The sequence below is a fragment of the Furipterus horrens genome, unplaced genomic scaffold, assembly GCF_987537825.1.
Source record: "Furipterus horrens unplaced genomic scaffold, mFurHor1.1.pri manual_scaffold_1, whole genome shotgun sequence".
Classification (NCBI taxonomy): Eukaryota; Metazoa; Chordata; class Mammalia; order Chiroptera; family Furipteridae; genus Furipterus; species Furipterus horrens.
The window spans coordinates 128,559,973-128,704,151 of NW_028327171.1; the positions used below are offsets into that span (position 1 = coordinate 128,559,973).

The 144,179-nt window shown below is 37.9% G+C and overlaps 1 protein-coding gene and 1 pseudogene across 1 annotated transcript; one reads left to right on the plus strand and one right to left on the minus strand.

The window, feature by feature from the left end:
* Nucleotides 1-24,139: 24,139 nt before the first annotated feature.
* Nucleotides 24,140-25,127, plus strand: LOC150021906 (protein-L-histidine N-pros-methyltransferase pseudogene; annotated as a pseudogene).
* A 12,338-nt stretch (nucleotides 25,128-37,465) lies between these two features.
* On the minus strand, nucleotides 37,466-101,670 carry ACTR3 (actin related protein 3). Its single transcript, XM_090279403.1, has 13 exons — nucleotides 101,618-101,670; nucleotides 101,300-101,479; nucleotides 71,878-71,933; nucleotides 67,572-67,696; nucleotides 59,381-59,491; nucleotides 55,770-55,865; nucleotides 54,277-54,384; nucleotides 50,748-50,891; nucleotides 48,504-48,677; nucleotides 42,863-42,955; nucleotides 42,529-42,654; nucleotides 39,071-39,154; nucleotides 37,466-38,364 (listed from the first exon to the last, which is right to left on the minus strand). Exons 2-13 carry the CDS (start codon nucleotides 101,341-101,343, stop codon nucleotides 38,269-38,271), a joined length of 1,257 nt encoding a protein of 418 aa, XP_090135529.1. The 5' UTR covers nucleotides 101,344-101,479; nucleotides 101,618-101,670; the 3' UTR covers nucleotides 37,466-38,268.
* Between the last annotated feature and the right edge of the window lie 42,509 nt (nucleotides 101,671-144,179).

The following is a 144,179-nucleotide window of genomic DNA, read 5'->3' on the forward strand; positions in this document are numbered from 1 at the left end:
GATCCTATAGGACACCATACTACCAAGACATGGAGTCAAAGCAGCTCTACCCAATACACAGAAACAAACACAAGGAAGCAGCCATATTGAGGAGGCAAAATTAAAATACAGCCCAAATGAAAGAATAGAACAAGACCCCCGAAATAGAACTAAAGGAAACAGAGATAGCCAACCTACCAGATGAAGAGTTCAAAACATTGGTGAACAAGATGCTCAGAGAAATGATTGAGTACAGCCACAAAATAAAGGAATAAGTGAAGGATATACAAAATGAAATAAAGAAAAATATATAGGAAACCAACAGTAATGAGAAGAAAACCAGGATTCAAATCAATGATTTGGAACAAAAGGAAGAAATAAACATTCACCCAGAACAGTAAAAAGAAAGAAGAATTGGGAAAAAAAATGAGGAGAGAATTAGGAACATCTGGGAAAACTTTAAACATACCAACATCTAAATCATAGAGGTGCCAGAAGGAGAAGAGGAAGAGCAAGAAATTGAAAACTTATTTGAAAAAGCAATGAAGGAAGGCTACTCTAATTTGGCAAAGGAAATAGACATGCAAGTCCAGGGAGCACAGAGAGTCCCAAACAAGCTCGACTCAAAGAGGACCACACCAAGGCAGATAGTAATAAAAATGCTAAAGGTTAAAGATAGGAAGAGAATCTTAAAAGTAGCAAGAGAAAATCAGAGAATTATCTACAAAAGAGTTCCCATTAGACTACCAGCTAATTTCTGAAAAGAAACTTCGCAAGCAAGAAGGGACTGGCAAGAAATATTCAAAGTGATGAAAAGTAAAGACCTACAACCAGGATTACTCTATCCAGCAAAGCTATCATTTAGAATGGAAGGGCAGATAAAGTGCCTCCCAGACAAGGTAAAGCTAAAGGAGTTCATCATCACCAAGCCATTGCTATACAAAATGTTAAAGGGACTTATTTAAGAAAAAGAAGATCAAAACTATGAACATTAAAATGTCAACAGACTCACAACTATCAACAACTGAATCTAAAAAATAAAAACTAAAACTAAAACAAACTAAGTAAACAACCAGACAGGGACAGAATTATAGGTATGGGGATCATTTGGAGGGTTATCAGCTCGAGGGGGAAGGGAGAGAAAGAAGGAAATGGTGCAGGGATCAAGAAGCATAATTGATAGGAACAAAATAAACAGGGGGATGTTAAGAATAGTATAGGAAAGGCCAAAGCCAAAGAGCCTACATGAAAGACCCATGGACATGAACAAAGGCATTGGGGGATTGCTGGAGGGAAGGGGGGCTACTGGGCAGAGGGGAGCAAATGAAAAAACTTGGAAAAACTGTAATAACATAATCAATAAAATATACTTAAATATATAAAATACAACTTATTTTTAAAAATAAAAATAAGTAAATAAAGTTTAATTGATACATTAGGCACTGTAAGATGTTATAGTAACTAATAGTAAATAGAACAAGTATAACAATATACTGTAATAAACGTTCTGTGAATGTGGTCTCTCTCATCTTTTTAAAGTATATTTTATTGATTTTGCTATTACGGTTATCCCAATTTTTTTCTACTTTACCCCTTTCTGCCCAGTACCCCCTTCCCTCTAGCAATGCCCCCCGACCTTAGTACATGTTGATGGGTCATGCGTCTAAGTTCTTCGGCTTCTCCATTTACTTTACTATTCTTAGTCTTCCCCTGCCTATTTTGTACCTGCCAGTTATGCTTCTGGATCCCAGCACTTTTTCCCCTATTCTGCCCATTTCCCCTCCCCACTGATAGCCCTGCACATGATCTCTATGTCTATGGTTCTGTTCCTGCTCTAGTTGTTTGTTTAGCTAGTTATTTCTTAAAGATTCATTTCTTGATAGCTGTGTCTGTTGCCATTTTAATGTTTATAGTTTTTATCTTATTTTTCTTAAATAAGTCCCTTTAACATTTTATATAATAAGGACTTGGTGATGATGAACTCCTTTAGCTTTACCTTGTCGGGGAAGCACTTTATCTGCCCTTCCATTCTAAATGATAGCTTTGCATGATAGAGTAATCTTGGGTGTAGGTCCTTGCTTTTCATCACCCTGAATTCTTCTTGCCAGTCCCTTCTTGCTTGCAGTTTCTTTTGAAAAATCAGTTGATAGTCTTAAGGGATCTTCTTTGTAAGTAACTCTCTTCTTTTCTCTTGCTGTTTTTTTAAATTTTATTTAAATATGCTTTATTGTTTATGCTATTACAGTTGTCCCAATTTCCTTTCCCTTTGTTTCCCCCTCCCAGTGACCCCCCTCCCTCCAGTTGCCCCCTACCTTAGTCCATTGGTTGTGCATATAGTTCTTCTCAATATCTATCTACTCCACTCCCTCCTACTATGCTTCTTAATTCCTGTACCATCTCCCTCCTTTTCCCCTCTTCCTCCTCCCCACTGACTTCCCCACAAAATGTTTCCCATACCTATAATTCTTTTTCCATTCTCGTTGCCTACTTAGTCTGCCTTTGTTTCAATTCCCTAGCTTCTGTTGTTGGTTATTGTGATACAGTTTTCATTTTAATGTTCATAGTTTTGATCCTCTTTGTCCTAACAAGTCCTTTTAACATTTCATATAACAGTGGTTTGGATCTGATTAACTCCTTCAGTTTTACTTTGTCCTGGAAGCACTTTCTCTGCCCTTCTATTTGAAATGACAGCTTCGCTTGGATAGAGTAACCGTGGCTGTAGGTTTTTGCTTTTCATTACTTTGAATATTTCTTGCCAGTCCCTTCGTGCCTGCATGGTCTCCCTTGAGAAATCAACTGATAGTCTTATTGGGACCCCTTTGTATGTAACTCTCTTTTCTCTTGCTGCTTTTAAGATTCTCTCTTAATCCTTAATTTTTGACATTTTGATTAAAATGTGTCTTGATGTGGTTCTCGCTGCGTCCAGTTTTTTTGGAACTCTTTGTGCTTCCTGAACCTGTAAGTCTATTTCCTTCCTCAAGTTAGGGAAGTTCTGCTTCATTATTTTTTCACATAATTTTTCAGTTTCTAGTTGTTGTTCCTCACCTTCTTGTGATTCTGTAATTTGGTTGTTGGCCTGCTTATAGCTGTCCAACAGGTTTCTGAGCCTCTCCTCATATTCTTCACTTTTCGTTTCCTCTTTCTGCTCTCGTTAACTGTTTGTTCCTTCTCTGTGTTCTGATTTGTTGATTTGATCCCTGGTTTTCTTTCCCTCACCACTAGTTTCATGTGTGTTTTCATTCATTTCAGCAGGACTAGCCTTCATTCCTTCCCCGTCTTATTTAAGATCTGCTGTTAGGTCTGTAAGCATTTTTATAACCAAAGCTCTGAACCAAGCCTCAGAAAGATTTCCTATCTGCTGCTTCATTAGATTAGATATTTGCTGTCTGGTCAGCTGTGTCACTGGGATCTCTATCATGACCTGTGTCATCCTGTTTTGTGTTTACCTTTGCTTCCTGGGCAGGGCTGTCATACCTCCTATGCTATAGGGGGTGGAGCCCCGTGCACTTGTCACAACTGGGCGACCCATCTCACCACGCTGTCGCGTTTTCTTTGGGGGTGGGGGTCCAAGATGGATTGCTGCCGTTCACTCTCCGCTGAGAGACTGGGAGCCTCCTCCTCCATCCCCACCCCCTCTGGGCCCCACAGTCCAAGGCAATGGAAATCTGCCTTCCCCGGCTTTGGAATCTCAACCTGACAGGTCTGGTCTACAGCCAGGGGTGCTACCCAGGCGCTTCTCACCTCCCCCTAAATATGGGTGTCTGTGCTTACCACTGTCCTGCCTTCATCACTGCTGCTGCCGCAGACAGCAGAGCTTGAAACTCTCTTACCCGGCTTTGCCCCTCCTACCTGTTGGATGAGAACCACTTCTTTATAACTTCATATGTTGGACTTCCATTTATTTTCTAGAACTTCTGGTTATTTCTGGTTTTGCGATAGTTGTATCCCTTCTTAGTTGTGGAGGGAGACAGAGCGTGTCATTCTAGGCCTCCATCTTGGCGGGAAGTCTCCTGTGTTTGTTTGCTTCCATGTCCCAGGGAGAGCTGTTGCTCCTACTACGTTGTAAGGGGCGAAGCCTTAGGTATTCATCAGTAATGGGCAACCTGTTTCACCACGTTGTGGGGCTGTATGCGGGGGAGGGGTCTGAGAAGGAACAATGCTGCTTGCCCAGCATTCGTCCCTTTCCCAGGCACTTCTCCCAGTTCCTCACTGGACTGGCGTCCCTCTAGCTGTTGCCCTGGCCATCGTTCCCAGAGTGGGTGGGTCTGCAGATGTTCTAGGTCCATGGAGGCCCTTTAAACAAGCAGACTCTGCTGAGAGACCAGCAGTTTTTGCTTCTGTCCCAACCCCCACTGGTTTGCACAGCCAAAAGCAATGAGGCTTGATTTTTCCCTGGTGCTGGTACTGTGAGCTTCAGGGTCTGGTGAGGAGCTAGGAATGGTCCCCAGGTGTCCCTCCTGACGTTTTAAAACTTGTAACTGCACTTTCTGCCGGCTGCTGTTGCCGCTGCTGCCACCACCACACCGTGTCCTCTCTGCCCCGGCTCCGCCCCTCCTACCTGTCTGGATGAGTATTTCTTCTTTATATCTTTGTTTGCTGGACTTCCATGCACTTTGATTTTCTGGAACTTCTGGTTGTTTCTAGTTTTGAGGTAGTTATATTCCTTCTTAGTTGTGGAGGGAGACACAGCATGTCTGTCTACGCCTCCATCTTGGCCAGAAGTCCAGGAAAAAGCTTCTTGACATTAGTCTTGGCAATCGTTGGACACTGTCCTGCTGCCATCGCCACTGCTGCCGCCGACAGCACAGCTTGACGTCTCCTCCCCGGCTCCACCCCTCCTACCTGTTGGATGAGCACCACTTCTTTATAACTTCATACATTGGACTTCCACTTATTTTCTGCAACTCCTGATTATTTCTGGTTCTGTGGTAGTGGTATTCCTTCTTAGTTGTGGAGGGAGACGAAGTGTGTCAGTCTAGGCCTCCATCTTGGCTGGAAGTCTCCTGTGTTTATTTCTTGTCTTGATGCTTTTAAGATTCTCTCCTTATCTTTAACCTTTAGCATTTTTATTACTATGTGTCTTGGTGTGGTCTTCTTCGGGTCTAGTTTGTTTGGGACTCTCTGTGATTCCTGGACTTGTATGTCTTACTTCCTTAGCCAAATTAAAGAAGTTTTCCTTCATTATTTTTTCACATACGTTTTCAATTTCCTGCTCTTTCTCTTCTCCTTCTGGCACCTTTATGATTTGGATGTTGGTATGTTTAAAGTTTTTCCAGTTCTTGTTTCTTCATTCTGTATTGGGTGACTATTTATTTATTCCTTATGTTCCAAATTGTTGTTTTGAACCCTGGCTTCCTTCCCTTCCCTATTGGTTTCATGTGGATTTTTCCTCATTTCACTTAGTATAGCCTTCACTTCTTCCCTTATGTGTTTGTACAGTCATTTCTGCATCATTATCACCAGTGTTTCAAACTCTGCATCCATTAGGAGAGATCCTTCTCACTTAGTTCTCCCTCTGGAGCTTTAATCTGCTCTTCTTTTGGGCCATACTTCTCTGTCTCTTCAACTTCACAGCCTCCTGTGATTGCCTCTGTGTATTAGATAGAGTTGTCACACCTGTTATGTTGTAAGGGTGAAGCCTTAGGTATTCGTCAGTGCCCAATGACCCATTTCACCACCTTGTGTCACTGCATGTGGGGGATGAGTCAGAGAGGGAACAATGCCACTTGCTCAGCACCCTCCCCATTTCCAGTCACTTCACCTGCTTCCTGTATGCTACTGTTGCCCCTCTAGCTCCTGCGCTGGTGATGGTTCCCAGAGTGGGTGGCTTGCGAGATTCTGGGACTATGGGGGCCCTCTAAATGGACTCTCCTGAGATATTGGCCATTCATTTAGCAACCCCAACCCCCGCTGGTTCTCACAGCTAGAATTAATGAGCCTTTATTTCCCTGCACTGGAACCATGAGCTGTGGTCTGGCTTGGAGCTGTGGTCACCCCCCAGTTGTCCTTCCCAGCTTTTATAATATGTGGATGCTTGTTCCACTGGTTGGCCACAGCTGCTGCCTTGCTGTTGCTACTACTGCCACATCTGGTCCCCTTTGGCCCTCCTACCGGTGTGGATGAGTATTGCTTCTTTATATCTTTGGTTATTAGACTTCCATGCAGTTTGATTTTCTGGTAGTCTGGTTGTTTTTGTTTTGAGGTCGATGTAATCTTCCTTATGGTTTTGGAAGGAGGTGAAGCATGTCTACTTATGCCCCAATCTTGACCAGAAGTATCTCAAGATATCTTATTGTACTATACTCATCTTTTCACTTAGAGGAAGCACTTTTTGGCTTTTCTTTGGTTATCTGAGTTACCAGCATCAGTACTCTTGAGCATTGAGGCCATTATTAAGTGAAATAAGGGTGACTTGAAAACAAGCACTATCATATCATGATAGTCAATCTGATAACCAACAGGACCACGAAGTGACCAATGAGTGGGAGCAACAGCGTCTATAGTGGTGAGATGATGGACAAAAGAATGAGTCCACATCAGGGGTGGGACTAAGCCAGACTTGAGGGACTTCATTGTGCTACACAACATGGCATAATCTAAAATTTAGGAATTGTTTAATTTTGAAATTTTTTATTTAATATTTTCAGATCTTGGTTGACTGTAGGTAACTGAAACCAAGGAAAGTGAAACCGAGGATAAAGGTGAACTAATGTAATTTTCAGTTCGCCCTTATATAAGCCTTTACTCCTACTTCTACTGCACCTAGAAATGTTCCAGAGCCCCCGTGTGTCATTCTTACCAGATAAAGGACAAGATTTAGATCTGTGATCCTTGAGTGTGCCTACAGTCTAGAATAGCTTCTTCAACATAGGTATTCAGGAAGTGGTTTTTGACTAAACTGATTCTGAGCATTGAAAGTTTTGGCCACTTTCCAGCTATTTATCCTGCCTGCCTCTCCCCCTCTGGAATCACTCCAGCAGAGGGCCAGGAAATGCTCTGGCTTTTTCAATTGCCAGTTTAATTTGTCACCATCTGCCATGGAGTATGAGAGTTCCCAGAGGCCTGCAGCACATCTTTCAGGGGCTCAGCACTGTTTCCCATCCAACTCCAGACAGAAAAATAAATTCACCTACAAAATAGCCCAGAATCGTGGTGGGAGAGAAGGAAGGTGGAAGCTGGAAAAAGTCACACTGTTGCAGCCGCCAGTTTCTAAATTATCCCCACTCTGTATTCATTGGTAGAATTTTACAAATTGATTTCTGAACATTTAGAAAAATTAGTGCCCTTAAATAATCTGCCAGAAAGGTAGCCTCCTAGATATATTGTTTATTCTTTTGTATGTTAACACCTATAGTACCTACCACAAATAGTTTGGGTCAGACCATGCTAAAAGAAGGAATAGATTTTAAAAATCTTAAGATCCACAGGTGAGAAAGGGAAGTGGAAAGTGACTTTTTTTTTTATAGAGGTCAATGATAAAGTCTGTAATATCTGATAAAGAAACTAACACAATGTGAATAAGTGGAGCAGCCTTCCCATATCTTCTACCTAGAGAGTCAACAAATATATTTACATCAGTTTCAATCTGTGTCTATTCGGGCCTGTTACACTGGTCATGCTGAGAGTACTTGCTAGGGTTATTAAAAAACACAATTTCCCTTTTAAGAAGTAGCTGGATTTCTAGCAACTTCAGCCCTCCAGAACACGAGGAGCCTGGAGGTCAAGTAAAAGATATCAATGCCTCTCTGTACCACCAACTGGTGTGTACTCAGGAGCACAGAATTCTTCTAACCTGAGCAAACTGTATGCTCACAATCATCATATTAAATGTGAAGCCCACTTAATCTTCTGGGAGTCCCTTTTGTGCTGCAGATGTAATTCTGAAAATGAATGCAAACAAGAAGCACTTCTGAATTTGAAGTCTGACATGTCCCAGTTTCGCCTTGCCAGCCTTCTGAGCCAATGTTAATCCCAATTGTTAATGCCGGGTAATTCCATCCCTGATTAATCTGATCAAAGAACATGTGCCCAGTGTTCCTTGTTAACACATTATAGTTTGGTTCCTAACCTACAGCCTGCTGCCATCTACCACAATATGAGAGTGGTTACAGATTGACTCTTGAGGGAGCAATCTCTACCATCTAGCTCTGAGCAGCTGGAAAGACCTCTGTATCTGCTGGTTTGAAATCCAACCTCTTAAACCCTAAAGGGTACATTTTATAAACTTCACATATTCAGAGTAGATAGGATAACAAAAAAATATCTCTTAAGGAGCCATGCCATGCTGAGGACAAGCCACTAGAGCTGAAACAGCTCCATTCCCAGCCAGGAAGGTCTCATCAATCCTCTCTGCTTCTGCTTCCTGAGAAGAGAATCAACCCATTATTCTTTTCCAAAGCTAACCCACCCCCTCTCACTTTCCATAACTCTGTCTCTTACCTCTTTTGGGAATTTGAATCAGAAAGCGCTCTCTCTCACTCAGCCCATGGGCATGCTCAATGCCCCTCAGGAAAACAAACCCGCACAACCTGTCCTCCAGCCTTTCCTTCAATCCTCCTACCATTGAGCCCTTTCTATTCCTTTAAGTGCTCTTTTCATGGGGGAAAAAAAACACCTATTTACAATTATTGTATCCATCTTATCCTCTAGCTGCCCCTAAGGTACTTCAGTTCCCATTTCCCTTCTGAAATTTACCCTTCAAATGCACCAGTAATCTTCCAATTGGGAGATTTAATAACTTTTTATTCAATCTTCACCTTGGTCGACTCTGCAGCTTTTGGCATTTCTGCCAGCTATTCCCTTTATATGCTCTGCTGTCCTGGTCCCCAGGACACTCCACTCTCTGTGATTCTCATCCTAATACCATGACCATCCCTCTTTGACTCCATCTGCATGGCATTCTCCAAAGCCATATTCTTGCCTTATTTCTCTCCTTCAACTTTCTTTTCTCAAGATTTCATCATTCACCTCTTTGTGAGTGGTGAATATTTAATCATTACCTTGAATTCTGAAGAATGCTATTGAGCTAGATATTTCTGTTTGCATCTGTCTAGTGGACACTTCCATTGTTAACTTCCATACACCTCTCAAAATCAGCAGGTACCAAACTGAACTCATCACTTTTCACCCTAAACTTAAACCATGCTTATTTTGGCTATTGGCATCAACATGCATTCTCTCCCCCAGTCACCTGAGTCACCACCCAGACTAAGGTATGCAGCACTGCCCTTCCACCTCCATCAGATCCAATTCTGCACCAAACTCCACTGGTGCTGTCTCTGCACTAGCCTTCTCATACCACTCCTCCTCTTCTTCCCATGCTCCACTGTAATCCAGGCCCTGGGAGTCTCTTCTCTGGATGATTCTGTGTACTTTTGTGTTGCCTTTTCTCTCCACTATTCTATGAAGACAGCTAAACGTCTTGTGCATCCTTACGCCTTTCTGACACTTACTGGAGAAAGCACACTTAATGGTTTTGAGGGCAACAAGAGGAGAGGGGATGCTCTAAGAGAAGAGGAGAAAAGATCAGCAAAGACTTAAAAAAGAAAACAAGTGAAATACTGTTAAAAAAAAAGTAATACTAAGCAACAAAAAAAGGAATAAATTTTGATATACACAACAATGGATGAGTCATACAGGCATACTGTTGGGTGAAAGAAGGTAAAGAATTTTATTCGTATGAAATTCTACAATAGGCACACTCTATGGGGACAGAACTCAGAAGAGTGGCTGCCTTGGGGTAGGGGGAGGATTGACAGAAAGAGGGCACAAAGGACCAGCATCCTGTCCAGGTTGGGTCCCACCTGGCACCCTGAGCTCGCAAAGTAATCTTAAAGATAATCTTATTTATCTTTATTCATCTTTCTTAAATGTATGTACACCTCACATTTATTTCAATGTTTAATATTAGAAGTGTTTTGGGTCTTTATTACGAAGTTTGGTAATATTTTTGTGGCCAGAAATATGCCATAGGAACTTAACTCTTGTTGGTATCATTAGTCTACGGTAATATTGGTTTCATTTTACCTTGTTTACTTAAAGTCACAGCTTCCAAGAGCCTATCAACAACATTGAGAACTTCCCTGCATCTGGCCAGCCTCATTGTTGGGGATGTCAAAGGTACCTGAGATGGGGGTTTGCAGCTCATTGGGGCTGCCATGGCAGGGCTGAGCCTCAGAGAACTGTGGGTATGATACCTCCAGGCAGAAGACACAGCGGGCTCACCACTGTGGTCAGAGCATAGGCATTGTTGGTGAGGTCTGCAGCTCCTATCAGGCCATAATGAATCTGTAGGATTAGGGATGAGACTGGCAGTGACAGCTCATGGAGGACAGCAAACTTTCCACACTCCCAGCCCTTGCAGAGCAGGAGCAGGGAGAAAGAGCAAGGGGAGGGAAGTTGGGCCTTGGACATCTTCACCCCAAGTTGCCTAAGCAGCCTTGCCAAAGTTGAGCTGCGCTAAAAAGGACAGGAGCTTTGAAATGACTTGAAACTGCAGTTTTCATAACTAGACTAAACCACAAAATAGTGGTTCACAATGAATTTAAGACTGGGATTTACTTCCTCCTGGTTCCTTTACATGCAATTAGTGGAGGGGAAAATAAAACTGTTCCAGGTGTGTCCATCACTGAAGTGACCTTGGTTTTTCAAACCAATTAGTGAGCCCAGAGGAATGTGGGCACAGAAACACGGGTAAGTCCCTTGTCACTAGCTCAGAATCTAATATATTAACATTCCTTAGGGAACCAAATGCTAAATAACAGAGCTTTCAGACTGCACATCAAGCATGCAGGAACTGAGATCAGTGAGGAAAGGGGACAGACTCACTCAGAATGTGGACTTTTATCAAATCATCTCTGGTCACTTACTTCTCTTCCTATTATTTCCTACTTCTGCTGATTTATGAATATTTGCATTCCTAAGTTTCAAGTACAGAAAAGTGTTTCTTCAGGTATAAGTAGGTCAGTGACACAGATCCCCTTTGGACCACCGAGAGCCAGAGATTCCTGTTATTCACAACTCCTCTGCATAAAGGGTAGGGCCCACCTGGAAGGTAATGTAGTAAACTGAGACTGCTTTTCGATGCTGCTGTATTTAGATTTATAATGTCTTCAGTGGTTTCCCTGCACTATATTTAATTAATGGTTTATTTCACTGTTCCTCAATCAGCATGGTGAATGAACAAAAGTAAATGCACAAAGGTTTGCAAAACAAATCAAGTTTGGGTGAGGAATTGTGCATTAACTTCGGCTCATTTTCAACTACAAATGACAATCTGTATTTTCTTACATTAGAATCTGACAGCTTATCACCTTTTTGAGTTCCTGTGCATCTATTTTATCTCTAATGATAGTGCTAATGGGGAGCCTATTTGCACTCACTGCACATTATGACAAACACATCTATCCATTGACATTTAGGCAACTGCAGACAAATGGACCTATAAAAAGCTTCAATTGCGCATTGCCTCATTGCCTAAGGGTAATTTGTACTTTATTAGGCAGAGGTGGGATTGTGATGAAGAGGATACCACAATCTGTTAGGTTTCAAACCTGAGTAAAGGCTCAAGGATATAGCTAAGATGTGAAGCTTCTTTGATTCAATATGAAAAGTACTTACTGAACATCTACTGTATGGTCAAGACAAAAAAAAAAAAAATCAGGTGGGATTTTAAGCACAGACTCCACCCTCCAGGAAGTGATAATTACTTTATGAGAGAAAAGTTTCTACACACCAAACCATTAAAAATGAAACAGGATACAAGCATATATATATAATGTATATATTAGGTAAATACATTATACACATATATTTAATGATAAATTGAGAACTGTCAAAAAGGAAAAAATTAGTTTACTTGGTCTCATATCTCTAATATTAAATGAACTGTTAAAAAGTGACATCTAAAAAATTATTAACGCAACTACCTTCTTTCAGTGTTCCTGATGCGCAGTTAAAACCAGTTTCTCCAGCCTTGTATGCTTTATACTTGGAATGTACTTCTGTTCTAGCCCAACAGGTTAAGACTTCAGGAGCAAACCAATAGCCTAATAAAGTCAAGTTTATTGACCCATTACTATAAAGACTAAAAGTGGAGGAAATGTAAAAATTACAAGATTTGGGGTGTGGGCCCTGAGAAGATAGATTCATTGTGTAAACCATAAGAAAGAATTTATCTACTGAAATAAACTCCCTAATAAAAGCCTAGTGGCCGTTTGCTGCCAGGGGCCCCTCACTGCTCTTTATACCCAAAGAACCTCAGAGCGAACTCAGCTTCCTGCACAATGCCTGGCTTGTTTACACCATTTGGTTAACCACTGCAAGGAAACCCTGGTGTTATCTTTCCACCAAGGAATTGAGACTTCCCCTGTCCAATCAGAACTGCACAATTTGGATGACTCATTTACATAAAATGAACCTAATTGAGAACCTGGGCAGGAACTTCTGCTCTAAAAGGAGACCTCCCCTTTGTAATGGCAGAACAAATTTAGGTTGCTGCCTGAATCTGTGTTTCCTGGGCTGCAGGTTCAAATAAATGCTTTATTATTTATTACAATCTAAAATTAATTTTGGTTTATAGGGGTAAGGGTGAAATTTAAATAACTCAGCATTGCAATAGGCTCAGAGAACAGCAGGACAGTGTGTAAAAGGCCAAACCTCAGCTACGGACTACAAATTGGACCCAGGAGTCCTCTGTCCTTGGAAACTATGGAGTTTAGATGTGGAATGTGAAATGTTGTGTCCCAAAACCCCTTTTCTGAGGCTGTGCATCTCATTTGGGAATTGAGGCAATTTTTCTGTGTCAAAGTAAGTTGTTATAGTGGACTATTTCATTTCATTCTTACTGATATTATTTCGAATAGCAAAATTTCTGATTGTCCATGATTTCAGAGAGCAAAGTTTCTCGGCAAGTAAAAAACCAGTAGTCGCTCAAAGGGAGCTGTTATGACGTGTTACAGCTGCAGCATGTCCTTGGGAGTGATACTGTTTCCTATTAGCTCTGCAGCTGACTTTATCTGTGTCTCATAAAGGGCACGGTATATTTATATTTTCTCAGTCTGAGCTAATTTTCCCTTTCTCACCTCCATTAAAACCCCAAACACATACCTCCCTGCATTTTGGTTAGTAATGTTCAGGGCTATCTTTATTCTGAGCTATAAATACAGAATGCTCATTATCCCCACCAAGGTCTAGCAGTTTTCTGGTGCTCGGAAGTTTCTTGGACTGAAGTTAATTACCAAGAAATAACATTTCAAGTCCATCAAAGATCGCACACATTAGGTCCAAATAAAATAAGATTAGGCCAAGTCAAGTGGCAACATAGGGAGCTCTTCCACAACAAAAAGACCACCACACTTGCAAAACTAAAAGCAGGGGATTCTTTCTAGGCTGGAAGAAACATTATTTTAACAGGATTTCAACAGGAACCCACTCAGCACAGTTGCACCTACAAAGGGAACTTTCAAAGAAATAGGCAGCTACACAGCTGAGTAGCCTTCTGTGTAAATCCTTCTTAGGAACAATGATACTTTCAAACCTGTGTTCTTCCGATTTTGCTTTGATGAATGTTGACACAAATCAGCTTTTTCTTTGTCTTATCTTACCCTAGGAATACATTATTTGCTTTGAAATGCAGAGCCTAATACAAGTTTTTGTTGTTCAAGTAACGTATGTTCAATCATCTCAGTTCAAATAGGTCATCATTAAACAATTACACCCTTTATAGGGAGCATAATGAAACCATTTGGAGTGGAAACTGTTCTTAACCCTGCAGAACCCCTTAAGTAAAGGACTTTTGTATCACAGGAACACTTCCACTTCATCTCATCATGAAATGTTAACACACTGCAAGTTGTTTGTAAATTGGTTTGGTGGGTGTAAACCAGAGAACACAAAGTACAGAAAGCTGTTGTTCACAAGACCTAAAGGCATGACACCAGAACCCCTACACATTTAATAATTCTAGGAAAAACTTACTAGGACTTGGTGGACACAAGACTTCTCATCCGATAAAACAGTTTTGCTTTGCACCAAATTGCAAGCAATTCATCAGTCAACATTTAGATTACTAAATGAAAACTAAGTTTAGATTACTAAATGAAAGCCATTCTTAAAAAGCATTCCTCACCATGTCTTGTTGATCAGCCACATCTGGGGGAACTGGCCCTCATCTCAGGGTGGACACATAAAACTCACATTCAGAGGCAGCAGTGATAACAAACGTCAGTAAGGCCTCTCTGGATGAAAGATTGCTTTGTCTTCATCCTGTGCGTGGAGCCCCCTCTTGAGAACAAGGCAACATGATACATGTATTACTACAGCTGTGTCTTAGGGCCAGCAGTGCCCTCCTTTGTGTGATTCAAAAGCTCCCTCACTGGAAATCATCTCAAGGCAACCTAAAATACTTACTCACTGCTAAAATAATACACAGACATTTACTCCGTTTTAAAAAATTTGTATTTAGCCACAGGCAGCTTTGATCTCAATCTAAATAACCCCCAAATTCACAACCACCTTGAGGAATAGGGAATATATTTTTACAAATCTTTTAATCTTCATTCAAGGACATGCTTATTGATCTTATAAAAAGGGGAAGGGAGAGAAACATCTATTGGTTTCCCCCTGTACATGCCCCCATAGGAAATGAACCCTGTACCCGCAACCTAGGCATGTGCCCTGACAAGGAATCAACCCTGAGACCTTTTGGTTTATGGGTCGACGTTCCAACCAACTCAGACACACCAGCCAGGGAGGGAAGATATTGTTAGCTCTCCAGGCCTGTACTATTTGAGTTCATTTTGCAGGTTTTAGGATGATGCTCCATATAAGAGCACAAAGAATGAATTTTTTTTTTGAGAAAGTATAACTTCAGTCCATTTCTTTGCTACTTAAACTGAAATGGCCCATGTCTGCTTACTTAAGGAACTTCTAGTAACTTCCTTTTGCTATTGTTGCACACTTCTGAGAATGGGCCCAAGCAGGAAAACTGCTTGGGAGTGGAAAATAATATAGCCAGGAATGTAGGTGACCCAGATCTCACCAAGTCCAGGTCTCAGAATACCACAAATTCTCAGGTGTTATAATTTCATGATTTTGATCAGTTAAAAAGTTAAAGGTTTTCTGTGGGATATACTAACCAATTTAAATTATCAGAATACAAAAAAGGTTATATCCTAAGTAAATATATTCTGGCATGTAAAATCAAAATCAGAGTCCTCTCTCATGCTAAAGCTCAAATATCTCAGGAACAGGACACCTATGGTTAGTTCTGTGCTAAAACAATAAAAGCAGCTGGCTAGTTTTATGCATGAATGTAAAACATCCCATTCATGCAGCCTAGGTCACATGTTCTGAAGTGAAAAAATTCTGAGTTTTTTCTGGATAAGAAATCTTCATTTACACTATATACATTAATAGAAAAACGTGGGACGTAAGTGGATGGGTGCCTCAAATCTGCATGATGAATTAATGGCAGTTATCATGTCTGTTTAACTTAAGGAAATCAATCTTACATTTCTTTGTTAACTTTGCATCTTGTCAGTGATCTGTATCACTAAAGAAAACCTGCACAAAGTCTTGCCTTAAAGAAGCAGAGAGAACACTAGCAAGTTCTGTTAAAAACTAAACTTTAAGGATGAAAAAAAGCTTAGAATGTTACCTTATCCCTTACCTTTTCTGGCTTTCCTATGGGCAAGAATATAAATGATTTCAGTTCTGATATTGAAATTTTAGTATATTTTTCAGTGGCTTGGACATCCTTTTAAAATTCCAGGAGGCAAAAACCATGTCTGTTTTGCTATCATATCCTTAGCACCTTGAAAAGTGTTTAGCATATAAAATGTTCCAAATTGATGCTGCTGAATAAATAAATCCCACTGTAAATTACTGTGCCGGCCTAAAAAAAACCTTTGTTTTTACTGGTTATGGGTATATTGCTGAAATGACATTCTTTAAATGGGAAAATAAAATGTGTTAGTTCCATAACCAAGATCCAACTGGCTTTTCACAGCAGCAAATCTAATTGAAATAAATTCATTTATGGATGAAGAGAGAGAAGAGACACCTAGTGGATAGACTGAGAGATTAAACTCAAAACACATCTGCCACTCCATCTCCTATTAAATGTCTGAAAAAGTCATTTGTCTTCTTTGTGAAATAGGTCAAAAGCAAGTAGTTACTTCAATTCCAAGATTTCCAGATCTTCTGCTTGGGGTTTAAGAAGTCATTCCCTCCCCCTTGGAGAAGAAAGAGTACTTACACCCATTTCACTCATGCTTCCGGGGCCCTATGGAATAACAAGTCACATTATTTGAGCATTTGCCACATGTCAAGAATTATACTTCATAACATTATCACACACTTCACTTTTATTTGTAGCCTAAAAATGTTTTCCCAGGCTTTAAAATCAGTTGAAGTACTTACTAATTCACAAAAACCCAGTTAAGTTGTGACTTTCCTTTTACAAAAGTGAAGAAAGAGAAATAGGAAGAGATAGCACTGTTCAGATCAAACACCATACTTCTTTTTTGAGATATATCAGTGGCAGGTGAATCCATAGACACACAAACTAAATGTAACCCAAATGTGAGATTATTAGCAGATCCTTCATCTTGAGATTATTAAAATATATGTACATGGAAGAGCTGAACCACTTTTTCAATGGACCATCTTGAAAGAGAAGAAAATTTAAGACAGCTATAAATGGTGTGTAAATAGAATTTTAATTTGTGCCAAATATGTGACATTTTAGAAGTAGACATTACTCTGCCTGTGTCCTAAATATTCTAATTATTGAATCAAAACAGCGATAAGATCACAAATACCATTTTACAAGTCTTTTTTGATCCAGATAACTTTATTCAACAAATATTTGAGCATTTACCACATGTCAAGAATTATATTTCATAACATTATCACACACTTCACTTTTATTTGTAGCCTAAAAATGTCCCCCCAGGCTTTAAAATCAGTTGAGGTACTTACTAATTCACAAAAATCCATTTAAGTCACTGGTAAGTTTAACTTTCAGTATCAGGGCAATGCAAAATAAGGTACACTTTAGCACCAATTTGGAGATTCATGGTCCAAATGTGCAAGAGCTCAAACATGGCACTTGGCCTAGATCAAGATAGTTTTAAATTCCAATTGTTGTTCTGTATAGTCCGTTTTGTCCAATTCATTCTCAAATAGACTTGCTGAGTTTTAGGCTCTTGCTCTGAGATCAGCTCTTCAGCCTGGTAACTATAGGCCTCGTGCACAATTTGGTAGAGATATTTAGGTCATTTGATACCTCTCTCCTCAGCAGCATCTAACACAATGTTATCAGCTCTCCCAACAAAATAGGTCAGAAACTAAGCAACATTGCCAAATAAATTTTGAAAAAAAATCTAATAAACCATATGCTATTTAGTATAAATAAAACATAAAAAGAATTATTACCAAGTCCTATTCTGTCACACTATTTATATAGTCTTTGCAAAATCCCTTAAAATAAGGTTGTCTCATCTGTTAGAATGTGGTTGGACTAGACCAAACTCTGAAAATTCCACCATGTAACTGATGTCAAGTGTGTGCATGTGTTATTTCAACTTTAACTGCATTTTTTAAAAGTTTTTCTGTCAATGTTTGAGATTGGCAGATAACCTCCAATCTTATCCCCTACTCTTCTAACTTGCTTACAAATCATATGATGCTCACACCTCCCACAATTACTTACACAGGCTGTTTAAAACATCTTGCTCACCTACTCTCCATCTACTAAATTTTATTCATCTTCCAAGATCATGAGAAAAAGAAATCAATCCATTCCAGTAGAAACTGTCCTATATAAAGTAATTTAGCTCATGAATGTATATGACATTCTAAACATATAGAACCAAAAAACAAGTCTCAGGTTTTCTTACTGCCCAATCCTCTAAGCTGATTAAGAATTTGTTTGGGAAAAATACTAGGTACTCTCAATAAGAGAAAAGATGTATGGTTCCAATTCCTGTATCAAGTTTTAAATAAACCTCCAAGTTATGATTAACAATCTAGTGCACCACCAACTCACACACTGAAAATGGAGAAAACCTTAAGTCATCATCTCTAAATTAATTGGTTTGAAATGGGATTTAGATGAGAGAAAATAAAAATTGTTAAATGAAATCCTGAGCTGGAAATTAGTAGTGTTTCTACTGTTGATATTCAATGTTATAAAACATGTAAGGGCATGTCAGTTTGTCATTGTACAATGCTGATTTAGAGCACACAATATGATCAAAGATGCCCTGGCTGGTGTGACTCAGTGGATTGAGGGCTGGCCTGTGACCAAAAGGTCATTGGTTCCATTTCCAGTCAAGATACATGCCTGAGTTGCAGGCCAGGTCCCCAGCTGGGGCTGTGCAAGAGGCAACCTCTGGATGTATCTCTCCCGCATAGATGTTTTTCTCCTTCTCTGCCTTCTTCTCTTCCTCTAATAAAATCTTTTTTTAAAAAATATGATCAAAGAACTAATTAAGGAACTATTGAAGACCTACATCCAAAACTTTATAACAACTTAATAATCTCCCACTGTTTTATGTAGATTGTCACTTTTATTTTAAGGCAAAAACTGGTGAAATAGAAACACATTAAAAATCCAGTCTTACTTTCACTATGTGCCAGGCAAAATGTAAGGCACTAGAAATACCTACTGTGGAATTACTTTCTTCAATTATTCTTATATGTAACATTTATCATTTTAAGAATTTCAGGTGTACACAAAGTAATTTTAAACCTTACCTAGGATGAGTTTTTCTTTTTGCTCAAAAGCACTACCACCACCATCATCTTTAGGAAGGTAAATTCTTTTCTAAAAAATAATATTGAGGGAAATTTCTATTTTTTTAATTTAATCTTTATTATATATTTTTTCCATTACCATTTAGTCTACTTACATCCCCTCCCCCCAGCAATCACCACACTGTTGTCCCTGAGTCCTTTATCTTTTTTGCTCAGTCTCTCCACCCCTTAACCTCCCCCATCCATCTACTCTCCCTGTGAATCTGTCCCCATTTTCATTGTTCAGTTTGTTAGATTCCACATATGAGTCAACTCATAAGCTTAGTAAGATCTCTCAAATCTCTGGACAAAATATTCTTCACTTCGCTCCTCTAAGTGTGTCTTTACTATTACACCAGCTGCTAAGCTCAGGACAGGATGTTTTATCCATCTTCATGCACAGTGCCTGAACAACAGTATACAATCAAGAAATGCCTCTGGGATTGAAGGCCCAAGGCTAGATACTACTACACAGATATTATAAACGAGTTGTAGTGTTTGAATATAAGTGAAAATATTTTGACTCAGCATCTTATCTTAGTTTCAATGTAATGTATAAAAGTGACCAAAAATGACAGAACACTAGAAAACAGTAAAGAATAATCATTTGCTAAATCAAAAGAACAAAAACAGTACTTTCGTTCCAGTTTTGCTATTTTTTCTTTCAGGTTCTTTTTTTCAGTTGTCATTTTTTCTAAGTTATTCATTTCTATTTTTTGTTCCCTTTTATTCTGCTCCTGAGACCACTGGAACAATGTTAATATAATTCTAAATTCAGATAGGTGTTAAAATTTAATTTCAGCTCCTGAGTTCCAATGCATCAGTTAAACTTGGGTTTTGGCATAACGATTACCAAAGACAACCACAGATTTTAATTTTTCAAGGCCAAGAAGCTTATAACAAAAAACAAACAAATAAACAAACAAAATCTGGTATGCTGAAAAACAAATTATGAAAGAGAGCTGAACATTTCCACAGTAAGTAGCAGAAACCCCTTTTCACTGAGGTCTAAAAACTTCAAAGACCCTCCCTCAGATCTAAACAAGTCTTGCTTCAGGCTAACTTAGATGTGGTTATGTACCTAATTATAAAAACAAAGTACTTATTTTCAGGATATGCTGTGAAAAGTTCCTGTAACCTCAGTAACAACTCTGTCCTTAGTGAACTGTATATAAGAGCTATTACAGATGCATGTTCTAACAGTGGATTCCAATCTGAATGGGAGAATGTTTCACTCCCAAAGTTTGCACACATTTTGCATTGTGTGTATTGTAACTAATATATTTAGTGCCCATTAACCTAAATCGGTATCTGGGTGCTAACAGTGGAGACAACTGCAGTGAGCTATCCAAGATACTCAGGTCTGTTGATTATGAACTACAATAAATTAGGGAGTAGAAGGTCACAGAATCAAAGTTGGGCTTGTTAACGAAGGAAGAAATCACTACTTTATTACTGAGAGATTAGTCCACTATTGAGAGAAATGACAACTCTTTATAATGGTACAAGTTTTTATACTTCATTTCCTCAATGTTACAAGTGCTCTGGTACCATTTTTAGGATAATCTGAAAGTTTCTATTTGAACAAATTCTCTATGACTTCTCTGTATAAACCAAGGAAAGAATAAAGAACACAGTCTATTATCCATATAATTTAATTATTGCTCCTAAAAATTATTTCTAGAAATAACTGCAAGAACAGTTAGTACAATCTGTTAAAGTAGCCTTGAAAAAAAACCCCAAAAAATTATATTGGGAGACCTGAATAGATACTGTTATCTCATGAGAAAGATAGAAGAGGGTAATTACTTGCAGTATATACCATTTACTAATGTTTAAGGGGTAAGTTGTAAAAATTTGCTTACTAAAAACTATAGGCATCAGGTTAAGTAACCATCATCTATCTTATTTTTGTTCATTAATATTTCCAAACTGTTATCATAGCAATTCAGAGAAGGAAAACTCTGACTCCAAAAAACCTCCGCTGCCTTGCGGCATACCTCTTCAGGGGAAAGGCTAAGGGAGTAAACCCTGACAGAAAATCCGGAGCCGGAGTCCCTAAGGCGGTTTGACGTTGTAGTCAACACCGGCAACTCCTGCGGCGCACCTGAACCCAAGCTGTATCGACTCCGTCTTTCCCTTGGACCCTTCAGCTGCGAAGAGAGGGGGGGTCTGCTGCATGGGCAACAGCAGACCCTCCATATTACCCTGCCCAGGCTCTGTAGCTTCAGCGTCATCGCAAGATGTCGATTCAACACGGGAGGAGACAGATACTACCATGTCACTCCCGAGTCGGACTGCACAGCCATTCTCGGCAGTGCAGATGGACTCTTAAGAAGCTACACCATCGTCTCTCGAGACGGACGGCTGCCGACGACGAATATTTCCCACTGATCAAAGCTCTATTAAAAAGGAGAGTTAGGCTATATTTTCAGAGCCTGTAAAAGTTGCATTGTTAAGCTAGATATCACCATTACCTTAATATAAACTAAATCAAGGTCCAGAAAGTTCAAAGAATTTGTCCAAGATTATACAAATATGTTCTTCGTGTTTTAAAAGTAATAAAAAAACTAAATCAAAATTGAAGGGTTATTATCACCAATTTGTAGAACCAGAACGAAAATTTCAACCACTGAACTTTTATTCAATGTACCATGTTCATGCAGCCTGACATCAAATAAGTGTTAGACTTGAGTTCATCTTGGCCAATCTCTACACACATATACAATCAAAGGTCTTATAAATTAAAAAAAAAAAAGATATATAATGACAGGAGATGTAAAGAAATTTTCTCTCATGTTATAGCTCACTCCTATAAAAGCAGGGCAAAAGTCCTATCAGGACTCTTCTTGTTTTCCCAAATAAGCATAAGTTTAATAGAAAATTTTTGGAGTATCTAAGATGGTGGAGGAGTAAGTGGAAGCGACACAAATCTTATCCCAGGACTGATCTGGAATTACAACTAAATTGTAGAGAAATTATCCAGAATAACCAACTGAACACTAGCAGGAGAGAAGCCTTATGACAATGAACAGACGGAAGAAACCACTTCACCAAAATGTGACTGGTAGGGAGTGCGAAAGAAGCACGAGAGGGCTCACTAGGCCCTTGTGGGCAGCAGCTGAAGTTCCAGAGGGATAGTTCAGTGGCCAGGGGGTTCCCCCTGAGAAGTGTGAGGTCTAAATCCTAGTCTGGGCTCCCCAGCCAACAGTACCAAAGCCAGAAAGAAACCCTGATAACAACCAGCTGTGAAAAGCAGCAGGGTTTCTGTCTGCCAGGGAGAGACAGCTGGAGATGCAGAGAACATTTTAAACACCAACACACAAAATTTTGTTTGCAGCCACTTACCCTGGGCTCTTGGAGAGGTGAGGACTGAGTGGACCAGAGATACTTTAGGACAAACTGGGACTGATGGCTCTGGGGAGAGAACTGAAGAAACAGCCACCAGAATCCCTATGCTGAGACATTCCCAATACTACAGAAGCCATATTTCTCAGGCAGAGCAATCCCCTCCAAGTGGCATCAGACAGAAGAGAAGCAATAGCCATGCCCACAGGAATTACTCTGCGACCTGCTGTGGTGCTTAAGCCAGACTGCTCTTTATACATTGATTATATTAACACCTGATCCATTTAATGGCTGATTAGTTTAACATCTAAGGCAGAAAATACAAACAAGCAGCCAAAATGGGAAGACAAAGAAACAGACCCCAAATGAGAGAAGAAGAGAATTCTCCAGAAGAATCAGATGAAAAGGAGGCAAGTAATTTATCAGATAAAGAGTGCAGAGTAATGATTCTAAGACTACTCAACAGGCATGAGAAGACATAGAAACCATAAAAAAGGGCCAGTCAGAAATAAAGAATGCAATATCTGAGATAAATACACTAGAAGGAATAAACAGTAGGTTAGATGAAGCAGAGGACAGAATCAGTGTTTTGAAAAACAACATAGAAAAAGACACCCAGGCCAAGCAGCAAAAAGAAAAAAGAATTTTAAAAAATTAGGAGAGGGGACCCAAGATGATGGAGAAGTGAGTGGAAACTACACTAACCTCCTCCCAGGACCAATGTGGAATTACAACTTAATTATGGACAAATCATTTGGAATAACCAACTAAACACTACCTGGAGGAAAGCCTTAAAATTACAGACAGGCAGAAGAAACCACTTTATCACAATGTGTCTGGTATGGAGGCTGGAGGGGACATGAAAGGGTTGGCTGGGCTCTAACGGGCGGCAGCTGAAGTTTCAGAGAAATATTTCAGTGCCCCGAGGATTCCCCCTGAGAAGCGTGGGGTCTATACCCCAAGCTAAATAGCATCCAGCTGTGAAAAGTAAAAAGTGGATTTTTGTTTGTTTGCCAGCATGAGAGAGATGGCTAGAGGCACAGACAGATTCCTAAATGGGCAACACACAAAATTTCATTGGCATCCACTTACCCTGGGCTCCAGAAGAGAGAGGGCAGAGTGGACTAGAGATGCTGGAAGAGAGTTGGGGGTGGTGGCTTTGGGAAGAGAATAGAGGAAGCAGCCTACAGGACCCTAGTGCTGGCTCATCCCCCATACTGCAGGAGCCAGTAACTCACGCAGACCACCTCCCTCCAAGTGGCATCAGCCTCAGAGGAAGCAATGGCCCTGCCTACAGGAATTACTCAACCCTATCCTGGGTGTTTAAGCCTGACTGCTGATTACAGATTGAATAGATTAAGATCTGAAGGAGACAGACACAGAAAGTAGGTCTCTAGTAGTCTCCAAGAAGCTGCCTAAGCCCAGACTGGACATGATCTGATGTCACCGGGGGTGGACCAAGGAAGAGTAGAAAATGGCCTCCTACCACAGAAGATCACACCATGAACACAGGAAGTCAAAGTAGTACTATCTAAGAATCAAAACAAACCAGAGGAGTCAACTAAAATGGAGAGACAAAGAAACAACTCCCAATGCAAGGGAAAGGAGGAATCCCCCCCAAAAGTGCTAACTGAATAGAGGCATGCAAACTATCAAACATTGAGTTCAAAACAATGGTTATATGGAAGCTCAATGAGCTCATGGAGCTCAGAGAAAACTACAAAGAACTGCAGGTAAACTACAAAAAACTCCAGAGAAGCTAAAAGAAACTTACTGAGAACTACACCAGCATTAAGAACATAGGGTTCCACAGCCAGCCAAAAAGGGAGAGGCAGGAAGGCTGGGCACAACCTGCCCCTCCCCTCCCCCGCCCTGGCCCCACAGGGCCTGGATGGGCTAGTTGGACACCATGGCTTGAGCCTCGGCTGTGGCACAGCAGCCCAAGGTGGCAGTTCATCTTGTTCCTTACCTTGGCACCCACGGTGATCGGACCCAGCGGCTACTGCCTCTGATGAGACTGCTGGCAGGCTGGCTGTGCGTGAACCTCACCTCCGTGTGGCTGGCATGGAGGATGTGGGTGCTGAGGAGCCTGCTCACCTGCTCCTTGTATGTGAACATGACAGGTGGCCCGAGTGGGCCAGCGACGACCGCCGGCAGCAGGAAGAACCACCAGTGGTATGTGTGCAACAGAGAAAAATTATGTGACTCACTCCAGACTCTGTTTGTTCAGTTACCTCGATCAAGGAACACAGACCTTCTTAAACAAAAGCATTGAGAAATTGGGCTGGCTATTTATTCAATTATATCACTCCTCTGTGTCATCTCTTTTTAGTTTGTTTATGTCTAGAACATCTATCAGTGGGCTGCTAGGAAGAGGCTCAATGTTTGTGTTTTCATCAGATCGGTTTCAGAAACTGCCTAAAATCAATCCAGATTGGAAAACCCACAGACTTCTTGATTTGGGTGCTGGAGACGGAGAAGCCACAAAAATCATGAGCCCTCATTTTGAAGAAATTTATGCCACTGAGCTGTCTGAAACTATGATATGGCAACTTCAGAAAAAGAAATATAGAGTGCTTGGTATAAATGAATGGCAGAACACGGTTCCAGTATGATGTCATCAGCTGCTTGCATTTGCTGGACCGCTGTGATCAGCCCCTGACTTTGTTGGAAGATATCAGAAGTGTCTTGGAGCCAACTAGAGGCAGGGTCATCCTGGTCATGGTCTTACCCTTTCATCCTTATGTGGAAAATATAGGTGGTATGTGGGAGAAACCATCAGAAATTTTGGAAATCAAGGGACAGAACTGGGAAGAACAAGTGAACAGTCTGCCTGAAGTTTTCAGAAAAGTAGGCTTTGTTATTGAAGCTTTCAGCAGAGTGCCATACCTATGTGAAGGAGACATGTATAATGACTACTATGTTCTGGATGATGCTGTCTTTGTGCTCAAACCAGTGTAAACCCGTGGAGGCCACAGTCTGTAGAGTCCTCCTGGAGAGGGTCTGCATTCTCAATTATGTGAAGGGGGGACCTCTGGGGACTGTAGTTCTAAATATCATGTAGGAATTTAAAAAGCCAAAATACTAATTATTTCTTTGTAGTGTATAAAAGGAATGTTTTTTAAAAAAGCAAAACCCAACTCTGAGGATTTTTATCAGCTCTTACTTAATAATGCAGGTCTCACTCCAATTATGGAAGATATTTTGTATACTTAATTGCAGCGGGGACTCCTCCCCAGTCCAAGCAATAGTCATGATTCCAAATGGAAACAATAAATATGAATTATTTAATAAAATGAAGACTGGCAATAAAGGCATTCATTCAGTTGCAAATACTGGTTATAAGGTATAGCCACTGGTACACTTTCATGTTTAGACAAATTCTTTCTGTCATTAGTCAAAGCAATGTTTTTAGTCATGCTAATAAGTTTTGGAGATTAAAAAAGGACATAGAAACTATCAATAAGTGCCAGGAGGAAATGAAGAATACAGTATTCCCTCACTTATTGCAGGTACTACATTCTAGACTCCCCCCACCCCCGCAAAGTAGGAACCTTACATTTATTCTACACTCTGAAACCTACATAACTTTAACTACATATACAGTACCGCAAAATCCCGCGGTATAGCGAAAAATCTGATAAATAATTAAATATAATTTTTTAAAAAATCCCGTGATACAGTGAGGCTGCAATAAGTGAGCCGCGAAATAGAGAGGGACTACTGTACAATTTCTGAATTGAAGAATAGAGTAGAAGGCATCAAAAGCAGAGGACCAGATCAGAAGCTGGAGGACAAAGCAGAAAAAATCCCCAGACAGTCCAACAAAATGAAAAAGGTCTGAAACAAAATGAAGAATGTTTAAAAGAGCTGCAGGACAAGATGAAACGCGATGATATCTGTATCAAAGGGATACCAGAAAGAGAAGAGGAGCAGGGGATTGAAAACCTATTTGAAAAAAAGAATGACAGAAAACTTCCCTACCTTGATGAGAGAAAAAGCCACACAAGTACAAGCAGCACAGAGTCCCAATGAAGATGAACCCGAAGAGGCCCATTACAAGACACATCATAATTAAAATGGCAAAACTAAAAGAGAAAAAGAAAATCCTAAAAACAGCACAAGAGATACAGCTAATAACATGCAAGGGAGCACCCATAAGGCTATCAAGTGATTTCTCAAAAAAAAAAAAGAAAACCACCACAAGCCACAAAGTATTAGCAAAAACCATTCTAAGCAATGAAAAGCAAAGGGCTACAACCAAGACTATTCTATGTGGTAAGGCTTTCATTCAAAACAAGGTGAAGTAAGAAATTTCCCAGAAGGCAAAAAGAATACATCTCCAACAAAATCAGGATTGCAAGACATGCTAAAGGGACTGCTTTAAGAAGAGAGAGAGAGAGAGAGAGAGAGAGAGAGAGAGAGAGAGAGAGAGAGAGAGAGAGAGAACACAGATACAAAGGGGAAAAAGGGACAATGAATAAGTATCTATCAATAATAAGCTTACATGTAAATGAATTAAATGCTACAATCAAAAGACACAGGGTAGCTGAATGGATAAGAAAACATGACCCACATATATATTGTTAAAGGAGACCTACCTAAAAAGGATAGAAGAATTTCAAATAAACGACCTAACCTAACATCTACAAGAACTAGAGGAACAACAACAAACAAAGCCCAGAGCAAGTAGAAGGAAGGAAATAATCAAGATCATAGCAGAATTAAATGACATAGATACTAAAAGAACAATTCAAAGGATCAATAAATCCAGGAGCTGGTTCTCTGAAAAGATAAAACAAAATGGACAAACCTTTAACAACACTCATCAAGGAAAAAAGAGGATCCAAATAAATCAAATCAGAAACAAAAGACAAGAAATAACCGACATCACAGAAATACAAAGGATTGTATGAAATTACTATGAACAGCTACATGACAAGAAATTTGACAACCACGGTGAAATGGACAAATTTCTGGAAACATATCTCCCAAAACTGAACCAAGAAAAAACAGAAAGCCTGAACAGAATGATAACTAGTGAAATTGAAGTAGTAATCCAAAAATTCTCAGCACACACAAAAAAAAGCCTAGGACCGGATGGCTTCACAGGCCAATTTTGCCAAACATTCAGGAAAGAACTAACTCCTACTCTTCTCAAAATATTCCAAAAAATCCAAGAAGAGTTAAGACTCCTAAACTCTTTCCATGAGGCCTGTATTATCCTAATTCCAAAAGCAGGTCAAGAGACAACAAAGGAAGAAAACTATAGGCAAATACTGCTGATGAACATAGATGCTAAAATCCTAAACAAAATATTGGCAAACTGGATCTAGCAGTAAGATCATACACCACGATCAAGTGGGATTCATCCCAGGGGTGCAAAGATGGTATAATATTTGCAAGTCAATAAACGTAATACATCACATAAACAAAATGAAACACAAAAATCATATGATCCTATCAATAGATGCTAAAAAAGCATTTGATAAAGTACAGCACCTATTTATAATAAAAATGCTCAACAAAGTAGGAATAGAGGGAGCATGCCTCAACATAATAAAGGCCATATATGAAAAACCTGTAGCCAATATCATACTCAATGGGCAAAAACTGAAAGCTTTTCCCCTAAGATCAGGAACAAGAAAAGGATGTGCACTCTCTCCACTTCTATTCAAGTTTTGGAAGTTCTAGCCACAGCAATCAGACAAGAAAAAGACATAAAAGGCATCCTTAGTGGAAAGGAGGAAGTAAAACTCTCATTATCTGCAGATGACTTGATAGTGTACATAGAAAACCCTACAGGCTCCAAAAAACTACAAAACATAATGAATTTGGCAAAATATAGGATACAAAGTCAATACTCAGAAGTCAAAGGTATTTTTTTACACCAACCATGAAATAGCACAGAGAGAAACTAGAAAATAAATCCCATTTACTACAGCAACAAGAAAAATAAAGTACCTACGAATAAACTTAACCAAGGAGCTAAAAGACCCTGTACTCAGAAAACTACAGAACACTGAAGAAAGAAATTAAGGAAGATACAAATAAATGGAAGCATATACCATGTTCATGGATGGGAAGAATTTAAAATGTCCATACTGAAAGCAATTTATACATTCAACACAATCCCTATTAAAATACCAATGACATATTTCACAGATCTAGAATATATCAAAAATTCCTATGGAACCAAAAATGAACTTCAATAGCCTCAGCAACCTTGAGAAAGAACAAAGTAGGAGGAATCACAATACCTGATCCAAGACCACTGTAATCAAAACAGTCTGGTACTGGCATAAGAACAGACATAGATCAATGGAACAGAATAGAGAGCCCAGAAAAAAACCCCAGGTCTCTATGGTCAATTAATATTTAACAAAGGGGGCGTGAGCATACAATGGAGTAAAAATAGCCTCTTCAACAAATGGTGCTGGAAGAACTGGACAGGAACATGGCAAAAAATGAAAGTAGACCACCAACTTACATCACACACCAGAATAAACTCAAGATGTGACAAAAGACTTAAATGTAAGCCATGACACCATAAAAGTCCTAGAGGAAAACATATACAATAAAATTTCAGGTATCCCATGCAACAATATTTTCACCGATATATCTCACAGAGCAAGGGAAGTAAAAAATAAATAAATAAATAAATAAACAAATGGGATTACATCAAACTAAAAAGTTTCTGCTTAGTGAAAGGAAACATCAGCAAGATGAAAAGGAAACTACCCGCACGGGAAAACATATTTGCCATTGATACCTCAGACAAGGGTTTGATCTCCAAAATATATAAAGAACTCATTCGACTCAACACCAGGAAGACAGACAATCCAATTAAAAAATGGGCAAAGGACCTGAACAGACACTTCTCCAAGACATACAGAGAGCCCACAGGCATATGAAAGGATGCTCAACATCACAAGCCATCAGAGAGATGCAAATTATAACCACAGTGAGATAACACTTCACACAGGTCAGAATGGCCATCATTAACAAATCAACAAACAACGGCTGGGGAGGATGTGGAGAAAAGGGAACCCTGGCGCACTGCTGGTGGGAATGCAGACTGGTACAGCCACTGTGGAGAACAGTACGGAATTTCCTCAAAAAACTAAAAATGGAACTGTCTTTTGATCCAGTGATTCCACTGCTGGGATTATACCCAAAGAATCCTGAAATGCCAATTCAAAAGAACCTATGCACCCCTATGTTCATAGCAGCATTATTTACAATAGCCACGTCCTGGAAACAGTCTAAATGCCCATCAATGGAGGAGTGGATCAAAAAACTGTGGTACATTTACACAATGGAATAATACACAACAGAAGAAAGAACTCCTACTTTTTGCAACAGCATGGATGGAACTGGAGAGTATTATGCTTAATGAAATAAGCCAGGTGGTGCAAGACAAATACCATATGATCTCACCTAATACAGGAGCCTAATGAACAAAACAAACAAATCAATAAAATAGAACCAGAGGCATGGAAACAAGAAACACACTGACAGTGACCAGAGGGGAGGAGGGAAAAGGCGGGGTGGGGTGGGGGGAGGGAAGAAGGTGAAGGCTCTAGTCAAAGAAGGAATATAAATGACGAATGGACATGGACAACAGGATGAGGGTTGACCGTGGGAGAGGAGTGGGGGTGAGTGGGGCAGGGGAGAGCAAAGGGGAAAAATAGGACAACTGTAATGGAACAACAATAAAAAAATTGAAAAAAAATGAGGAGAGCTTATGAAACATTTTGGACACCAAGAAGTATAACAACATCCACATCATGAGAATACCAGAAGAAAGCAAGCAAGGGATCAAGAAAGTTTTTGAAAAAATGATGACAGAAAACTTCCCTAATTTGATGAAGGAAAATGTCACACAAGTCCGGGAAGCTGAGAGTCCCAAAGAGGTCTACACCAAGACACAACATAATTAAAATGACAAGGCTGAAAGACGAGAGAAAATACAAAAAGCTGCAAGAGAAAAGCAGGCTGTTACACACAAGGGAGCACCAATTAAACTAGAATCTGATTACTTAACAGAAACATTTCAGGCCAGAAGGGAGTGGTGTGAAATACTCAAGGTAATGAAAAGAAAGGACCTATACCCAAGACTACTTTACCCATTGAGACTATTATTTAAAATTGAAGGAGAAATAAGGAGCTTCCAGACAAGAAAAAGCCAAAGGAGTCTGTTAACACCAAACCAGTGCTGCAAAAAATGTTAAATGGCTTGCTTTAAGAAGAACAAGTGAAAGAAGAAAAAAAAAGAGGAAAACAGTCTAACAATAAAGGGCACTGTATATGTATCTATCAATAATCACCTTAGTTGTATATGACTTAAATGCTCCAACCAAAAGACATAGGGTAGCTGAATGGATAAGAAAACAAAACCATATATATGCTGCCCCAAGAGACCCACCTCAGAAAAAAAGGTACACATAGACTAAATGGGTTGGAAAAAGATACTTCATGCAAATGGAGAAAAAAAAATCAGGGGTAGCAGTACTTATATACCACAAAACGGACTTTAAAACCAAGGCTATAGGAAGAGACAAAGGATAGTACACAAAGGGAGCAGTCCAATAAGAGGATATAACCCTAGTAAACATTTACACGCCCAACACAGAAGCACCTAAATATGTGAAGCAAATCTTGATGGACATGAAGGGAGAGATAAACAGAAACACAGTCATACTTGGAGACTATAACACCCCATGACTTCAATGGATAGATCTTGCAGGCAAAAATCAACAAGAAGACAGCAGCTTTAAACAAAACACTAGATTAAATGGATTTAATTGATATCTTTAGAGCACTTCACCCCCAAGCAGCAGAATATACATAGTTTTCAAGGGCACAAGGCATGTTTTGTGGGATAGACCACACATTAGGACACAAAACAAGTCTCAATAAATTTAAGAGGATTGAAATCATATCAAGCATCTTCTTTGACCATAATGCTATGAAGCTAGAAATCAAACATAAGAACACTGAAAAATAGGCAAAGATATGGAAACTAAATAATATTTTATTAAACAATAAATTGGCCAACAATGAGATCAAGGAAAAAATCAAGACACCTTGAAACAAATGAAAATTAGAACACAACAATCCAAAAATCTGTGGGACACTAGGAAAGCAATCCCAAGAGGAAAATCCATAGCATTACAAGCCTAACTCAAAAAGCACGAAAAAGCTCAAATAAAAAATCTAACTTCACACTTAAAGAAACTAGAAAAAGAAAAACAAAGCCCAAAGTGGCTAGATGGAAGGAAATAATAAAAATCAGCAGAATTAAATGACATGAGTCAAAAACAATTATACCAAAAAATATATATCAATGAATACAAGAGCTAGTTCTTTGAAAAAATAAACAAGATTGACAAACCCTTAACCAGACTCAAGAAAAAAAGAGGGCCTTCCAGCCAAGATGGAGGTCGAGACTGACACGCTCCATCTCCCTCCACAACTAAGAAGGAATACAACTACCACAAACCAGAAATAACCATTAGTTCCAGAAAATAAAACTACATGGAAGTCCAAAGTATGAAGTTATAAAGAAGTGGTGCTCATCTGGATGGGTAGGAGGGGCGAAGCTGGGGCCAAGAGGTCAAGTTGTGCTGGTGGCAGCAGCTGCAGCAACGGCAGCGGGACAGCAGTAAGCATAGACACCCTTATTTAAGGGGAGGCGAGAAGCGCCTGGGAAGCACCCCCGGCTGCAGACCAAACCCATCAGCTCGCAATTCCAACGCCAGGGAAGGCAGACCCCCATTGCTTCGGTGTGTAAGGGCTGGAGGACATGGGGATGGAGGAGGAGGCTCCCAGTCTCTCAGCAGAGAGTGAATGGCAGGAATCCATCTTGGAGCCACCACCCCTACACAAAGCTCCACAGTGTGGTGAGAAGGGTTGCCCTGTACTGATGAGTGCACAGGGTTCCACCCCCTATAACGTAGGAGGTGTGACAGCCCCACCTAGGAAGCAAATGTAAATACAAAACTGTCAGGATGGCACAGATCATGATGGAGATCCCAGTGACAGTGACGCAGCTGACCAGACTGAATATCTAATCTAACAGCTCAGCATATAGGAAACCTTTCTCAGGCACAGTTCAGAGCTTTGGTTATACAAATGCTTACAGACCTAACAGCAGATCTTAAACAAGACAGGGAAGGAATGAAGGCTAGTCCTGTTGAAATGAATGAAAACACATATGAAACTAGTGGTGAGGGAAAGAAAACCAGGGATCAAATCAACAAATCAGAACACAGAGAAGGAACAAACAGTTAACGAGAGCAGAAAGAGGAAACGAAAAGTGAAGAATATGAGGAGAGGCTCAGAAACCTGTTGGACAGCTATAAGCAGGCCAACAACCAAATTACAGAATCACAAGAAGGTGAGGAACAACAACTAGAAACTGAAAAATTATGTGAAAAAATAATGAAGCAGAACTTCCCTAACTTGAGGAAGGAAATAGACTTACAGGTTCAGGAAGCACAAAGAGTTCCAAAAAAACTGGACGCAGCGAGAACCACATCAAGACACATTTTAATCAAAATGTCAAAAATTAAGGATTAAGAGAGAATCTTAAAAAGCAGCAAGAGAGAAGAACAGAATTACGTACAAAGGGGTCCCAATTAGACTATCAGCTGATTTCTCAAGGGAGACCATGCAGGCACGAAGGGACTGGCAAGAAATATTCAAAGTAATGAAAAGCAAAAACCTACAGCCACGATTACTCTATTCAGCGAAGCTGTCAATCAGAATAGAAGGGCAGAGAAAGTGCTTCCAGGGCAAAGTAAAACTGAAGGAGTTCATCAGATCCAAACCACTGTTATATGAAATGTTAAAGGGACTTGTTAGGACAAAGAGGATCAAAACTATGAACATTAAAATGAAAACTGTATAACCACCACCACCAACAGAAGCTAGGGAATCAAAACAACGGCAAACCAAGTAGGCAACAAGGGTGGGAAAGGAATTATAGGTATGGGGAACATTTTGGGGGGAGGTCAGCAGGGAGGGGGGAGGGGGGAAGGAAAGGAGATGGTACAGGAATTAAGAATCATAGTAGGAGGGAGTGGAGTAGATAGATGTTGAGAAGAACTGTATGCACAACCAATGGGCATGGACTAAGGGGGGAGATAACTGGAGGGAGGGGGGTCACTGGGTAGAGGGGAACAAAGGGAAAAGAAATTGGGACAACTGTAACAGCATAATCAATAAAGCATATTTTTAAAAGAAGAAAAAAAGAGGACCCAAATTTTTAAAAAATCAGAAATGAAAGAAGAGAAATAACAACTGACACCAAAGAAATTAAAAAAAACTGTAAGAAAATATTATGCAGTTTTATGCCAACAAGGTGGACAACCTGGATGAAATGGGTAAATTCCTAGAAACATTCCAAGTATGAATCAAGAAGAATAAAAAGAATCTGAACAGATTATACCTAAAGAAATTAAGGAGTGATCAAAAATATTCCCAACAAACAAATGCCCTAGACTAGAGGACTTTACAGGTAAATTTCACCTAACATTCTGAGAAAAACTGAATACCTCAAACTATTTCATACAATTCAAGAAGAGGGAAGGCTCCCACACTCATTTTATGAGGCCACCATTATCCTAATTCCAAAACCAGACAAAGACATTACTAAGTAAGAAAATTACAGGCCAATACCCCTGATGACACAGATGTTAAAATCCTCAACTAAATAATAGCAAACCGAAAACAACAATGCATCAAAAAGATCATACACCATGATCCAGTGGGATTTATTCCAGGAATGCAAGCTTTGTGTAACATTCACAAATTAATAAATGATTCACTACATAACAAAATGAAAGTTAGAAACCACATGATTGTATCAACAGATGCAGAAAAGCTTTCTAGAAAACCCAGCACCCAATTATGATCAAAATTCTCAGCAAAGTGGGAATAGAGGGAACATACTTAAACATAATGAAGGCCATATATAACAAACCCACTGCCAACATCATGCTCAATGGGCAAAAACTACAAGCATTCCCGTTAAGATCGAGAACGACAGGGGTGTCTGCTTTCAGCTCTCTATTCAACATAGACCTGGAAGTCCTAGCCATAGCAATCAGACCAATCAGACAAGAAAAAAAGGCATCCAAAGTGAAAAGGAAGCAGTAAAACTGTCTATTTGCAGATGACATGACACTGTACATAGTATCCTGAAGATTCCACCAAAAAGCTACTAAAACTCATAAATGGATTCAGCAGAGTAGGATACAAAATTAACTCACAGAAATCAGTTGTGTTTGTATATGTCAATAATGAACTAACAAAAAGAGACATTAAGAAAACAATCCCATTCACAATTACTACTAAAAACAATAAAATACCTAGGACTAAACTTAAGCAAGATATAGAAGACCTGTACTCAGAAAATTATAAGACACTGAAGAGAAAAATTGAAGAAGATACAAAATAATGGAAGCACAGTCATGTTCATGGATAGAAGAATTAACATCATTAAAGTGTCCATACTACCCAAAGCAATCTATACATTCCACGCCATTCCTATGAAGAATCCTATGATATATTTCAGAGAACTAGAGCAAATATTTCAAAAATTTATATTGAACCACAAAATGCCCTGCAAAGCATCAGTGAGCCTGAGAAAGAAGAACAAAATTGGAGGAATCAAGCTATCTGATATTAAACTATACTATGAGGCCATAGTAATCAAAACGGCATGGTACTGGCATAAAAGCAGACACATATATCAATGCAACAGAATAGAGAGCCCAGAAATAAACCCACACCTTTATCCTTAATTAATATTTGACAGAGGAAGTAAGCACAAACAATGGGCTAAAGATATTCTATAAATGGTCTTGGGAAAACTGGACAGACATGTGCAGAAAAATGAAACTCAACCAACTTCTTACACCACACACAAGAATAAATTCAAAATGGACCAAAGACTTAAATGTTAGAACAGAAACCATAAAAATCGTAGAAGAAAACATATGCAGTAAAATCTCAGATATTGCTCGTAGAAGTTTTTTATTGGATATATCTCCCCAGGGAAGGGAAATAAAAGAAAAAATACACAAATGGGACTACATCAAACTAAAAAAATTTTGCCCAGCAAAGGGAAATATCAACAAAATTAAAACACAACCCACAGAATAGGAGAACATACTCGCCGATACATCAGGTAAGGGGTTAATATCCAAAATTATAATAAACTTACAAAACTCAACACCAAAAGAATAGCTCATTTAAAAAGTGGGCAACGAACCTAAATAGACACTTCTTCAAAGAGGACATACAGCTGGACAACAGACATATGAAAAGATGGTCAACATCAGTGATCAGAGAAATGCAAATTTAAACCACAAGATATCATCTCATAGCTGTCAGAATGGCTACCATCAATAAATCAACAAACAAGTGCTGGTGAGGATGCGGAAAAAGGGGAACCCTTTGGCACTGTTGGTGAGAATGCACTGTTGCAACCACCGTGTAAAGCACTGTAGAGATACCTCAAAAAATTAAAAATGGATCTGTGTTTTGACCCTGCAATCCCACATCTGGGAGTATATCCAAAGGAACCCCAAACGCTAATTCAAAAGAGCATAAGCTACCCTATGTTCACTGCAGTGTTATTTATAATCACCAACCAGCCCAAGTGTCCATCAATAGCTTAGTGGATAAAACAACTATGGGATATTTACACAATGGAATTCTACTTGGCTGAAGAAAAGAAAAATGTTTTACCCTTTGCAACTGTATGGATGGACCTGGCGAACATTATGCTAAGTGAAATAAGTCTGTCCAAGAAAGACAAATAGCATATGATTTCACTCATATGTGAATCTAATGAACGAACTGAACTAACAAGCAAAACAGAGACAGACTAACAGATGAAGAGCAGATGACAGCTACTGTGGGGAGCAGGTGGTTCAGGAGTGGAGGGATTGAGCAAAAAGGAAAACGGACTCATGGACATGGACAACAGTGTGGTGATTGTTGGGGGGAGGCGGGTATAGGAGACTAACTGGTAATGGGAAAAAAATAGAATCGAGATTAAGTTAAAAAAAGAAACAAAAAATTTTTGACCTGCACATTTTCATATCAATTAAGAACACATTTATTTAAGTATTCATAAGATTGCGATCTGCAGCTTTGTGAACATGTTTTCTGGGTGTATTCATTCACTATTCAAGCATCCCAGGTGTAAAAGACATATTGATGACAATGCTAATAATACTTGATTGAGCCAGGAGTGTGAAATCTTTAATGCTTACCAATTTAGTTAATTATCAAAATATATTTGCAACAGTATATACAGTAAGCTCCTATTTGTGTAAAATAAGGGAGCGATATTCATTTCAATATTCACAGAAAAGTACAAGGACACATAGACATTTCTAACAGTGTAATGATGAGAAAATGAGACAGGGTAGAGTGGGAAAGAACCCTACTTTCACCATTTACTCTTTAATACTATTTGAATAGTTTCTTTTTAATGTTTATGAAAATATTTTCTCAATTAAAAAAAAGATCTTTGATACTGATACTACTACTACTACTATAGGATATATAGTTTGTTCTTTGCTCCCACACTCAAAGAACTAAGATTCATATAAATAATATAATTTTAAATATCCAGTTTCATCTAAATAAAAAATAAAGTCTACACCCCAATTCTACCTTTATATTAGAAACAAACAACAAACACACTTTGTTCTTTAATTTTTGAATAGAGGTATACTAATCCTGTGTGTTATTCTTATGCGTAATGAAGCTCAAATGTGCACTGGTATTACTGCTTAAGTTCTAAAAAAACCTGGAAAAATCTCCCATTTTTGTCTTCTATAAATAACTGGTAAAGTTTGAAGTTCACAAGAAATTTTCTACCACACACATTACAAATTTCAATGCATCCCTCTATTCCAACAGAAACAGAAATCATAGAAAGTACATAAACAAAGTAGAATGACACTGCTTCTAAAAAAACATTAGAAACGGTGATTCAGTTTTAATTTATTTTCATGACGTTTTCTTCATGATCCAGATATCTTAAAATGCAAAGAAAATTAACTTTCCAAGACATGTCAGGGACTGGCACTAAGAAAATTTTCAGACTGCAAATGAGTTATACAAATGAAATATCAAATGGAGATCCAGTTATCAAAATGAAAGCACTGAACATATTAAAAGTTCACAATTATTAGTTTAGAGCACATAAAAAAGTCAGCTTGCTAACCAACTGTTCTGATTTTAAAGAACTATTGCAGAGATTTGAAGAAAACAGATTAACTTATAAAGATTAAAGAGCTTGAAACAAATATTAAAAAGAAATTTGTGCCTTTATTAGAATGGTGTTAGGCTTTAAATATAAGAATTTTGGTAATCAAATTATTCATTTTTTAATAAGAAATGACACTACAGAACTGCAATACAGGTCCAACAGTCTTGTCTTTACTTCTTCTTTAAAGCAACAAACAGAATGCGAGAAATCAGAAAGCACTACCAGGCATCAGTTCATTCAAGATCCTAGCTTCTTAGTTCCAAAAGCACTTGCAAAGAAAACCATTGGGGCAGCACAGGGGGATGGCAGCAATTCATAATAACTGGAATCCCATGAGCATGTGTGCATGTCAAGTCTCATGAGGCTATTTTTTTGAATTTATCCTTTACTTGGTCACTGTTTTTGTACTCAAATACTAGTTTTTCTTTGACTTTTTTCCTCAAAGTATAAAAAGTATGAAATATAAACAAGCTCTTGCACTGCACACTTAGAAGTGTACAATTCAAGCATTATAGAGCTATCTACATACCGATAAATCCCATTAAATCTTGGATAATTCAATAATATACAAAATATCAGGGCACAGAAAGAACTAAAACCCACTTCTTTTTGTTACACATAAAATTCAAATATTCAATCTAAAGAAAAACACTTAATCATTTTTGGCTTTCCTCTACATTCGCATGTTGATATATTTATTAAAATATTCCTGTATAATTATGTTTGGTCTCATTATTTCAAGTCAGGTTTAAAACCTCAAAACCAGCCATCCAGACAAAACAAGTAATCAGAAAGATTATTTCTTTCCCACCTCCCTAACCCCAGTAACTATGGAGTCAATTTTACGACATGACTCCGAACACTGGATTGTGACGACAAATGCTAGGTCCAATTTCTTCATAATCCTTTTTGGTGTGGCATACTTGGTAGAACTCAGGCTGAAAACAAAAACATATATTTTCATAAAGGTCAAAAATCTAACATTCTTTTATGTGCTTTAAAATAATTTGTTAAATCTAAAATATTTGTTATTAGCCTGTCAACAATACTTGAACAAAGCTTAGAAACTCTAGCAACCATGACTTAAAATCACCTACAAACCTAAACCAGAATTGAAAAGGAGTGTTTAACTCACGTCCCTCCATTTCCTTCTCGGCACCTATTTTGTCCTAGATTTTGAAATTTTGAGGAATGGAAGGTTGATTCTCAAGTGCCAAAACTATTCTACTGACATTTTCCCAAACTATATATTAAATCAATAATCTAAAGCAGCAGCATTAATCTGAAGTACAGATAAACCACTCTTAGTCATGCTACAAACACTTGTAACCAATTTGCTTTCCTCATTCTAGGTCTGATATACACAGACAATTCGATACTCTTTCAGTTCTCTCATTGCTCAAAGGGCAAAGTCATAAACTCAACTAGGTCACACAGCACAAGTGAAGACAAATAACATTAAGGAAAAAATAATTTTATCTCTTCATTTTTAATGGCTTTAAATCCAAGGTTGCATAGTTTAAAACTTTAAAAGTTTAAAAAATTTCTCTTATTCTTTGAAAAAAATTAAGTATTGAAAGATTCTTCTACTTAAAAAATAAAACAATAAAATAAAATTATAAAATTAAGCTTCATAACACTTACCGTGGAAGCCAGCATCGATCCTCCAAACCAAACTGCGTATCGCTGCATGTGGTGTGTAATGACTTGTACATCAATAGGTTTTGGCTAAAAAAGACATAGTAAGATCAATTCAATAGTAAATTAAAATAACAGTTTCTGTATCATTTGCCTTAAATGTAAATTTACATACATCAAACGAAACATTTCACATACTTGAAAATAAATAAAACTTCATTTAAAACATGTGGAGGGCACATCGGGCAAGGCAAGATGATACAGGAGAAAAATATTAACCTCATTTTATTTTTTTAAAAAACATAACTGTACTGAAGTTGGGAAAGAGCTAATCCAAGTAACTTGTGAATCCAGAATTAAGACTATGCCCTCAGACTGAAGATAAAAACTAAACAAATACTGAACTCTAGTTAGTAGGCTATTTCTCATAGTGGTATGGGTCAACAATTCTGAAATTACTATAAATATGTATGTAACAGGATTGAGAAAGACGTAAAATATATTGTAGATAACGGAAGCCAGGTTTTTCACTGTCAGAGAGAGGCATTACAAATACGGAAAAGTAGAAGGCTAGAATGAAGCTTCTGGTATTCTGGAACTGGCAGTATCAGTATGAATTCACAGTTTTAATTTACACAGAGAACTAGATACAGATGTGCATGTGCACACCAACACACATACATCCTAACTTGACCTCCAAAAGGCTTAGAAGCAGTGACATGCAGTAGCAATGAATACACCTAGTGTCCAAAACTTGATTTCTTACAGTATTCTCCACTAAAATGAACAAGGATGCCTTGGGGGTAGGAAAGGGCTGATTCCTAGACTGGAGAAGACATTATCTTGCTGTGCCAAAAAAGAAAGTGCTTGAAGAATATGGAGACCACATCAAGAAAGCTAGGTTCCACTGCCCAAATCGGGTAAAATATGAGCATCAAAATTAATGACATTAACAGTATTAATAACACGCTGATATTAAATTATGATATTAATGATACAGACTATGGAATAATATAAGAAATCAGCAGTTTATCCAGGTATTACTGAATGAATAAATGAATGAATGAGAAGGGAAAACTCATCTGTAAGTAAAAGGAGACTAAAAACCATAAGAGGGTTGATGGAATTTGCAAAATAGCATTTGGCAACTACAGCAGTAATAACTATTTTAGGAAATATGAATGTTAAAACCAGTGGCTGAAAGTTTGAAGAGAATTAGGATACTTAGTCTGAAAGTATCTCCCCATAAGATTATTGAATATAAGCCCTGTGGATATATAGGCTCAGTGGATTGAGTGTCGGCCTGCGAGCCAAGTGTCACTGGTTTGATTCCCAGTCAGGGCACATGACTAGGTTGCACGTCAGGTCCCCAGTTGGGGGCGCGAGTGAGAGGCAACCACACAGTGATGTTTCTCTCCCTCTCTTTCTCCTTTCCCCTCTCTCTAAGAATAAACAAAAATTTTTTAAGAAGATTATTGAATATAAAAGAAAAAAATTAATCTTATAGTAGAAAAATCTGAGAGACCAAGTGATCTTAATTAAATTAACATAGGGACAAATTATATTTGTGTAGTGATAAATGCACTAAAAGGGTACATCATTCCTGTGGTAATACTGCCAAAAGTGATAAACTGAACCTAATCATAAGGAAACATCAGACAACCCCAAAATGAGAAACACTGCAAAAACAAATGACCTGTACTCTTTAAAAAGGTTAACGGTTAAAAAAGACTAAGTTTTCCAGACTGAAGGGACATGGTAACTAATTCAAACATGTAATCCTAAATTGGGCCCTAGACCAGAAAAAAATATGTATTTTTTGCTTTTGCTTATTAAAAAAATAAATAAATAAATAAGAGAAATGGTGAAATCTGAATCAGGTCTATAACTAGATACTATATTGGATCAAGATGAAATTCTTGATTTTTTAAAATTTTAATGTCTTGTCTATAAGAGATGCACACTAAACTATTAGGGATAACAGGCCACCATATATACAACTCATTCCCAAACAGTTCAGAAAAAAATGATTTTTGCATGTGTAGGTATGTGTGTATATTCTGTATATACATGTATTTATAGAAATAAAAAATAAAGTATATATAAAATAGCAACATTTGGGGAATCTAGGTGAACAATATAAAAATTTCCACTAGGTTTTGCAACTTTTCTGTATGAAATTATTTCAAAAAAATGTTTTAAAACTTAAAAAATGACTATCAAGTAAAATAAAAGGGAAAGAAGCAGAATCTTATGTCACATTTTTCCCTGTATCACTAAATGTCAGTACAGTGCTGACATCACTGTGGAGGAAATCCCTAATTTCTGATTTAGAAATATACCAAGAGCTTAAAAATATGTTAAACAGTTTTACTTTATTGAAATACTACACTCAAAAAACAACATTTCTTATAGCTGTAATGAGTCCCTCACTACAAACTAAACCAGCATTTTCAACCAGTGTGCCTCAAGAATTTTTAAAACACACAATACCTGACTGATCGGTCAGCAGCACTGACTTCCTTTTCCTTAGAATGTCAATTAAAAAATGACAACAGCCAAGACAGTAACAGCTATCTGGTGTGAATTAATCAAAATTATGCCTATTTTTTGTCAGATAAGCAAAAAATATAACCTTTTTTGGTGTGTCACAAAATTTTAGTAATTAATTTGTGTGTCATGACATCAAATAGGCTCAAAATCACTGAACTAAATTAACTACTATTTAAACATACTTTTTTATTTTAAAGATTTTATTTTTAGAGATAGGGGAAGGGAGAAAGGAGGAGACAGAAAAACATCGACGTATGAGAAAAATGTCAGTCAGCTGCCTCCTGCACGCCCCTAACTGTGGACCTGGCCCACAACCCAGGCACGTGTCCTGACCAGGAATAGAACTGGTGACCTTTCGCTTTGCAGGCCTGAGCCACACCAATCAGGGCTAAACATACTTTGCAACTGCAATACAAGGGATAGGCTTCATATAATCAAAATTTAGGAGCTGAAAACAGTCAGCTGTTATGCAATTTCTCAAGAGGCAGCAAGCTCCAGAGTACTGTATTTTACTTTTAAGTAATTTTGACGAATTATGGTAGCCTCAGAAGGATCCCTCATTCTGGGTAATTTTCCAATTGAATAAAATGTGTTTTATTTAGCAACATATCCTTTGAATCAATGTTTTAATTTCAATATTTAACACTTAACAAGGATCAAACATAAATCTCTCTCACAGCTACAACTAACAATATTTTCTGGAAATGTAGATAATATCCTAGAGGAATCAAATGACCAAGAATATAGATATGAATCTATCATACTAACCACTTTCCATTAGAATACCTGACAGGTTCCTCTTATTTTCTAAATAAAGCAAAAGTTGGCAGACATGTCACACTCCCATTACAATAATCAAGGCACCCTCAACCTTCCCAACAATAACAGAAAAAAAAGAACAAAAAACCAACCTTCAATCTACCACCACTCAATTCCTCACTTAATTTCAGCCTGGCATCTACAGTTCTTTTCAAATCTCTTTGCAAACGACGTCCAAAGTCCCTGAACATGGTTGACCCTCCAGAGAGGACAATATTCTATATTAGTGGAGAAAAATAAACAAATAAGTATGACCTATATTTAAAAAGAAAGAATAAAAATTTTAAAGATATAAAAATGGCACTAAATTCTTATTATATCCTTTTGGGGAGAGATGTTTCAAAATTTAATATTCAACAATGGACATAAAATAAAGGAAGTTTTTAAAGTATGACCTTGAATAACAATTTAGCTGCAAATACTGACCTTGTAGAGAGGACGTCTAACATCAATAGGGCAATTCTGAATTACTTCATCTACAACTTCTGAGATAGGTTGAGTAAAGTCTGGATTAGCAAACTGAAAAGTAAAATTGGATATATAATAGAGATTAGATCACTACTGACTTAAATATCACAATTAAAAATTAAGTTTTAAAAACATTTTAAACCTCATTCCATTTCCATAATGATTTAAACTGTCAAAATCTTTCCATCTCAAACCTACCTCCCTAACCAATCTGTTAAAAAAAAAAAATCTGGAAAGTGTGTTGTATAACACACATTTACCTACCGCCCCAAATAACCTCTAAAACCTGTGAATCTGTCAACAGCTTAAAAGATTTAATCCACAAAACCTGGACAGAAAACATTTAACAATCTGACAAAGTATGTTCTACAATATTCATTTTTTAAAATGTTATCAAGATGTTAATATACAACTTGGAATTCTCTACAATGATCTTTGATAACCACAGTCAACAATATTTATCTAAAACAATAATACACACACAAAAACATACACACAGGTTAACCTTCTCATAATACTATCTACCTTTAAGATAGTTTATGTGCTATACCATGAGCAAGTAAAAGGCAGGGATAAGGTCATTCATTCCTGTGCTATATCTCTTCACACCCTTCTCAGAGCAGTTTTTAATGGACAATATACAAAAATAAAAATTTTACAGAACATTTAAATGTTCATATAAACTGAATCCTGCACAGAAAGAAATAAAATATGATTTGAATATATCTTTGAAAAAGCTCAGGAGCTACAGTGCTGTAGAACCTCAGGTGACAAGTAGAATACTATGAAGTAAAGAAGCAAGCAATTAATATTTAGTAAAGCGATAAAGAGAAAAAGAATTAACAATAAACAAATTAACAATAAATTGTTGGAAGTTATTCAATACTTTAATACTAACAGACTCAACCTAGGGTCCCTATTAAGAATATTTTTAGACCTTTCTTTTTTCTCTTTTTTTAAAGTATATTTTATTGATTATGCTATTATAGTTGTCACAAATTTTCCCCCTTTGCCCCCCTCCACCAGGTACTCCACTTCCCTCTAGCAACCCCCATGGGTTATGCATGTAAGTTCTTTGGCTTCTCCATTTCTTACACTATTCTTAACATTCCCCTGTCTATTTTTTACCTACCAGTTATGCTTCTTAATCCTTGTACTTTTTCCCTCATTTCCCCCCTTCCCCTCCCCAGTGATAACTCTCCATATGATCTCCATGTCTATGATTCTGTTCCTGTTTGTTTTTTACTTAGTTTCTTTTTTAGATTCAGTTGTTGATTGTTGTGAATTTGTTGCCTTTTTAATGCTCATGGTTCTGATCTTCCTTCTTTTCCTTAAGTAAGTCCCTTAACATTGCCTATAATAACGACTTGGTGATGACGAACTCCTTTAGCTTTACCTTGTCTGGGAAGCACTTTATCTGCCCTTCCATTCTAAATGCTAGCTTTGCTGGACAGAGTAATCTTGGTTGTAGGTCCTTGCATTTCATCACTTTGAATACTTCTTGCCAGTCTCTTCTTGCCTGCAAAGTCTCTATTGAGAAATCAGCTGATAGTCTTATGGGAATTCCTTTATAGGTAACTCTCTTCTTTTCTCTTGCTGCTTTTAAGATTCTCTTTGTCTTTGGCCTTTGGCATTTTAATTATTATGTGTTTTGGTGTGGTCCTCTTGGGTCCAACTTGTTTGGGACTCTGTGCTTCCTGGACTTTATGTCTATTTCCTTCACCAAATTAAGGAAGTTTCCTTCATTATTTTTTTCAAATAAGTTTTCAATTCCTTGCTCTCCCTCTTCTTCTTCTGGCAACCCTATGATTTGGATGTTGGCACTTTTGGAGATGTCCCAGAGTCTTCTTATTATCTTCTTGTTTTTTTGAATTCTTGTTTCTTCATTCTGTACTGGTTGACTATTTCTTCCTTATGTTCCAATTCATTGATTTAAACACCAGCTTCCTTCCCTTCAGTATTGATTTCCTGTGGATTTTTCTTTATTTCACTTAGTGTAGCCTTCATTTCTTCCCTTATGAGTTTGCCATACTCAATCACTTCTCTGAGCATCCTTATCACCAGTGTTTTGAACTCTGCATCTGACAGGTTGGCTACCTCTGTTTCATTTACTTCTGAGTGGAGTTTTGATCTTTCATTTGGGCCATACTTCTTTGTCTCCTCAATTTGACGGTCTCCCTGTGTTTGCTTCTATGTATTAGGTAGAGCTGCTGCATCTGTTACGTTGTAAGAGGCAGAGCCTTAGGTATTCATCAGTTCAGAGCAACCTGTTTCACCACTCTGTGGTGCTGCATGTGGTGGAGGGGTCAGAGAGGGAACACTGCTGCTTACTCAGCACTCACCACTTTTCCAGTCACTTCACCCACTTCCCGTATGGGACTGGCGCCACTCTGGTTCCCGAGTGGGTGGGTTTGCATACATTGTAGAACTGTGGGGGCCCTCTAAATGGACTCTCCTGAGAGACTGGCAGTTTCTTCTGCCACCCGAACCCCCACTGGTTTTCACAGCCAGAAGCTATGAAGTCTTTTTATTTCCGGCACTGGAACCTTGAGCTGTGCAATCAAGCCTGGGACCAAGATTGCTCCCAGGTGTCCCTCCCAGCTTTTACCCACCACACGTGAATAAGGGACAACAGCCGCTGCCTTGCCACTCCGACTCGCCTCCACACCACGTGCTCTCCGCCCCGGTTCCCCATCTTCCCCTGTCCTACACATCTGGATGAATATTTCTTGTTATATCCTTGGTTGTTGAACTTCCATACAGTTTGGTTTTCTGGCAGTTCTGGTTGCCCTTTGTTTAGAGGTAGTTATAATCCTTCCCATGTTTGTGCAAGGATGCAAAGGGCATCTACCTACACCTCCATCTTGGCCAGAAGTCCACACCTTTTCTTTTACTTTCAGCAAAAGTACTGGTCTTACCTCTAACTACTCCCAGGTCAGGTCTTCATATTACTGCAAGTGATTATCAATGAAGAAATATTGTCTCTATCCTCTGAAAAATTTATGGAAAATAAACCCAACACAACAGCAATCCAAATAGCTCTGTTGCCCTGGTTTTTGTGGCTCATTGGATTGAGCACTAGCCTGTGAACTGAAGGTCACTGGCAGGTCCCCAGCTGAGGATGTGCTAGAGGCAACCAACAGATGTTTCTCTTGCACAGTGACATTTCTCATCTCTCCTCTTTGTATAAGTAAATAAACAAAAAAATTTTTTAATATTCTTTTTAAAATTGTATTTGTTTTAGAAAGGGAGGCGGGGGGGAGAAAGAGAGGGAGAGAAACATTGATGTGTGAGAGATACATTGGACCTGGCTGGCAACCCAGGCAACCCAGGCATGTGCCCTGACTGGGAATCAAACTGGCAACCTTTTGGTTCACAGGCGGGCACTCAATCCACTGAGCCACACCAGCCAGAGCAATAAACAAAATCTTAAAATTAAAAAAAAAAAAAAAAGCTGTCAAAAACCCCCCTCAATTTCCTTAAAAAAAAAAAGAAGAAAAGGCCAAACCCATTTCTTCTAAAATAGTTCTTATATTTGTGATCAATTTAGCAGTTCAAAAATAAATATTCTTACTTTCATATATTTTATCTTCACTGTTTGAGTTCAGACACCTATACTTCCATCTAACCAAAACAAAAAAACAGTGAATCCTTCAAATGACAGAGGAACCACGACAGAAACAGCTATAAGTACAGGGGAAAGAATCTTAAAATTCACTTGTAAAGTGACACAGTTGATACAAAAAATAGGTCTATTCTTGAAAAACATGGTGAACTGAATGAATGCACATATCTAATCTTGTCCTTTCTCTCTACTAAAAGCACCACTGAAGATAACTTTTTAAAGACATAATCCCAGGATGTCCACACTGTCAACTCCCAAACCTTCACCTCTCACTGATGCACCAAACTACTCTACACACCTTTCCAATGAAATTGCTCCCCTAGAGTCACCAATAACCTGAATGCTAAACACTTATGACTACTTCTCAAGTTTCCCCTCTCACTTTACTGCATCAACTGACTCTACTATTTAATCTCACTTCTTCAAACATTCCCTTCTCTTAATGTTAGCACCACAATCCCTTGGCTTGGCTTCTCCCTTTCTCCATTCTTCAGTATTTCTGTCAAGCTCTCTTACTCTGCCTGTCCATAAAGTGCTGGTGTTGACTAGGCCCCATTCTTCCCCATTGTCCCACATCATCTTCCCAACAATCTCTTCCTTTGTTCCACATGTGGTGATGACTTCAGATCTATGCTCACTCAAGAACCCACCACAGTTCAAAATCTTCGAATCCAAGTGTTCATTCTGGAACGTTTTAAAGATGCATAATAAATCATTTCATGTTTCCACCTCGCCTATTCTTCCCCTTCACTGTTCTTAATCTGAAAGGATGGCACATCTAGTCACTCACATTACAAACCCGGGAATCATCAGAGATTCTTCATAGTCTCACTCCTCTCACATCTAAGCAATCAGTAAGTCATTTTGTTTCTATTCATTTTCTCTTACCTCCTGTCTCATTCTCACTGACCTACTGACATTGTTTTCAACTGAAAAACTGCAATAAACTTACCTATTTCCAACACAATTCATACCTTTGTTCCAATCTATCCAAACCAGTGCAGCCAGAGTGACCTTCCTAATACTGTACAAAAATCTGTCTCAATTCCATGCTAAAATTTTCTGCATGACTACAGAACCCTGTAACTCCTTTGCACTGCATATTAGTCCCTCATAAACACCTATCTACCTGGATCCATATCCTACCACTTCATTCCTTTATATTTTATTATCTAATTCTCTCATATCCCAGGCCTCTAACCCAGTTTATCTCTGCCAGCAAGATATTCCCTTAGCATACCTGCCTAACAAATACCCACTCATACTTTATGTTTCAGTTCAACTGTCATCTCTAGAAAGTTTCTCTGGTTCTCCCAAGCAAACTTAGATGCCCTTTGCTCCTAATCCCTCACCTGGTACATGCATCCATTAAAACAATTACACCTGTTTAGATATTCATCTCTCATTCTTTAAGCTTGGTAAGAGCAAGACAAAGTAGTTTTTGAATATTCAATGCTTAAACTAAGACCATGACAATCATATCCACTATTTACTAAATGAATAAACAAGAATACGCATTTAACATTAGTAATTCTATTAATAAAGTTGAATTTCTTACGTACTACAAAAACTTGTCATTATTAAAAGCACATATTTTTCATTAACTTAATATAGCCTGTATGTTACTAACATTTCAGAGATGGAAGACTATTTTACTAATAATTTAATATTTTATATCAATTGAAGGCTCTTTTACATTTTGTTTAAATAATCATAAATTTTAAGGACTCCACTCTTTTCAGGACCCCACATAAGCCACAAATATTAAAGGTTTTATTTTTCTAAATACATGAAAAACAGTAACTGCTCAGCCGTTTTAACACAGGTCATTTTTTTCCTTGAAAAATGTAACTTATTATAGCATTTTAGTTTACAAAAGAAAGTTCCTGAGATTAACTGTCACTGAATAATCTTATAGTCGATTGATATTTTTTTACTGAATATTTTTAAACAATTCCATCTAAAAAAAATTACCTCTGGATGAAAGAAGATTTCAGGTCCTAAGAATCTCTCATAACCAACATCAATGGAAAATTCCTTCTTTGAGATTGCATTGATTCCAGTATACTGTTTAATCCACTTTGATCCATCTGTGTCATACTTGTTAAATTCTTTTACTAAATCTGGGCAGACATAACTATAGCGCTCCTAAAAAGCAAACAAAGAAAAACCAAGTAATTTTTCTCCTCTTGTACCAGGAAAGGTAAAAAAAAAAAAAAAAAAAAAAAAAAGAGGCATTGTTTCAGTAAACTAGAAACAAAAAAATCTTCAAAAAAAAAAATTAGGAAATTTAGTTGAAGAAAAGTTTGTTGGGATATTAATATATGTGTAGTACTGGCTTCATATATGAATAGACTATGATTTGACAAATTAACAAGTAAAGTTTGACTATTTCAATGTTATTTCGTGGAAATATTCATTAATGTCATCCAACATTTTATATGTTTCAGTAATAAATGGAGTCTCTATTCTAGAGAGGAGAAAGCATAAAATACACACAGAACTGAATAATTAATAATTGATTAATCCACACAGATTAATATAAATCCTTAACACCTATCAGGAACAAAACTTATTATGGTCTAAGTAAATAAGCAAAAGAAAGAAGGCTGAAGATATAAATTATTCTTTCTCACTATAACACCTACAAGGCTGAATTGTTGCATATTTGGCTAAATGTCCCAAGTAAAATGCAATTCAAAATGTTATGGGTTATAACATTCTATTTGCAATTTTTGGACTCCAGACTGACAACCTCATTGTTTCCTTATAAAGAAAAACATACATTTCACATATTTTTGCACATCAAGAATTCTATCGAAGATAGATACAAACATTATTATTGATAATCAAATAACATAAAGGAAAGAATATTAGAAAACAAAAGATAATTTGGTTATGTTATATTAGGTTTTCTTTCTCCAAACCTTGGAAGCAAGAATTACATAGAAATAATGATCCTTAAAATACATTCAGACTGAGCATCAGTATTCTCTAGAACAGATTTAAATCCCTGGTGTTTTTGTTATTTTTTAAAAAACTCCATAGATTTCCCAAAGATGTTAAAACAGTAATGTTCATATTAATTTTTTACATAGCAAATACTGATGCCACCAACTTGGGGTGACTTTTGGCAGTCATTTATAATTCCTTTACTACTTAGAAAGTAGCAAATTCATTTTCATCTCTAACCTTTAAAGAGTGATGAAAACCCTATAATCAAACATGCAAAGCCAGATAAATTACAGTATTCCCTTACTTATCACGGGTATTACGTTCTAGACGCTCCCCTCCACCCACCGCGATAGGTGAAAATCCGTTAAGTAGGAACCTTACATTTATTTTAGTATTTATATGTATTTTCCAGTCCCTTATTAACCTTTTCCACTCCCTTATTAATCTTTTCCACACTTTTATAAACACTACTTATGTTCTTAAACATATTCTACACTCTTAAACCTACGTAACTTTAACAACATACGTATACAGTACTGCAAAATCCCGTAATATAGCAAAAAATCCGCGATAAATAATTAAATATAATATTTTTAAAAATCCCACGATGCAGTGAGGCTGTGATATGTGAACCGCGATATAGAGAGGGACTACTGTAATGAAGTTTTTTTGCCAGGGCAGTTTTCCTTATACATATTCAAAATAGGTGACAGACCCACTAATATGTTGACAAATGATAAATTTAAAAAGCCAGGCTGAGTATTTTGACAGTTTGTATGAAACATTGACAAAATAAAGACTTATATAGCATATATACCTTATAAACAAGTCTTAACATTTTTCTATTTGTTATAACACTTGAGCCAACTATTCTATAGTCAAAATAATCACATCAAAAACATTTTGTAACCAAAAAAAATTAGAATTAAAATAAGGAATTCAGTGAAGAAATTAAGATTGCGAATTCTGAAGTAAACTGATTTATTTTACAAAAGGAAATAATCACCAAAATATATTAGTTAATTGGTAGAAATGTTCTTCTATGTTAAGTCCTCTTAAATTTTGAAATGTGAAGAGAACAGGCAATGGGTTGATAATCCCCCAAAATTACCTTACAATACAGATAAAACATATAATAATTAAGGGTACTGATTTGTAACTGCTTAATAAGATTTTTTAAATACTATTCTTAAGAATTTTTCATGTTAACATTATGAATTTGATTTTAATTTCTAACCGAATCATACTTTCATCACTTTTTACCTTTACTGCCTTAGCAGTTTCCAAGGACTGCTCTGGAGGGATTCCTACTTCTCGGTCTCTCAGCAATTGCTGAATAAAATATGTTATATCTCGTCCTGCGATGGGAATGTGCTTAATACAGCTGCCAATTACATACCCTTCAGCCTAGATGGGAAAAAAAAAGTATCAAATTTACTGTCAATGTTTTCAAAATTAATAAAACCTAAATAATTAGCTATTAAAGACCAATACCTCAAGTTAGTGTATTTTTATGTTAATACTGACTATCCCAGGACAATTCTTGTAGTCTTTATTTCTCAACTACACTCCTCATAGTTTACTTATCATAAAATTTATAATACTCAACAGGTACCAAGAATGGCCAGCAACTTAAGACAAATTTTCCCACTGATAGTTTATAACCAAGACTGAAATGGGTCAATAACAGAAATAATAATTTCTAGAAGTATTAAATGTTTTATATAGCAGGCTTCAGAGGAGATGATTTTTAAATCTTTCGTAATTTCTATTAAAAATTTAGTTTGTACTATAGGACTATGATCATTAATTCACAAACTGGCTACTATTTTCCCCAATGAAGGAGGTACCAATTTCATAAGCCTGAGACATTCCATGTATCATCATAATGCCAAATAATTAAGTTCCGCAGAATGAGTTAATAAATTTAGTGATACAAGTAAGAAATACAAAAATTTTTTAAAAAATATTAGCAAAATTAAATTTTATTCACAAAGAACGTCAGGAATATCCTCATCTGCACATGACAGAACAGTTATGATTAAATTCATCCTCTCGCCTTAAAAATACAACAGGACAAATTATATGAAATAAGGTTTTCAGATATTAGAGAACAGGCAGAGTAGGGCAGTGAGCCCTAAGAGAAGGAAAAACAAACACAGTGAGAGCTACAAACATCACATCTTGCTGCCCAGGGAGAGTTCTTGGGCAGCAAAAATGGGAGGGAGAACCTAGAATCCGGGGGTCTCATTAAGTTAAGGCTACAGAATTTAGATTTCAGGAATGTCAAGGTGGCTACAGTTTGGAAGTCAGACTACTAAAGTGGAAGAAGCACCATAGACAAAGAGCTCTGGAGATCTGAAGAGAAGTGTCATCTTAGTTGACTAGTAATCATCACATGCATATGAGAAAGTCATTAAGGCCAGAGAAAGAACCCTCAGAAAAGAGCAGAATAATCCCCAACACATACTCAGCTGTGAACAGCTTGTGTTCCCAATAGCCCGAGTTTAAAGACCTCAAACATACAGCACCTAATAGACTCTTCAAAAAAGTACTGCCTCAATACTGAGGACGGACAAAGTAGGCCTAGAACAAAACGTCGTTCTGGACATGCTTAATAATTAATGTTTTAAAGGAGCCTGTGAAAGAATCTAATTCCTAGTAACTTAACTGTGTCCCAAGAAAAAACTTTAAAATATTTAAAGGAGTTCAAAAAACCCAGGACCTAACGATATGAATATACAGTATCCAATCAAAAATTATCAGCAAGAAAGAAACCAGAAAAATACAACCCTTGACCAGGAGAAAAATCAATCAATAGAGAAAGAAACAGAAACGTTGTCAAAGATATAGAATTAATAGACAAGGACATTAAAACAGTTAATCTACTCCATGTGATCGAGAAGATCAATGGAAACATGAGGAAGAGAGAAATGGAAGCTATAAAAAGACCCAAACAGAACTTCTAAGGACGAAAATAAAATATCTGATATTAAAAATACATTAAATGTAATTACAGCAGATTAAACAACAAGTAAAACATAGTGAACCTGAAGAGAGAAATAGAAACTATCCAAAATGGTACAGGAAAAATAAGGTTAGAAAAAATTAAAAAGTTATCAGTTAACTATGAGATAAGGAAGTAAATGATGGACAGAGCAGATATGTATAGAAATAATGGACAAAAACTTTTCAGGTATGATGAAACCTACAAATCCATAGATCCAAGCAGCTCAATGAGAAGAAATTAAGAAAACTACATTTTGGTACCATCACAATCAAATTGCTAAAATCTAGTGAACCCAGAATATGTAAGGAGATAGCCTGACAGAAGCCAGATAAGAAACATTAGTTACAGGAACAAACCCTGGAATTATGGCGGACATTTTCAGAAACAAAATAAGTCAGAAGACAGTAGCACTACATCATTAAAATATAGAAAGAAGAAAACTGTCAACCTAAAATTCTACACCATGTAACATTATTTGTCAAAAATAAAGGCAAAAGATTTTTTCAACAGCTGTACATAACGTACAAGAATTCAGTCAGTAGATCAACACTATTAAAAATATTAAAGCCATCATTCAGACAGAAATGATGCTAGATGAAAATATGGACCTTTACAAAGGAATAAAGAGTACTGAAAATGGTATGTGAGTAAATATAAAAGAATTTTATGTGTTTTTCAAAATCTTTTTTAAAGACGACTACTTGTTATGGGCTGACTCGTATGACCTGTCCCTCCCCAAATTCTTGTAAGTGCTAATCCCCAATACCAGAATGTGACTGCATTTGGATATACAGTAAGTGTATTTAAAGAGGTAATTAAGTTAAAATGAGATGATTAGAGTAGACTTTAATCCAATATGACTAATGTTCTTAAAAAAAGAGGGGACTGGGACACAGACACAAAGTCTACAAGCCAAAGAGAGAGGCCTCAGGAGGAAGTCAACCCTTCCAACACCTTGACCTCAAACTTTGTAGCCTCCATATCCGTGAAAAAATTAATTTTCTATTGTTTAAGCCATTCAGTCTGTAGTACTCTGCTATGGCTGCCCTAGCAAAACTAATATACAACTTACAATGAAATAAATAATGTACTATTGAGGAATAACACATAGAAATAAAATGAGTGTCAATGATGATACAGATGAGAAGTGTTAAAAATATTAGAATATTATTTTAGACTATGATAAGTTAAAGATGTTTACTATTTATAAGCCCTAGAGAAACAACAACCAAGAAACAAGCAAGTGACAATAACAAAAAAGTATAGCATAGCTAATAAGCCAATAAGGAAGATAAAATAGAGCTATTAAAATAACTCACTAATTCAAAAGAAAGCAAGAAAATAATAATCAGTATAAATCTAAGAAGTCACACACCAGTGTGAAATTGTTAATTAAGGCTGAGAGAGACTACCAGCTGGCTAACAGACACAGACACATCAAACTGCAAAACAGAATTCCATGCTTCAGAAAAGAAAGAAATATATTTCCATTCCTGATACTCAAATTAATCATTTCCTAATTATGAATTAGAAACTATTTCTAATAATTTTTTAATTATTTTCTAGCAGTACAAAATTACAGCAAAAGAAACATTTTAGAATTCGTTCATAAAATTTTAACAATAATTTGAGCAAAATACAGTTATAACTGAATAGCCAAATAACAGCAAATGTTAAAAGTATAATATTGAAAGTTTTTAGAAAGTGGAATTAATTTGTATACTTTAACTTTGCCAGATGTGTTATTTGATGTACTGTTCAGAGATTTTAAAATATCCTTACCACAGGAATGACATGAGTGACACCATCTCCACTGTCTATTACCGTACCGGTCAGTGTCCGTTCTCCTACTTGTCTTGAGGTCCAGGATGCAGCTAAGGCAAGAACGGCCTTGAATACAAAGAAATAAGACAGGCAAAAAATAAAAACAAAGGCAGTTTAAAAAATATTTCATTGGAATACTTTATTCAATTTCAAATGTATCTCTGGAAGAAAATAAAATTAATTTACACTATGAAATCAAATTGTTTACATCCTACATTTTATTATGACAAACTTACAGGCTTATAATTGCTTTTAGGGACATATTTATAAACTTTCCATATTTTAGTGAAGGCCATTTTTCTCCTAAAGCCAAAAAAATTTGGAAGACTAACATGAAATTGTACAATACTAAGATTGTCAAGATTTAAAACTATGTTTATATGGGATAGATAGCCTATCACAAACAACAAAGTACTAGAAGCACACAACCAACCACCCAATCACCAGAGTTTTCAATATACAGATGTCTGTAAACAAGCATCACTTTTTAAAATTTAGCTCCAAATTTTCTAATTAACATGCATTTGTGGATATGTAAAATTTATTTACCCACAGAAAAGCCCTGGTATACTTCCAAATACTATGATTCAATTAAGAAACAAAGTTGATAACATTTTTCCGTGAAAAATTGTGGCATGAGCAATAAAGTGTAATTCTTCTAAAAAGGAGTTTGCAAATTAAGAAATTAACACAGCTAGTTCATTTTTTTAAATCTAAGTTTTATGCACTCCATGTTTCAAACAAAATATATGACTAATAATTGAAAACAGAGCTAAACTGGTTTTATTTTAGCTACTTGCAATATAATAGCTGAAAGGGACCTAGAAAGATATCTAGACTGACCTCTAATTTTAACACACAATCACACCACAATCATTGTGGGCTAAGAGAACTATACAATAGTTTATATATTCACTAAGCATTTGTGATATGCCAAGTATCACAATTACAATATGGTTAAAAAAAATAAGAGGTGAGTTCCAATCCTGAAGGGTGGGAGAGAAGCTGAAGCATACAGATTATACACATATTAAGTGCAATAAAATATTACAGGGATTTGTGATATATAGGATATAAAGAGGAACAAAGAACAAGGTGGTCAAATGTTCCTAGCAATAAATCACTCAAAACAGACTATTAAAAAAGGACACAATGAATGTTACAAGGATAAACAAACATATATATAGTTTTTGACATGAAGTAAACACTCAATAAACATTAGTTCCCTTTTTTGTCTTATAAAAGACCTTGAATTAACCAAACACCATTAACTTTTTTGAACACTTCTCTTTTGCTGAATACATAACTTAATTTCCTATGATTTCTAAATTATCGATTCAATAAAGAATTATGATATGCAATGAGGTTATAAAATATATATATTTTTAAGAGTGAATTAAACCAGATTAAAATTTAAGTGTCAAGCATCTCTTAACTGTGAACTTGCTTACCTGCACAGCAATGTACAAGCCTGGAACATTGAAGGACTCAAACATTATTTCAGCAGTATATTCCCTGTTTTCTGGAGTATTCAGAGGAGGTTCAGTCTATTAAATTGAATAACATTTTAAAGAAACAATATCAAATTATTTTGAAAACTTTCTAGACAATTATAAATTAAAAAGTAATTTATTTCAAACGTATTTAAAAGGCATTAAACTTAAGAGGTAAAGGCAGACACACAGATAAAAGAAAAACTATAGAGAATTCAAACAGATTTATACATATGCTAAAATAATGCAGTTATTTATAGAAAAAAAGGAAACTGTATTAGTATGTCACACCACTCATAAAAATTAAACATTGAGAAAGGGAAGGAGGAAAAGAGGGAGGAGACCCAGTCAAACCACCTTGTAAACATGGTAATGACAGACCTCCAGGCAAACATACCAATAGCATTTACTAGTGGAAGAATCCTCATCTAAGCAATGTTTGTAGGAGGATGTACCTGGTCTGTCTATAATTATAGTAAATAAGGCAAGATTCTACAAATTTATGGTACAGCTTCCTGGAAAATGTTAATAAAAGTTACCTAACTGTTAAGCGAGTATAAAATGAAAATGTTTACACAATTCTCTTCGGTTTTAGCTATGGGGCTGCATACATCACTTAAAAACATGTGCGTTAAGTCTGAGGAAAAAAGGACCTACGAAACAGCATTGGCAGTCCTGAACACCAGGTTTCACCTCTGCCTCATCATCATATAATTCGTTTAGATTATTAAAGTTAGAAACTGGGTAAGACCTCTTATTCTTATCAGTCTGATATGACAACCCAATCCTTTTTTATTATCTCTAACATCTAAACTTGAAAGCAAAACTTTTAATTTTAATACAGAAGAATTAACTTTTCGACCTTGAGATAAGCCACCGATTCCTTAAATTTAGAGAAAAAAATTACAAAGAAAAAGAATGATAAAACTTGAATTCATGACATATTAAATCTTTTTTTCAATTTTAAAAGACATCATGAAGAAAGTTTTAAAAAACTAATCAGGAGTACACTTTTTCGTATGTAAAACCTGTAATAGCTAAATGGCCTGTTTTGAACTTATTTAAGAGAGTTTTGGAATTACGTTGAACAGTATGAAGACAGCAATTCATATAAAATACAGCGAACTAAAAAACCAAGGCAGGTAAATTATAAACTCCAGGACAAACAAGTACTATGTAAAATATAATCAGAGACTTCACAAGGAAAAAATACCAATAGCTAGTAAGTACATAAAAAAAGTACTCAAGCCCTGGCTACTGTGGCTCAGTGGATTGAGCAATGACCTGCGAGCCAAGTGTCGCTGGTTCGATTCCCAGTCAGGGCACATGACTAGGTTGCACGTCAGGTCCCCAGTTGGGGCGCGAGTGAGAGGCAACCACACAGTGATGTTTCTCTCCCTCTCTTTCTCCTTTCCCCTCTAAAAATAAATAAGTAAATAAACAAATTTAAAAAAAGTACTCAATGTCATTAATCATCAGGAATATGCAAATTAAAACCAAAATGAGAAATCTTACACACCCACTAAAATGGCTAAAACTAAAGAGAATGACACACCAATTGTTGGGAGGAATACAGAGCAACCAAATCGCTAACATATTGTTGGTGTGTGTGCAAAGAGGTCCAACTCCTTAGAAAAAGTTCTGAAAATTTCCTATAAAACCTATTACTCATCTACCCTATGACAGAGCAATTCCATATCTAGGTATTTACACAAGAGAAATGAAAACACATGTCCTCAAAAGAAAATCTGTATAAGAATGTTTACAATAGCCAAAATATTCTTAATAGTCAAAAACTGGATACAGCCCAGGTGATCATCAACAGAAAATACACAGTAAGGCATATTCTTCTCATGGAATACAACCCATCAAGAAAAAACAACACACTACTGGTATGCTTAAAACATGGATGAATCTCAAAATTATAGTGACCAAAGTCTTATCAAAGAGCACATCTTGTATTTCATTTTATGTAATTCAAATGTAGGCACAAATCTATGCTGAAAAAAATCAACAGCAGTTGCTTCTAGGGCATGGGGACAAGGATTAACCGGAAAAGGAGACATGAGAAAACTTTTGGGGCCATATGTTCTAAATCTCCATAAAAGTTCAGATTAGGTTACACAGATGTATGCATATGTCTAAATCAGGGGATGGGCAAACTACATCATGCATCCTATATGCCAAATCCAGACAAATACTTGTTTTTATAAATACAATTTTATTGGAACACAGCCATACTCATTCATTTAAGCCTTGTCTGTGGCGACTTTCCTGCTTACAACAGCAGAGCTCAGTAGCTTCAACAGAGACCCTGTGGCCTACAAAGCAAAAATATTTGCTATCTCGTCCTTTAGAGAGAGTTTGCCAACACCTGTCTACTCAAAACCCATTGAATGGTAGAGTTAAGATTTGTACATTTTACAGCACATATATTTTATGTAAAAGAAAAAATGTAAACAAAGAATGAATTCTAGTTGACAACTCCATCTGCAACTCATTTTGTAGTGATTAAGAAAAGATGAAATAATGAATGGGTAACTCAAAGATGTCATAAAACAATTACAATAAAATTAATTGTTGAGCCTAGGTTGTGGGTATATGGCTTTTCATTGTAAAGTTCTTTCAACCTTATGTTTACGGTCCAGCCATAAACAATACAGGCATACCTTGTTTTATTGCACTGCGCTTTACTGCACTTCACAGATGTTGTGGTTTTTTAATAAATTAAGATGTTCGACCAGCTAAAAGATTAAGACACGTTATTGCAGTGGTCTGGAACCGAGCCTGCAATATTTCCAAAGTATGCCTATATTCATAAAGCCCCATAACAAAATGTAAAATAGTGATTAAATCAAAAACTATGATATAACTACATAGAGGGGAGGAGGAGAATAAATAGATTTCGTGTTAAGGGTGGGGAAATAAAAGAAAAAGGACAAAATATCATCTTTTTCCACTAGATAGTAGAGAGTGCCTAGTATTTATGAAATAAACAAAAAACAGAAGAAGCATATTGTTTATATTTATAAAATACTATTCAGAAAATAACTCTAAAAATTTATAATGTTTGCCTCTGGGGAACATGAATCAAGGGTTGGGAGAGATAAGAAAGGAGACTGCTGTTTATTTTTTTGTTTTAAATCTTATACCATTTGATTTTTTAAGCGATGTGCATGCACTACTTTGGTAAAAAGAAGGAAAAAAGTTTAAAAATTAAGTTAATTGTATTTCCGTTACCAAGAATTACTAATAAAATATTCAGACTAAAAATAAAAAAGGAAAGTGGCTTATTTCTGGCTTTTTTCTGAACCTTACTGTTCCTAACAAAAAGATCACATATTACTTATCAAAAGAACCTATTAAGTACCTAAACTCTGGTGCTTCAACATATTACTAATTTAATGGAACCTAGAACTAGATGGTCTTAAAGATAGGGCATTCTAACAAAGTCTTTTAGACATACGGCAATTAAATAAACAACAAAGTATGCCCTTGTGAATACACATGTGATACAAACATTAAGTTTCTTGAAAAGTTTCTTTAGTGAAATTACAATTTATACTTACCAAGAGAAAATAATGGTCTTCAGGTTCTGCCCTTAAATATTTAAAGATCACTTGTTCCATAAACCTTTCCATCAAATCCCAGTCTTCAACTATACCATGGCGAATTGGCCACTATAAAAGAAAAATAAAACACAAATTAAATATTATTAACATCAAAATAAATAAAACTACCAAAAATTAAAAACCCAAGAAATACTACATCGTTAGTATATATTAGATGAGGAAAGCATTTCTTAAGTGTGACAACCAAACTGTAGATCATTCTTAGGAGATGCATATATAAGTATTTAGAAATAAAATTATTCATATAACATATTTTTAGATGGTTCAGTTATGGTCAAGATGGAGGCGTAGGTAGACACTTTGCCTCGTCATGCAACCATAGAAAGAATTACGACCAGATCTCATATACAAATAACTAGAACCATCAGAAAATCAAGCTCTATGAAAGTATGACAATGAAGGATTTAAAGAAGCCACATTCATCCGGATGGGTAGGAAGGGTAGAATCACGGAAGAGATGGGATGGACAGGCGATGTGGCTCAGACAAGCAGTGGTGGCTGAGGAACAGATGATCCCACATTCACGTGTGGTGGATAAAAATCGGGAGGGATACCCTGGGAGCCAGCAATTCAACCTCAGGCCAGATCCCACAGTCCAGGGTTCCAGCACCCGGAAGATAAACCCCCATTACCTCTGGCTGTAAAAAGCAGTGGGGGTCAAGGGGACTGAAGAAATTGCCGAATTTTTGGCACTTAAAGAGCCTGCACCACCTTAGAAAATACACAGATCCCAGGGCAGCAACTGGAAGGGTGCCAATCACATACGGGAAGTGAGGGAAGTGACTGGAAACAGGGCGAGAGCTGGCTAAATCACCAAAAGCTAGACAGCGGCATTCTCGCTTCTCCAAGCTCCAAATCATACACAGAGCCACAAAGATGCAAAGTGTTAGCCCCGCCTTGACAATTACTTAAGGCTCCGCCCCAAACAATTTACAGGAGCCTTTGCTACACAGGCCACGCTACCAAGAGAGGGAGTAAAAGCAGCTGTACCTGATACACAGAAACAAACACAGGGAGGCTGCCAAATTCAGGAGACAAAAAAGTATGGACCAAAGGAAAGAACAGAACAAAACCCCTCATAAAGGACTAAAAGAAACAAATATAGCCAACCTATCAGATGAAGAGTTCAAAACATTGGTTATCGGGATGGTAAGAGAACTCCTGATTGTGGCAAAACAATAAAGAAATGAAGGTTACCCTAAGTGAAATAAAGAAAATCCACAGAAAAACAACAGAGAAGGGAGAGAAGCTGGGATTCAAACAAACGATCTGGAACATAAGGAAGAGATAAACATTCAACCAGAACAAAAAGAAGAAACAAGAAATCAAAAAAATGATGCTAGGCTTAGGAACCTCCAGGACATCTCCAAACATGCCAACATCCGAATCATAAGGATGCCAGAAGAAGAGAAAGAGCAAAAAATTGAAAACTTATGTGAAAAATAAAAACGGAAAACTCCCCAAATTTGGTGAAGTAAATAGACATACAAGTCCAGGAAGGACAGAGAGTCCCAAACAAGCTAGACTCAAAGAGGACCACACCAAGACACATCATCATTAAAATGCCAAAGGTTCAAGATAAAGAGAGAATCTTAAAAACAGCAAGAGAAAAGCAGAGAGTTACCTACAAAGGGATGCCTTTAAGACTATCAGCTGGTTTCAGAAAAGAAACTTTTTAGGCAAGAAGGGACTGGCAAGAAATATTCAATGTGAGGAAAAGCAAGGACCCACAACCAAGACTACTCATCCAGCAAAGCTATCATTTAGAATGGAAGGGCAGATAAAGTGCTTCCCAGACAAGGTAAAGCTAAAGGAATTCATCATCACCAAGCCATTATTACATGGAATGTTAAAGGGGCTTATTTCAGAAAAAGAAGATAAAAACTATGAACATGAAAATGACAACAAACTCAGAACTATCAACAACAGAATTAAAAAAAAAAAAAAACACACTAAGCAAACAACCAGAACAGGAACAGAATAACAGGTATGCAGATCATTTGGAGGGTTATCAACTGGGAGAAGGGGGGAGAGAGAAAAGGGAAAATGGTGCAGGAATCAAGAAGCATAATTGGTAGGAACAAAACAGACAGGGAGATGTTAAGAATAGTATAGGAAAGGGAAAAGACAAAGAACTTATATGCAGGACAAGAATTAGGGGAAGGGATTGTTGAAGTGGGGTACCCGGCAGAGGGATGCAAAGGGGGAATTACTGGGACAACTGTAACAGCATAATCAATGAAACATACTTAGAAAAAAGAAAAATATATAATGAAAGCATGTCAAAATGTTAAAAATTATAACTTTAGATGGAAGATCATTGTACTTGTCTTTCTGGACTTGTTTCTGAGCTCCAAAGAAAAAAGAAAAATATATAATGAAAACATGTCAAAATGTTAAAAATTATAACTTTAGATGGAAGATCATTGTACTTGTCTTTCTGGACTTGTTTCTGAGCTCCAAAGGCAACTACTTACTTGTCTAACAATGTATCAGATGCCTAAAACAACACTTGGTAAAAACTAAACTTATCCTCCCCCATTTACACCACACCCCAGTCAAAAGTGTTTCTCCTTAAAGATTCTCAATCTCAAGAAATAAAAAGGAGTAAGCAAACTATCCAAGAGCTGGGAATTATCCTTAATTACAATGTACAAATTACCTCCAATATCTTGTTAATCATTCCCTGTTACTCCTTAAATACCCATTTTTATTGTTGGCAAATTATATATATATATATGTGTGTTTGTACATACATCTTATCAGACTTCTAGATTTAACTATCATTTTTCAAATACCCCAAAAGTAAATATAGAAAGTAGAGGATTGTGTTAAATGACACAAGGATGCAATCATCCGAATATAAAATATGGGATATTTAACAAGACAAATAACCAAAATTTTTCCATAAATAAAGGCAAGAAGAAATACATACACACAGAAAAGAACCTATAGATAAAGAGGCTGAAGAGACACCAACCAAATCCAATGAGAAGATGTTGTTTGAACCTTGATTTAAACAGATTAACTTGCAGGGAAATTTGAGCATTGACTAGATTTCAAATAATATTAAGAAACTGCATACTGTACTTAGGTGTGATATATTTAAAATATATTTACATTTAAAAAATCCATATCTTTAAATGATAAGTATTTGTAGGTAAAATAATATCTAGGATTTACTTTGAAATAATCTGGGGGAAGAGGGGTAGAGAGTATCAGATAAAACAAGGTAGGTCACAAGTTAATAACTTCCAAAATTCTGAGATGGGTATGTGAAGGTTCATTATATTCCTTCCTCTACCTTTATATATAAATTTTCCCATAATAAAAGGTTTTTTTCCCCACTTTTAAATCATTTTTATTTTTCAATTACAGTTGACGTACATTATTAGTTTCAGGTGTACAACCCAGTGATTAGACATTATATAACTTACTAAGTGATCACCTTGATAAATCTCACATCTATGTGACACCATACATAGTTATTAGAATATTATTGACTGTATTTCCTATACGTACTACACTTTATATCCCCATGACTATTCAGTAACAGCCAATTTGTACTTCTTAATCCCCTCACTTTTTTCACTCATACCCCACAACACCCCTCCTATCTGGCCACCATCAAAATGTTCTCTGAATCTATGAGTCTGTTTATGTTGCGCTTGTTGGTTTTTTAAATCCAATTGTTGACAGATATGTATTTATTGCCATTTTATTGTTCATATTTTTTTTTTTTCCGCCTTCTTCTTAAAGAAAACCCTTTAACATTTCGTGTAATACTGGTTTGATAATGATGAACTCCTTTAGCTTCTTGTCTGGGAAGCTCTTTATCTGTCCTTTTATTCTAAATGATCGCTTTGCTGGGTAAAGTAATCTTGGTGGTAGGTCCTTGCTTTTTACATGACTTGGAATATATCTTGCCAATCCTTTCTAGCCTGCAAAGTTCTTTTGAGTAAGCAGCTGACAGTCTTACAGGAGCTCCCTTGTTGATAACTAACTGCTTTTCTTTTGCTTATTGAAAGATTCTCTCTTTATCTTTCGCCTCTGGCATTTTAATTATGATGTGTCTTGGTATGGGCCTCTTTGGGTTCATCTTATTTGGAACTCTCCGTGCTTCCTGGACTTGCATGCCTATTTTCTCCATCAGGTTAGGGAAGTTTTCTGTCAATATTTTTTGACATAGGTTTTCAATCCCTTCTCTCTCTCTGTTCTCCTTCTGGCACCCCCATGATATGAATGTTGGTATGCGTGATGTTGTCCAAGTGACCCTTTACACTATCCTCAATTATTTTTTTGGACTCTCTTCTTTTTGCTATTCTGATCAAGTGTTTTTGTTTGTTTGTTTGTTTTTTGTCTCCTTATATTCCAAATCACAGAGTTGATTCTCGGCTTCATCTACTCTACTGATTCCCTGTAAATTATTCTTCATTTCAATTGGTGTATCGTTCATTTCTGAGTAGTCCTTTTTTATACTGTTGAAGCTCTAAGTATATATAGTATCCCTATAGCCAGTGTTCTGAACTCTGCATCTTGTAAATTGCTTATCTCCATTTTGTTTATAGTTTTTCCTGGATTTTGTTCTATTCGTTTGGTCCATTTTTCTTTGTCTCCACATTTTGGTATCCCCTCTGGTTTGTTTCTATATATTAGGTAGAGATGCTATGTCTCTCAGGATTGGTGGAATGGCCTAATGTAGTAAGTGTTCTGTCAAGTTCAGTGGCACAGTCTCACCGATCAACCAAGCTGGGAACTTGAGGTGCACCCATGTGAACTGTGTACATCCTCCTGTTGTAATTAAGCCTTGAGTTGCTGTTGGCATGTCAATGGGAGAGATTTACCCTAAGGCTGATCAGATGAAAAGACTGGCTGCAACCATCAACCACCATGGAGGATCAGCCTTGCAGAGGCCCACCACAGAGCAGGACTTACTTCAGCCTGGCTCTGATGCCTGCTGAGTCTTTCTCTGAGTATCACTTGTGAGGTGATTGGGTGGTGATGCTCTGATATGGTCTGAAGCTGTCCACTGAATCACTGGCTCTGGGACCTCCCGGGAAGTGGAGGCCACGGTCAGTTGCCACCTGTATTCTGCCCAGGTCCACCTGACATGTGCTACAGAGTGATTTGCAGAGGGTTGCTACTGTGCTGAGCTTGGAGGCCAACCAGGGCCAGCTACTTCTTGTGATAGGCCTGGAGCCACTTAGCAAAAGGCATGGGGCACACTGAGGCCAAGTGGTGCTTGTTTGAGAGATTTTTGAAAAATCTGAAGCATAAGCCAAAACAAGCCATTCATATAGAAAAGTAACTGGAAACAGCTTGGGTGAAGCAGGGTCTCAGGGAATCACTAGGGCAGGGCAAAGAGAGTAAGCCAGGTTGATGAAGTCTCAGATATGGTGCCTGTCTACTGGCTCTGTGGGGGGAGGGTTCACCCAAGGAACAATGGCCTCTGCCAGCACTTCTGTCTGGGAAAATGCTGCCCCAACCACCCCAGTTCTTACCCAGATGCCAGACAATTCAGTTCCTCCCCATATGTCCTTGGTACCTTTCAAGCTGTTACCCCAGAGTTGGAGCACAGAGGCAGTGAGTCCGAGTAAGTCCGTGTGCAAGCCCTTTAAGTGGAACTGCCTGGGCTTCCTGAAGCCCTTTATCGTCCTCATTCTCAGTTCCCACTGGTTTTTACAGCCAGAAGTTATGGGGACTTCTCTTCTTGGCACTCAAACCCAGGGCGGGGCAGCCTGGTGTGAGGCTGGATTACTCACTCCTCATAGGGGATCTCTGTAGCTGCAATATCCCTCATAGGTGTGAGACCAGGCATTCTGCATCTCCATCCCTCCTGAAAGTCTGAATGTGTCTTCTTTTTTATTTCCCTAGTTGTAGGACTTTCATTCAGGCAGATTTCAGGTAGTTCTGAATGATGGCTGTTCTGTAGTTTAGCTGTAATTTTGATGTGGTTGTGGGAGGAGGTGAGTACCATGTTTACCTATGCTGTCATCTTGACTGGAAGTCCCCACAATGAAAGTTACATGTTTGTGCGCACCCACACAATTTCTGTTTGTCTCTATCCCCACTGCCATCACTGTAGTTTAAGTCATTAATATTCCTTACCTTAGCTATTAAATAGTCCAGTCTTCCCAGAATGATGTTGTGTCCCCAAATAATAAAAACAGCCAATATACTGAGTTTTCATTATGTTCTAAGTACCATAACAATTGCTTTATATGCATTATCTCATTAAGCCTCCCAACGTTCCTATACTAAGACTACCCCCATTTTATAGATGAAGAAACAAAAACTCAGAATGGTTAAGTTACGGAACGATATCACAAAGCTAGAAAATAGCACAGCCAGAATTCCAGCCCAAGCAGAGCCTTCAATATTTGTGCTTTTAACCAGTATTTAAACCTATTAACGTTGCCCACAAAAACATAGCTAAATACCACTTTCAATAATCTTATCCTGGTCTACCTACCTAGCCTCCTCACTTCTTTCTACCTCATTCTCTATGTTTCAGGCACATTGGTCGTTCATTTCCAGGCTCCCTCATACTTTGACACTTTCCTTAATATTGGAGTTTCTGCCTAAAACAACTGCCTACACAATTCACCCAACTAACTCCTATTTTATTACTCAACCCTCAGCTTAAAAGATTGACACCCCAAAGACTTTCCTCAGTCTACAAACTAGGTGACTCCTGATATACCCTCCCTGAGCATGCTGTACTTTCCTTTTTGTAACACCCTTAACACTTGTAATTATTTCTTCAGTGTACTCATTTCCACCACAATATAACAGCCCTGACATTAGGAAAGCCATTTTCTTATTTACAGCACTTAGCCAAGGTTTTTATCCATGGTAGTTGTTCATTAATGAATAAATTATGAGAAGAAATAAAGTACAAAAGGAGAAAACCTGCAAATCAGGCAAAGCCAATGTTCAAATATAAAATAATAAATGTCAGTATAGTACGGGAAGCCAGGGTGCTTGGTGGTGGCAAATGTAGCTCATCCCCAGGGTGGAAAACCACTGGGAGCATGGTGGCACGCAGGACCCACTCCACACACCTGTTTTCCCATGGGGGACCAGGCCTGTGTTTATATAATAGTTAAAAAGCTTGCTTTCTGCTAAAGGACTCCCTCATCCTGGACTGAGAACAACAGATGGTCAACGAGTAACCTTGAACCAGTCTCTTAGAACCTATTCTGGGCCAATTTCTAAGAACAGGATGTGGCTAGACGAGCTATCCTTATCATCCATGCATGTGTAACATTCTTTTCTCTGTTGTATAAAAGTAACAATCATATAAGGCAACGATTGGCACATGATTCACAACTTTCTTAGATGTAATCCACCTAAGAAATCAATAGAAGACCGATAAGGCATTGGCAAACTGCGCTTTTTCCTCTAGAAAGTGGCCAGTTCTGTCCCCTCTTCTCCACAGGATTCTTGCAGTCGTTGTGCATTTATTCCCTCATTCACAACGCCGTGGACTCTGTTGGTCAGAGGTCCGCGACAGTATAGGGTTTACCTTTTGGAATAGGTAGGAGTGTCAACTAAGAATAGGCACAAGAAAAGCATCTGGGTTACTATATTTACTCTATATCCTGACCTTTTAGGATTAGTCATAAAATTTTTTTACCTGTATAATTAAGACTCACCTATTTTACTATACATAAATATTCTTCAATAAAAAGGAAGAGGAAGAAAGAAGGATAAGAAAGGGAAAAAGACAAAACAGGGGAAAGAGGAGGCCTTTCCAGATGATATAAACTTCAAAAACAAGTGAAATTGTGTGGTTTTGAATACCAATGAGAGGGAAATGTCTCTCAGTGTGGTATTGTGGAGACAAGAGAAACTCAATCATACTGATGGTTCTGAGATCTAGTGGGTCTAGAAAAGTAAATAGTACTGCTCACTTGAAAAGGCTAAAATTTTCCTCTTGGGGGAAAAAAAAAAAACAAAGTTAAAGCTAAGTTGGAAGGGGCCTAAGGGAAGAAGAAATTTCTACTGTAAAGAGGTTGAGGTGTATTAGGCCTATAATCGAGTGAGATTTCAAATGGCACAATCATTAAACAAGTTAATGTTTTAAAAGAATATGTTATTTATTTTTACAAATCATAAAATATACCTTTGTTGCATATGTTGGTTTTTCTATCGCTTCATCACCAATGAAGAAGTCTAGGTCATCAACACCTTTCATCACCCTCCTCTGAGCTTGATCACCCACTTTTGCTGACTCCTTAATAGCAATACCTTTAAAATAAAAGTTATTTATACATGTCAAAATTTTATTATTTTCAAGTGAAACAAATTTATAACTTATACCTCTTCCATTATAAAGTGCTATTAAACAAAACATGATCTAGAATATTTAAATTGTCAAAATAAAGCACAAAGGTCAACCAATGACAAAATTCATTTAACACAATGAAATCTCAACCCAAAATCAAGGGCTCAAATGTTAAAAGCCAAAAAAAAGAATTGCTCTGGAAATGTGTAAGTTATATTTTTAAAAACTATGTTAAGACCTATTTTAATTTTATAATCCCACCAAATCAACATATACTTGATGGACAATCAGAAAGAGAAAACTGACAAACACTAACAAATGAAAATAAAAAAATTTCAAGGGAAAAATTTTGTTAAATAAGCTTCATATTTCTATCCTATCTGCACTATTATGGCTTAGCAATGTAAATATAACTGATATAAAGCTCTGTTAAACTTTAAACCATATACAAAAGAAATTTCAAGTCATTTAGATAGAACTCACAATAATTCCCTTAAATAACTTCAGAAATTCAGCACAGAATTCTAGACCTGAAACTTGCTACACATTCCTTAATTGTTATAAATTTCTGAATCCTCCTAGTTAAGCGGTCCTTTATTATTATAATCAACTATATATAATACCACATGTAACATCCATAATATGAATAATAAAAATATAATTCTCTGCATACACTTAATCTGACATGCAACTTATACTTTCATTTAGTAACAATTATATCTTTAATTAGGTGGGTAGAAAATACTGAAGGAAAATAAATTCTAAATCCACAATCTACTTCTAAATTGTTAGAAATCTTCTCTAGCAATTCATTTGTAAAGTACATATCCATCCAGATAATTAACTATAAATTTCCTGGAAAACAAAATATATATGAAAATTACTTTGAACCATATCTACAGCTTTTCCAGATCAAATATCCATGCTCATCAGTGGCACTGATTATATCTGCTAATTATAAACACTGCTTGCAGCATTAAAACTGGTTGGGTGAAAAAACTCCAAAATCAAAAACCTTCTTTCAGAAGGCAATTGAATTTTTAACATGCTGTAACTTCTCATAAGACAATGAAAACTACCAGGTGAGTACGGGAAATATCAGGGAATACTCTATAAATTATATACTTGTCTAACCACTATGCTGTACACCTGAAACTAATATGAAATAGCATTGAATGTACACTGTAAAAAAAAAAAAGAGAGACAATAAAAACTCAAAGTGCATATTTTGGTGGAGGTGAAATAGGGAATGGGAACAACCATGATTAGAACCTAAAGTTCAAAAGATTTAAGATTTGTAAGGGTCTCCAACTACCACTCAGCATAGCCACTTAAGAATGTAAGCAAAACCAAATTTTACAAAGATGAGAGTGATACATCAGTAACCTCCGAAAGTAAATGTTTAATCACAACATAATGCCTTATAAAAGATTACAAATTAAGAGACTGCAAAATCAGCATGTTTATGGGTTGAATTGTGTCCCGCAAAAGGCATGTTGAAATCCTAACCTCAGAATGTGACCTGATCTGGAAATAGGGTCTTTGGATTAAAATGAGGTTAATAGGGTGGGCCTAATCCAATGATCAGTGCCCTTATAAAAAGGGGAAATTTGGACACAGACGGCCACACACAGGAGACAATATGAAGACACACAGGGAGAAGGCAGCCAACTATTATAATACAGGTAACCCCATAAAATACAGTTGTTAGGTTCCTAACAAATGCCATGTTATGCAAAACAAAGAACTAGTACAAAAAGGGGGGTTAGGTTCCAAAAGTTAAAAAAAAAAATACTATTACATTTTAATAATTAAGAGAAATATCTTTATTAAGGCAATTTTCATCAAAAGTATTACACATTAATATGAATTTAGTAATGTCTTCTTCATCACTACTAAGCTCCATTAACCGAATGCGTTTTCTTTTTGACAAGGTATCCTCAACCTCTGAACTTTCTTCAGCATTATCTTGATTTCTATGCTCTACTTTTTGCAAAAAATCTGTTATTTTAAATTGCTTGCTTTTAACTAAGATCTTTATAAATTTCATTATATAGTGCTAAGTACTTTTGACGTTCTCTCTTAACCTTTGTGCCCCTTTCAGTGCAAGGATCTTCATTTAAGAAATATGACTAACTGTTCGGCTAAGTCTAGGCCTTTCTTTATGCTTTTTAGAGTAAACTGTTTAACTTCTTTGTTTTCATCAGTGCTATCGTCCCCTAAGTTACTTTGGCACATTCCAGGTGTCATTTCCACCAAAATTGCTTCATCAGTTTCTTCTTCTACCAGCAATTCTTGGATATCTTCTATAGTCATATCATGTTAGCGTGAAACCGTGTTATAGAAAGTACCGTATTATATGGGGGATACCTGTATACACGCCAATGAATGCAAACACCAGAAGCTAGAAAAGGCAATCTCCTCTAGAGATGTCAGCAAGATCATGGCCCTGCTGACCACCTGATTTTGGACTTCTAGCCTCCAAAACTGTAAGTTTCTGCTGTTTTAAGCTACCCAGTTTTTGGTATTTTGTTATGGCAGCCTTAGGAAACTAACATAAGCACATACAATGGTCTAACAACAGTAAACTCAAATACAGGGGTGGACAAAAGTAGGTTTACAGTTGTAATACAAACAAATAAAAATAAACTGTTTCACATACTCACAACCGTAAACCTACTTTTGCCATCCCTGTATAGCTAAATTCAACTACCAGCCCTCAAAAGTACTTCTATACGAGTCAGCAATAGTCAATTACTGTCATCAAATTCTTTAAAAAAAACAAGTCAAACAACTGATATATAAATGTGGAGAGAAAAGTAAAGAAAAGCAAACCTGTCTTTCAGTGTAGACAAAGATAACAGTACCACCAAACTAAGACCACTATATTCCCAAGAATAAGCTTTTTCATCAGTATCATCTAAAATCCATTCTAGGTATTAAAGAATTAGACTTAGGTAGTTGACTAATTTCTTACAAAATCAATTCTAGAAAAGTATACCAAAAGTATATCAGAAGTGCCAAAGTCAAAGAGGTTTGTTTCCAAAAAGTAAAAGAAATATATGTAAAAGCTCCCCTCTTATATACAATTTTGATAGTGTTTTTCTCATATTTCACACATTTCATTTTGTTCTTGCTATACAATTAAAAAACAATTGACCTGTTCATGTCCACTGAGTGACCAAATGAGACTAAAGATCTACAGTTTTAGGCAAGCCTAATAATTTCTACCTAATTCTTAACTTCACTAATTCTGAAACCTAAGCTGCTTTCACTACTCTGGCATGTTTATTTTTCCACTTCTTTCTTATTTTCATAAATTAATAAGAATACACAAAAATATTCAATCACACAAATGCTACTGGGCAAAACTACTGACACTCCCAAAATTAAATTGTCCAGGAGTTAGCACCACCAAGCAAAGATTCAAAAGGTTTGTCATCTAAAAGCTGAAGTTTTAATTCAGCAGTTGGAAGACTAGATCAGGGCATGCAAAAGGTAAATTGTTTGAAAGTCAAACGTACAAAAGCATGCCCATCAAGAACCAGATACCTAATTTATGCTAACAAATAAAAACACTAACAAACCAAGTGTAAGAGTACTTTTTTTTAAATTACTGAAACACAAACTACTGAAAGTTGATAACCAATTAAATAAAAATAGCACAGAATAACACTGTGTGGTTATATCAGAAAACAGCTGAAGTTAACATTTCTCAAGATGAGGTGCCATCCTTATTTTGAAACATAGGCTCTCATCAGGGAAGTCACCAAGCACAAGGCACTGCAAACAGTAATCAAATCCACAAACCAAAGGACAGTCTTCACAGGGGTGTGATGGAGGGTGCATGTCTTAACAGTCAGTTCAAGTATACACTGTTAACAGCAATATCCTTAAAGTAGAAAACTGTTTAATTCATTCATTTTTTTCTTTAAAAAGATATATTTGGGAGATTTGGTAAATGAAGCTTAACAGAGAGGAGAAATGAATGGTTAGAGGTGCAGAAATGAGATCACCCTTAAAACTTCACAAACCATGTATTTAAAGGATTAAATATTATAAGTGTATCAAAAATGATTATCTCTTAGTTTAATTAAGAAATAGATCTTTAAATCAGTTTATGTGAGGCTTAAAAGAAACTTACAGGAAGGGATGATAAACTGTGGTTCTGTATTTCCAGCATATCCTAGTTTTGTATACCTGTAAAACAAACAAACAAAAAAGTTACAAGGATTTTACTTACATCTTAACAATTATTAATGTAATTCTTAGATTTCCATTTATTATAGAGAGGTTCCATGTGGGTATATAATACATAAAAATTCCATAGCTTCAATTCATTTAAACATCTCTACTTTCAAAATTATAAATACCCATAGCTTGTTTTTTTATAAATCTTCACCCAAGGATATGCTTATTGATTTTAGAGGGAGAGGGAGGGAGAGAGGGAGCAAGGGTGGGAGAAACATCAATGTGAGAGAAACATCAATCAGTTGCCTCCCCTATGCGCCCCAACTGGGTATCAAGCCTGCAACCTAGTCATGTGCCTTGACCAGAGATCAAACCTACAACCTTTATGTACAACACTCCAAGCAACGGAGCCCATACCTTTTAAGCAGAAATTCCACTTCTAGAAATTGATCCTACAGGGATATCCAAACATATTTCAGTGAAGCAACATATAACAAGGCCATGTTCTGTACATATACGTGTGTGTGGATGTATATACTACATCTTTTTTGCTACAATCTTCCTTATAACAGCAAAAGACTGGAAATAACCTAAATAACTATCAAATGAGAAACTAGTTAAATATACTAAATTTACACTATAGAATATTATATTGCTATTAAAAGAGATTGAAGAAGCTCTTTCTGTACTAATAGAAACAATCTCCAAAATGTACGGTCAAGTGAACGAAGCAAGGTACGGAATAATGTTTCAAGTATTCTATATTTGTATAAAAGTAAAGGGAAAAGGTAAAAACAAAGTAACAGTTGATTGTATAGGTATAGAATATCTCTGAAAGAGTACAAAGAAATCAGTAACCGTAGTGGGGTAGATGATGGGCAGGGGTGAGAAGGGGATCTGAATTGCATAGTCTCATACTGTATGAATATATCACCATTTAAAAATAAGTATAATTTTAAAAATGCCATGTGGATTCAGCCTCTATTTTTTACAATAACAGAATAATAAATAACAAGCAGCACATTGATGGCTACATGGGAAAATCTATTAACCATGAGCAGGCTTTAAAGAGAAAGTAACAATATTATTCCATATTCAAATCCACTGCTAAATAGTAAGCAGGTAAATTGCTGACATTCTTGTATTCTGGTAATATCCCCAGGACTTTTTTCTAACATAAAAGGAGGGAAACCTCTTTGGGGGGTATTTTAGCCCCAAAACTTTGTTTAAGAACCTGAGAGTACCAAATAAGACTGAACCATTAAAAATAAGAGAGAAACAAACTGTTCAGAATGTAATACTGCTCTACTGACTAAACTCCTTCAAAGGTTCCCCACTACCCATACATTTTTAAATTATTTTTATTATATTTTTCCCATTACCATTTGTTCCCCTTATATCCTCTCCCACCTCCACCCACCCCCTTCCCCTGTAATCACCATACTGTTGTCCATGTCCATAAGTCCTTTTTCTTTTTTGCTAGATCCCTCCACCCACCACCAAGAGCTGTCAGCCTGCTCTCTTCTATGAGTCTGACTCTATTTGGCTCATTTTAAATATAAGTAAACAAAATATCTTTGCAAGACATACAAGAGAGCCCCTTTAATACTGGCTCCTGACAACCTCCCCCAGAGGCCCTGACAACCGCACCAGACTCCCTCTCTAGCAATAAAACTGCTGAGTTTCTGAGCAGACAACTCATTTCAGGCCACAAGGCCACTATTAACACTGTTCCAAAGACAGGAAATGAGGTCCTTTCATCGCAGATTGCAACGTCTAAACTCTTACTCAACCTGAAAAATTCAGGTTAAATATCACTACCTCTGTAGGAAAACTTTCAAAACCTCCCAAATAGTTGATTACCTCCGCCCTTGTGAGTACAAGTATTACTTAATAATAATTCCTAAGTCTTAAAACTCACTCATCTATAAAATAAGGAGAAGTAACTCAAGACTGTTCAGACTATCAAATAAGAGAACAAGATAAAGCATTAAATGCAGCACCTGGCACAAAATACACATTCAATACCTGTCAATTCTTGATTACAATTACTCTTTTCATCCACTCTCCAATATTCCCATTCTTACAATAATCAGATAAAAGCCATCCAGATACCTGAATTTTTAAATGCTTATTTATAATCATAGTACAAGTTATCCCTTTACTCAAAAACCAAAGTCAGTCTGTAGATTTTTCAGATTATACTTCATATCTGATATATTTTTATCACCCTTCCAAATGTTTTTATTCTTCCAAATCAGTTTCTTATTAAAGTGAAACCTCTGTGTGTAGTAAAACAGAACTCCTGTAACAGACTGATGTAATCATGATTGAAGAGCTCACATTCCCCTGGTTAGGGGACAGAAAAATTAGAATTATTCAAATGCACAAAACCACCATCAAATGGTATAAATAATCTGTTCCCATTGAATTAATTGAAAAATCAACTGTAACCTAACTGAAATAAGAATGCAGAATTAGTTAAAACTATACCTAAAACAGTAGAGGCTACCGGGGCCCTGAGAGGAGGAGGGTCAACAGTGCAGTTAGCCACTCCCAAGGACAAATGAAACTGACTGTGCCCTATCAAAATAAACACTTGTTTAAAACAAGACACTGACTAAAACTGTCTGAGCCACAACACCCTAAAAGTCTACTGTCTAACCAACATTTAGTGGGAAGATCAATACCTAATTATTCCTTTGGCTAATCCCTCCACTTTTATTACCATTTTTCACCACAGCAGTTCAACTCACTATATACACTGCCCCCAACAGACAACACATGGAATGTTTTGCTTCCAATTCTAAGACCCCTACAAAGCAGAATAAAATAATCTCTGAAAAAAACTCACTGCTTAACTCAAAAATCTTCAAATAAGGCTGTACTGCCTACACGATTAAGTATAAAAATTGTGCCCATTTCTATAAAATGATGAATTGTAAATAGTTCCCAAAGTCCTTTCCAACAAAAAATTATGATTCTGATTTCTTCAGCTGAATATTAAATTTCTCCATAATACGCCCCAATTCTACTACACCTGTCTCCCATCGTTTGCTTCCATGAACACAACTCAAAAGCACACTCATTTTCCCCTACCTAATTTACACATTTTCCCTTCACACAGTACCTGTGCTTACACTTCACCCTCTCAAAAAGCTCTCACAACTTAGAGGACTCCCCGATGAAGTTTTTCCTGATCATTTTAACTATCAGTCAGTTATCCTTTCCTTCAATAAACTCTTTTATCTCTGCCACTTGCTGAACATGCATACAAGCCTAATTGTTTTGAGTGTAAATCATCATCGGCAGCCGTCCGTCTCGAGAGACGATGGCGTAGCTTCTTGAGAGTCTATCTGCACCGCCGAGAATGGCTGTGCAGTCCGACTCGGGAGTGACAATCCCTGCCGCACTTGTTACAGGTGAAGGCAGATGGCTGTTGTTGCTGCTGTTGACGCTGCTTCCGCCTCGATCTTTTCTGGACCGCCTCCTTGTTGCGCGCAGCCTCTGCGCGTGACGTACCTTGCCTGACCGCGAGCCTCCAGGCTAGGCGGTCGTCTGCTTGAACTTCCCATGTGTTGAGATTGATGGAGCATTGTGTCATGTCCTTTTTGCAGATGTCTTTGAACCGCAGTTTTGGGCGCCCTGTCATCCTCTGGCCTTCTGCTAGCTCGCCGTAGAGGAGGTCTTTGGGAATACGGCCTGCATCCATTCTTTTGACATGGCCGAGCCACCTGAGGCGTCTCTCACTAAGAACTGCATGCAAACTGCTCATGTTGGCTCGCTTCAGCACCTCGGTGTTGGGAACCTTATCCTGCCAGGCGACATGCAGGACTCGTCGCAGGCACCTCATGTGGAAGCTGTTGAGTTTCCTTTCGTGCCTTGTGTAGGTGGTCCACGTCTCGCTGCCATAGAGGAGAGTGCTGAGTACGCAGGCTTGGTAGATGCGCAGTCTGGTTTTCTCAGTGAGGCTGGAATTGTTCCACACTCGCCGGTTCAGTTTGGCCATAACTGTGGCTGCCCTGGCGATTCTCCGGTTGACCTCCAAGTCGACTGACAGAGAGCTCGAGATGGTGGACCCGAGGTAAGTGAAATCGTTGACAACCTCCAGGGTGTATCCATCGATGGTGATGCATGGTGGAGTCCCCGTGCCTTGAGCCATAACGTTCGTCTTCGTCAGGCTGATGGCTAGTCCGAACTCCTTGCATGCGTGGGAAAGGCAAGTGACTAGCTGCTGGAGTCCCTCTTCAGAGTGTGATGTCAAGGCTGCGTCGTCGGCGAAGAGCATCTCACGGATGAGCACCTCTTTGACTTTGGTTTTGGCTCGTAGACGGGCCAGGTTGTAGAGCTTGCCATCGGATCTGGTGTGAATGAAGACACCCTCGCTGCAGTCCTTAAAGGCGTATTGGAGGAGCATGGAGAAGAAGATTCCGAACAGCGTAGGCGCGAGGACGCAGCCCTGCTTTACTCCACTGCTGACTGGGAAGGCCTCAGAGGTTGCGCCGTTGTAGGACACCGTGCTGTGCATGTTGTCGTGAAAGGACATGACCACAGCAAGCAGATGTGGTGGACAGCCAATCTTCCGTAGCAAGCTGAAGAGTCCGCTTCGACTGACCAGATCAAACGCCTTCGTGAGGTCGATAAAGGCGAGGTAGAGTGGTTTATGCTGCTCGTGACACTTCTCCTGCAGCTGGCGTAGGGAGAAGATCATGTCCACTGTTGATCGGCCAGCTCTGAAGCCACACTGGGACTCTGGGTAGACGCGGGAAGCAAAGGTCTGCAGGCAGGCAAGAGTGACCCGGGCGAATACTTTGCCGAGGACGCTGAGGAGAGAGATGCCCCGGTAGTTGTTGCAGTTGCTGCGGTCTCCTTTGTTCTTGTACATGGTGATAATGTTGGCGTCTCTCATATCCTGGGGGATGTAACCCTCCTTCCAGCAGAGACAGAGTAGATGGTGGAGCGGCTGTAGCAGGACTGGTTTCCCGCTCTTTAGGATTTCTGGAGGGATTCCATCGCTTCCTGGTGCTTTCCCGCAAGCGAGGCGGTCGACGGCTTTGCCGAGCTCTGCCGCAGTAGGTGGGGTGTCTAGCTCCTCCATGACTGGTAGGTCTGGGATGGCGTTAAGAGCAGTGTCTGTTACGGTGTTCCTCGTCGCGTACAGCTCGAGGTAGTGCTCGGTCCACCGCCGCATTTGCTGTTCCTGGTCAGTGATGACCTCACCTGTCTTGGACTTAAGGGGGGCGATCTTGGAGGGGATTGGGCCTGTTGCCTTCTTGATACCCTCATACATTCCTCGTGCGTTGCCTATATTGGCGGCTTCCTGGATGCTTCTGCACAGGTTTAGCCAATAGGTGTTGGCACAGTGGCGGGCGGTCTTCTGGACTTTGTTCCTGGCAGCCCGTAGAGCTTGAAGTGTACTGGGAGTGGGCGTGGCCTTGTAAGCCAGTAGGGCCTTCCTCTTAGCCTCGATCACGGGTTCCATTTCTTCCCAGTGAGCCTCGTACCAGTCAGCGTTCTTCCGCTCTTTCTTCCCGTAAGCAATAATGGCGGAGTTGTATATGGCGTTGCGGAGACGTGACCAATTGGATTCGATAATGTCGTCTGCCGCCATTCCCTCGCCGAGTGCATCTTCCATCCTGTTGATGAATTGCTGGGTCTTAACTGGGTTGCTGGCACAACTGGTGTTGATGCGTGGGCGACCCTTCATCTTGGAGTGGTGCAACCTCTTCGGCATTATGCGCACCTTGCTTACCACAAGGGCATGGTCCGTGTCGCAGTCTGCACTGTGGTAAATAGTATACCCTAAATATGATACTAAGATATCTGAGGAAGAAATCATATTACAGTAGAAAGTCTCTTAAGAGACCTCCATATAACAAATTCACCAGATCGATCAACACTCTATCTTGGTCAAAATCAAATTTCCTAGGTTAAGAATATTCAGCAATAAATTACTTTCAAAATAAACACCAAAAGAAGAATCTAATTAACTTATTAATACAAGTCAAAACAAGTATGCTCTCCCCCAAAACACAAAAAGCTATATAAAGTATATCAACTGTATGAATATATCATCACATCTAGTCATTTCTACCACATTTAAAACCTCACAGCAAAATAATTTTCTAAACTGAGGGGGTGTAGGGTAACAGCCAAATATATTTCCTAATGTTCTACAGCCTTGAATTTAAAATTAAATGATTTCTACAGAACAAAATCATGTGAAGTCTGAATACACTGGATAGAGATCACTAAATTATAATGTTTAATGATTATCAGAGATGACAGTATCTCCATAATTTTTTTAAAAACATGAGGGTAAGTGTCCAAAATCACTTAACTTTAAAAGTTGTTTGGCCTCTAAAAGTTAATTTGGTTCCTGACTCAAAGAAAAATGTGGTATAGAATACATCTTAAAGAAAAAATAGAGAAAGTCATATACTAAAATCCGGAAAAGACTTGCTAAGTTAGACTGAACATTCAAAACATCATATTTTCTCTGGTGGACAGATAGCAAAGTGGTAGGTAAAAAAATACTAATTTGACTCTTCCAAAACACTCCCGTATTCTATTAGCAAATTTTTTAAATTGGTTTGGAAATTGGGCTTTGAAAATACAAAAAAAGTCAAAGTTAAGAAACAAAGTACAGAAAGCATTTAGGAAATATGTTACAAAAATTAAAAAATCAGACTGGGACTATGGAACTGTCAAACTTAAAAAAGACATTTTAATGTTCACATAAAACACTTTAATGTTCACATATGAGCAGAGATGAGAGAAGCATTTAAGTAGAGGAGGGAGGAGAGATGAGAGAAAAAGAGTCTAAGAAGAGTAGAAGGAACTGAATCTAATAGCTAAGTCTAAAGGGATGAGCTGGAAAATGAAGTATATTCCCAACCCTTTACAAATCAATGCATAAAAATATAGTAATATTTAGCCCTGGCTGGTGTGGCTCAGTGAACTAAGCACTGGCCTGAGAACCAAAGTGTTGCTGGTTCAATTCCCAGTCAGGACACATGCCTGGGTTGTGGGCCAGGTCCCCAGTTGATGGTGCTCAAGAGGCAACCACATACTAATGTTTCTCTCCCTCTCCTTCTCCCTCCCTTCTACTCTCTCTAAAAATAAATAAAATCTTTAAAAAGATATATATAGTAATATTTAAAGAGCACATTCTAATAAGTTGGAGGAAACTTGGTTACAGCTATAAAAGGTTTGCTTAAAAACTTCATTTAAGTTTATTCTATTAGAAAAACAATAGTAAATTTTTTGAAACTTTCAAACAAAAGCTTTTCAAATGCAAACATCCATTAACATACCTTAATTTTATCAGTTTTGATACTCAAAATGCTAGTTTAATTAAAACATTTTTACAGTTAAACTCAAAGTTCTTGACAGACCCCATAGAGAAGAAATTACAAAAGATGGCAGAAAAGTTTCTCACTTTTTATCTGACTGAAAGAAATTCCTTTCTCGGGGATGGAATAAGATATTTCATGTAAATGAAAATGAAAAAAAGGCTGGGGTAGCAATACTTACACAGACAAAACAGATTTTAAAACAAACATTATATATATAAGAAATAACACACACTACATAAAGCAAGCAATTCAACAAGAGGTATAATCCCTGTAAACATTTATGCATCCAACATAGGAGCACCTAAATATGTAAGGCAAATATAGATCGGCATAAAGGGAGAAATTAACAGTAATAGTCATAGTAGGGGATTTTTAACATTCCATTGACATCAAAGAATAGATCTTACAGACAAGATCAACAAGGAAACGGCAGCCTTAAATGACACACTAGATCAGATGAATTTAATTGATATGTTCAGAGCATTTGACCCCAAAGCAGCAGAATACACATCCTTTCATGTGCACATGGAACTTTCACTACGACACATAGACCATGTGTTAGGACACAACACAAATTATCAATAAATTTAAGAAGATTAATATCATATCAAGCATCTTCTCTGACCATATGTTATAAAACTAGAAATCAATCACAAGAAAAAATCTGAAAAACGCACAAAGACATAAAGGCTAAGTAACATGTTACTATACAATGAACAAGTTAAAATGAGGTCAAGGGAAAAAAAAACAAAAGATACCTTGGGAAAAAAAAGAGAATGAGAACACAATAACCTAAAATCTATGAGTTACAATGAAACCAGTCCTAAGAGAAAAGGAAATTCATAGGATTACAGTCTTATTTCAAGAAATAAGAAAAATCTCAAATAAACAATCTAAGCTTACACCTAAAGGAACTAGAAAAAGAACAACAAACACAGCCCAAAGTGAGTAGAAGGAAAGAAATAATTAAGGTCAGAGTAGAAAGGAACAAAATAGAGTCTAAAAAACAATACAAAGTATCAACTAAACGAAGAGCTGGTTCTTTGAAAAGATAAACAAAATTGACAAACCTTTTAACCAGACTCACTAGGGGATAAATAAATAAATAAATAAATAAATAGGACCCAAATAAATACAACCTGCAGTGAAAGAGAAGTAACAACTGACACCAAAGGAACACAAAGGATTGTAAAAAAAATGTTATAAACAACTACATTCCAACAAATCGGACAACCCAGATGAAAATGATAAATTCCTAGAAACATACAATCTTTCCAAACCAAATTAGGAAGTATCAGAGACTGTGAATAGACAGATTACAATTACAGAAATTGAAGCAGTAATCAAAAAACTGCCAACAACAAAAAAAGTCCTGAACCTGATGGCTTCACAGGTGAATTTTACCAAACATTCAAAGAACTAACACTTATTCTCATACTACTCCAAAAAACTGAAGAGGAGGAAAGACTCCTAAGCTAATTTTATGAAGCCAGTATTATCCTAATTTCAAAACCAGATAAAGACATTACTAAAAAAGAAAATTATAGGCCAATATCCCTGATAAACAAAGATGCTAAAATTATCAACAAAGTATTAGCAAATCACATCCAGCAATACATTAAAAAGATCATACACCATGACAAGTGGGATTTATTCTGGGATACAAGGTTGGTACAATATCTGTAAATCAATAAATGTGATACACCACATAAACAAAAGGAAGGATAAAAGCCACATAATCATATCAACAGACGAAGAAAAAAGCATTAGATGAAATCCATCACCCATCAGCAAAATGAGAATAGTGAGAATACTTCAATGTAATAAAGACAATATATGACAAACCTACAGCCAACATCAGACCCACTGGGCAAAAACTACAAGTGTTTCCCTTAACACAATCTTGACTGGCAGTTTTATACAAAAGCTTCCCCATATCACTGGCAATTTTTTCATAACTGAATATAAAAATGAAACTACTAAATAAACTTCAATATTCTTTACACATAATATTGAAATTAAACTTTGTACATATCTTCTATATAACTTTTAATAACTTTTTAGTATGGCAAAGTGTATACCATTTTATTGTGCTTGAAAACACGATTTAATTCATGACTGGTCAACAAATAAGATCAGGAACAAGACAGGAATGTTCACTTTCACCACTCTTATTCAACGTAGTACTGGAACACCTAGCCACAGCAAGCAGACAGAAGAATAAATAAAAAGCATCCAAATTGGAAACTAAGAAGTAAAATTATCATAATTTGCAGATGACAAGATAATGCATATAGAGAACCCTAAAATTTCCACCAAAAAACTACTAAAACTGATGAATAAATTCAGTAAAGTAGAAGGATACAAATAAATATCCAGAAATCAGTAGCATTTTTATACACCAGTAATGAGCTATCAGAAAGGGGAACTAAGAAAATAATCCCATTTACAAATGCTTCAAAAAAACAAAAACATAGAAGTAAATCTGACCAAGGATATAAAAGGTCTGTACTTGGAAAATTAAAGGACACAAAGGACGAAACTGAAGGAGATACAAATAAGTGGAAGCATATACAGTATTCATGGATAGGAACAATTAACATGATTAAAATGTCAATACTAACCAAAGCAACCTATAATTCAATGTAATTACTATTGAGATACTAATGTCATATTTCACAGAACTAGAATATTCCAAAAACTTATGTGGACCCACAAAAGACATCAAAGAGCCACAGAACAATCTTGAGAAAAAAGATCTTTAAAACAAGTGCTATAGGAAGAGATAAAGTAAACATCAGGAGGAATGCAGCACTTCCTGGAGTGCTACAGTCTCCCCAATGTTTGCCCCCCACTATGTGATTTCAAAATACACTACAAGACCATAGTATTCAAAACATCATGGTACTGGAATAAAAGCAGGCATATAGAACAATGGAATATAACAGAAAGCCGAATAATAAACCACTGCCTTTATGGTCAAGTAATATCTGACAAAGGAGGCAATAACATGCAATGGGGCAGAGATAATTCTATTTAATAAAAGGTGCTGAGAAAACTGGATACATGCAAAAAATGAAATTAGACTACCTTCTTGCACCACACAAAAATGAACTCAAAGTGCATTAATGACTTAAATGTAGACTCAAAACCATAAAAATCCTAGAAGAAAACACAGGCAGTAAAACCTCAGAATTTCTCATATCATCATTTTTTCTGGTATATCTCCTTGAGCAAGGGAAACAAAAGAAAATAATAAACAAATGGGACTACATCAAACTAAAAAGTTTATGCACAGCAAAGGAAACCATTAACAAAATGAAAAAACTGAATGGGAGAACATATTTGCTAATGGTACATCTGATAAGGAGTTAAAAATCCAAAATTCATAAAAACGTATAAAACACCACCAAAAAGACATACAATCCAATTAAAAAATAGGCAAAGGACCTGAAGAGAAACTTCTCCAAAGAGAGCATACAGATAGCCAACAGATATAAAATGATGCTCAAAGGCACTAATCATCAGAAAAACGAAAATTAAAACCACAATAAGATGTCACCTCACACCTGTCAGAATGGATATCACCAATAAATCAATAAACAAGTATTGGAGAGGATGTAGAGAGAAGGGAACCCTTATATACTGTTGGTGGGAATGCAGACTGGTACAGCCACTGTGGAAAACAGTATGAAGTTATCTCAAAAAATTAAAAATCAAACTGCTTAATGACCCAGGGATTCTATTTCTGGGAATATATCCAAAGAATCCCAAGACAACAATTTGAAAGAATATATGCACCCCTATGTTCACTGCAGTGTTATTTACAATAGCCAAATTTGGAAGCAGCCCAAGTATGTATCAGTAGATGAGTGGATAAAAAAGCTGTGGTACACTTACACAATGGAATACTACTTTGCCATAAAAAGGAAATCTTACCCTTTGTGACAGCATGGATGGACCTGTAGAGCATTATGCTAGGTGAAATAAGCCAGTCAGAAAGGTAAATACCACATGATTCATTCATATGCAGAATCTAATAAACAAAATAAACTAACAAACAAAAAAGACTCATAGAGAACAGACTGACAGCTGTCAGTGGGAAGGGGGTTTGTGGGGCTGCATGAAAAAGATGAGGTATAACACGCACACACAAAAAGAAAATAAACAAACAAAAAAATGTATTAACAGACCCAAACAACAGTATGGTGATTACCAGAGGGAAAGGAATGTGGGAGGACATAGAAGAAGGTAAGGGGTGGGGGATAAGTTAAGGTAGAAGAAGTCTTGATGTGGCATGGTGAACACACAATACAATATGCAGATGATATATTTTTAAATTGTATACATGAAACCTATACAATTTTATAGTCAACCCAATAAATTCAAATAGAAAAAGAAACTCCTTTCTGTCCATTTGCATTTGATAATTGAAACACTATAAATTAAAATTTAAAGATGTGATCACTTTAAACTAACCATAAAAAAGATCAAACTGTAATAAAGCAAATAAATAATTCCAAATCAATCATTTTCAAATTAAGAATTTCGCGAAGCATACGAACACATACCTCTCCTAGTTATAATAATGTTCTTTAGAATTAAAACTAATACTGACAAAAGATCACTGTGAACCATTTTAACTTTATTTATCCAAAGTCAATTTTTTGCTTTGCAGTCATAAATTTTGTCAATATAATTTATTTTTACACAGCTCTTGTAATTTTCTATTAAGTTTGTGTGTTCAAAAAAGTCATTTATGTAATTAAGCAACTTCAGAAGACAATACCTAACCAAATACAAAACAAATATGCAAAAAGCATTCATACACACACCAAATTCTTTCTATGTTGCCTTTAGCAAAGACTCTTCCATCAGAAATCTAGTAGACACTTTGATAACATTGCCTCCTATTAAGTTTTAAACACCAGATTAAATAGCTTGGATTTTTCTTAAATCTGCAATCTGGATAACCTCATTAGTGTAGGATTCAGACTTGGTACTAGCTTTCACACTTTCAAGATATTTTCTCAAATCAACATACAGATTCATGAACTTCCAACTAGGTTTTTAAAGAAATAGAAAAATTTATCCTAAAATTTGTATGGAATCTTAAGGGATCATGAATAGCCAAAACAATCTCAAAAAAGAACTTTAGAGGTCTCACACTTCCTGATTTCAAAACTCAATACGAAAACTACAGTTACCAAAATGACATGGCACTGACATACAGACAGACATACAGACTACTGGAATGGAATAGAGACCAACAACAAACTCTCCCATATATGGTCAAACGACTTTTGGCAAGGATGCCATAACCATTCAAATGATGAAAGGAGTCTTTTCAACAAACAGTGTCAGGGAAAACTGAATATCCACCTGCAAATGAATAGAAGTGGACCTATATCTTATAACTCATACTGGACCAAATACCTATATGTAGGAGCTAACACTATAAAACTTAGTGGAAAACATAGGGAAAAGCTACATGACATTGGATGTTACAATGTATTCCTGGGTGTGACACTAAAAGCACCAGCAACAAAAATATATAAACTGGGCTGAACTAAGTGGCTGGGTTGGTGAAGTATGGGGTGGTCTGTGGGCTTTACTTTAAAACTGGTTTCTCTTTTCTATCCTAATGGCTCGGACCGAAAGGGCCCAGAGGTCTGAGAGGGGGGGAAACCTAAAATATTTCCCTCAGCCCAAACTAAGTATAATGGGCAAAAGGGTTTTGGACAGGTGAGATGTGCCTGGCACACCTTCCTCCAAATAAGCCCTTCTTTTCCCTAATGTGGGACATTGAAAAATTAATCCCTGTCTTTTGTCATCTAGTGGGTATGGACTGAATGATGTCCTTTAACCCTGTTGTCAATTCTGTTGCCTCCAGAATACAACAAGGATGCCAGCCTGTTAAACCAAGCACGCTGTTGTCCGGGGACAGCCAACTGACCTGGAGTCTGCACAATCCTACCCCATGTGGGAAGGCCACCCTCCCCTCCACACCCCCACTCTTATTAGGGATTTCTGGACCCAAGGGTAGGTAGGATGACGACCATGTCTAGCTTGAAGCAGCTAGAGGAGCTCGAGACCTTTGCTCATTGTCCTTTATAAGATTATAAAGGGTCTTAAGTCTGAGAGGGAGGGATTGTTATTTTTTATTGTTAAAATATTTATTTATTTATCTAAAAAACAAACAAACAAGAATATATGAAAGGGTGAAGCGGGAGAGCTTGTATGTACGACCCTGGGCATGGACTTGGGGCGGGATTGCTGGGGGAGGGGAGTGCTTGGTGGAGGGGAGCAAAGGGGAAAAAACTGGAACTATTTTAACAATATAATCAATAAATTATACTTAAAAAAAATATATATATATATATATATATATATATATAAACTGGACATCATGAAAATTACAAACTTGTTTACCAAAGGGCACTTATGAAGAGTGCAAAGGAGAAAGTAGTAAAAACCTTTTCTGAAGAAATAATGACTGAAACTCTCCCAATTCAGTGAAAGACATTAAGAGGCTCAAGGAAACACAAGCAGAATAAATACAAAGAAAACCATACCATAACCAAACTACTGAAAATCAAAGATAGAGAACAAGTATTATAAGCAGCCAGAGAAAAATGGCCTATTAACAGGAAACAAAAATGCAAATTACACCACATTTTTATGAGAAACTATGGAGACCAGAGAAGACAGTGCAGTAACATTTTAAAAATGCGAAGTGGGTGAGGAATCAGTGAACGAGGAAATTTATATAAACAAAAATGTCCTTCAACAATGAAAGTGAAAAAAAGACAATGCAAGGTTTGTTCTATGCATAAAGTTTTAAATTATTAAATCTAAGTAAACGATGAGTAGTAACTTTTTTAAAAAGATGTATATTGTAATCCCTATAGCAATCACTAAAAAGAATTGCAGAGATCGTTTAAAAAGTCAAAAGATAAATTAAATGGAGTTCTAAAAAAATTCAAATACAAAAATGCAGGAAAGAGGAAAACAGGAAAAAACAAACAACAAAGAGAACAAATTTTTAAAAACCAATGAATAAAATGGTATACCTGAATTCAACCAAGTCCATTATCACATTAAATTTGATGGACTAAGTCTCCAATTAAAAGGATGAAACAAAACAGACTGTTGAAAGGTAAATCCCAACTATATGTTGTGTGCATGATATGCACTTTAAATAGAGACGGAGAATGTAAAAAGATGTATGGAAAGCAAACAGTAAGCATAAGAAGGCTGGAGTGGCTATATTGATATCAGAAAAAGAATAACACCAGAGATAAAGGAAACTTTTATAATTATAAAAGGGTAAATTAATCAAGAAAATAACACAGTCTTAAATATGAAAGAAACTTTGTCATCTGGTCTCTCAGCAACCAGTAAATAAATTATATCCACATACCACCTCCCAAAGAAAAATTAATAATGGCATAGAGGATCAACACTAACAACCATTATAACCTACCTGACATTTACAGACTATACACTTAAAAACTGCAGAACGTGAATTCTTACTAAGTAAACATTGTACATTCATTTAGACAATGGATTAACAAACTGACCCAAAGGCCAAATCTAGTCTGTGCTCTGTTTTGGGTCACCAGTAAGTTTTAAATGGTTTTTACATTTTTGAAAAGGGGAAGAATGGCGAATGAGGAAGGGAAAGAAGCAGCAGCAACAGGGACAGAGACCGTATGTGATCCACAAAGCCTAAAATATTTACTATCTGGCCTTTTACAGAAAAAGTATGCCAATCCCTGACCTGGACCATATGCTAAGCCATAAAACAAGTCTCAAAAAATGTAAAAGCCTGAAATAATAAGTAACTAATGTTCTCTGACTACAAAAAATAAATAAAATAAGAAAACAACAGTGTTAAAGAACAGGATCCCCAAGGAGATGGGAGGGGCTTTGACCATAGAATGGTGATGACAAGCTTACCTGGCCTGACCCCGTGTCAGACATTTAAAAATAAAGGAGAACCATGAGGCTTTGAAAAGGAAGGTAGAAGGCCAAGTGGTTTGCAAGGAGGTAAAGGGGAGAACCACGTGATTCTGGATTAAGAGCTGGAGACCACTGTGACACAGGCAAAACCTCCCCATCAGGCATGAATGATTGGAAGCTGCAGGTAAAACTGAACTGTGTCTGGGAAGCAGGGGAACTGTATCTCTGACTTTTCTATTCTAAAACTAGCCTGGTTTAGCAGGGGGAGGCAGAATTATATGTTTGCGGGTGTTTTAAAGAAAGTAGGACTTAACAGCAGAAATTCACCAATAATCTAAATATGTATAACCTTTAAATAAACAATTCCTTTTCTTTTCACCAAACTCTGGTATTAAGAATTATGCTTTTTGGTGACGAGCAACTGAGCCCCTCATAACCAAACAGCCCATGGGTTTTATTTCAATTGGGGCAGCCTATGGGTTCTGTTTCAACTGCAGTGTCTAGAAAAACCTCAAATAGCTAGAAATAAAACATACTTCTAACCATAACTGACGAATCAAAGAAATCACAATGGAAATTAGAAAACATACCAGGTTGATTAGTAGTGAAAATTTTTTTAAAAATCAAAATTTGTGGGATGCAACTAAAGCAGTGCTTAGAGGGAAATTTACAACTTTAAGTGCTTATGTTAGAAAAAAATATAAAGGTCTAAAATCAATGACCTAAGATTCCAGTTCCACCCTAAAAAGCTAGAAAAAGGAGAGCCAAGTAAACCCAAAGTGAATGGAAAAAAGTAAATAATAAATTCAAGACCAGAAGTCAAGTTAATAGGAAACAAAAAGAGAAAATTAACAAGCTAAAAATTGGTTCTTTAAAAAGATCTACTAGGCTGATCAAGAAAAAATAAGTACAGAAATGCCAACATAAGGAATGTAAAACCAGTTAACCCTATCCACCATACAGACATCAAATGGATAAAAAGAGATTATAAAACAACTATGCCATCAAATTAAACAACTCAGATGTAATGGGCAAATTCTTTCAAAAACTTACCAAAATAAACACAAGGTGAAACAAAATCTATTTGAATAACCCCATAGTTACCAATTACCAAAAAACAAACTCCAGGCTCAGATGGTTTCACTGGTAAATTCTATCACACATTTAAGGAAAAACTAACACTAATTTTACATACGTACTTTTAGATAACAAAGGAGGAAAGCCATCCAAAATCCTTTCATGAAGACAGAATATTCCTAATATCAAAATCATATAAAAACATTCCAACTAAAGAAAATGGCAGACCAATGTCCTTCATGAACATAAAGTTGACTCTTGAACACTGGGGTTAGAGGCGTCAGCACCCCTGCAGTCAAAAATCGCATATAACTTTTGATTCCCCAAACTCTTAACTAAGAACTCATTCTTAGTCGATTAACACGTATTTTGTTTGTTATATATATTGCATACTGTATTCTTAAAATAAAATCAGCTAGCAAAAAAATGTTAGTAAAGTATTGAAAAACATGTGAACCTTAATAGTTTAAATCTGTGTTCAAGTGTCAACTGTGGATGCAAAAATCCTTAACAAAATAAATGCAGTGATATGAAAAAAGGATACACCGTAACTAAGTAAGGCTTAGACAAGGAATGCAGGCTTAGTTTAACAGTAGAAAAATCAAACTTCACTTTTTAGAACATCTCAATAAATTTCACTGGTTTAAAGACTAGGCCCAAAGACAATTCATGCATAGACATGCATATATATTACTTTAATTTAAAACATGCCATTGGGTTATCTCAGCACTTGAATTATGAATCCACTTTACTTCTTTACACTTTCCTATACTTAAAAAATAAAGTGTCATTTTCTAAAATGGTTTTTAAAGAGATCATAAAATGAAAAAGGCAAAACTATCCTAATCTATGTTTATGAAAACTCATAAAATCAATACAATATTTTGAAAAATTAAACTTTGTGGTCGAGGAAAGCAAGTTAAAAAAAACATCTCCCTGGATTATGACAGCAATGAAAAAAATACAGTGCTAATTTTGGCTAGAAAGAAGGAAAAGGGACTTGGTGATTGCTTAAAGGGAACATAGTAAAGGAGAGAATTCAAAAGCACTTTTCAAGTTAACATAAGACTTGGTGACTAGAACAGGAGTAGGAATGTAACAAAGTTAAGAGTGTGGGTAAGACTGGACTAGTAGAAATAAATGACAAAAAATAAATGCGTTTTATAAAAAAAAATGGTTAATCTACCGTGGTTCTTCCTAACTGCCTCTGGAGAGAAGCAAAGTCTATTTGATGACAGTCAACAATAATGTACATACTGTACTTTTAATCTTAAAAAACAAAAGATTAAACAAATATAGCAAAATGTTAGCAGGCAATAATTCAGATAAATGGGAATATCTTGTTTTATTAATCACTGTACTTTTCTAAAACTGTTGAATGGAAGGATCTGGACTCCTTTGAGTCAACAGAAACAACATTCTATTAAGTCTTTTTAGGCCTAGGAAGTATAAATCTAACTCCTTTTTACTACTGGAGAGTAAAGAAGATAGACCTGAGAATCAAAGTCATGAGTGAAATGTCTGCTCCAGCATCTACTATGTTGTGATGATAGACTTTATTTCTAATGCATAAGGAATAAAACTGAATTCACAAGGATGTCATGAGGATTAAAGACAAGAGTGAATGGCACTAAGTATTTAGTAAACATTTCCTTTCCTAGATCATTTTCCTTTATCCATAGGCCTCCTTTTATTCTTCTATCCATTCCTGTAATTATTTCTTCAAAGACTCTTGGCAACATTTTCCCAAACTCTTTGCACCAACCCAACTATCCGCCACTGAAGATGTACATTACAGGAGTTAATACTTGTCTCATGAAAGAAGCCAGTCACAAATGGCCACATATCATTTACAGGAAATGGCCAGAATAGGCAAATCATCTAAAGACAGGAGGTAAATTAGTGGTTGTCAAGGGCTGAGGGCAGGAAGAATGGAGAGTTGATAGCTAATAGGTATAAAATTTCTTTTTGGGGTGATGAAAATATTCTAAAATTGACTGTGGAGACAGCTGCACAACCTTGTGAATGTACTAAAAATTCACTCGGTTATATACTCTAAAAGGGTAAATTTTAAATGGTATGTGAATACTATCTCAATAGTACTGTTTAAAATAGAATAAAATACTATGCTCAGACTAATACTGCATAAATTTAACTTTTATCAATCTACTTAATGATCTACACAATCTACTGCCCATCAAGTCAATTCCAAACCATTTTGTCCCACCTTAAATCCTGAAATAAGGCAGAGTATAAATAAATAATGTAAACTACTTGCTGTCCCGACCCTGGCTGGTTTGGCTCAGTGGATTGAGCGTCGGCCTGCGAGCTAAGTGTCGCTGGTTCGATCTTCCAGTCAGGGCACATCAGAGAAGGAAAACTCTGATTCCAAAAAACCTCCGCTGCCTTGCGGCATACCTCTTCAGGGGAAAGGCTAAGGGAGTAAACCCCGACAGAAAATCCGGAGCCGGAGTCCCTAAGGCGGTTTGACGTTGTAGTCAACACCGGCAACTCCTGCGGCGCACCTGAAGCCAAGCTGTATTGACTCCGTCTTTCCCTTGGACCCTTCAGCTGCGAAGAGAGGGGGGGTCTGCTGCATGGGCAACAGCAGACCCTCCATATCACCCTGCCCAGGCTCTGTAGCTTCAGCTTCACTGGAGAGGACACTCCAGCGCCATCACAAGATGTCGATTCAACACGGGAGGAGACAGATACCGTGTCACTCCCGAGTCGGACTGCACAACCGTTCTCGGCGGTGCAGATAGACTCTTAAGAAGCTACACCATCGTCTCTCGAGACGGACGGCTGCCAACGACGACTTGCTGTCCCACAGCTCCCAGTTGGAAAATCTCAATTCCAAGTAGGGCAATCCTAGCCCAGTCCGCTGCAGCTCAGTGGAATAAGTGTCCCCCTGCCAGCCAAGTAGGAAAATCCTAACTGTCCCCTCCCTCAAATATTTTATAACTCCTTCCTGACTTCCCTTATTTATTGGAAATTATTAAATACTATGCGCGAAGCCATAACTTGGAGAGAAGGTAAACAAAAAGGACATGCTACTATCCTTGAGTTTTCAATTTACTTTACATATCTTTCATTGATAAAGTCTTCCTTCCCTTCCATCTATCATGTCTTATTTATGCTTTTCCAAAAATTGGTCAAGTTCAGCTCCTTAATAAACCATCCTCCAAATACTACAGCCCTTATCAACCTCCTCAAACAACTAAAGACTAATATACCATCCTTAATTATTTCACATACATTAGTTTCATCTCTGGAACTAAACTGTAATCCAAGTTTAAGACCATGCTATAGTTTTCTGTATATACCATAATAATGAGCATAGAACTGAGAATATTCTAAGAATTAAATAATTACTTTCAATACATTTATATAATTACAACCATAGCTGCTATTAATTATTATACGTCAACTATTTTTGCTATGTGCTTTATATTACACTAATCTTTATCATAACACTGCATAGTAGCTGCACTATCTTTGTTCACATAATATTGGGAAACTGCAGCTCAAAGAAGCCTTGTCAAAGTAGTAGTAAAGCTAGATTTGAACTCAAGTATCTATAATCCTCCAAAGGCAATGCTCTTTTGTAGTCTCCCTTAATCATGAGTAGTTGCAACTGAAATAAAACCAGAGAAAGAACAGTAGTTTATCATGCTAGCTAAGTGATCTTTGGCAAGTAATTTATACTCTGTGTCAGTTTCATCTGTAAGAGTCACTGTACCTAACTCATAGGGTTAGGTATCAAATGAATTACTACATGTAAAGCAATTAGAACAGCACATAGTATGCACTATATAACTACTGGCTACTAGTTTTATCATCATAACTCATCATAATAAAGTCATCAAATATACTTTCTACTTTCATAAGCCTGGTTTATGAGTTTATGGTTTCATACTACCTGTAACATAAATACCAAAGTTAGTGTCGAGTTCAGGAACTTCCAGAACTCAATAATCCAGCCCCAAGATATTTTTTTAATTTACTTCAACTCAAGAACAACTTACTAAGCATCTACCATATATCAGACTCTTTCCTACTTCCTTGTACCATATCAAACATTTCAATACTTCTCTGTACCTTATGAAGAATTACTACTTTCTTGTATATCAAACCTAACATACCCAAATTCAACCTTTATTTTTCCCACCTCATTTTGTTTCCTCCCACTGTTCTCTCACTTGGTACACTAGCCTTATATCTGCCTATCAATCCTTTACTCATTTTTTAAGGCCTACTTCAGTTATTATCTCTACCAGCAAAACTTTTTTCATCTACCCTGGAAATTATAAATGCTCCTGTACCTATAATTCCAAAAAGTTTCACTAATGCCTGCTGGACCATTTACCACATTGTCATAATTATTTGTACACATGCGAGCTTCCTAAAAGCAAGCACCATTTTATATTTATCTTTATACTCCCCACAACAAAAAGTACTGCAAAAGTATCTTTTGCTTAGTTCATGCTTACTATATATTTACTGAAGACCAATTGCTCCAACTACAAACAAATACACGCATAAGCTATTACCTCCTTTTTTATGTGTGTGTCCCGTTATCTTCTGAAAAAAATAAGTGCAGCTCGAATTCTTTAAATCGTAATTCTGGTTCACTACTAAAGGAAAAAATTTAAAGAAATAGCCTCTTATATCACTGCATTACCAAATGGGTCCTACTTTCCAAAATATTCCAAAATCACAAAATTACTAGAACTTTATACATCTAACAAAAATCCCATATTATTCACACCATTAATTTTCTTTCTTTTTTTTTAATGCTCTTTCACATGTTTAGATGGAACAGAAATTCTATATGGTTTTACACTTTTGGAAAAGAATGTTAATTCAAACTGCTAGTTAGTAACAGATCAAGTAGTAATTAAAATGAAATAAGGAATTTAAGGCAACATAAAGAAAAATAGTCAACATATTTCCTCATACCCATCTTTTTCCCCACAGTGGACACTGATTTTCTGCCAGAATGGAATCCCTATTCCTATTCTGAAGGACCCACCAATTTAAGACCTGGCAGGAGGCAAAACCTCACGTCCCATTATAGGAGGGAACTGATATTGACCCATTCCATGGCTGTCAGCTACTATACATCACGTGACCTATGTCTAGTTAATATGAGCTTAGGTCAGAACTTTCGATCTTGACAAGATGAAGAGATGGTTTAGAATTCATATGGCTAGTACCTAGTTACAGCATCCTGCAGACCTTCTGCAGAATAACTTTGGTGGCAGAGGGTTGTTACCTGGCCTCCCTTTTTCTCTGCCTCAGGGCTCAAATTCTAGATTTACTACTCAATTGTATCCACTATTTTCTTTAATAAGTTATTTTTACCTGTTTCTCATCTTTAAAATGGTATAGTACCTACTTCACAGGGTTTCTAAAAAGGTTATAAACAATTACCTCAAAAACAAAACTACTAAAGGGCCTTGAAATGTCTCATTTGTACACATCCCATGTAAATAATTGAAATCCAAAAACTAAAATAAATATATCCAAGATATATATGCCTAAAACAATAAAATGGATATTTCTTCATATAGAACATTCATTTTATGAAAATTTTCTCTAAACTTTGTTTAAAATGCTATGTTGGGGAACATAAAATTAGTTTTTCTTATTTCTCATATAATGTGTTTGTATTACAATAAAAACACTAAATACTGATACATGTGCTGCACCAGGCCTCAACCAAAACTATCTTAACAAATAACATACATTATGTTATACTAACTACTAATAAGAAATTTCAACTAATATAACCCACGAATGTGAACTCCAAAGAAAACTGAAGAGAATTCAACAATGAAATCAATTAATAACTAGGAACACTCCGGAAAGACATTTTTCAACTCTGGGCCTCTTTTGCATTTGTAAAATGTTTTACATTACTTCTCAAATTCTCTTTCAGCTCCATAATTTAATGTGAGTCATTAGGCACTTCCCTTAATTCACGAAAAGTGTCACAAATACACATTAAATCCTATTTTTTGTAGACTTGAACTGAATTTGAAAAATGTTTATACAGAAGAAGTGTCCTGTATTTAATTGACTAAGCTCTAGAAGTTCAAATGAGCAAACACTTGTATTTTATCCTAGACCAATACTAAATAGTTTATATTTTTAAATAATTTCAAAAACCAACCCTAAACTGTATTTTCCCCTTCATAACACTTTAATCTTCCTTGTAACAACCTCTCATTCACACTCATTATTCTGACAAAGCCTTAAAGGCACCCTTCACAAAGGGCAAGAAGCCTTCAAGAAGAGATGTTTAAAGATGGAATATTCAGCCGCAAAAGAGATGGACAAAAAGCTCTTTTGAGGTATGTGTTAGGGGTTAGGGAGAAGAAGTAGAAGGGAAAAGAATATATTTGACCGCACAAATTCAAGGCCATTCCTTTCCTGGTTACAAGGAGTATATGAGAATGACCTGAATTTAAATCAAAAGTTTGAAATGGTTTTGAAAAATATTTGAAAGAAAATTATTATAATTCCACAAAATGGTCCTTTGGAAAAATTAGGATATTATAGTTGTCTTTTTGTTCTGTTATAACTAAACTATGTAGGTACTTTTTATATATTTTATGATATAAAGGCCCACATAAAGATATAAAACAAATAGCGTATTTTCCTATTCTGAAGACCAAAACTTAAAACACTAATCCACTAATATCCCCTTATCTTGCTGCTACTAAATAATGCATGTATTTATAAGTGCTTGGTAAGCTATAAAGCATGTTAATGTAATATTATTACTTAACCGCTCTGCCCTTGCCTCTTTATGTCAGTGGCTATTACAGATCACTAGTGTTATGAAAGAGGCTAGAAGGTCCAATAGAATTATTGGGGAGGATTCAAACGCCTTTTTTATAGGGGCATTTTGTTTCAGAAAACATATTGCTTGGAGCTACATTTTAACCATTTCACACTTCTGATCCTACTCCAAGCATTTATCAGTTTCCACATGTTGGAGGAGGGGAAGCATGGAGGAACACCGTGGAGGAAAGTTTAGCCCTATTTTGAGCAAACTCTCCTAAGAAGAAAAACATGGGATGAGATAAGAGGCTGGCTGTCAGCATGGCTGATCTCTCACCACTTCAAGCTGCATGTGCTCAATCACGCTTCTCATTGTGATGTTCCGGAAGCCATATCACATATTCAAGATTTTTTATAGGATGGAATACTAATATTCAACCTTTTGTTTTCTCTTTAAATTGTCATTTTATTAGCTTCAATGTATAACTTCTAGCGATGTTTGCCAAACCCCCCCCCACTTCATTCCTGAAATTTCATATTTTTAACTTCCTCTAGAACATTTCCAATTATGGATCATCATTCCAAAATAAATAACCTATTCCAATTTCACTCAGCTTCTTAAAACCAACTCTCTTATTACTGTCCCACCCAAATTCACAATCTAAATCTTCACTGATGCCTATTTACAATCCACGAGAATCTACTGCGAAGTCCTAGTTATACACCTCCACTGTGCAAAGAAATGAAGTAGGCAAAGCACTGCAGGAGACAAAGCAGGAATGACACTGTGTTCCTTTCCTTAAAATCTTCAATTCAGTGATAAAAGGGAGTGATAACTGAAATAATTACAATGTATTGAGCTCTTACTAGTGCCAATCATTGTGCTGAACCACTTTCATTATCTCAGGGGAAAAAAAAGTTAAGATACTATGATCTCCAAATAACAGAAAAAAATAAGGCCTGCAAAATTAAAAGTTTACAGCTTCAGGTCATCCTAAATGGTGGAGCCTGAACTGAAAAACAACTATGACTACAAAGACCTTGCTGACCATAAATAAACAATCCAAAACAATGCCAGAAGGTACAAACTAAATAAAATTCTAAATAAACAGAATTTGACAACCTTTCCCAAATTCTCTCTTCTGTTCCATTCCCACTGCCAATACCCTATATTCCACCCTCTCTGCAAAGCTAGTGCTTAGAGGGCTGCTTAAAAATATCTATGAAGCCTATTTAAATGAACATTCCTAGGCTCAACCCTTGAAATCCTGAGTCATTGGGTATGGGTATTTCTGAAGCAGTTTTTTAAACCAGACCCCTGATTCTTGTTCATTCATTCAACAAAGATTTCAGTTCCTACTCTGAACCGAGTCCCATAATTTCACCCCAAATACCTCTTTTACATCTGATCCTACTGTATTCCACCCTGAAAATATTCTGAAATCCCTATTTTCAATATTTCACTCCTCTCCTAGGAGATTTTTATTCTTTATCAAGTAAAATTATTTTGAATCAAAGCTTTGCTGACATATAAGGAACACCGGGTACACAGCAAGTGCTCAATAAATGTTAGTACCTTTTCACATTACATAATCTAGTCTGCATTATGTTATTTATTGTGTAGTCCTCAATCCATAAAGTAGGGCGGTGGTGCAGCACATGCTAGGAGGACTACAGACAAGAATCAGTTACTCTCCCCTTTCTGCTATATATGCTTCTCCTCATATCCTACCTTCACTAAACGTTCCTTAACTCTTCATGACAATGGTCTTTCTTTCCTTACAACCTTCTTAATAGCCATTACTGTTAGAAAAGTATCTTAACATTTGATTAATGCAGTCTTCCAACATCTTCTAATTTTTTTTAATGATTTTTAGCTCCTGTCTCACTAAGATTCTTGAGAGCAGACCGTATTATGCATTTTCATTTTATTTCCAGGAGTGCGTGGACTACTGCTAAGTACAAACACATAGTTCTTGATAAATGTTAGCTGTTATTACCTGATAAACAAAACCTTCTCTATTCCCCCACCCCATAAGAGAACAAATTTTTTCTGGAGAATAAATTTAAGCAAAGTTACAAGGAAATAAGTCTAGGAATCCACATATCCAAGAAAAAAAAATCCTAAGTCACAAAGATTTGCACAGTAAGGTTTCTCTAATTAAAACCAATGCATAATCCTAGGGTTTTTTAAAGATAAATAAGAATAAACAGAGTTAACACTACTAATAAAAAATAAAGTACATAGTTTTGAAAAGGGGGTGAGTGCAACAGAAAAAACATAGGACAAGTACAGAATAGCTGAAGTAAAAATAGCAACCCTCACCAGCTGCTAACTTCATGACATTAAAAAGGCAATGTCAATTTTCTAATCCGGTCTTCTCACTTGTAAAATGAGGTAAAAAAAAAAAAAAAGAAAAAAGAAACAACGCTGTCACTAAATTAAATAAGATAAATAAAAAGCCTGGCCATTGCATCTCCTGGTAGATCTTTCCCTTCTCTGCTTAAAAATAAAATGTCTGAACTGTATTTTACAATAAGGCTGAAACTTCATTAGACACAATATACCCAGTCCAAAATCAATATTTCAATACAAAATAAAAAAGAAATCAGGACGAGATTTTAGGAAATTCTAAATAAAACTCTAACTTCTCAAAAGGAACATGTCTGTTACACTTACTTAAAACAGCATGCAAAACACGACCAATGAAGAAATAAAAATTTTAATCAACTTTTTTGAGGTAACAAGATATTGTGAATGTTTCTTCCCTTGGAGATGGCTAGAGAAATAAATAGCATTGTAAAATATTACATACAGAGTTTATGTATGAATCACGAACTTTCTTACATTTTCCCTCATGCACTCAGCCCTTCCCCTCTGCTTTCAAGATCATCCCATCTACCCTCATTGCTAGAATGTGGTACAAGGATGAATAAAATAAGCTCCTCATCCACTGACTCCAAAAAGTAATTATCTTTACATTTTAAGATTGCTCATAAGTTTAAGTCAATTAGGGAAATTCCTTAGTTCATTCTAGATCTGAATATATCCAAGAATTCCATTTACAATATGGCTATATATTAACCTCTGCTATCATAGTCAATGGAAATAATTTACCAATGCAGTATGTATCAGGAAGAAAAGAAAGTCATAAAGAGGAAAAAGAAATTTCACAGTGCAAAGCTCTGTAACCAAGCCACACATAATACAAGTGCATAAGTAGCTCCTTTAGTTGTATTGTATGTTAAAGAAATTTGAGTGAAAACATTCAAAAAAATATAACAGGATAATTTTAACTTTTCAAGTGTTACAATGTTTAAAAATGCTTTAAAAAAGTTTTCCTCACCACTAGTATTAGGTTTGAGTTCTGTAATTTAGTTCTTAAGCAACCAGCTCTATCAATGAGAATCTTTGCAGCCAAATTTTATTCTACAGCACTATTCTAATACAGACCAAAAAAGTGTGTAGATACGGTTATCTATATGAAAGAATATTTCTTTCTAAATTCTTTTCAAAAGGAGCTATTTTCTTTTATGATCTGAGCTTAGGTGATTCTTTATCTTATGTTGAGGTGAAAGATCTTTGCTGAAGGACCTTTAAATTCTGGGATTAAGCTTCATGTTTCCTAACTCTTACAGCAGTTCTTATCTGAGGACCACCATGTTTCATAGCTGGCCGCTTTTTTCAGTCACCTATTGCCTAACTTATATAATGAAATGGAATGAGCAACCTGATTAAGGTTTCCATTTTTCACTTACATTAAGTGGGTACCTGCAATTAGAGACCTAATATATGAATGCATCCTCTAAAGCTAAAGGAACACAAATTATAGGTGTTCAATTTGCATCTGGACACCACAGTTTTCTGGAGCATAAAACCCAATCTTAAAGCCTTACTTAAGAGATACTTATCCCAGGTCCAATCTCAATGAGCTATCCTCTATGTGCTAATCAGGAGATATATTAATAGGCAACTTAAAGACCAAAAAGCCTTTCGAAGGTCTCTAAAGATGGAAGTTCAGATTGTGACAGATGGTAAAAGAAAGTCATGGGCAATGGGGAATCCTAATCAGTTCCATTCAAATCATAGTAAGTGTCCAGTTCACAACTTCTCCTTGATGAGGTAAAACTAACATAATTATGAAAATGTAATTATGTAGTAATAACTGAAATATTAAAACAAAAATATCCTAAATATAGATTGAACCCCTCCCCCCACACCTCCAAGTCACTGGACAGGTGTTTTAAAGTCAAGGCTGCCCTATCAGAAAGGTCACTTAAGGACAGTTAGTTAACCCCAATGAAATACCTAATATACTAATTCAAAAATAACCAAAACTGTATTTCAAAAGGGAAAAAATAAAGTGAGAAAAGTAACATCCTATTCAAGATGTTATTTATTGGGGCAACAATGACCCTCACTAATTTTATTGACAACCCAATAATTTCTAAAGCATGAAATATTAATTATGTAGCAGTATATTTCACTTTAACAAAACAGACTTAAAAATTCCTTCTCAGGCCAAATCTAATTTTAAAACTAACCCTAAACATAAAAATATTCACCAATTAGACTTAAAGGGGAAAAAATACTGGTTCAGGGAAGTGAGACTGGATTAAGAAAAAAGTTACTTCAATAAACTGTCCATCAAAAAAAAAAAAAAAAACAAAACAAAAAAAACAGACGTTCCATAGCTAAACTAGGTTAATTTTTCCCAAGGGAAAATATTAATAGCTCTGTTGTTTCCCTATGCATGGCTGGGATTTCAGAAACAGTCCAACTAGCATGAAGTTAGAGAAATTTTACAAAGAGCAAATAGAGGAGCATCCTTTAACAGTTTGCCCAATAGTAAGGGAAGGGGATGAAGTCTGGCAATCCACCTCTCCCAACACTCCCTCCCAAAATTGGAGTGTTTGGAGAATTAACAGATGTAATAACAAATCAGCACAGGACATATCCACAAAAAGAAAATACTTTCAATATTATAACATCAAGCAGTCATTCTACATTACAAAATATAGACAATATTTTCTATGTAACTCTGAAGTGTGGTATAACTCTAAAACCCCTACTAATACAAAAGGAAAAACCACTTTAACGCCATCCCACACTTCAGTAAACTACACTACAAATCTATGATAAACAACTCTTTGCGAGGCAAGTACATCGCCTTATAACGCTATACCTTCCTTCTCGCTTTGGGGTACCCTCACTGAATGAACATACACAACTAAAATTATTTTCTTGGGTGCTTCCCGGCCTCCTTCCCCGTAGAACACAAATATATTTTTTAACTTTACAAAAATCGATACCTAGCACCAGTAATTGGTCTATTTGAAATCGGCTTAATTTTGAAAGTTCTAATAAGATGAGTTCAGGTTGGAAACGAAAAACTACCTTATAAGGGTATAAAAGACTGAAAGCAGGAAGCGGCTTTGACAAAACTAAGGAAGTTGCAGCGCGCTTGCTCATTGGGGGAATTTTTTTAAGGCAGGAGAAGTAACACATGACATCTTTCTCAAATTAAAATGTGACTTGGTTCACCGGTGAAAACGCAGTGTAAGATGGAAAAGACCGGGAGTTAAAAAGGAAAAGGAGGTGGGTAGCTAAATGAAAGCCCCGATTTAGGTTCCCATTTTCAGAGCCCGATTCTTCTCATTCTCCCACCCACGCCCTGGGCAGTGTTGTCACAGCAATCTTGCAAAACCTCCAAGGAGCGCTTCTCGTTTCTCGCTCCCCAGTCAATGCACTCCCAGCGCTCGAGCCCCTCAGTCCCCAAACCCACGAGCAGGAAGGGGCACGGAGAGAAAGGGGAGCCGGGTGTCCCGCTCGGCGACTGTGCCACCGCGTCCGCGCGCCCCGGGGAGGTGACCATCACGCAGCTCCTGAGACGTCGCTGCCCACCACGGTGGGGGAAGGGCCTGAGGGGGTTGTGCGGAGAAAGCCCTTGCGGGTGCGGGGTTCTCGACCCCGCGCACCCGCCCAAGTCCCAGAAGGTGAAACCAGGGAACCTGGGAGGCCCTGCCTCTCCGGGCCCCACCCCTCGTAACCCGACGGGGTTAGGACTGACACCGCAGGCGGGGGCACCTGGCCTTACCATTCATTTACCGATCTCCTCCATGCCCCGCCATTTTCCTACCTCGGCCTCAGTTTCCCCACCCCTGCCCACAAAACCCCCTTACCCAGTGCCACAGTCCACCACACAGGCCGGCAGCCGTCCCGCCATCTTCCCCCTCGCCTGCTGCTGCCGCTGCCGCCGTCTGCTCCGTACTGGTTGTGGTCGGGGATTGGCGGCAGGAGATAGGAGCTATCTGACCATCCACAGCCAGGCCGCTCTCTGCGTCCGTGGGGAAGCCGGGAAGCTGAAGCAGTAGCGAGAAAGCAAGCTCGGTCAGCGGCTACCACTTCCGCAACCCAGGCGGGTAGGCAGTCCCCGCCCTGCCCCGCCGCGGCCTCCACCCCCTCCTCTCCCCTCCTCCTCACTCCTGCCCCCACCCTACTTCTTCCCCCTCACGCTGCCTTTCCCGGGGAAGCCAAGATGGCCGCCGGTGCCGACGCCCTGGCCAGGCCAGACCCAGGCTGTCAGCGCTCCCCCTTCCGGCTCCGAGAGGGTGGGGCGAGAGAGCATGCGCAGTGAGGTGCTGTCGCCTGTGGCCGCTCCCATCCCTACACTCATGAAATCCACTTCGGGTTTTCTTAGAGCGTAGGGGCGGAGAAGTCAGCCCGAGAATTCAATTCTGAAGCTGAAAGGGGCTTTTAGTTTTCATTACCTGAGGAAGGAAAGGAACCGTGTCCCGCAGCCACGAGTATCTTCTCCCCTGCCCCGGGGAAGACGGCCTAATTGAAAGCGTTGTCAGCGGCACACAACCATTCTTTTAACTTGAATGGCTGCTTTTCTGGGTGCAAAAGAGAGATATCAGACCTGGGGTGAGCAGATCGGGGACGGATGAACAAAGGTTTGCACCGTGGCTCCTAGGCCTTTGTACCGAGGTTTTATTCACTAACACTTGTGCATTGTTACATTGCACATTACAGTTGTTTCAACCTGTTTAGGTTGTAGGCCCTCCATAGAGCAAGCCTCTTGGGAATATCCGTGTATTCTACATGTATACACAAATAGGTCTTTATTCGAGGCTTTTGGATGATGACAGAGATTGTCCTCTGGATTAGTTTAAGATTATACTACTAACAGGATTATAGCAAGGATTAAGGACCAAAAAAAGTAATTAAAAAAAAAGGTTTAAAAACTGGAAAGCCTAAAGGATGGTTTTCAAACTTAAGTGTATATCAGAATTATCTGGAAGGCTTGTTAAAACATAGATTGCTGGGCCACACCCTGGAGTTTTTCTGATTAGGTGCTTTGGAGTGGGACCCGGTAATTTGCTTTTCTACCAAGTTAGCAGGTGATGGTCTGGCTCTCCACCTGGGGAAGCTATTGTAGAGGTTGAATAGCTTTCCTCTCCACCAGACTTATCTTCTGATAAACCTTGCTTATACGAGGCTATATAAAAATATCTTTCCTGAGCAAGGATGTCTAATTCACTCCAGAAGATGACATAGTGTGGTATTTGACTGGCCTGGGGGATGGAATGTGGGTTTTTCACTCCTTTTATTAAAAGAATACTGCTTGCCTAACTCTATTATGGATGAGACAATGCTGACTAAATATTTCATAGGCACAAAATGGTTAAGTTCTCTTGTAGGGTGTACACTTTGGTGGGGAAATATACAAATTGTGTTAAGAATAAAAGCGGAGAGCAAGGGGCTATGAGAAATAAGGATGTCTGGTGGAGAATGACAGAGAGGTAAAAGATGGGGAAGGCTTCTCTGGCAAAGTGGGATTTAAAAGCTGAGGGCTGAAGGATAGATAGTAGGAAAGGGGAAAGAAAAAGGGGAACCCTCCAGGTAGAGGGAACAGCAAGCATCAAGGCCCTGAGGTGGGAAGAGCCTGACTTCTTCCACAAATTGAAAGAAGACTCAAGTGGTCAAAGTGAAGTGAGCCAGGGAAGATGCAAAGGGAGGTGAAGTCTGAGAGGTAAGGAAGAAGCAAACAATCCAAGGATTTGTAGACATTTCTAAGCATCTTAAAGTTTAGCCTCAAAGCAACTTGAAAGCCATCAAAGAGATTTAAGCAAGGAAATGTGGCTGCTTTGTAGGGAATGGATCCCACAAAGCAAAGAGGGAAGTGAATGGTCTCTATTCTACATTGTGTACTGTAGGTCATAGCCCTGGCTGGTTTGGCTCAGTGGATTGAGCGTCGGCCTGCGAGCTAAGTGTCGCTGGTTCGATCCTCCAGTCAGGGCACATCAGAGAAGGAAAACTCTGACTCCAAAAAACCTCCGCTGCCTTGCGGCATACCTCTTCAGGGGAAAGGCTAAGGGAGTAAACCCCGACAGAAAATCCGGAGCCGGAGTCCCTAAGGCGGTTTGACGTTGTAGTCAACACCAGCAACTCCTGCGGCGCACCTGAAGCCAAGCTGTATTGACTCCGTCTTTCCCTTGGACCCTTCAGCTGCGAAGAGAGGGGGGTCTGCTGCATGGGCAACAGCAGACCCTCCATATCACCCTGCCCAGGCTCTGTAGCTTCAGCTTCACTGGAGAGGACACTCCAGCGTCATCGCAAGATGTCGATTCAACGCGGGAGGAGACAGATACCGTGTCACTCCCGAGTTGGACTGCACAACCATTCTCGGCGGTGCAGATAGACTCTTAAGAAGCTACACCATCGTCTCTCAAGATGGACGGCTGCCGACGACGACGACTGTAGGTCAGGGACAGAAATGAGGATTCTTTGCTGCCTTTTCCACCATCGGGTATATAAGGTCATTTGAGAGAGCAGATGCCTACAGATTGGCTCTGACAGAAGAGATGTGTCTTGGTTGGGGTAGAGGCAATGGTTGTTACCAGCATTACAGGTGTAAGTTCGGACTGAAGGGATCCTACTAGGGACTTGAACAGGTCACTGAGGGAAGCCCACATGCTGGCCTTCGCTGGGTTGTCATGGAAGTAGTTCTGTCTGGGGTCAGAAACTGGAGCGCTCCCAGGATCCAGGCAGGTGACTTTATGAGTGAAGAGGGCCATGAGGAGGGCAGTCCAGAGAGCCCACATCCTACCAGAAGACAGTAGGAAACTTGCTATACAGAAATGCAGGCCCAGTGTTGCCAGAGTCTCCCTTTTTTCAAGAAAAGTAAGAAATCTGTATTGTTTTCTGTTGGTAACAAATTCTTTGCAGGCTGGATCTGACCTGTGGGCTGCAAGTTTTCAACTTGTGATTTGAAAGGCCATTTAACATTTGTGCACTGCATTCAAATATGAAGCTCATGTTGGTACTATGTACTGTATCATTTTGCAGGCATGAGGAAACTTTCCACCATTGTCTCTTTCACATAGTCAAGCCTGTCCTTTGTCTGTAAAGGCTGTGACTGTTAGAAGTACTTGGAATCTTCCAAAACTTGTTAGAAGTGTCATTTTGTGCTTCTTCCTCATAATTTGTCTACCCAAACCCTTTGCTTGCTTAACACCCCTTCTACTTCCTGCATGCTAGATGCCAAATTGGTCAGCCTCTGTACTGCTGTGGTGGCTCAGCCTTCCTCAGTTGTGCAGACAGAGCCTTCAGATGCACATCCGGCCAAAGCATTTCTGACCTCCCTGTTTGCATATGTCCTCTTCCTACTAACCCTTATCCAGATACAGAGGAGCAGAGGATGTAAGAGCTAGAAGGCATTTTAAAGAGTATCTGGTTAGTTAAGAAAAGGAAAGCAGTAGTGGGTGGGTGGGGGTTTGTTTGACTGATCTACATCCATTACTCCCTGATAGCACCCTGATTTCCTTTTAGCTCAGATCAACCAGGTGCTTGGTTCTGGTTGGTTTACAAGCCTGGTTTAGAACCTTTGATACCCTTGCAATATCCTTCCAATAAATCCCCCCTTTTCAAGTTAGCAGTAATCAGTTTCTATTACTTGCATCAAATTTAAGGATCATAAGTGATAAAGGAGCACAGACAGTTTAAGTGATTTTTCCCAATATCTTTAAGAAGCTGGGGAGCAGAGTCCAGATCAAAACGCAGTTCTGACCCCTTTACAGGGCTTTTTAGTTACAATGCCACAAACACTGTTTAATTTTGACTTATGTACTGGTCACCAGTTACCATGAGATTTCCTAGGGTATTCATTCCTATGCTTTAAGAACAACCTAGTACAGTAAATGATTCTTGAAATGGTCAAAAAGTTCATATGTTACTCAATTTCCATTGTTTTAAAATGAGAAAAAAATTTTTTTAATCACTTAGGTACTGCCCTGGCCAGGTGGCTTAGTTGGCTGGAGTATTGTCCTATGCACCAAAAGGTCATGAGTTCAATCCTCGGGGAGGGCACATACCTGGGTTGTGAGTTTGATCCCCAGTCGGGGCACATGCGGGAGGCAACCGATCAATGTTTCTCTGACATCGATGTTTCTCTCTCTCAAGTCAATAAACATAGCTTCAGGTGAGGATTTAAAAAAATCAATTTAGGTATTTGCTGTGGGGATGCCTATTTGCAACTTGGCAGACCAATTAAATCCACAGAGAGCATTCATTAAGGGTAGATAAATGGTCCTGATGTCAGGGGCATGGCTTTAGAGACCCTCATATTTTGTTATGTTTTAATGTTGTATTGTGTCTTTCTCACTTTTTTAGATATTTAGAAACTTCCATCATTCCACAGCAGTCCCTAAACAAATACTTGATTATTCTTACCATCTTTGTTCTACAACAGACTTTATGTATTATAAGATGTTAAACTGAGTAAACTTGACAATTACTTTCTCCCCTCTTTAGAGTTGGTTGAATCTGGCTTCTTCCTTCTCAAGTTATGTGATCTTAGATAACTAACTTAGTGTGTAAAAAGAGCACTGAATCAAACTTGCATTAAGTATGAGTTCTTTAATCTTTCTTCATCTATAAAATTAGCAGAAATACCTAACCTAGGGTGTTGTAAAGCTTGAATTTTTTAAAAGCATATTATAAATTACAGAATGATCTTATGGACAGATAAAAAGAAATATAGTATAATTATAAAGTAATGACTCTTGTGGATTGAACGTCGGCCTGCGAGCCCAGTGTTGCTGGTTCGATTCCCAGTCAGGGCACATGATTAGGTTGCACGTCAGGTCCCCAGTTGGGGGTGCGAGTGAGAGGCAACCATACAGTGATGTTTCTCTCTCTCTCTTTCTCCTTTCCCCTCTCTCTAGAAATAAATAAATAAATAGACAAATAAATTATTATTAAAAAATAAAAATAAAAAAATAAAGTAATGACTCTTTTACTTATTACTTAAACATACAGACTTGAACCTCCAAAAATGGGTCCTCTTCTTCACAGAATTTATCTAGGGCTTGTGTGCCTACTTTTTTAATGGTGGTATTGTGCAAAATAGTTTTGGAAGGTTTTCTTCAGACTTGCCTTTGGAGCCTGTAGAACATTCTTTTAAATATTTTTATTGGTGGCAAATATTGGCCCTTTGTGGGTAGATTTCACTTTTCGGATTGGCAACAGTCATTTTTTTCAGAGCCATGTCCAGTGAATAAAATGGCTGATCAACGAGGGCTATGCTTTTTGTTTTTTGTTTTTGTTTTTATTAAGAGCTTTATGTGACTATAAAATAATAAAACTGGTTTTCATTGGTGACTTATCAACTGCTTCTGACCTTGATTCTAAAAGAGAAGTTCTATAAAGATTTTACTCAATGGCCATATACATTCTCTGGCATAAAAATATTATATTCATTGTATGTTTAATTTCAATTGAAAATACACTTCATATAGTAAGAATAGCTGTACAGTGTTTAAAGTGAGGTGAGATTCTGTGGGATTTCTCTCACCACCTGCAAAAAAATGACTTGTTTCTTTAAAATATAACTTTCAAAGAAAGATTAAGAAAGAAAATAAAAGTTAGATTCCACATACACACATCACATTACATATAAACACAAACTCCAGATGAACTACAAATCTTAAATGAAGAATAAACCATACCCTTCGTGTGGCCCACTAAGCCCTCATGTTTTGGTGCCTGCCTCCCTCTCTAACTTGTCTCCTCCTTCACTCAATGCATTAGCTACATCAAACTTTTTACTCTTCTTCACACACACCAAGACCATTTCTACCTGCATCCTCTCCTTTACTTCCCCTCGAATCATTAGTTATTCCTAAATCAGTTTAAATTTGATCTATTCAGAGATGCCTTTCTTGACCACCCAATCTGAAGCAGCCTGCCTCACACTACTATGCCACTCTGTTTCATTCTCTGTTGAAATGCCTGGTTTATTTATTGGTTCATTTGTTTGTTGTCAATCTTTCCCAACTAGAAAATCTACCCACTAGAATTTGAAGAGGACCTGGCACATAATAAGTGCTCAACAAATATTAGTTGAATGAATGAGTATAATAATAAAAAACAAAACTAAATATATTAGAAGGAAATTTAGGAAAATATTTGCATGATCTCAATATTTGTATGTAAATAAAAATAGAAACTCATAGCTATTAATGGAAAGATATGGTTATATAAAAATTAAATTTTCATTGTCTAAAGATTTTTTAAGTTATAGAGTAAAAGAAAATATTTGCACCACATATGATAAAGGTTAATATCTCTAATAGTTAAAAATTATTTTTCTTAAAAAAGGCAAATAATCTAATGGAAACATTGACAAAGGATATTAACACAAACTCCCTACAGAGGAAATTTAAACAATTTTCATAGGAAAAGTGGCTTTTCATTGCTGGTAATAAGGGAACTACAAATTAGATAATGACAGACACCATTTTTCACCCATTATTCACAACTTTTAAAAAAAGGGAAAATTATCCAGTGCTGATAAGTGTATAGGAAAGTGGACATGTACCGACACTGTTCTTGAGAATGTGAATTGCTATAACCTCCTGCAAAATTAACCATCAATATCTATAAAAAGTTAAAATTTATATATGTTAGTCTTAGAAATCCCATTTGGGTGACTCCTAAAAAAAATAAATAAATAAAAGTATTGTATTTTGAAGGGAGAAAACATTCTGATCATGAAGAATTATTTTAAAATTTGAAGATTTGGAAATACATTCTTTATTTCAAGTGCCCCTATGATCAGTTATATCTTAGGGTTCTTTTAACTTAGAAGGGGAGCTTGGGGCACTCTTCAGTCTCTTCTACATGTCTGTTTTACCTGCAGGGATGTGTAGCAGAAGTTGATATTTATGCTTTCTCCTTAATAACAGCACCTGGATTTTATTCACATGCATATGTGCCCAACCAAAAGACTACATTTCTCAATATCATTTTGAGTTAGATGTGGCTGTGTGATTAAGTTATGGCCAATGAAATGCAAGTAGAAGGAATTGAGTGGAACTTCTGGAAAATATCTTTAAAGAAGGTTGCCTCAGAAAGAGTGCCATTTTGGTTTTGCCCTCTCAGCTTTTCTTCCTGCCTGAAACACAGATAAAGTGATTAGAGCTTCTCAGCCATTGTGGATTATTAACTTACCTTGAGACTAAGGGAAGTAGAGCAGACAAATAGGAACGCAGGTCCCTAATGACCCTGAAGTGCCCTATAAAATCCCTGGACCACCTACCTCCAGACTTATTTTACATGAGAGAAAAACAAACCCTTAGTGTTTAAACCAGTGTGATTTGGCGTTTTCAGTTATATACAGCTGAATCTAATTCTAATTGATAATAGCATGATATGTTAAATCCAAAAAGCAAGTTGCTAAGTAATATCAGAAGAATATAAATGCAAATGCTTATAGGTGATAGGCCAATAATATAGAAAGGTGAATTAGTGAAGGTATAAATAATAGGGAATGGAAATTGGGAAGCCTGTGCAGCATCAGTAATATTATTATCATATAGACATGTGGATCCAGGTCTTCCAGTTTTCATGTTAAATTTCCATAATGTTTTGCAAACAAAATGTTTTCCCTGATATCTAGACTGCAGGCCATCAGTTTGTGACCTTGATTTGTAGTGTGATCTAATGTTTGGAAAAAGATACAGAAAAGAAGGGAGTAAAGGAGGGGAAAAGGAAAGAAGACTGGCCATATATATATATATATATATATATATATATATATATATATATATTCATGTGTGGTGACCCTGGCTGGTTTAGCTCAGTGGATTGAGCGTCGGCCTGCGAGCTAAGTGTCGCTGGTTCGATCTTCCAGTCAGGGCACATCAGAGAAGGAAAACTCTGACTCCAAAAAACCTCCGCTGCCTTGCGGCATACCTCTTCAGGGGAAAGGCTAAGGGAGTAAACCCCGACAGAAAATCCGGAGCCGGAGTCCCTAAGGCGGTTTGACGTTGTAGTCAACACCGGCAACTCCTGCGGCGCACCTGAAGCCAAGCTGTATTGACTCCGTCTTTCCCTTGGATCCTTCAGCTGCGAAGAGAGGGGGGGTCTGCTGCATGGGCAACAGCAGACCCTCCATATCACCCTGCCCAGGCTCTGTAGCTTCAACACGGGAGGAGACAGATACCGTGTCACTCCCGAGTCGGACTGCACAGCCATTCTCGGCGGTGCAGATAGACTCTTAGGAAGCTACACCATCGTCTCTCGAGACGGATGGCTGCCGACGAATTCATGTGTGGTATAAACAGAGATGATATGGATAGTTGTGCATGAAACAAATGGGAAACTTAAGAGGGATGAGATTAAAGGGGAAGAGTATTCACATTTTTTGGCATAACTATATTTTCTATCTTGTTAAAATAAACACACATTAATTTTGTAATTAAAAAATTCTAGCCTGCGAGCCAAGTGTTATTGGTTTGATTCCCAGTTAGGGCACATGACTAGGTTGCACGTCAGGTCCCCAGTTGGGGGCGCGTGAGAGGCAACCACACAGTGATGTTTCTCTCCCTCTCTTTCTCCTTTCCCCTCTCTCTAAAAATAAACAAACAAACAAATAAATTAATAAATTATTTTTAAAAAAATTCTGGTAGGATAGGAGAAAATATTCCAAGTTACTTGGACTGGAAATCCAGTACCAATGCCACAACATAGTCAAAGAAAGCTTTTAGGATAATTCAATCTGACCAAGTTCAACCTGTTTTAAGAAAAGGTCATTAATTTAAGTATTAATATGTAAAATTAGAAAAAAACAGATATGAGAAGGAAAACAAACATACTATAGGCTGCAGTGATATTTTTATGTGTAAATAAACTGGAAGTCATATATAAACATATGTGCTTGCCAATTGGATTTTTTAAATGTTATAGGAAATGCTACCTTGATCATTTTTGAAATAAAAGATAAAAAGAAGTGCATTCTCTTTTTTTAATTGAATTTATTGGAGTGACATTTGTTAATAAAATTATAGAAGTTTCAGCGGTACAATTCCACAATATATTGTTTACATATTGTATTGTGTGTTCACCATACCAAGTCAAGTCTCCCATCAAATTAATTTATCCCCTCTTTCTGCTCTCCGACCTACCCACACACTCCTTTTCCTCTGGTAATCATCATACTGCTGTCTGTGTCTATGAGGATTTTTGTTTGTTTGTTTTTTTGTTCGTTTGTTTTGCTTAATCCCTTCAACTTTTTCACCCAGTCTTCCTACCCACTCCACTCTGACAGCTGGTAGTCTGTTTTCTGTATCTCTGAGTCTGTTTAAATTCTGTTTGTTAGTTTATTTTGTTCATTAGATTCCATATATAAGTGAAATCAAAGGGTACTTGTATTTCTTTGACTGGCTCATTTTACTTAGCATAATACACTCCAGGTTCATCCATGCTGTTACAAAGGTAAGATTTCCTTCTTTCTTATGGTGGAGTAGTATTCCATTGTCTAAATGTACCACAGCTTTTTTATCTACTCATCCACTGATGGATACTTGGGCTGCTTTCAAACCTTGACTGTTGTAAGTAACGCTGCAATGAACATAGAAGTGCATATATTCTTTCAAATTCGTGTTTCAGGTTTCTTTGGATATATTCCAAAGAAAGTGGAATTGCTGGGTCTTAAGGCAGCTATTTTTAGTTTTTTGAGGTATCTTCACACTGCTTTCCACAGTGGCTGCACCAGTCTGCATTCCCACCAACAGTGCGCTAGGGTTCCCTTTCTCCACAACCTTGCCAGCACTTGTTTGTTGTGCTTTCTTAATTCTTCAAAATGACAATGTGGCCCAATGCGTACATTGCACTTAGTTTAACATATCACGTTGGTTTTTAGAAAACTGGTTCTAGTTTTACAGCAGCTCAGATTTTTAAATATTCACTGACTTTTTTACTTCTCTATCTCAGGCACTGCCATTCTCCTTAAAATATGTGTTTGAAAAATGTTCAGGCTTCTCATCTCAATCTGAAACTCTGTACTTGGTTCCAGTTTAATGAGAAGAAACTGGATTGTGAACACATTTTTTCCTGATACATCTTTTATTTTTATCCTTTGGTAAATTTGACAATCTGTGACAGTTTTCACATTTCTGGAACAAGTCTCCCAGTTACAAAAGAAGCTAGTGATGATAATACGATAAATAATTAGTTATTTGACTATCTTGAGTTCACCCAAAACAAAGTTTATCAGTGTTTCTCTTCTTGCTCCACCCTTCCCCAGGCCCCTGATGCACAGCATGTGCCATAGCTGCACTTATGCCTGGGATATTATGATCCTTAAAGAGCGATCAATTGCTCTCACATCGTGTCAGTGTTTTGTTTTGTTTTTTAATAGAATAATAGTTTTTCAGAAAGACTTAGCATAACTCCTCTGTTTAGCAAATGAAGAAATGGGTACAGAGAAATAAGTGATTTATTTAAGTTTTCACAACAAACTATTGGAGTACTTCTACTTAATATATCTCTAGAGATTCATAGAAGGTAAAAGCTATATTGAAAGTTTATACAACTCTTGTGGAATATAACAAATTTAAGGATATTATAGAATCTGGCATAATGTCCTACTTAATGGTCAAGATACTTGGTAGTAAATTAAAGAAAGCAAACTGAAACCAGCTTAAGATTTAAAAGGATTTTTTTCCTTTAAAGTGAGTGGAGCTCAAAAGTATAAATTCTAGGGTAAATTGGGTTCAGGCATAGCTGAATGCAAAGACTAAAGATATCATTAGAATCTGCCTTTCTGTTTGTCACTGTGTCCACCTTATTCTCAGGCAGCTTCGCTCACACAGTGACAAAAATAGCTTATGTTCTAACCCCAGTGCAGAGAATACATCTTTCTCAGTGGTTCCAACAAAGGATCTGGAAGTAACTCCTATTAGCTGCCTTGGATCAGGATCCTTCCTGAGGACTTCACTGTGACTCCAGTTGGCTAAGCTTGGGTCACATGCCCACCCCTATGTCCACCAGTCCCACCCAAAAGAACCACGTGAACAGAAAGTGCAGGATGGGTAGTCACAAAGGGAAAAAATAAATGTTTATTACCTGAAGAGAGGCAATGAATGTAAGGCAAGTAAAAACAAGTGCATTTCATTAAAAATTCCATTTATGTTGAATCGTAAACCTATTTAAGTTAATTTCTTGCGCAGTGAGTGGTAAGGGGTTCATGAAATTTTCATTAAAAAAATACTACCAACACTAAATAAGAGAATGCTGTAAAAGCAGAAAAAATAGAAATACATTGTTGACTTTGCAAAAAAACAATTCATTGCATTTGTGTGTTTATATTGTCAGTCCATAAATGAACACAAAGGCAAATGAAAAGTAAAAGCATTGGATACCTGCCAAACATTATATTAAATGCATAATAATTCCCTCAGTCCTGCACTAGGAAAGCAGTATTATATTTTTGCAGCAGCATTTATTATAGTTTCTATTTCATCTAAAAGGCTGGTGAACTTGAGCTAGCTACACTTCATAGTATCCTATGGAAGTTATATAATTATTCAGTTCACAAAGAGTAATGACCTCATATACAGCCAATTTTTATCATAATGTAGCTAGAATTCTCATTCATTTGTCCATTCATTCATTCATTTATGTTATGTGCCAGTTATGAATCGGGAACAAGGTGGAACACTAAAATTAAACAGATGAGTAATCTGCAGCCCACCTTTTGAAGAAGTCTAAATGCAGTAAGAGAAATAGATAAAGAAAAATTAAAGTACACCATGAGATTTGCACAGGGCTTTAGAGGCAGAGGACTGATAGCTCACTCAGCTGAGAGATCCAGGAAGGTTTCAAGGAAGAAAGCTTAGGGAATGCTTTCCCGAGAGGAAAAGGAAGTGAAAGGCAGTTCTGGAAAGAATAACATGTGTAGTGATGCAGAGGTTAAAAGAACAAGGTTCTTTTAGGGTGTATACTAGAGAAGAGTCTGTGTGGATGTGTGAATGACTGCTAAGTTTGACTTTATCTTGCAGTTCCAAAAACACTGGCCTCCCAACTAGAACCAGGCTGACAGTAAAGGGCCATCTGGAGAACTTATAAACAATACAGATTGTTCTAGAAATTTTGGTTCTGGAGAAATCTGTATGTGGTTTTTTTGTTTGTTTGTTTGCTTTTGTTTTTTGTTTTTTTTTTTTTTTTTTGAAGTTTCTTAAGTGATTGTGGAGGACATCCAAGTTTAAGAATCAGTGTGTGTAGGCAAGGGGATCCATTAGAGAGTACTGGAAAAGAAAACATGTTTTGGAAAGATAGTTCCTTTGCCAGTGTAAGGTGGCAGTAGAGCAGGTCAAAACAGGAGATGGGGAGACCTGATAGGTGAACTGTTGTAATAGAATAAATTAAATGGCAAGCAGAGCAGTGCAGGTACAGAGGAGGCGAATGTTCAGAGATATTTCTGAGAAATATAATCCACAGGACTAGACAATCTGTTTAATGTGGGAAGTGGTGTGTGTGTGTGTGTGTGTGTGTGTGTGTGTGTGTGTGTAGGGGGTGGAATTCTGGTTTGTGAAGGATGCCCTTGTGAACTGGGAGTGACAGGTTAGTCAGAGGTGTGGCTGTATGCACAGCAGTGTGTAGCTCAAGGTGGTAGACCAGGCTGGAGTTTGACATGGTCAGGAGGCTAAGACCTGGGACTGGACTATCTGGGATCCAGAGGCTCAGATCTGCCAAACTTGAGGTGGAAAACTTGCTGGTGGATCCTCACCTGGGAACATCTCCATTCTTTGAGCAATCTGTGGTCCCTGGCAGTAGTCATTCATAGCCCATAGAATAGCCTTTTAGGCTTGCTTTCTAGCTTAGAACCTTCCTGAAGCCAGGAACTATGTGAACCTATATATGGTCTCAGAGGTTAGCCTCGTACCTGCAAATATTTATTTGATGCTCACATTTCTAGGCAAGCGAATTTTATTAATTACCTAGATAATTACAGCTATGGTAGCCTCATAATAGCTGTATAGGCTTTGGGCCTCATTGTGTGTGTGTGTGTGTGTGTGTGTGTGTGTGTGTGTTTATATAAACCTGTATTTCCGTAATTCTGCATGTTTCCTTTATTACACTTCAAATTGCATGTTTTAATAATCAATAACAGCTTACAAAATACAGTGCTTTTTTTTCAAACATTAATTATTGCAAGATGCATGTGTAATTAGTGAACCAGGCCTCTCTTACAGATATTAATTTAGATTCCACCAAAAGAGCTTGATTAATAAAAAAAATGATTTAAAATTTTTTCTTTTTTTAAGTTACATTTTATTGATTATGCTATTACAGTTGTCAAATTTCCCCCCTTTGCCCCCCTCCACCCAGCACCCCCTTCTTCCTCAGGCAATCCCTACCCTTTGTTCATGTCCATGGGCCATGAGTATAAGTTCTTTGGCTACTCCATTTCTGTACTCCATATACTGTACTTTATATCCCCATGGCCATTCTGTAACAACCCATTTGTACTTATTAATCCCCTCACCTCTTCACCCATTCCCCTACATGCCCCTTGTATCTGACAATCATCAAAATGCTCTCCATAGCCATGATTCTGTCTCCATTCTTGTTTGTTTAGATTGTTTTTTAGATTAAGTTGTTTATACATATGTATTTATTGTCATTTTATTGTTCATAGTATTGATCTTATTTTTCTAAAATAAGTTCCTTTAACATTTCTTATAATAATGGCTTGGTGATGATGAACTCCTTTAGTTATTTCTTGTCTGGAAAGCTTTTTTATCTGCCCTTCGATTCTAAATGGTATCTCTGCTGGGTAGAGCAATCTTGGCTCTAGGTTCCTGCTTTTCATGATTTTGAATATTTCTTGCGAGTCCCTTCTTGCCTGCAAAGTTTCTTTTGAGAAATTAATTGATAGTCTTATGGAAATGCCCTGTAGGTAACTGACTGCTTTTCTCTTGCTGTTTTTAAGATTCTCTCTTTATTTTTAACCTTTGGCATTTTAATTATGGTGTGACTTAGAGTGGGCCTTTTCACATGCATCTTGTTTGGGAGTCTGTGCTTCCTGGACTTGTATGTCTATTTTCTTCACCAAATTAGGGAAGTCTTCTTTCATTGTTTTTTCAAATAGAGTTCCAATTTCTTGCTCTTTCTCTTCTCCTTCTGGCACCCCTATGATGAGAATGTTGGTACACTTGAAGTTGTTCCAGAGGCTGCTTACACTATCCTTGTTTTTTTGGATTCTTTTTTCTTCCTGTGGTGCTGATCGGCTGTTTTTTCATTTCTTATGGTCCAAATCATTGATTTGATTTTTGGCTTCATCCACTCTACTGTTGTTTTCCTGTAAATTGTTCTTCATTTCAATTAGTATATCCTTTGTTTCTAAGAATATCTTTTTTATGCTGTTGAGGTACTCACTAAGTTCCTTGGGCATCCTTATGACCAGTATTTTGACCTCTACTTCTTATAGATTGCTTATCTCAATTTTGTTTAGTTCTTTTTCTGGGTTTTGATCTATTCTTTCATTTGGGCCATGTTTCTTTGTCCCCTCATTTTGGCAGCCTCCCTGTGTTTGTTTCTGTGGCTTAGTAGTGTGGCCCAATGTAGTAGATCCCGTGTAGGGTCCAGTGGCACAGCCTCCCCTATCACCCAAGGTTGGTACTCTAAGTATGCCCTTCATAAGGGCCAAGTACATCCTCCTCTTGTAGTTGAGCCTTGATTTCTGTTGGTAGGTCAATGGGAGGGATTTACCCAGGCCAGTCAGTTGCAAGGACTGGCTGTGACCACTTACCACCAATTTCAACTCTCAGTGGAGGATCAGCTGTGCAGGGGCAGGGTGGTGGTGCTCCAGTGTGGTCTGTAGCTACCCACTCGGTGTGCAGGCCCTGGGGTTTCCCAGGTGGTACAGGCCAAGGTCATCTTCAACCTGTGTTTTGCCCAGGGCTCCCCTGACTGAGCTATAAAGCAATCTGAGATGGCTGCTACTTATACTGGGATTGGGGCTTCCCAGGGGAAGCCAACCTGTGAATCTAGGCTCGCTGCTGCTAATGCCATGCCTGGGGCCATGTAGCAAGAAGTGGGGCAAGGGGTGCAGGGGCTCACTCTGGCTAGCTATTGCTTGTTTGAAAGGATTTAGGAAGTTGTGAAGCACAAACCAAGACCAGCCATTCATATGGAAAAGCTACTTGTAACAGCTGTAAGTTAGGTGGGATGGAGCGTCAGGGGATCTCCAGGGTAGGGCAAACAGTGTTAGCAAGGTTGATGGAGTCTCAGATATGGCATCCTCTGCTGGCTCTGTGACTTTGCCCTCCTTCCTGTCTGGGAAATAGCTGTCCTCCAGCTCTTGCCTTGATACCAGACATTTTAGTTCCTTGTTGTATGCCACTGGTAACTTTCAAGCTGCTACCCCAGTGCTGGAGCTCAGAGGGAGTGAGTCTAACTGAGTTCATGTGTGGGTTCTTTAGGACAGGGATCCCCAAGCCCAGTGGCATGAACTGGTATCAGGCAGTGGCCTGTTAAGAACTGGGCTGCACAGCAGGAGGTAGGCTGTGGGCTAAGGAGCAAAGCTTCATTCCCATTACCACTGGAACTCTGCCTCCCATCTCCCACACCTGTCTGTGGAAAAACTGTCTTCCAGAAACCAGTTCCTGGTGCCATAATGTTTGGGACCGTTGCTTTAAGAGGATCTGCTTAGGACTCTAAAAGTTTCTTTAACCAAGTCAATCTCTGCTGGTTTTTGCAGCCAGAAGTTATGGGGACTGTCACAGACCCAAGGCAGATTCTTGTCCAGCAATCAGAAGAAAATGTGAGGCAAGGTTGGAATCTCTGACATTCCTTTATTGCAGATATTACAGCATTCACATATGCCCTCCGCCTTTGGCGTGTGCTGAACCACCAGCTGGCTGCCAACCACACTGCTCGCCCCGAAACTCCCGCCACTTACTGCCACACTCTGTAGGGGTTCCTGCTCCTTTTATATTATGCATAGACAAAGCTGGCTACTAGCCAAAATATGATATCAATGCTTATATAACTGCGAGTACTTTGCGCATGCAAATCTAATTATTATCTCTAATCAGCCCATGCCAGAGCATTCGGGGTGAGGGAGGCTTACAGACTCTATTGTCTTCACAGGGATTTATCTTCCTGACACTGGAACCCTGGGCTGGGGGACCTGATGTGGGATTGGGACTCCTTGCTCCTGAGATATGTCCCTCCCAAATTTTTATCCACCACACATGGGTGTGGGACCAACCCATTCTGTTTCTGCCCCTACTACCCATCTGGATGAATGTGATTTCTTTAATTCCATAGTTATCAGATTTCCATTCAACTCAATTTCTTACAGTTCTGAGTGATGGCTGTTCTATAATTTATTTGGAATTCTGATGAGGTTGCGTGAGGAGGCGAACCATGTTTACCTATGCTGCCATCTTGACTAGAAGTCTTAAAAGTTGTCAGATTAATTAAAGACTAGGTATAATTTTCAATTCAGTTATCCAAATAAGCATATGTGGATTCCGAGAGATTCATTTTAAGTAGAGTGATATGATCACTTTAAAGTATATCTTTTTCTCATATGGTGCTAAATGGCATAAATAAGAGATTGTCATGAAAGGATGGAGAATCTGAGGCTACAGTGAAACCTTGTTTCTCAAACTTAATTCGTTCTGGAAGGCTGTTCGAGAAGCAATTTGTTCTAGGTGAGAGATGTCAAGAACCGAGGTTTGACTGTAACTTGAAAGCTACATTGCTCTTTAAGTATAAGCTTTTGTTCTGTTCATTGATTGGATGATTCCTCTTTTTATTCCCCATTATCTTTGACTTCTTCATTGCACTTAAGTGCCCTCTGAGTACTATCCTACTTAGAGTTTGAAATCAAGAGGAAACTCAAATAGTTAACAATGTTTCTTTATAATCTGCTTTCATGAAAAAGAGCAATGATAGGTAGGCAAGGTAATATCAGGGATTATGAAGTATCATTTTCAAGCAGATATGAGAATTAACTTCGGACAACCAAAAAATAAAAAATGGCAAAGACATCAGCAAAAATTAAGAAAGGTATGTTTCGGATTCTACTGTCTACATTTCAAACTAATTATTTGGAGTGAATTCCTACATTCAGACAATGAATTTATGTTTCTCTAAGCCTATTTTGTTACTTCCCCCTGTGTATTAATTTTCTAATCTCTCTGTGTAGCCTAATTATTGAAAAAATCTATAATTTCCTGTTTCCCCTGATCTTTAGGAAACTTTTATTGTTTTCAACTTATAATTTATTATATGTATGAGCAAGTCCCTCATATTGCCTCAACTTCTGTTTATGACCCTATAATTTTCTCTTTTTTTAAATTTTTATTGATTTTTAGAGAGAGAGGAAGACAGAGAAATGTTGAATTGTTGTTACACCCATTTATATATTCATTGGCTGCTGCTTTATATACCCTGACCAGAGACTGAACCCACAACCTGGGTGTATTGGGACAAGTTTCTAACCAACTGAGCTACCCAGTGCATATGACCCTGTATTTTCATCTTTTTTTAAGTATATTTTCTTGATTACGCTGTTATAGTTGTCCCAATTTCTTTTCTCTTTGCTCCTCCCTACCCAGAATCCCCATTCTCTCCAACCATTCCACCACCTTAGTTCATGTTCATGGGTCATGCATTTAAGTTCTTTGGCTTCACCCTTTCATATTATTATTCTTAACATCTCCCTGTCAATTTTGTACGTACCAATTATAATTTTAATCCCTGCACCATTTCCCCATTTCTCCCCCTTCTCCCTCCCAGCTGATAACCCTCCAGTGACCCCCATACCTATGATTCTGTTCCTATTCTGGTTGTTTGCTTAGTTATTTTTTGTTTTTATTGATTTATTTTTTAGGTTCTGTTGTTGATAGTTGTGAATTTGTTGTCACTTTAATGTTCATAGTTTTGATTCTCTTTTTCTTAAATAAGTCCCTTTAAATTGTATATAATAATGGCTTCGTGATAATGAACTCCTTAGCTTTATCTTATCTGGGAAGCACTTTATCAGCCCTTCCATTCTAAATGATAGTTTTGCTGGATAGAGAATCTTGGTTGTAGGTCCTTGCTTTTCATCACTTTGAATACTTCTTGCCAGTCCCTTCTTGCCTGCAAAGTTTCTTTTGAGAAATTAGCTAATAGTCTTATAGGAACCCCTTTGTAGGTAAGTTTCTTCTTTTCTCTTGCTGCTTTTAAGATTCTCTCTTTATCTTTAACATTTGACATTTTAATTATGGTGTATCTTAGAGTGGTCCTCTTTGGGTTTAGCTTGTTTGAGACTGTGCTTTCTGGATTTGTATGTTTATTTCCTTTGCCAAATTAGGGAAGTTTTTCTTCATTATTTTTTCACATAAGTTTTCAATTTCTTGCTCTTCCTCTTCTCCTTCTGGCAGCCCTATGATTTGGATGTTGGCACATTTAAAGTTGTCCCAGAGGTTCCTAAGTCTCTCTTTGTTGTTTTCAGTTCTTGTTTCTTCATTCTGCTTGACTGTTTATTTCTCCATTATGTTCCAAATTATTGACTTGAACCTCAGTTTCCTTCTCTTCACCATTGGTTTCATGTGGATTTTCCTTTGTTTCACTTAGCCTAGCCTTCATTTCTTCCCTTACATGTTTGCCATACTCAAGTATATCTGTCAAGTCTGTGAGCATCTTTATCACCAGTGTTTTGAACTCTGTATCTGTTAGGTTGGCTATCTCCTTATCACTTAGTTCTTCCACTGGAACCTTGATTCATTCCCTCTTTTGAGCCATACTTCTCTGTCTCCTCAACTTGATAGGCTCCTGTGTTTTTCCCTGTGTCTTAGGTAGAGCTGTCCCACCTGTTATGTTGTAAGGGACGGAGCCTTAGGTATTCGTCAGTACAGGGCGACCTGTTTCACTAAGTTATGGTGCTGTTTGTGGGGGAGGGGTCTGAGAGGGAACAGTGCTGCTTGCTCAGCACTCGTCCCTTTTCCAGGCACTTCTCCCACTTCCTGTATGTGATTGGCACCTTTCTAGCTGTTCCTGGTCATGGTTCCCAGAGTGGGTGGGTCTGCAGATGTTCTAGGATCATGGGGGCCCTCTAAACAAATGGACTCTGCTGAGATACTGGCAGTTTCTTCCTCTGCCCCAACCCCCACTGGTTTTCACAGTCAGAAACAATAAGGCTTTATTTTCCCCAGTACTGGAATTGTGAGCTTTGTGGTCTGGTCTGGGGCTGGATTATTTCCCAGGTGTCCCTTCCTACTTTTTAAAATGTGTTACTGCGCTTTCCACAGGCTGGCCACAGTCACTGTCACCACCACTGCCACCACCTCCACACCGCATCCTCTCTGCCTTGGCACCGTCCCTCCTGCCTGTCTGAGTGAGTATTTCTTCTTTATGTCTTTGCTTGTTAAACTTCCATGCAGCTTGATTTTCTGGAACTTCTTGTTGTCTCCAATTTTGAGGTTATTGTATTCCTTCTTAGTTGTGGAGGGAGATGCAGCAAGTCTACCTACGCCCCTGTCTTGGCCAGTGACCCTGTGTTTTCTATGCAACATCCATCATACTTCATTAGCCTTACCTAACCCCTCTTTTGGGCTACTCTGACCTGCTTTGACCTTTTGCTAACCCAAACTCAATATAACACACTGCTCTAGGCTTAATGTATTGGTAATTTTCCTACTTGCTTTCAGATCTATTCATTCCTTTCTCTTCTTTTACTCTCTGTTTCAAAGGAAATGTATTCCTTCCAACTACAAACTAACTTTTCCATGCTGCAAAGGAATTAGGATAATGAAAGATAAGAGGATAAAGTAGGAGCACTAGTGGAAGAAGAGAAGCCAAAGTATTTCTCCCCCTCTTGATTCAGGGTGCTTCTCTCAGTGGTTACTTCTCACCGATTCTTGTTCTAGGTCCAGCCAGAGACAGTGCCTCCAGGGATCTGTTAACTCAGCTCCTCTGATCATCTCTCCAACTCTAGGGGTGGAGGGTAAAGGCTTTTAATACTCTCTGGGGTGCTCTTCCTTCTCCTGTTTAGCTTTCTGGCCCTTCCAATATCTTTGTAACTAGTTCCTGGTATTCAATTTCCTCAACAGAACTACCTCATTTGGGCTCTTAATTTCTGACTGGACCCCATCTTAGACACTGAAATGACAATACTTGGCAAGTTTTTAGAAAAAGAATAGACAATTGTCATCATCACAGAAGAATTTGTGTCAGTATTGCAAAGCTCACATCCAAAAATATCCAGCAAAGGATATAATGAACAAACATGTTGAAAATAGATAATACAATGGAAACAGAATGATTTAATTTTTAAGCCACTTTCATTTAGTTCTTATCTTCATTCATTAGTATTCCCCCATCAATAGGGAAACCATGGGAAAAGGAGCAGAGTGAACAAAGAATCATGCCCACACTGAGCCCAAAATAGCTCCAAGCAGATTTGCCTGCACAAAGCAGGGAAAAATGTAATCAGTACCTAGAGTCAGTAACAAAGCACATTTAATACTGTCAAATAAAAATGAAGACTCCTTCCTGAAAACTCCTTGGTTGTTCTTTGTCTCTGCATTAATTTGACCTTCCCATGATACAAAAGCAATTAAGCTTATTGCACGAGAGTCCAGGGCAATTGTCAATGGCCTAAATGGCCTTGGAGTGACCCATCCCTTGAGATAGGTTTTGAAATCACACTTTTGTGCTCTGTGAAAGGCAAAGGTTGGTTTCATGCTCATGGGTAGGATTAAGTTCATCATGTCCAGTTTTAAGTAATTCCTTTTCTGGTTTTGTTGATATATAGTAAAAATACAAGTCATAAGAGAGGCTAGTTTTATTTTTCAACTAGTAATGGGCCATGTATGAATTTCTTGGAGCTGCTGTAACAAAGTACCCCATACTGTGTGGCTTAAACAACAGAAATGCATTGTGTTATAGTTCTAAAAGCTAGAAGTCTGAGATCAAATTGTTAGCAGAGTTGCTTTCTTCTGAGAGCTGTTCCAGGCCTTTCTCCTAGTTTTTGGTGGTTTGCTGACAATCTTCATTGTTTCTTGCCTTGCAGAAGCATCATCCTGATCAATGCCTTCTTCTTCACCAGCATTTCCTCTGTGTGTGTGTGTCTCTCTCTTTCTATATTTCCTCTTTATAAGGACAACAGTTATTTTGGATTAGTGCCTACTGTAATTGTAACCATGCAAACTGGGTTTCAGCCATTTAGTGCCTTGAATCTACATGACCCAGTGATATGTGTTGAAGGAAACAGGTTTTTATTAACAGGGTTCCAACCTTAGGGGACACTAAGAACATTTCTGCTTGGACCCCTTCTCTTCCACAAGACCCAGAACTTCCTTTGCTCCCCAAAAGGCTACAAGCCAAAACCATATCCAGAAGTTCCCCATTTCCTTATCTGTCCTTAAGCTTGTCATACAAACAGATGTTCATCCTCTCTGGAATGTGCATTTGTGAGTTTAAGAATCACCGTCCTCTCACAGCAGCTCTCTCCTTCAGGATCTGGGGTGCACTACTCTCAGTCTCCATGTAGTGATCCAGGAAACCGTGTGCTGTGCTACACTGGATCATGATGTCTCAGATGCTGGAGCTCAGGGAGGCACGTGTTCCTGCATGGGATTCCGCCTCCATCAGTGGGCTCCCATCTTCCTGGTCCCACAAGAGCTCCTGTTCATACAGGGAGCAGGGCCAAAGGTCCAGAATGTCCAAATACCAAACCCCCAGAGAGAGAGAGCTTAAACCAAGCTCTAAAGTCCCATACCAAGAGCCCCCATACCAAGAAGTAACTTACCGTACTCCTTCAGAAAAACAGAAGTCTGCAGCTCAGCATTCCAGGTCACAGTTCAGCTCCAAGCATCTCCAACATGTCTGTGTGCTTGTCCAGGCAGGTCCCTGCAGCTCCACCAGCTCTGTTACCATCTTCTCCCAACCTCTAGATCTCCAAGCAGACTACCCGACCTTGTAGCAGACTTCCCTTCAGACCTCGTGTTACTTGGCCCACTCTAATTTAAATACTCAGCTCAGAACTTCCTACATGACCAAACATGTGGCTTTTCCTATGATGCATTAGTGTCTGCCATTTTGGTCAGCTCCCTAGAGTCTTTGACACACTTTTGGCTGCCATATTTAGTCAGGGCCAGAGTTCTCAGTGATGTGTGGCTTCAGTCCCCACAGCTCATGCAGGTGCCATGAGTGTCCCCTCTGGCTATGTCATGAGTCACCTCTGGTGCACATTCCCACAGTCAGATACACAATTCTGCTGGGGAAGCAGCCTTTTTCCCTTCAGGAAGGCACGGGCTATTTATCTGCCTTTGTTAGGCATTGTGCCTCAGAGCTGTACTTTCTACTCTCCCTGCCCCCTCCTCTGTGTTTTTGCAGGATTAGGAGTTTGGTGGTTCCCCTATTTTTAGGGGACCCATGCTCTGTACCCTGATACATAATGATCTCATTTTATCCTAGTTACCTCTGTAAAAACCCTATCTCCAAATTAAGTCACATTCTGAGGTAGTGGGTGTTAGCACTCCAACACACCTTTTTAAAAGGGACACAGTTCAACCCACAATAGACCATTTACCCAGGTTAGCTCACTAACTTATGCTGAACTCTTTATACCAACCTATCCATTTCTCTCCACCAAAGCCTCTAGTCAAGAAAACATTGGGTAAGCTCATTGTAGTAAAAAAGCATTGGGTAAATTCATTCACAATGAAATATAATTGACTAAAAATTGTTTTGACAATTTATAAGGTACAGTAGTTTAAAAGTATATAAATCAACAATAAGAAACCACTAAAGTTTAATATGATGTCCCTCCTGGAAATAGCTACATTTTAACAAATCACAAGGAATTATATCCATTTTTCACAAGAACATCAATGGTAGCAAAACTTGGAGTTATTAGTAAAAACTTGGTTTTCATTGTAGTTAATATAAAAACTGCATTTTCTATTAATATGTTGTTGATACAGTGATATGCACTCATAATTCTCTAGGGAAAATTACTGCAAATTTCTTCATATACGTATGAAATGTCTGTCCAGAAACAGTCCAGCCATTGTTAATATAACAAGGGCAGGTTGCATGATTGATGTAACCTGGCAGCCAAGGAGAGTGGACTGGACAGCACATTCATGAACAATGATGACTTCACTGTACTAGGCAGTGGGGGTGGTAGACACTGTTGAATGAACATGTGTACTGTGTGACCATCGCATTCAAAGTGACTGAGTGAGCAGAGCAATGAATCTGCATCAGATTTTGTGTTAAGCTACAACATTCTTCCATGGAAACTATTTGGATGATTCAGGTTGCAGCTATGAGCAACTGGTGATAGGCAGCTTCATCACAACGTGCCTGCTCATGAATCACGTCTCATACAGAATGTTTTGGAAAAACTTCAAATCACCCAGATGCCTCAGTCAGTCCCCCTGTAGGCCAGATTTGGTGCCCTGTGACTTCTGGCTTTTCTCAAAACTAAAATCACCTTTGAAAGGGAAGAGATTTCAGACTACGTATGAGATTCAGGAAAATACAATGGGACAGTTAATGGCAATTGGGAGAATTATGTTAGGTTCCAAGGTGCCTACTTTGAAGGGATAGAGGCATCATTGTCCTATGTATATTGTTTCTTGTATCTTGTATCTTCTTCAATAAATGTCTCTAATTTTCATATTACTTGGCTGGATACTTTTAGACGGACCTCATGAGGGTTGAAATGGCTGGATACTTTTTGGACAGATCTTGTACTTCACAGACCACTTTCTCTGAAAGCTCTAAGTCTACACACTGCCAGCTCCTGGATCCAGACCCTTACTAGTACCAGGAAGCAAACAAGTCTGGCTCTGACATACTGAATAACTGACAAGCCTCAAGTCCCTTCAAGGCATTGGCTTTGAAATATCAAAAGCATAATCTTTTGCATTCAACAGAATCTTCTTTTAAACTCCTTCTTGCTTATGGTTTCAAGTCTATCTTGAAATGCAAAAAAAAAAAAGGTCAAGACTCCACTCTTTTTTTTTTTTCATTCTTTTCTTAAGACAATAAAGGCAAAATAATAGTAGCATGAAGGGCAAGGGTGAGGTGAGAAGTATAGATAATGGGAAAGAATAGGTGGCAAAAAAGGAAACCATCAGTTAATGTTCAAAATACTGTTCTGTCATATACAGCTGTTGTTCTTTTCCCCAAAGACAGCTCCTCAGGTGTTCTTAATCTTGCATGGCCCAGAGGAGTTGCACAGACCCCACTTTATTTGAAAAATACTACTCTGGACAGTGGAAACAGGCTAACCCACGTGGTTACCTTTAATTTTATTTGTGAATATGTCCAGATTGAAATAAGACTTTGCAGTCTTACAATATAGAATAAAAACTTTAAGGTGAATAAAACTGAAATTTATTTTTCATCCACAAGTTGAATAGCAATCTGGCACTCTTTGAATAGCAAAGCCAATTGTGACTGCAGCTCAGTGGACCTTCTGCTTTGCCTGTAAAGCAGTTCTTTTAGGCACAGATGGGCAGATGGGGTGCTGGACCATTATTTAGGCAAGACTCATATAAGGTAGAACTCCATCAAAATGATATGATAAACCAGGGAGGAGAGTCAAACTACCTGTATAGTTATGGTGCATCTAAATAGCAAAAGAGAGAATGTAAATGGAAATCCATAATTAAAGGCATTTTAAGTTCTCCCATAGGAAGAACAGCAAAATAGTCTATATTTGAAATCACAGTGTGAACTTGAATATCTAAGATGGTGAGGATAGGTACGGGGAATAAGGAGAAGGAGAGAATAAAGGGAAGAAATCACAATGTGTACTCAAACTCACAGGCAAAGTATTTGATCTGATACCTCAAAGAATTAGGGAAGCAGTTCTGGGAGAAAGGAATATTAAAATAACATTTCTCCTAAGTACATTGAGAAATGTAAGGCTACAGAGAAAATAAATGAGAGATAGTGGGGGAGGGTTTGATTGTGCAAAACACCCCAAATGGAATCAGATTAAGTATTTACGAAGATAGAATAAAAAATTGATTTTTAAGTATATTTTGTTGATTGTGCTGTTACTGTTGTACCAGTTTTTCCCCTTTGCCCCCTTGCCCAGTACCCCATTCTTCCCTTAGATCATGTTCATGGGTCGTACATCTAAGTTCCTTGGCTTCACCTTTTCCTATACTATTCTTAACATCCCCCTGCCTATTTTGTTCCTAACAATTATGCTTCTTTTCTTTTTTTCTTTTTAACTTTTTATTATGGAAAAATCTCAAACTTACACTAGTATTTCTAGAATGAACTTTCATGTACCAATCACCCAGATTCAACATTATAAACAGAGCATTTTTCAACTGCAGACACCATAAGCATTTGAGTGGTTTCAGTCCAGCTGACTTTGTTAAAATACAATAAAGTAAGAAACATGAGGGAACTTTACATATTTCACTAATTAAATCGTTATTCCACTTACACAAATGGGTGGCGTGGACCCCAATGAAGAAAACTGCACTTCTTTGTATGGACTGCAGTCATAAAGTTTAAAATAGACTGTGAATTCTGTGCTTGGAAAACTTAAGAACTAGACATAGTAATGAAAACTTTCAGAGATGAGTTTTGCTAAAGAAAGATTAAAATTAAGTTTAAAAAATCTGTCTTGATGTCACATTAGAAATGTCTATGCAGAACAATGCCAAGGACTTTTAAAAAATGTTTTATTGATTATGCTGTTACAGTTGTCCCAATTTCTTTTCCCTCTGCTCCCCTCCACCCAGTGACCCCCCTTCCCTCCAGTGGTCCCTACCCCCTTAGTCCATGCCCATTGGTTGTGCATATAGTTCTTCTCAACATCTTCCTGTCTACTCCACTCTCTCCTACTATGCTTCTTAATTACTGCATCATCTCCCTCCCTTCCCCCCCCACTCCCCCTCCCCCCTATATGTTCCCCATTCCTATAATTCTTTTCCCACTCTCGTTGCCTACTTCCTTTGCCTTTGTTTTTATTCCCTAGCTTCTGTTGTTGGTTGTTGTGATACAGTTTTCATTTTAATGTTCATAGTTTTGATCCTCCTTCCAAACAAGTCCCTTTAACATCTCATATAACAGTGGTTTGGATCTAATGAACTCCTTCAGTTTTACTTTGTCCTGGAAGCACTTTCTCTGCCCTTCTATTCTGTATGACAGCTTCGCTGGATAGAGTAATCATGGTTGTAGGTTTTTGCTTTTCATTCTTTTGAATACTTCTTGGCAGTCCCTTCTTGCTTGCAGAGTCTCCTTTGAGAAATCAGCTGATAGTCTAATTGGGACCCCTTTGTACATAATTTTCTTCTCTCTTGCTGCTTTTAAGATTCTCTCTTTATCTTTAATTTTTGACATTTTAATTATAATGTATCTTGGTGTGGTTCCCCCTGGGCCCAGTTTATTTGGAAATCTCTGCTTCCCGGAACTGTAAGTCTATTTCCTTCCCCAAGTTAGGGAAGTTCTGCTTCATTATTTTTTCACATAATTTTTCAATTTCTAGTTCTTCTTCTTCACCTTCTGGCAACCCTATAATTCGGATATTTGCTCTCTTATAGCTGTCCCAGAAGTTTCTGAGCTTCTCCTCATTTTCCTCACTTTTTGTTTCCTCTTTCTGCATTGGTTGGCTGTTTGTTCCTTCCGTATGTTCTGATTTGTTGATTTGATCCCTGGTTTTCCTTCCCTCACCACTTGTTTCATATGTGTTTTTGTTCATTTCAGTAAGACTAGCCTTCATTTCTTCCCCGTCTTGATTAAGTCCCGCTGTTATTTCTGTCAGCTGTCTTATAATTATAGCTCTGAACTGAGCCTCAGAAAGGTTATCTATCTGTTCATCTGTTAATTCATGTATTTGCTTTCTGATCAGTTGCGTGATTGGGATCTCTATCATTATCCCTGCCATCTTAGCAGTTTTTTGCCCCCTGGGCAGGGCTGTCATATCTCCTACACTATAGGGGGCAGAGCCCCATGCACTCATCACTACCGGGTGACCCTTCTCACCACACCGTGGTGCTCTGCGTGGGGGCGGGGGCCCAAGCTGTATTTCTGCCATTCTCTCTCCACTGAGAGACTGGGAGCCTCCTCCTCCATCCCCATGACCTCTGGGTCTCACAGTCTGAGGTAATGGGGGTCTGCCTTCCCTGGCATTGGAATTGTGAGGTGACGGGTTTGGTCTGCAGCTAGGGGTGCTCCCAGGTGCTTCTCGCCTTCCCTTAAATACTGGTGTCTGTGCTTACCGCAGTCCCACCGCCATCACCGCAGCTGCCACCACCAGCACAGCCTGACCTATCCGCCCCAGCTTCACCCCTTCTACCTGTCCAGATGAGCACCACTTGTTTATAACTCACACATTGGACTTACATGTAGCTTTATTTTCTGAAACTTCTAGTTATTTCTGGTTTTTGCAATAGTTCTAGTCCTTCTTAGCTGTGGAGGTAGACGGAGCATGTCAGCCTAGCCTCCATCTTGGCTGGAAGTCCCCAATTATGCTTCTTGATTCCTACACCATTTCCCCCTTTCTCTCCCTTCCCTGATAACCCTCTTAATGATCCCAATATCTACAGTTCTGTTCCTGTTCTGGTTGTTTGCTTAGTTTGTTTTTGTTCTTATTTTTTAGATTCAGTTGTTGGTAGTTGTGAGTTCATTGTCATTTTAATATTTTTAATCTTCTTCTTTTTCTAAAATAACTCCCTTTAACATTTCATATAATAATGCTTGTGAAGATGAACTCCTTTAGCTTTCTTTTCTGGGAAGCACTTTATTTGCCCTTCCATTCTAAATGATAGCTTTGCTGGATAGAGTAATCTTGGTTGTAGGTCCTTGCTTTTCATTGCTTTGAATACTTCTTGCCAGCCCCTTTTTGCCTGCAAAATTTCTTTTGAGAAATCAGCTGACAGTCTTATGGGAACTCCTTTGTAGGTAACCCTCTGCTTTTCTTTTCCTGCTTTTAAGATTTCTTCTTTATTTGTAATCTTTGGCATTTTAATTATGATGTTTCTTAGTGTGGTCCTCTTTGGTCCAACTTGTTTGGGTCTCTCTGTGCTTCCTGGACTTGTGTGACTATTTCCTTCACTGAATTAGCAAAGTTTTCTTTCATTATTTTTTCAAATAAGTTTTCAACTTCTTGCGCTTCCTCTTCTCTTTCTGGCACCCCTATGATTCAGATGTTGGTATATTTAAATTGTCCAAGACATTCTTAATCCTCTCCTCATTTTTTTCAGTTCGTGTTTTTTCTTTCTGCTCCAGGTGAATGTTTATTTCTTCATTATGTCCCAAATCATTGATTTGAACCCTGGCTTCCTTCCCATCACTGTCGGTTCCCTGTATGTTCTTATTTCACATTGTATAACCTTCACTTCTTTATTTTGTGGTTGTACAATATTCCCTCACTTATCGCAGGTATTACATTCTAGACGCCCTCTCACCCCCCGCCATGATAGGTGAAAATCCGTGAAGTAGGAACCTTACAATTATTTTAGTATTTATATATATTTTAAGGCTTTAGAAACCCTTCCCGCACACGTAGAAACCATTCCCAGTCCCTTGTTAACCTTTCCCACTCCCTTATTAACCTTTTCCACACTTTTATAAACAATACTTATGTTCTTAAACATATTCTACACTCTTAAACCTATGTAATTTTAACAGCATACATATAGAGTACCACAAAATCCCACGATCTAGTGAAAAATCCATGATAAATAATTAAATGTAATATTTTTTTAAATTCCATGATAGAGTTGGGCCTCGATAAGTGAACCGCGATAAAGAGAGGGACTACTGTACTCAATCCTTTCTCTGACATCCTGATGACCAGTGTTTTGAACTCTGCATCTGATAGGTTGGCTATCTTCATTTCATTTAGTTCTGTTTCTGGGGTTTTCATCTGTTCTTTCATTTGAGCCATGTTTCTTTGCCTTCTCAATTTGGCAGCCTCCTTATGTTCGTTTCTGTGTATTGGGTAGAGCTGCTTTGACTCCATGTCTTGGTAGTATGGCCTAATGTAGTAGGTGTCTTGTAGGGCTCAGTGGCATAGCCTCCCCTATCACCCAAGATGGGTACTTAAAGTGTGCCTTCCATGTGGGCTGAGTATATTCTCCTCTTGTAGTTGAGCCTTGGTTGCTATTGGTAGGTCAATGCAAGGGATTTACCCAGGCCAGTCAGTTTCAAGGATTGGCTGTGACCACTTACCACCAACCTCTTCCCTCTGTGGAGGATCAGCTGTGTATGGGCAGGATGGTGGTGCTCCCATTGTGGTCTGTAGCTGTCCACTGGGTGTGCTGCCCCTGGTGTTTCGCAGGTGGTGCAGGACAAGGTCAGCCCCCACCTGTGTTTTGCCCAGGGCCACCCTGCCTGAGCTATAAAGCAATCTGAGATGGCTGCTACCTGCGCTAGGCTTGGAGTTTTCCAGGTGGAGCCAAGCTGTGAATCTAAGCTGACTGATGCTAGTGTCAGGCCTGGGGCTCACTAAGGCCAGCTGTTCCCTGTTTGATAAGATTTAGGAGGCTATGCAGCATGAGCAAGACCAGCCGTTCATATGGAAAAGTAGCTTGGGTGAGCCCATAAGTTTGGTGGGACAGAGTCTTTGAGGAACTCCAATGTTGAGTCAAACAGTGTTAGCCAGGTTGATGGAGTCTTGGATATGGCTTCAGCTTGCTGGCTCCATCTCAATGGATGTGGTTTCTTTAATTCCATATTTGTCCAACTTCCCTTCAACTAAGTTTTTTATTGTTATGACTAATGGTTGTTCTATATTTTAGTTGTAATTTTGACATGGTTGTATGAAGAGGCAAGCCATGTCTGTCTCTGCTGCCATCTTGACTGGATCTCCAAAAAAAATTGATTTTTTAAAGTAAAAATATTTTACTCATAAAAAGCTTTTAGGCATGCTGTTAGTGTTTAATTTAGATTACAGAGCTTTATCACACTCACTATGTATTTTTCTAAAAAGACTTTAAAAAGTGCTTCTCAACCTTCTTGACCACAGTTTAGAGTATAATTATACAGTATGCCTCATATAGACCCAGAGTTCTTTTCTTGAAGGTTAATTTTGTTCTCTACCTGACCCTGCTAAACTTAGAAAACAAACACAGCCTGTTTCTTCAACAAGAAGCAACTCTCAAGATGGCTCTAGCTCTCAAAGGAGAGGCAAAAATACCAATGTTTCAAGTTTCTCTTAGAAAAAGTTTCTTCTTATATAAAGAATCTCTCACAGTTATATAGTACCACGTGCTTTGGAAGCCCTTTTAGATGCATTTCTGTGGATTCTATCATGAAGGGCATTTTTTATATTATGTGTTTTCGCCTAGTTCTTGTTCTACTATCAAAACCAATAAAACATTAGTTATGGTTAATGAGTTTCTTATACCCTAAATACTCTCAACATTTCACTTTTTTCAGTTAGTAATTTCTTTCTCTTCTGACTAGAGAGCATTTCATGTTGCTGTTCAGTTCTCTTGAGCTACCAAATTTCTAGTCTATCACATAGCAAAATAACACAACACCTGTAAGACATTTTTTTAAAAAGCCTTTTAAAAAGCCTGGATTGAGATGAAAATCTGGCCCTCTATATCATAACCAACTTCTAAGTCATAAATCATTCATTAGTAGTGTGAGAACCATCGTGGCCTGTTGAGGCAGTTGAAAGGCTTCTGGGGCTATCAGCCAAAGTTTTAAAGCCAGACCACACCTGGATTTGAACCCTGGATTTACCATGTAAAAGATCTGTGGAATCCTCCATAAGTGGTAATATCTATTTCATATCATTTGTGAAGTTTCTAAGTGCAGCCAAGGCCCTGCCATACAGTAGGCATGACTGAATGTTCATTGCTCTCCCAGGAGGACTATCAAAATTGCCCACAGCTTATATGACAAAGGCTTGGGTTTGATCTTCTTGAAGGATGGGAAATCTACCTTGAAACAATTACCCAGGGTAATTGTGAGCACTATGAATCTCTGGGTATCTGCTGACATCTGAGTGGATGAAATAACCTCCATCAGGCAAGGTTATGAGGCACCTGCATACCATAATCCCAGAATGGCCCAAATGCATACCATTATCCTAAAGAAGACCCTTCTAGTGATCCCTATAATTACACAACAACAAATGCACATATTGCCAGCCAAATAACATAACTCAGACATTTTAGTGACCTAATATGGGACAGAAACAGTTTGAGTATTTTTGCTTTAAAAGACCTACCCCTTTCTCCTTTCCCAAATCTCATCCCCGAGGGGCTCTTAGGTCTGTGCATCTGTCTGGGTTAAGTTCCCTGCCTTTTCACTCAGCACTCAATCTTAGATCTCTACTTTTCTATATTTAAAAAATATTTGGGACTTCCTGCCAAGATGGAAGCCTAGACTGACACTCTGTGTCTCCCTCCCCAACTAAGAAGGAATACAACTACCTCAAAAGTAGAGACAACCAGGAGTTCCAGAAAATCGAGCTGCATGGAAGTCCAACAAACAAAGATATAAAGAAGAAATACTCATACAGACAGGAATGAGGGGAGGAACTGGGGCAGAGAGGACGTGGTGTGGTGTCGGCAGCGGCAGGCCAGTGGAAAGCGTTGTCACACATTTTTAAAAGTCAGGAGGGACACCTGGAGAGCACTTCCAGCACCAGACCAGACCACAAGCTCACAGTCCCCAGGGAAAATAAAGCCTCATTGCTTTGGACTGTGCAAACCAGTGGGGGTAGGGGCAGAGGAAGAAACCCATGGTCTCTCAGCAGAATCCACTTGCTTAAAGGGCCCCCACAGTCCTAGAATTTCCGCAGACCCACCCACTCTGGGAACAATGGCCAGGGCAACAGCTAGAGAGGTGCCAGTCCCTTAAAGAAGTGGGAGAATTGTCTGGGAAGGGGGCAAGCGCTGAGCAAGCAGTACAGTTCTCTCTCTGATCCCTCCCCCACATACAGCGCTGCCACAATGTGGTGAAACCGGTTGCCCATACAGACAAATACCTAAGGCTCCGCCCCTTACAACGTAACAGGTGCAACAGCTCTACCTAAGACACAGAGGCAAACAAACACAAGAGCCTGTCAAGATGAGGAGACAGGGAAGTATGGCCCCAAAGGGGGAACGGATCAAGGTTCCAGTGGGAGAACTAAGCGCCGAGGAGATAGCCAACCTAACAGATGCAGAGTTCAAAACACTGCTGATAAAGATGCTCACTAGCTTGACAGATATGCTTGAGTACAGCTCATGCATAAGGGAAGAAGTGAAGGCTATGCTAAATGAAACGAAGGAAAATCCACACAAAACCAGTGGTGAAGGGAAGGGAACAGGGGTTCAAATCAATGATTTGGAACATAAGGGAGAAAAAAAGTCAACCAGTGCAGAATGAGGAAGCAAGAATTGAAAAAAATGAGGAAAACTTCCCAAATTTTACGAAGGAGATGAACATACAGGTCCGGGAAGCACGGAGGATCCCGGACGAGCTGGACCCAGAGGGGACCACACCAGGACGCATCATGATTGAGATGCCAAAGGTGAAAGATAAAGACAGAGTCCTGTGGGCAGCAAGAGAGAGGTTGGAGAGTTGCCTACAGGGGGGTGCCTGTAGGACTATGAGCTGATTTCTCAGAGGACACTTTTCAGGCAGGAAGGGACTGGCAAGCAGTATTCAATGTGATGAAAGGCAAACTGCAACCAGGAATACTCTATCCACCAAAGCTATCATTTGGAATGGAAGGGCAGATGAAGTGCTTCCCAGACAAGGTAAAGCTAAAGGAGTTCATCATCAGCAAGCCATTATTATATGAAATGTCAAAGGGACTTACTTAAGAAAAAGATCAAAACTATAAACACGAAAATGACAACAAACACACAAGTATGAACTACTGAATCTAAAAACTAAAAACAAAATGCAACTAAGCAAATGAGAATAGGAACAGAATCATAGGTATGGGGATCATTTGGAGGGTTATCAACTGGGAGTGGGGAGAGGGAGAAATGGGGATATGGTGCAGGGATTAAGTAGCATAATTGGTTGGTACAAAATAGACCGGGGGAAGTTAAGAATAATATAGGAAAGGGTGAAGCCAAAGAACTTATATGCATGACTCATGGACATGAACTAAGGGAGTGGGATTGCTGGAGGAAGTGGGTATTGGGCAGAGGGGAGCAAAGGGGAAAAAAAATTGAAACTACTGTAACAACATAATCAATAAAATATACTAAAAAAAAATATATTTAACAGCACACAGGAACAATTATTGTCTTAGCCCCTGTGGAAAAGCTTTGGCCTTTATTCCCCTGTAGGGGCAAACAAAAGCCCCTGTGAACATAACAGGATAGAGACTAAATCTCTGCCTAAACAAAAAGCTGGGAGAACTGGACTGAGAGGTAGGAAGAAATTGCTTCAACAGGACAACTGATTTCTCTATGACAGGCAGAGGCTCAGTTTCAACAAGCATGTGTAGAGTGCATACATTGGCCAAATACTGCATTAGAAGTCAGAGATATGAGGTGAATATAACACAGTCCTTATTCTAAGGGCCTAAAAGCCTAATGGAAAGGAAAAATTAAATACATAGTGCAACACATCATAATTGTGACTGATGCTAAAAACCATTCAAAATGAAAAGTACTTTTGGGTCATAAAGAGGGACTGGTCAACTCTAATGGGGGAGGGAGTTAAGAGAAGGCTTCACACAAGGGGTAATAATGATGCTCATTAGGATCTTCATGTTGGTTCTAGCCAGCAGTGATTTTGTGAAAATGAAATAAGTTATGGAATTTATTGGTATTTCTGCTCTGTCCTAATTCTTTTATTGTTAAAGTGATGGTCTTTTCAACTTATTTCTAAATTGTATTTTTCAAATGTGTATATATGTATATGCATGTACATATATATGTGCATGCATATATGATTATGTATGTCTATATATTAGAAATATTGTGCTTTGGTTTATGATTCTTACTCTTGCTTTTCTGACATATGTTCAAGTGTTTAAATATGCTTGAAGATATACTTCTACATTGTAGATATAAATGGTGATTTCTTCTAAATAAACTAAAACTGGCATCAATATGCATTTTATATATATGTATACCTCTTTTAGCATTAATTCCCAAACTTTCTTCCTTTCTTCCTAAGACTTTACTTTTTGCCTGTACTTTTCTTGCCATGCTTGCTTGCTGTTGAGTTTATCAGCATTAATAACAGCCTGTGTGTGACTCACCAGTATGCTCCAGGGTCCCTTAGGAGAAACACCTGGAAAGGTCCTACATTGCAGTCTTAGTATGCAAGCCCTGTTTTTACTTTCAAAGCTCTGTGTAATCCTGCAACTTCCAAAAAGGCTTACACTTTGGAAAGTGCTGCTGTCTTTACTGGGAGGAGATGCTCTATGCCCTGGACTGCTCTCTTGATCGCCATCAAGAGTATTTTCTGTTAATGGTCTTTGTGCTGGAGTTTTGAATTTCAACCTGTCTAAAGCTGCCCTTTTTAAACTGTCTCTGAGTCACACTGATCAAAGGAGAATGGATTTTGCTGCTCACATTTCAACAGGAAAAGATTTTGAAGTAGTGTGACTTAGTCAAGATCCCTTCACTGGACCAAAGATGCCACTTTCTGTGCAATCCCACTAAACGCCCTCCCTAGCTGCTGTTCCGTCAGCATTCTATACCCATTCCTGGAGAGTGGGGTAACCTTGGTGGAAGCTTACCTCACATCCCTCTACTATACAGGTCACAAAAGCACTTTGCAAGTTATAATGCATTATACAAACATAAAGTATTATTGCAGTTATGTTGGAAACAGCAACCCATTAAAGAGTAAATTCTTTCTGTGCAGATCATACCCATCTCTCCTTCCTCTATTACCATCTACATGAACTACTTTGGGACGAAGTTGCCTTGTTCCTCGAATTCAGGAAGAAGCCACCCATATGACTACAGAAGGATCCAAAGGAAAAACAAATTTTTCAGAAATATTTCTTTTTTTTTAATACTTTTTAAAAGATTTTATTTATTTGATTTTAGAGAGAGAGGAAGGGTGGGAGAAAGAAAGGGAGAGAAACATTGTTCAGTTGCTTCTTGCATGCCCCAACTGCGGACCTGGCCTGCAACTCAGTAATGTGCCGACTGGGAATTGAACTGGCAACCTTTTGGTTTGCAGGTCAGCACTCAGTCCAGTGAGCCACACCAGCCAGGGCAGGAATATTTATTTAAAAATAATATGATGAGCATTGATTAATACTGGGTCCACATGTATTTTTATCAAGCTATGTTTTTTTCTGTATTTGTAAATGTCTTCAAATTTAAAAATTGGGTATCTTCCTTAGCAGAACTGAATAACTGCTACATAATTGATGTAAAATAAAATAGGGACACAATTCTGCTGAATCAACTGGCTCCTAAAGATAACTTCTAAATCTTCTACATCTACTTTAAAAAAATGTTTATTTTCTAATTTTTCTTAGCATCCCTTCCCCTATTTATGTTGCGAATACCCACAGTGTGTAGAAACTCTACTATTATACACGGCCCTGGCTGGTTTGGCTCAGTGGATTGAGCGTCGGCCTGCGAGCTAAGTGTCGCTGGTTCGATCTTCCAGTCAGGGCACATCAGAGAAGGAAAACTCTGACTCCAAAAAACCTCCGCTGCCTTGCGGCATACCTCTTCAGAGGAAAGGCTAAGGGAGTAAACCCCGACAGAAAATCCGGAGCCGGAGTCCCTAAGGCGGTTTGACGTTGTAGTCAACACCAGCAACTCCTGCGGCGCACCTGAAGCCAAGCTGTATTGACTCCGTCTTTCCCTTGGATCCTTCAGCTGCGAAGAGAGGGGGGGTCTGCTGCATGGGCAACAGCAGACCCTCCATATCACCCTGCCCAGGCTCTGTAGCTTCAGCTCCACTGGAGAGGACACTCCAGCGTCATCGCAAGATGTCGATTCAACACGGGAGGAGACAGATACCGTGTCACTCCCGAGTTGGACTGCACAGCCATTTTCGGCGGTGCAGATAAGACTCTTAAGAAGCTACACCATCGTCTCTCGAGACGGACGGCTGCCGACGACCCACAGTGCCTATAGGAGTGTATTTATAATACAGTATCCCCTGTTATCCATGATTTCACTTTCCATGGTCTTAGTTACCTGTAGTAAAACATGGTCAGAAGGTATAAAGTGGAGAATTCCAGAAATAATCAATTCATAAGTTTCAAATTACATTGTTCTAAGTAGTGTGATGAATCCTGCTCAGTCCCACCTGGGCCATGGCTCATCCCTTTGTCCAGCATCTCCAGGCTGTGGAGGCTCCCTGCCTGATAGGTACTTAGTAGCTGTCTTGGAGACTGACTGTCGTGGTGTCATGGTGCTCGAGTTCAAGTAACCCTTATTTTACCCAATAATGCCACATTCACATAAGTTTTATTATAGTGTATTGTTATAATTTTTCTATTTCATCATTTTCGTTGTTAGTCTCTTACTGTGCCTACTTTACAAATTAAACTTAATCAAATGTATGTATACAGTATAGAGAAAAAACTGTATATGTAGAGTTTGGTACTATCTGCAGGTTTTAGGCACCCACTGGAGTTCCTGAGAACCTCAAATAAGGGGACTACTGTAGTAGCAATGGAAACAATGGGCACTAGCTGTAAACATTGAGAATGAAAAGTCTAATGACCAAAACTGTGTCACTAAAGCATATTCAATTTTAAAAGTAGTATACTGAATTGTATTATTCTATGATTAAAACTAGGTACTCATTATGTACATGCTGCATGTATATGTAGAGGGGGGAGAAAACTGGGCAGGAATATGAAGAAACAAAAATTACTCCATGGTAATATGAGAATTATGGGTGCCAGAAAAATCTCTTGTAAAAAGTTAGTAATAAGGAAAAATGAATGTCCTTTCATTAATATCTTCATGCCATTAGGCTTTTCTTTGGCCTCCCATTCTTTTAACTTTGTGCTTTCTTTTATGACGCTTGCTTTTGCTTCTCTGGCAAGTGTTTAAATGCTAGATGCTTTGCTTCTTGTTATACATTCAGCGATAAATGATAACTTATTTTACATAAGCTAAAATGGGCCAGTGTGCAGATCCCTGTCCCTTCTTCCTTAAATTTCATTTGTCTAAGGTGTGATTCATGCTGTTAAGCACAATAGGGACCAGTCTTCTCTCTTGTTCCCTGATCCTCTCTTTCTGCCCACCCTGTGAGTGCAGTGAGGAGACTCTGTTAGGAAATGTCCTATTCAATTTCAACCCTTCATTTGCATGAAGGACCAATCTTAAATCTGTCAGCAAAATTAAAAATTACCTTCCTGATTCTCTCCTTTGGTATATCCCATAATTTCTCTTAAACCACCAACCTATTATTTTTTACCCTTTAATGGTATATTTTGCGCCTTGTGAGTCATGCTCCTAGAACTTCTTTTGCAGTGAGATTTACCCCCAAATCTTAGAATTTAGGAAGATTAGTGCTCCTCAATACCAGTAGCTTTCATTTTACTTTTGTAAATGTCATTATTAATATATGATATATATGGATGCCAAAATATGTGTCAAAAATACATAATATATTAGAATGATAAGCTTTGAGTTAATAAGAGGTTTTGATATAATCATAAGTGCTAGGATGAAAGAGAAATAGTAATTAGTGTAGGAGCCCTCAGTGGATTGGCAATGCTTTTTTAAAGGTGAGCAAATATGTTATAATGCAATGATTTGATAAAGTTGAGTGGTGAATGCATGTTTTCTTACATTATTATTATTGTCTGTGTGCATGAACTATTTCACATTTTTAAAAAATTTCATTTAAAACTTCTTATTTCATTGTGCTGGTCATTTGGACTTTTTCATTGAAATGTTACAGAAAACAGCAGTGTGAGAGTTTTGAAAGTGGAAAGGGAGGGGACCTATACGAAGTGCAGAGTAGAGAGGTACAGATTATAGTTAATGCAACAGGAAACAAAGGTTCGTATATTAAGAAAATTATGAAAAGGAACTGAAGTAATGTGTTACCTAAAATTACAATAGAGGAATTAAACAGAGCAAGACATTCATATTGAGAAGGGGAAGGGGTAAGCGAACTAAGCTCTCATCTATGAGAATGGGAAGGAAGTTCACAGCTTGTCTGTCTTTGATAAATAAAGAAGTGGCAATGTGGCTATTATTGAGAGAGAGGGAAGTAACCACCCAGAAGAATTTAAAAAACTGTAGTAGTTAAGTTTAAACTTCGTTGCTTCTCAAGTGTGGGTCTAGGGTTTGAGTGGAAGACAAAGGGATGGGGTAGGGCTAGAATGTAGAAGCAAAGCAGTCTCACCTCAGTAAGCTCTTTGGCGCCATTGCTTTTTTGTTTTGTTTTGTTTTATTTTGTTTTACAAATATGCTTTGATTTAAAAAATGTCCCTTTCTTCAATAACCTGATCAAGTTACTATTTACTTCTTAAGCTATGTCTGCTGCTTGCTAATAAATTATTTACATCTTCAAGATGGCGGAGGAGTAAGTGGAAGCTACACTAACCTCCTCCCAGGACCAATCTGGAATTACAGCTTAATTGTGGAGAAATCATCTGAAACAACCAACTGAACACTAGCTGGAGAGAAGTCTTATAACCACAGAGAGACAGAAAAGGCCACTTCATCACAACGTGACTGGGCATAAGTCTATGATCTCATTACCTGAGTGATTGTCTAATACAACAAGGATGCCAGCCTGTTAAACCAATCACGCCATTGTCCGGCGATAGCCAACTGACCTGGAGTCTGCTAGATCCTTCCCCATGTGGGAAGGCCACCCTCCCCTCCACACCCCCACTCTTATTAGGGATTTCTGGACCCAAGTGTAGGTAGGACGACGACCACGTCCAGCTTGAAGCAGCTAGAGGAGCACGAGAGCTTCGCCCATTGTCCTTTATAAGATTATAAAGGGTCTTAAGTCTGAGACGGAGGAATTGTTAGAGTGGGGTCCCCCAAAAATAAATAAATAAATAAATAAACATTTAAAAATTATTTAGTTCTTCATCTTTCAGTTGGTATCCTAGATTATCCTTTATTTGTTTTTCTGTTTGTTTTATTTCTTTTAATTTTATCCTCTATAAACATTTTAGAAATTTAGGTATCTCTATATTGAAATTTGAAAACTATTAATCCATTTATGGAAAGTTTGTTTCTGATAGACTGTTAAGTTAAACAACAAAGACAATTCACCTGGTTTAAGGTATGCCTATGACAAATACATTGGGGCTGCAGAGATGGGGAGTAGAGAGTAACTGCTAATAGATTTCTTAGGAGGTTAGGGGGGTTGATGAAAATCTTTTAGACTTAGAGAGTGTGATGGTTGCACATCTTTGTGAATATACTCAAATGTCTGATTTATACACTTTCAAAGATTGAATTTTATGATACGTGAAATATCTCTCAATTAAAAAAAATTCCATAAAATATACTACACAAGAATAACCTAAATTGATAGTCATTGTGTGGGAGTATTTTTTCTATCTTCTACTTCCCTAAAGTTTTGGTAGTGTGATATTAATAATACTTGAGTAATTTCAGAACTATTTTAAACTAATGTCGTTATCCTCAGTGTCTGTACCATCCTCGTGTGCCTAATTTTTCTTCCTAATTCTGTAACACTTTATTTTATCCTGCTCTCCAAAGTGCATAATTACATATTCACTTTTTTATCTGTTGTCTTTATGGTTTTGGGTTTGGTGTTACTCTCATTCTTGTTTTACTTTTTCTTTTCATCTTTATTGCTGCCAAATCTTTACTTGTAGTTTGCTCTTTCTACTATTTCTTTTATTCACTATAACACTTTGCTTTGCTACTTTCCTTGAAAACCCTCCCTGAATTACAAATAAATGCCTTAACCAAATTGTGACTTCCTTTCAAGGAAAGCTGGACTTTTTTGCCTTGAATCATTCCTCAGTCTAATCAAAACTGACCAGGAATCTGGAGGAGGATGGGAAGGAGGACAGGAGAGTAAGAAGAGGAGAAACTGACATTTATTGAGTCCTGCTATGTGCCAGGCTCTGTACACGCACTTTTTCAGTCCTCTCTCAAGCCTGAGAGGCACTATTACCCTTTCTTTTCAATGCACAATCTGTGGCTCAGACAGGCTAAGCAACTTGATCAAGGTCACACAGCTGGTAAATAACAGAGATAAATGATAGATTCAGTTGTGTCTAACTGCAAAACCAGTACTCTCTCCTCTACTCTTTTATTTTTAATTATGTCAATTCTATTAAGACATATTGTCAAGATGGCCTCCAAGATGTTATATTAATTTATACTAATGATCAGTAAATTTTCATGTTTATTGTCCATTTGTGTGTTTACCATACGCATACGTTAATATGTGTATTAGTCATTTGTACGATATAATTTCTTCTCTGAATATCCTGCTTATTCTGTTTTCTTGTTCTCCTATGTGTTATATGTTGTTTATAATTCTAATTGATTTATAGCACTCTATATTATTGTAACAGGGCAGGGGGGCCTTCCCCAAAGTCCCCACTGCCCATGGCTTTGGGGACGGGGGAAGGAGATAATACAGCTTTTAAGGTACTTTGCATAGCTATGGCAGGCTAGTAGCTAGGTAATAACTGTATTACTGCCTGGGTAAAAGGCTGGTAAAAGGATGGGTGATATAGCTTAAGATAGTTTTCATAACAATGAAGTATGGTGCTCTGGGTCAGTATTTAAAGTTAGGGTGGCCAGCCATGAGAAGAGGGGAGAGCCATAAGGAAAGGGGCCATGTGGTTTGAAAGAATGAAGGGCCTTGCCATCCACCTAGAAGTCTGATGTGAAAGAAGGACCCCACCCTCCACCATAAGAAGAATCATGACAGAAGGAACATGTTAGAGGAGTATGATGAAGCAGCAGGTTGTAGCAGCCATGTGAGAAGAAGCAGCTATGCAGTTTTAAGTCAGAATTCAGCCATGAGTCCTGGGCTAGTAAGAAAGCAGGCATGCTGCTGCTTTGATTGTGCCTACTCCTGCTGACTCCAAAGCCACCAAGGATGCTGCCTCGTAGACCTGGACTCTATATGGACTCTTGGAACTTGTGACAGATGAAGAAGGCACTCTCCTGGGACTTGTGCCTTTCCTGGAGTTCACCATGATCCAGTGTAACACAGCATATGCTTTCCTGGACTATTATACTGAGGCTCATGACATTGTACCCCATATCCTAAAGGAGAGAGCTGACAGATAAGGAATGGGGAACTATTGGGCTTGGTTTTGGCTTATAGCCTTTTGAGGAGCAAGGGAAGTGCTTGGTCTCGGGGGGAAACAGGGCTCTGAGCAGGAGTGCTCACAACCGCTACCCCGTCTCCCCCCCCCCCCACTGCCCCAGGTTGGGATATTATAAATAAAGACAGTTTTTTCTCAACACTAATTGTTGGGTCATACACCAAGGCACCACATAAACGAGTCCTGCTTTGCCTGGTAACATTATGGCTAGAGATTCTTTATTTTCTGTTATAATTATGATTTCTTTCATTGCCATTTACCTCCCAACTTTGTTTATAGTACTTTTAAATGTAAAACAATTATAATTGTTTACATTTTAATATTTTTTATAGTTATGGGTTTAATGTCACTCTTAGAAAGAATTTTATCACCCTGAGTAAATTCACATTTCTGTGAATTTTGTTCTTGGTAGTTTTATAATTTTCTTATTTATTAAAAAATGTTTAGGTCCTTGACCTATCAGGAATTTAGCTTAATGTATGGTATGTGAGGAAGTTAACATTATTTTTTTCCCTAAATAATAGTCAATTGTCCTAAACCAATTCATTTTATTTTATATATTGATCTTGTGTGCCACCCTTGTGGAGTAATACACACATGCATACACACACCAAACACACAAGGATCTATGTCTAAATTTTCTAGTTTGTTCCTCTGACTTATTGTCTATTCCTAAAACAGGTACCATGTTGTTAAGTTTGATATTTGGTAGGGAACATTCCATTTTCTTATATTTTTTAAATAAATAAATTAAAATCTTACAAATCAATCAATGAATAAAATTTGCATCTTGCTAAATGACTTGCTCAAATTCATGTATCATTAAGATATTGAATTCAGAGGAAATTCTCAGTTTTAAATTTGGGTTATTTATTCAATTATTTAACAGATTTTATTGAGCATCTACTACATCAGAAGCTACTCTAGCTTCTAAGGATCCAGCAGTGAAGGGAACAAAAAAATCTATGTCCTCCAGGGGCTAACACATATTCAACATTATTATTCATTTTCAAATAGTTATATCCTCCATATACCTCTGCTCATTTTTCCAATTTTGAGAAATTAATTCTTAGTTATTATTTCAGCATAATTAAAGAAATTGGAATCTTGCTGTTTATATTTCACAGCTTCTTTTTCTTGCATACAAATTTTGTAAACTATAGTTTCATCTCTCTCTTATTTTAATGCTAAGTAGTCTCTTGTACATCCAAGTTTGGATTTTCTAAAAATTTCTTTGTAGGTAATTAATGGTTAATGAGATTAAGACTGTGAGGAAAATTAGGGAAATCAGGGTTATAATTGAACTAGAAAAATACATATTTCCTTAGACATTTATTAAAATAAAGTAATACATCTAGCACATTATGCATCTGAAATTACTAATTAGTTTCCATTCAGCCTTTCTTCCTTTGGGGGAACTTATCAGAATTTCTCTGTTATTAACTTTCAGCAAGAACTTCTCGCCAAGAGGGAGACCGAGACTGACATGCTCTGTCTCCCTCCACAACTAAGAAGGAATACAACTACCGCAAAACCAGAAATAA

Coding starts and splice junctions, on each gene's coding strand:
- ACTR3 (XM_090279403.1), bottom strand. CDS start 101,343: ATGGCGGGACGGCTGCCGGCCTGTGTGGTGGACTGTGGCACTGG. Junction 42,956..48,503: donor AAATCTTCTTTCATCCAGAG/GTAATTTTTTTT, acceptor TTTACTTTTCAG/TTTGCTAATCCAGACTTTAC. Junction 39,155..42,528: donor TGAGTGGTGGTAGATTGAAG/GTTGGTTTTTTG, acceptor TGTCTTTTTTAG/CCAAAACCTATTGATGTACA.